Source organism: Lepidochelys kempii, chromosome 1 (assembly GCF_965140265.1).
Source record: "Lepidochelys kempii isolate rLepKem1 chromosome 1, rLepKem1.hap2, whole genome shotgun sequence".
In the NCBI taxonomy this organism is placed as follows: domain Eukaryota; kingdom Metazoa; phylum Chordata; order Testudines; family Cheloniidae; genus Lepidochelys; species Lepidochelys kempii.
This window is the reverse complement of record NC_133256.1, coordinates 345372218-345516396: the sequence shown is the minus strand read 5'-3', so window position 1 is coordinate 345516396 and position 144179 is coordinate 345372218. Positions and strand designations below refer to the sequence as shown.

The 144179-nt window shown below is 46.6% G+C and overlaps 2 protein-coding genes and 1 pseudogene across 4 annotated transcripts; all 3 read right to left on the bottom strand.

Moving 5' to 3' along the window:
• Nucleotides 1-30370: 30370 nt before the first annotated feature.
• LOC140907015 (neo-calmodulin pseudogene) lies at nucleotides 30371-30820 on the bottom strand (annotated as a pseudogene).
• A 4997-nt stretch (nucleotides 30821-35817) lies between these two features.
• LOC140907006 (calmodulin, striated muscle) lies at nucleotides 35818-38475 on the bottom strand. 2 transcript variants are annotated; one of them, XM_073332076.1, is made up of 2 exons: nucleotides 37863-38475; nucleotides 35818-36899 (listed from the first exon to the last, which is right to left on the bottom strand). In XM_073332076.1, exon 1 carries the CDS (start codon nucleotides 38326-38328, stop codon nucleotides 37879-37881), a length of 450 nt encoding a protein of 149 aa, XP_073188177.1. In that variant the 5' UTR covers nucleotides 38329-38475; the 3' UTR covers nucleotides 35818-36899; nucleotides 37863-37878. The 2 variants fall into 2 exon arrangements, with proteins under 2 accessions (XP_073188177.1, XP_073188187.1); XM_073332086.1 differs by having other exon boundaries at nucleotides 35818-36894.
• Nucleotides 38476-53272: 14797 nt separating this feature from the next.
• NET1 (neuroepithelial cell transforming 1) lies at nucleotides 53273-125769 on the bottom strand. Of its 2 annotated transcripts, XM_073328877.1 has the most exons (12): nucleotides 125523-125769; nucleotides 83066-83132; nucleotides 79046-79105; nucleotides 59337-59444; nucleotides 58309-58476; nucleotides 57394-57456; nucleotides 56781-56877; nucleotides 56572-56648; nucleotides 55709-55966; nucleotides 55246-55416; nucleotides 54260-54446; nucleotides 53273-53902 (listed from the first exon to the last, which is right to left on the bottom strand). In XM_073328877.1, the coding sequence occupies exons 1-12, from the start codon at nucleotides 125684-125686 to the stop codon at nucleotides 53502-53504; spliced, it is 1821 nt and encodes a 606-aa protein (XP_073184978.1). In that variant the 5' UTR covers nucleotides 125687-125769; the 3' UTR covers nucleotides 53273-53501. The 2 variants fall into 2 exon arrangements, with proteins under 2 accessions (XP_073184978.1, XP_073184979.1); XM_073328878.1 differs by lacking the exons at nucleotides 79046-79105; nucleotides 83066-83132; nucleotides 125523-125769 and adding an exon at nucleotides 65390-65660.
• Between the last annotated feature and the right edge of the window lie 18410 nt (nucleotides 125770-144179).

Genomic DNA, 144179 nt, shown 5'->3' with positions numbered 1-144179 from the left:
GCTTTCGCCACTCCTGTCTCAGTTAGCCAATGCAGGTTAGCTAACCTGAGTTAAGAACACACCTCTTATTTGCAGTGTAGACATACCCCACCTGTTAGAAGCAGAGGGATGGAGACTCTTCAGGCCCCGGGAGTAGGAAGACCCGACTTTTGTTCCTGGCTGTGCCGTTGCTATTCACTGTGTGACCTGAGGCCAGGCTCAGAGGCCTGAATTTGCCCTGTGCCCATGCGCAGCCTGGCGCTAGGACTGGGAGAGTGGGCCACACACCCTCCCCCCAGCTCGCGCTGCAGGGGCTGGGTTCAGCCCCCTGCACAGATTAAGGTAGCCTTGAGGGCTGTAACCAGCTCCCCTGGCTCCGACGGGCATTGCCTCAGCTCAGGAATAGCTGAGGTGCAGAAACACCAGGGGCACGTGCCACCCCTCCCCATGCCTTTCCCTGCAGGTACTTCCTGTGCTGGAGATGCCGGTGGGGCAGACTGCTGAGCGTATACAGAGGTTCTTGTCCCGTGGCGGGTCGGGGCATTGGGAGGCGCAGCTGGCAAATACCGTCCCAGAGCGTGTGAGGGCTCCATCCGACTTCCTAGCAGGGCTAGGAGCAGAGAGGCCTGGAGGGACGCTGCAGAGGAAGCAGGTGACGTACTTTCCATTGTTTGAACAATCAATAGCTTATCGTTTTCGTTCACTTTGGCACGGTATTATGCCCCAGATAACAGTGGAGAGAAAACAGGCCTATCCCATGGCTGCCATTCCTGCAGGCGCCAAGTAAACATTGCCACATCACTGCCTCCCTCCGCCATCCGATTGCACCGAAGAACAAGCCCTGCGAAGCCAGGGAGCGGGAGGAGAAAGGAGCAGGTGTCGGGCGTGGCTGGGCTCACTTACAGGCTCACCCACAGTGGCTGCGGTTTAGGCCCCTTATACAGAGACAGTTCCCGTGAGTCAGGGCAGTGGGGGGCCAGGAAATTGCAAAAACAAACAAATCCAAATGAGCAATCCATTTCCTTTGTCTTTATTAGTTATGCAAAACCCCTTGAAATCAGCGGGAACCTTTCCCGCCTCAGCCATAAAGCTAAAGGAAACAGATTGCTCCTTGGATTTATTTTTTTTTGCAGTCTAATGATCAGAGCAAACAAATGGCCGTATCTGCAGCTCTAGCAAGCAATTGCCTGGTGCTGGCACGTGGTCTGTATATATGTGCATAGGTCTGAGCTGCTGAGGTGCAGGCTATACTCTCATTAAACATTAAAGGGAAGAACATACTCAGGTCAATGGAAGATTACTCCCCACCCCAGTTACAAACAAAGCTCCCAGTGGGAAAATACTGGCAGGTTTTCTGCCTGGGTTTATTTTAAAGGTACCTAGGGAAAGGTGCAGCTAATGCACATCGGTTTGGGAGTTGTCTAACAAAATGTTGGGAATCATTAAGAAAGGGATAGATAATAAGACAGAAAATATCATGTTGCCTCTATATAAATCCAGGGTATGCCCACATCTTGAATACTGCATGCAGTTTTGGTCACCCATCTCAAAAAAGATATACTGGAATTGGAAAAGGTTCAGAGAAGGGCAGCAAAAAGACTAGGGGTCTGGAACAGCTTCCATATGAGGAGAGATTAATAAGACTGAGGCTTTTCACCTTGGAAAAGAGATGACTAAAGGGGGATATGATAGTCGTCTATACAATCATGACTGGTGTGGAGAAAGTGAATAAGGAGTGTTATTTACTCCTTCTTATAACACAAAAACTCGGGGTCACCAAATGAAATTAATAGGCGACAGATTTAAAACAAACAAAAGGAAGTATTTCTTCACACAACGCACAGTCATCCTGTGGAACTCCTTGCCAGAGGATGTTGTGAAGGCCAAGACTAAAACAGGGTTCAAAAAAGAACTAGGTAAGTTCATGGAGGATAGGTCCTTCAATGGCTATTAGCCAGGATGGGCAGGGATGGTGTCCCTAGCCTCTGTTTGCCAGAAGCTGGGAATGGGCCACAGGGGATGGATCACTTGATGATTGCCTGTTCTGTTCATTCCCTCTGGGGCACCTGGCACTGGCCACTGTCGGCAGACAGGATACTGGGCTAGATGGACCTTTGGTCTGACCCAGTCTGGCCGTTCTTATGTTCTTATGTCTCTTGAAACAGTCTGGGGGCCTAATGCTCTTCCTGCTCTCAGTAGGGTAACAGCTTAGACTTCAGTGGAGTCACACCTGATTCGCACCAGTGCCAATATGAATAAAGGCAGGTGTGAGGACCAGTGGCTAGAGCCCTAGCCTGGGAGACGCGGCTTCCATTCCCTGCTCAACCACAGATCTCCGCTCGGTACTTCCGTTTGCCATGCCTGTGCAAGGGGTATAATGGTCATGCCCTACCTTGCAGGGTCGGTGTGATCAGAAATACGTTAAAGATGGTGCGGCCGGTGCTCCGACATGATGGGAATGGGGCCGTATAACTCCCTTAGCTAGGATGGCTGTGACCGAGCGCTGGCTCCGCAGCTCCCATTTGGTGGGAAACGTGGCCAATGGGAGCTGAGGGGACGGCGCCTGCTGGCGTGGGCAGCACGGACCAAGCAGAGCCACCTGGCCGCACCTCCACTTAGGGGCCAGACATGCCGGCTGCTTCCAGGAGCAATGCGGAGCCAGGGCAGGCAGGGAGCCTGCCTTAGCCCTGCTGCGCCGCCGACCAGGAGCTGCCTGAGGTAAGTGCTGCCCGGCTGGAGCCTGCACCCCCAACCGTACCCCAACCCCCTGCCCCAGGTCGGAACCTCCTCCTGCACCCTAACTGCTTCCCAGACTCCCACCCCAACCCCATGCCCCAGCCCTGAGCCCACTCCTGCACCCAAACTCCCTCCTGGAGCCCGCACCCCAACACCCTGCCCCAGCCCTGAGCCTGCTCCCACACTCCAAATCCCTTGGCCCCAGCTCGGAGCCCCCTCCTGCACCCCAAAACCCTACCCCAGCCCGGAGCCCCCTCCTGCACCCTGAATCCCTCATTTCTGGCCCCACTCTGGAACCCCCAGCTGGAGCCCTCACCCCCTCCCACACCCCACACCCCTGCCACAACCCAGTGAAAGTGAGTGAGCGCGGGGGAGAGCGAGGGACGGAGGGAGGGGGCTGGAGTGAGTGGGGGCGGGGCCTCAGAGAAGGAGCGGGGCAGGGGCGGGGCCTGGGGCGGGGCAAGGGTGTTCAGTTTTGTGCCATTCGAATGTTGGCAACCCTCCTTGGAGGGAACAGGGGGCACGAGCCGAGGCTCACGGGGGTGGGGATCCCTGCCCCTGCCCCCCTTTGGGAAGGCTCTGCCGCCCTTGGCTAGAGGCCCCCGCTGAGCGTGGCCCATTTTGCTGGGTGTTGTACATACCCACAGGGCGAGAGACTCACTGCTGAGAGCCTAAACAGATAAAAGGCAGGAGAAAGGAAGAATGACTGTACCTCTTGCTACAGCTGGGGGCCAGCGCGGGATGGACATTAGTCACGTTGCTCTGGGCACGACCGGAAGGCGCTCAGGTGTTACAGTGATGAATGTGGGGCTCTCCCATCACCGTAGGTAATCCTCCTCCCTGAGAAGCGGTAGCTAGGGCGACAGAAGAATTCTTCCATCACCCTCAGCGCTGTCTCCACCAGGGGTTCGGCCCGCTTAGCTGGATTTTCACAGCCCTGAGCGACGTAGCTGGCTCGAGCTAGCTTGTTAGTGGAGACCGAGCCTTCCACTCCTAAGACGCTCGGCCTGGGTCCCGAACTAGGACTGAGAGCGTGAGGTCGAGAAGTTCTTCCTCTCTGGCTGCAGCGAGCGTGCGGACACCAAGTGGCTCAGCTGGGTGTGTTCGCAGGCTTGAACCGCCCGAAACGCTTCCCTGCAGGAAGGACAGAGACGTTCCACTGTGGCCCAGAGCAGCTCCAGCGAGCGAGGGTGCCAGGGGTCCTGGGATATAACCGTAGTCTCCCACGGAGGCGGGTCTGGGGTGGCGTAGTGCAGCACGGCCCCGACAGCAGGGTTGCGAGGCCCAGGTTTCCATTGCAATGTGCAGGCTCAAGCAAGAGCACAGAGGGGCTGGTTTCACATCTTTGCCCTGGCACCGAATGACCTAGCTCAAGTGGTGATTATACAAGATAATACAGAGCCTGGCAGAGCCCACCCCCCCTGCCCCACCAGCAGCCACGCGTGTGCCCAGTGACAAAAGCAAGTGCTCTGCATTGCCTTGGCATGCCATCAGCGGGGTTACTCTCCAGGGAGCCCCCAGTCAGATTGGGTCCACACTATTATAAAACAAATGGCAAGCCAGGTTGGCACTTGCCTCAGGAGGTCGGTGGTGTAAGGAAAACACATAAGCCAATGAAGTCTTTTCAGGGAGTGTGGGAGCCAACAAAGAGCTCTTTGTTACCACGTTTGGAGCAGTGCAGGTAAGAATAAGCTATGGGTGTTAGCCAACGATCCTGTGCCGGCCTAAAGGCAGAGTAAATTCACTGCTCTGCACCACTGTCATCTCACTCATCCCCCAGCCGCTCCCTGCCCTTGGCAACTTGAACCTCCAAACACTGGAGCAAACAGCCAAAAAATACACAAGGCCCAACCCTAAAGCCCCAGCCTATGAGTCACTGGGAAACAAAAATCAAACCCTGCAACAAGGGAGACTGCTACAGATCCTTGTCCAGACACCTTGTGTCACTTGGGGGGGGGGGGGGGTTACTTACACTTGAGCACCACTTGTCATGTAATAATCGTACCTAGCTCTTCCACCGCACTTCCCATCTGTAGAGCTCAAAGTGCTTTAAAAAGAAGGGAGCATTTGTACAGAGGGGAAACTGAGGCAAAAGCGATGAAGTGACCCGCCCAAGGCTACCGGCAGAGCCAGGAACAGAACCCAGGTCTACAGACTCTCAGTGCACTCTCCACTAGGCAACACTGTCCCGTAACACTGATAATGTCTGTTAGAATTGAAATTAGACTTGAAATGGAAAGATGTGTGCGTGCAAGAGGGGGGTAAGGGTTGGAAGAGTATTTGTGTTAGAATTTGTGGTGTGTCTGCCGGAATGGCTTTTTGTTTATGAGAGAGAGACAGACAGAGAGTGCAGGGGAAGCTGTGTAGATGTGAGTATGTGTGTGCAAATGAGTTTGTGACGTGTGTGGTTGCATGTATGTGTGAATGTGAGTATGTCTGAATGAATGTGACTGTCTATATGTGTGTGTGTCACGTGAGTGTGTGCATGTGTGTGAGTAAATGTGTGTGTGTGTGTGTGAGGGTACTGTGTAAGTACGGGTCAGCACGTGATGGGGTGTGTGAACTTGGGTGAGTGTATGTATGTGTGTGGATGTATGGGCTTGCCTATGTGATTGTGTAGGTGTGGCTGTATGTACGTGTGAACTTGTGTATTCAGCGGGGAAATGCGCATGTGGAAAGGTTCAGAAACTAGAAATTAGCAAAAGGACGGGTCTCCTGGGCCCAGCACTCTTCCCTTGACAGAGTCAGGCCTGATGGCTGGGGGGTGGGTGTCCTTGGGGAATCCCCCAGAGGCTCCGCATTGCCCTGACCCTCCCTGTGGACAATAAGGGCCGTGTCTTACTCATTCCCGTGGAGTTACGTGGGTGGACTTGAGATCAGGATCTAGCCTGGGAAGGGTTTTCCCTTTGTTCCCGTAATGCAGAGGCTACTCTCTGTTTACTTCTGTCAGTGGAGAATTTCCAGCTCTGGGGCCATGAGGGATTTCCCTGCAGGAGTCTGATTTATCTGCTCCAGCCGGATACAGGAGACAGCTCCCAGCACGAAGGGCTGGTTTCACTATGAGGGGGCAGAGGTGCTGTCAAAAGAGCTCATGCCTTATGTCTTAGGTCAGGGGTGGGGTAGGCAGAGGTTACCGGTCTCTACACCTGCCTGCAAGGAAGGGTGAAGAGAGCCAGCTGTCCTGCCTCCATTTCTGTCCATCCCTGGGCTATTTACACCAGGAGATTCCCTGTCCCCGCCCAAGCCAACGGGGTTCGGTGGCTTGGTCCAAACTGGGATGCAGAAAGCAGAGACATTTGAGGCCTGGGCTACACGTGAAACCAGTGCAATGTGCGTGGACGCTCTACGGCGGCTTAAACTTGGCTCACCTCAGTTTGGCTTGCGCCACAACTCTGGATCCCAAAGCGCTTCAGAGCCTGTGTGTCAGGTCGGTCCCTAAGCCAGTCCTGGGGTAAACCAAACCCCTGGATCCAACCCCCACCACCCTGAACTTCAAAATCCAGAGCTGTTGCTTATGGCTTAGGCCCACCTCACAGTTCCAGACCCTTCATTTTGTTGCCCTTGCTGTAGACTGGGATGATAGTCACTTGAATCCAAACCTCTGACCTCAGCGGCTCGTCAAAAGGCCTGGGTGGCAGATCTGCTATTTGCCCCAATGGTTGTTTCAGAGCTCAAGGGTTCAAGCCATCAGGTGCAGCTCACACTTCTGGGCCTGTATTGAGGAGGTATGAAGCAGCATTCGGAAGATGCCGGCTGTTGGGGACAACCAGGACGAAACTGCTTGATATACCACAGTGATTGTCAAACTGGTAGATAGATAGATAGATAGATAGATAGATAGATAGATAGATAGATAGATAGATAGATAGAGGGGGTGTATGGGGATAGATAGATAGATAGATAGATAGATAGATAGATAGATAGATAGAGGGGGTGTATGGGGATAGATAGATAGATAGATAGATAGATAGATAGATAGATAGATAGATAGAGGGGGTGTATGGAGATAGATAGATAGATAGATAGATAGATAGATAGATAGATAGATAGATAGATGGGGTGAATGGGGATAGATAGATAGATAGATAGATAGATAGATAGATAGATAGATAGATAGATAGATAGAGGGGGTGTATGGAGATAGATAGATAGATAGATAGATAGATAGATAGATAGATAGATAGATAGATAGAGGGGGTGTAGATAGATAGATAGATAGATAGATAGATAGATAGAGGGGGTGGATGGGGATAGATAGATAGATAGATAGATAGATAGATAGATAGATAGATAGATAGATAGAGGGGGTGTATGGGGATAGATAGATAGATAGATAGATAGATAGATAGATAGATAGATAGATAGATAGATAGATAGATAGATAGAGGGGGTGTATGGGGATAGATAGATAGATAGATAGATAGATAGATAGATAGATAGATAGATAGATAGATAGATAGATAGATAGATAGATAGATGGGGTGTATGGTGATAGATAGATAGATAGATAGACAGATAGATAGATAGATGGGGTGTATGGGGATAGATAGATAGATAGATAGATAGATAGATAGATAGATAGATAGATAGATAGATAGATAGAGGGGGTGTATGGGGATAGATAGATAGATAGATAGATAGATAGATAGATAGATAGATAGATAGATAGATAGATGGGGTGTATGGTGATAGATAGATAGATAGATAGACAGATAGATAGATAGATGGGGTGTATGGGGATAGATAGATAGATAGATAGATAGATAGATAGATAGATAGATAGATAGATAGATAGATAGATGGGGTGTATGGTGATAGATAGATAGATAGATAGATAGATAGATAGATAGATAGATAGATAGATAGATCCGAGAAATGAAGACCAGATGACTTTGGCTATTGAGGGGCTGGAGGAGAGGGTGAGAAAGCAGAGGACCTGGAGAAACTGGCTGCTGAGGAAGGACAGAAGGTCCTGAAGATATTGACAATTAGAAACAGCTGGTTCTGGAGCAATGACAAAAGTGGCTGGTGGAGAGGAGGTAGAGGGCAGAGGACCTGCCTGATTTAAAACCCATGGGCCAATCCTCTTCCGACTGAAGTCAATAGGAGTTGTGCCACTGATTTCACAGACAGCAGGATACGACCCCTGCATGTCTCCTGGCAAACAGGCACAGGCTGAATGTACCGTTGGTGTACGCAGGTGCAGCCGGCTGGGCTTTGGGGGTGTTGTGCCCACGTACACCCTCGGCGAGTTAGGTCCCTGTGTGCACACCGGCCCCATGGAGGACTCTGCTCTCCAGGAATTTAAAATGGATTCCAAAGCAGTTTAATAGGCACCTGCCTCTAATTCACAACCACCCCATGCATCCGTTATTAATTGTCCCATGACATTGCTCTTTCTGAGCCCATCTGATGGCAAATGGCCGGGTCAATCCAGAATTCTGTGACCTTGCCCCGGAGTCATGTTGCCCAGGAGCTGCCCGGGACCGGGAGGAAAGGGAACGAACAGCCACGTGTGTGGTTCCTGAGAGCCTGGCACGTTATCAGCCTTCCCGTGCTGATAACAGATGTATCTTCTGCCAGCTCTGCTCCGTCTCGCCAGGTGCACCAGATTCTTAGCTGGTATAAACTAGAGTGACACTGATTCACACCAGCTGAGGATCAGGCCAAGGGTTCCTAATGGACTTCATTGGGGTGACTGTTAAGGGGACTCACTCTTTGCTTCTATGCAGCCCAGTTACAAGCCAGCCCCGGCCAACAGTGGCAGGAAGTTGTGACCATCTTGTAGCTCAGTGTCCTAAGTGAGATACCTGTGGTGGTCTCGCGCCAGTTGTCAGGGGCTCCCACACTGACTTTAGCGCAGCCAGAACAGTTATTATTTCAGTAACTCCTAAGTGGCCCCAGCTGAAATCAGACCCCAGTGCGCTAGGTGCTGTACAAACATATGGGGAGAAACAGGCCTTCCTCTGAAAAACTTAGTCTAAATAAGCAAGAATGAGGCAGGGTGGGGAAGGAAAGGATTTGCTCAAGGTACATTAGTGGAAGCACTGGGCTTGGCCTTGCCAGCATATTTTCGATAGAAATTCAGCCCCCACCATAGGCAAATGGTGCTCTGGAATAACTGCATGCACCACTGTATGTGAGAACAGGATTTGGTCTGTTGTGCATGTAGGTCTAATGAAGGGTTAAAGGTTAATCACATGGCTGAATGTGGAGAAGCGCCCGACTCACCACCTTTCTCCTCACCCTTTGCCAGCACATGGCATTAAGGAGCGAGGGATTGCAAAACCAAAAGGACTTTGTTTGTGCGATAACACTCTGGCTTTCTGCTCTCCACAGTGCGCCGGCTCCCCGCTCTCCCCATAAACACATGATCAGATTACAGCAAAATGCTGCATATGGTAATTTCGCTTGTTGCGTAACCAGTGGATGTTTGTTGATTTTGAGCAGATGGATCAGCTTATAGAGGGCTTGATGCTGAGACATAAGGAAAACAGTCATTAATTCTTCACGGAGGGGATTGGGAAGCTAAAAGGAACCATAATGATCATGTAGCCTGCCTCCTGTCTGCCACAGGCCACAGAGCCTCGACATCGAAATGCTATGGGAGCTGCAGTGGGTACCCCATGTAGATCTTAGTGTGACATTCCCCCCATGCAAAGAACAGCCCTCCATTCTCGGGTTTTCTCATAGCAAAACAAGAGAGAGTACAGCGTGTGTGTCTCCTCCGGAACATGCTGCAGCAGCTTTGCCTTGCAAAACGGCAGTTACCTCCAACAGGGTACTTAGAAACGGGATGGTGCAGGGTTATATGCAGAAAAACAAGGCGCATGCATCAGCCTCCCTCAGGGTTAGTGTTGTCTATGGTGCAAACCACCAAAGAGCGGGCAAGATGAGGACTATTTTGCTTTAGTAGAGGGCCTGCAACCAGCAACTGTCAGTCCGGCGAGGAGGTGGCCATTGAGTGTTAACCAGTGGAACAACTGACCTAGGGACATGGTAAATTCCCCATCACTTGAAGTCTTTATTTAAAGGCTGGGTATCTTTTTGAAGAGAGGAGCTATAGCTCCAACAGAAGCTGTGGGCTTCATATAGGAACCACTGGGTGAGATTCTTTGGGCTGTGTTATGCAGGAGATCAGCCTAGGTACTCTATGGTCCCGTTTGGCCTTAACATCTACGAAGAGCTCCTCCCACCCTGGAGAGGAGGGAGTAGGACAGCCATCCTTTGGGGCATCTCTGAACATGTTCCCCCTCAGAGCCCCCCAGACAGGACCGCTCAGATGGGCGTGATCCCAGAAGGTCCTATTCTGCTTCCCTTCTCAACCCCCAGCCGCTCAGTGGGGGTTACTGCATCCTCACTGCCGAAACGCATCCCTTTCAGGAAGTCCATCTTGCAGCTTTTATGGCGGGAACTCCCAGCCGGTCCCCAGCAGAACTGTCTGTATCTTCCCCTGTATTTGAACGTACCTGAGTGTGACGGGGGTTTGTTTCCCTAGGCCATGAACTGGGTTTAATCATTAATGGGCTTGAATTCTGAGTGCAAAAGTGGCTGTGAATCACCTTTGTGATGTCCTGGCTTGAGGAGCTGATGTGCAGGATCAGGGCCTGAACTTGCACGCCAGTTGTCAAGCCCGTTGACTTACATCATTGTCATGAGTAGGAAGTGTGCTACCCTGCCCCACGGCAAAGCCAGCCAGCGAGGGGGGAAGCTGGCACAATGCAGCAGCAGCATGTGAGAAAGGGAGCGACCCAGCAGCCACGGTGTGGACAGAGAGAAGGGGCTGAGAGCGGGACATGTCGGCTTTTAGGGTGGCAGCCTTGATGCACAGCGGTTGCAGAAACTTCTGTCTGTCTTTCTACCTGCGTGTCTCCCATGTCTGCAGTATCTGAGCACCTGCCTTAGAGATCCCACTGGGAAACTTTACTGACCCTGGTAAAGTCAGGCCGTGCTTGGCAAGTGACCTCCCCAGAGCGCCCTGTATGCTGAGGACAGCTGGGTGTATAGCTATGCAGCATGGAGTTCTGCGCATGGCTCAGACGTGCTTTGCAGTAAGGTTCTGTTTACAGGTGGTTCATACATGTTGCAGACGTGAGCAGTACATGTTGTCTGGTCATAAGCAGCTCGGGAGAAGGCATTATAGAACAGGGGCGGGCAAACTTTTTGGCCTGAGGGCCGCGTCAGGTTTCTGAAATTGTATGGAGGGCCGGTTAGGGGAGGCTGTGCCTCCCCAGACAGCCAGGCATGGCCTGGCCCCCGTCCTCTGTCCGACCCCCCCTGCTTCTCGCCCCCTGATGGCCCCCTGGCGAACCCTGCCCCATCCACACACCCCCTACTCTCTGTCCCCTGACTGCCCCTGGACCCCATGCCCCATCCAACCCCCCTCTCCTTCCTGATTGCCCCCCTGGGACCCCTGCCCCATCCAACCCCCCTCTCCTTCCTGACTGCCCCCCTGGGACTCCTGCCCCATCCAACCACCCCTTCTCCCTGACCGCCCCCAGACACCCTGCCCCTAATTGTCCCCGCCCCCATCCGACCCCTCCTGCTTCTCGCCCCCTGATGGCCCCCCCGGCGACCCCTGCCCCATCCGACCCCCCTCTCCTTCCTGACTGTCCCCCCGGGACCCCTGCCCCATCCAACCACCCCTTCTGTCTGCCCCCAGACACCCTGCCCCTAACTGCCCCGATCCCCTATCCGACCCCCCTGCTTCTCGCCCCCTGATGGCCCCCCCGGCGACCCCTGCCCCATCCAACCCCCCTCTCCTTCCTGACTGTCCCCCCGGGACCCCTGCCCCATCCAACCACCCCTTCTCCCTGACTGCCCCCAGACACCCTGCCCCTAATTGCCCCCGTCCCCTATCCGACCCCCCCGCCTCTCACCCCCTGATGGCCACCCGGCGAACCCTGCCCCATCCACACACCCCCACTCTCTGTCCCCTGACTGCCCCCGGACCCCCTGCCCCATCCAACCCCCCTCTCCTTCCTGACTCCCCCCGGGACCCCTGCTCCCATTCAACCCCCCTGTTCCCCGCCCTCTGACTGCCCTGACCCCTATCCACACCCCTGGCCCCTGACCAGCCCCCGAACTCCCCTGTCCTCTATCGAACCCCCCCACACGCTGCTCCCTGCCCCCTGCCCCTTTACCGCGCTGCCTGGAGCACCGGTGGCTGGCAGCGCGAGTGCACCAGGACAGGCAGCCACGTCGTGCAGCACAGAGCACCGGGAGCTCAGGGGCCGGGCAGGATGGTCCTGCGGGCCGGATGTGGCCCGTGGGCCGTAGTTTGCCCATCTCTGTTATAGAAGGTTATTGGCCCTGGTGATAAGTAGAGCTGTTCAAAGAATGGAATTTCTGTCCCACAGGAAACTCCAGCATTTCAACACTGGTTTTTGTCCTGCGACGGGAGGAAAGGTCAAAAGATGGAAAATGTTCCTGGAGCGAAAAGTCCCTGCGAACATTGCAACTGGGAAACGGCGGCACCTACCAGGAATGCTGAGTTTCAGAACGTCGACGTTCTCGAAACGAAACGCTTCATTTTGCATTGGCCCCTCGAAGAATTGGAACATGGCATCGGCGTGGGCATTTTCTGGGAGAAAAATGTAGATTTGGGGGAAACCCCACATTTCCCTGGGGAAGAATCTTCCTGAGAAAAATGTCAGTGCGCTTGAGTAAGAAGCAGCCTATTGGTCTGTTGGGTTTGCTCGCAAACGATGGAGCCGTAATATAAAACGAGATCACTGGCTCTACTACTGACTCCCTCTGTGGCCTTGGGCAAATCCCTTACCCTCTGAAACGGGGGCGGGCGGGGGGTATGTCTACACTGGAACTCGCCACACCCACACTAGTTCTGATTGAACTTATGCCCTAAAAATCATAGAATATCAGGGTTGGAAGGGACCTCAGGAGGTCATCTAGTCCAACCCCCTGCTCAAAGCAGGACCAATCCCCAACTAAATCAGCCCAGCCAGCAGCGTAGCCGTGGCTGTATGGGTTAGCTGCCCCGAGTACATATCTAGGGTTTCAGAGGAGATCGTCCTTGGAGCAGCTAGCCCATTCCTGCCACTCGGCTACACCTCCTCCCCCATGCTCCACTGTAGACCTACCCTCAGTTTCTCCATTTATTTATCAGAGGTACTTATATGACCTCCAGCACCACAGTGTCTGAGCACCTCACCGCCTTTACTGCATTTATCCTCACAACACCCCTGTGAGGTGGGGCTATGCTATTAGCTCCATTTTACAGATGGGGAAACTGAGGCCTAGCGTGGCTACGTGTCGTGCCCAAGGTCGTGCAGGAAGCCTGTGGCAGAGCAGGGCATTGAAACAGTCTCCCTCTGTCCCCAGCTAGTGACCTAATCATGGGACCATCCTTCCTCCTCATCCTTAATGTGGGGACAATAGTACTCATTTATCTCACTGCCTGGATGGGCATGGTTGCGAGCACAGGTTATTTAGACGATGGTAAGATCCTAGGAAGACAGGACATGTTACTAATTATTTTTCTCCTCCCTCCAAGCTATCGGGTGGGCCCAGAGTACGGGACACAGCTCCTCCACTGCGATAAGGGGTGAATGGGGGGCCTGACACTTCGGCCCTGCAGAGCAGTAACTTCCCGTAAGTGCTGCTAGCAGGTGGCAGTTCCAAAATCCAGAGCTGGGGTCTGACCTGGCAGTAATTAGCAGTGCAAATGTTAGAGATCGAAGCAATTACGCTCTGCCAGCAGCCCGGCCAGCTGTCTCTCCTCACGCTCGCTGCTGCGGCCAGTTCCTGCTTTGCTTCCCTGGCTTGCTGCATGAGGAGTGGGAAGGGGATTAACATCCTGCTGCTTTGAAAACAGATCCAGGCCCCAGCGCCAACACACACATCCCTGCACAGCGCTCCAGACCAGGACCCACGTGATTTTCAAGCAAGGCTAACATCTTCTTCCTTTGCCGTTCATTGCTCTGTCCTGGGACCTGGCCTCGCTGGCCGGCTCTGTTGGGGACGACACTGGGACTGTCGGAGGAAGGACTCTACCACCCCCACAGAAACCTGTCCGTGAAAGTTCTTATGCTGAGCCCTTCACCATTCTAGTCAAGCCCTAGGGGGGGAAGACTGGTCTGGTGGTTAGAGCAGTAGCCTATTCCTCAGGAAACATGGGTTTGAGACCCTACTTTTTAAAGGTATTTAGGCACCTAACTCCTACTGAGGTCCATTGAGTCTCTCTGGGTACGTCTACACAGCAAAACAATTTCTGTGGCAGCAAATCTCAGTGCTCAGGTCTCCAGCCAGAGCTCGAGGGGTTGGGTCTCAGAGCATGAACAGGAATGTCTACCTGGCTATTTTTAGCACCGTAGCATGAACCCAAGTCCATAGAGCCAGGGTACGAGGCTCATGGCTGCGGGTGTTTTTTTGCAGTGTAGATGTACCCTCTGGTGATTCAGGTCCCCATCTGTACCATGGGGATAACAGCAAAGCCCTACCTCCTGGGCTTTGTGAAGATAAATATGTAAGAGATGGCACGGAGCACATGCTATGGTGGTGGGGCCAGGGAAGTATCTAAGATAGGCAATTCCAGAGCTGGTGATGGACTCCAGAGAGAGATTATATCCACCCTTCCTCCCCTGGAGCATCTGTGGTGGAGTACATCTTGGGGAGGCCCCCTCAGGTCTGAGCTTCCAAGGATCTTCCCTTAGAAATACGAAACAGACGTGTGGGGACATTCCGACCTTTCTGTGATACCAAACAGGTTTGAAAGCTAAGGCCAGACTGGCGTCCAGGTCATTCTTCTACCTTCCCCCATTTTGATCACCTCCGTCACAAACCCCTGCTTTTGTGCCCGTTGATCGCCCACCGGGGGTGGCCAAATCAGACCTAGCTCATTTCAGTGGAAGTGGGCCAGGAGTCATCGGCAGACACCACCCTTCCATGTGCCAGAGGGGAAAGGTCTATTTCAAATTCCTTTTAAACTGCCCATGTATTGTTCACCACTTTGATGTCCTGTTGCCTAAAAAAGCCTCCCCGGATCTACATGACTCACCCAAATGCCTATGCCAAGAAGAGCTGATGTTGAAATGTAGTCACATGGTACATCCACCCACCTGTCCAAAGCCAGGTTAATTCCTAGGAGAAATCTTTAGAACCATCCCTTTTTTATCCACTCTGTTTCCTTTCTGGGTTTTTAATCACCTAATGTCCTCCCTTCTTGTAGGCAGGCAAAGTAAGGCACATGCCCCCTGTGTACAATGCAGTTTGTTATTCGCTGGAACAACGTTGGTTACAGTCACTCTTCTCTTCACTTCTCTTCAGGTTCTTATACCATACTGATCACCATCATATCCAGCATTTCCAGTAGTACATTAAGCAACATGATTAACATCTGTCATGCATTGTTTGTTCTCTTATCCTCTCCCCAGGAGGAGAGGCGTGTGCAGTAGAGTTTCTTGGTAGTGATTTTTTTTTTAAATAAGTAAGCCTGTTGCTATGTGTTTATATTAGAGAAGGCAGGTCGAAGACATGGGAGCTTATTCCACAGTCTTGGACCGCCCCTAGAGAAGGTTCTGTCTCCTGTACAGATGAGCTTTACTCCTGTCGGGATAAAGTCCATTATGCCAGAGGAGCGTAGCTGTTGACCACGGTCTTTGCACTGGAGCTTTAGATGATCTTTTGGAGCTCCTGGGCCCAGGCCATGAAGTGCTTTGATGATAGTAATGGAGTAATGGTCTCAAGTTGCAGTGGGGGAGGTTTAGGTTGGATATTAGGAAAAACGTTTTCACTAGGAGGGTGGTGAAACACTGGAATGCGTTACCTGGGGAGGTGGTGGAATCTCCAGTTTTAAGGTCAGGCTTGACAAAGCCCTGGCTGGGATGCTTTAGTTGGGAATTGGTCCTGCTTTGAGCAGGGGGTTGGACTAGGTGACCTCCTGAGGTCCCTTCCATCCCTGATATTCTATGATTCTATTATTCTATGATAAGGACGGAAGATAAGCCACACACCAGGGGTTTCAGAGTAACAGCCGTGTTAGTCTGTCTTCGCAAAAAGAAAAGGAGGACTTGTGGCACCTTAGAGACTAACCAATTTATTTGAGCATGAGCTTTCGTGAGCTACAGCTCACTTCATCGGATGCATAATGTGGAAACTGCAGAAGACATTATATACACACAGAGACCATGAAACAATACCTCCTCCCACCCCACTGTCCTGCTGGTAATAGCTTATCTAAAGTGATCATCAAGTTGGGCCATTTCCAGCACAAATCCAGGTTTTCTCACCCTCCGCCCCCCCCCCCCACACAAACTCACTCTCCTGCTGGTAATAGCCCATCCAAAGTGACCACTCTCTTCACAATGTGCATGATAATCAAGGTGCGCCATTTCCAGCACAAATCCAGGTTCTCTCACTCCCTCACCCCCCTCCAAAAACCACACACACAAACTCACTCTCCTGCTGGTAATAGCTCATCCAAAGTGACCACTCTCCCTACAATGTGCATGGTAATCAAGGTGGGCCATTTCCAGCACAAATCCAGGTTTTCTCACCCCCCCACCCCCATACACACACAAACTCACTCTCCTGCTGGTAATAGCTTATCTAAAGTGATCATCACCAGGGGTTTATTGATCAGGTCTTTCACACCCATTGCCTCTGCTGTGTGCGTAGTCCCCATGCTGTGTGCATGGCCGGATGTTACGGGGCTGGTGGAGGTAAGCCAATGGGGTTACTGGCATGACCTGCTTTGCTGGGCTGAAGCCGTTCAGCGCCTTGCAGGATCACCTCAGGGTTGCTGTCATGGACTGGGATGTGGGCAGTAAGACCTATTGGTCAGTGTGGGAGTCAGGAGCCAGGGACCTGAGCCTGGTGACAGAGCCAGAGTCAGGAGCCAAGTCAAGGGTTGGAGCCCAAGTCAGGAGCCAGGGGTGGGGTATAGAAACAGGGATCTGGAACAATGCTGCACTCAAGCATCACGCAAGAAGGCAGAGTCCAACGTAGCAGCCAGCCAGAGATCTACCTAGTTGCTTAGACAACATCCTGGGCCTCCTTCCGGCTTAAATAGTACATCTGAGCCAATCAGGAGCTTCATGGGTGGTGTCTGTGGTGAGGTAGGGTCCACCGGCCCATGCTTCCTGCTGGCTCCAGCAAGCTGCCGTGTTGCAGCTGCAGACTGCCTGGGGACCCTCACGGCTGTGGTACTGTTAACTGATTGAAATGCTAATAGGCCTGGTGAGAACGGAGAGTGTGGAATCTCACTCTGAATATTCTTCTTCATTCTGTCGTGGCCCAGGGCCCAGCAGTGCTAGGCGCTGCTCAAACACAGAACGAAAGGACGGTCCCTGCCCCGCAGAGCTTACAGTCTAAATATAAGATAAAAGACAGAGACAGGCAGACTGGGAAATCTAAGGAAATCTGGGGCTAGGTTGTGGATTCTGAAGGCAGGGATGTAGCATGGGGAGTGGCGACACTGAGGAGCACAACTTGGGGAACTGAATATCCAGGGCAGATAGAATCAGGGAGTGAGTCCCCTGGCAGGGCTGATCGCTCTAATACTGCTCTTTGAAAACACAAAGCGCTCCCCAGATCAAGCAAACAATCTGTTTCCCTTTTCAGCTCCTTACTAGATTAGTGTCTCCAGCGCCGAAAGCACAAGTAAACCTCCACGCCTGGGCTGGTGCCACCAAAAACAACCCTGAGAGCTCCTTGGACTTGCTCTGCCATTTCTCGACTTGGACCACTTTTGCTCGCAGTCAGCACGAGTTGCTGGGAACCATTAAAGGTTACCGAGAAGAAAAACAATTCGAAATAAGCCATGTCAGAAAGCTCTGGTAATTAAACATCCCAGGAATAGAAAGGGATAAAAGGTCAGGCCTAAAAAAAAGGGTGCAGTTTTGGAGCAAAAATGTCCCATTACATTTTTACATTTTACGTAATTACATTTATGGAAGGTCTAAATTTAGAGGCTTTTATGGCTCCTAAAGACAATAGTCATGCATGACCCTCTGGCTTAGTTCACACAGGCAAATCCTGTCTTTATTTTCTAGATGTAGGTGCATACAAATTCAGCCTTCTGCAGAGGGGCAGCACAAGTCCTCTACACCACTAAGTCCCCCTCAAACCCTACTCAGGGCTCAGTGGTGCTGGCTCTTTGCACAGGGGTGAATTTCAGCTCAAGAGCACAGCTAGGACAAGAGATACTGATGTGGCAACAGTATCTCGCCAGTTAGAAAATAACTTACATGCAATCAGAAATGAAAGGTGGAAAAGACCCATTAGATCACCTACTCTGTTCTCTCCTCCCCTGCTTTAAGCCGTCAGTAGATTGTTCCCTTAGTATATTCCCCAGCTCTCTGTACAATCTGGTTTTAAACGACTTAAGAGATGGGGCGTCTACCATTTTCCCTGGTCTAGTACTGCAGATCTCCCAGTCTAGTATGGTAGATCTTCCAGTCTAGTACGGTAGATCTCACTGTCATAAAATATTCCCTGATATTTTGCCTACAATTTCCCATGTTCAGTTTTGTCCCATTTACCTTGAGTTGCCCCGTCCTTGGGCCACACTAAATAATTCCTCTCCTGAAATACCTATGGATTGTTATCCTAGCTCTCCCTGATGATCAACATCCCCAAGTGATGTACATCAGCATCGCTCCACTGACTTCCAAGTCGCGGGCCCCGATGGGATCTTGCCAGAGCGGATGGAATGGTCCTTCAGTGGGTTCATTCCTAGCTCTCTGTCTAGGTTTGGGCAGCTGCTTTTCCTCCCTGGGGAATCCTGGGCATCTCGGGCTCCCATGAGCCACCCTCCTGCTCCAGGAGGATGTAAAGCCATGAGGGGAGACTATGAGCTGTTTGGGGCAGCAGTCTCACCCGCGTGCTGATGATACCTGTCTCTCTTTAAGAGGGCTTTTTCGCCTTCCTCCACAGTGTGCAGCCTGGGCCAGTTGCTGGTTTGAATGGGAGTAAATGGTGGATTCTCTCTAACTTGAAGCCTTTAACTCAAGATTTGAGGAGTTCGGGAACTCAGCTGGAGGTTAGGGATCTGTTACAGGAGTGGGTGGGCGAGGTTCTGTGGCCTGCAATGTGCAGGAGATCAGACTCGGTGATGGTGATGGTCCCTTCTGGCCTTCAGCTCTATGAGCCTTATCTGTCCCCCGAGCGAGCACCTCACAATCTTTCAGGTATTTAACTTACCCCTCCCCTTCCTCCTGAGAGGCAGGGCTGGGCTGTTATCCCCATGGCATGGATGGGGAACAGTGGCACAGAGAGCCTAGACCTGGATCCTCAAAGGTATTCAGGCTTCTAATGTCTATTGAAATCAACCTGGAAGAGAGGGGAGGGGATGCATTTTGGCAGAGGGGGAAGCACTGGTGAAATGGGCAGAGGTGCCCCGACCATGGCGAAAGGGGACCTTTCTCTCCCGGCCCCGTTGGATCCGTTGAGGTTCCTGGACTCTACGGAAGTACCTTAGTGCCACTCAGCATGTCTCCTTGCTAATCTATACCTGGCCATGGCCATCCACGCCTGCAGGCCGGAGAGCTGCTGGCACCCTGGCCGAGATAGCAGTCAGTGGGCGATAGATCAAGGGATCCTTGGGGGCTATCCAGGAAGCTGTGGCCAGTGCAGAATTCAGCTGGCCTTTAGCCGAAGGAAGCCGGAGATAAAAGGAAAAGCAGCGAGGTCTCTGCCTGCCCTGGGCGACTTCCCAGACTCCCACTGACATGCCGCTTGTTTTGCTTTCTTGCCCCAGCACGAAACGCTGGCGTGAGGAGACGCATGGGGCTGGCGCCCAGACAGAGATCAGGACGCCCCCGCCCTGCTGAACACCTTCAGGGCCTCGGCGCCGCACCCACCTGGTGCCAGCAGCCACAGCTGGTCCTGCAGCAGGCAGGAGAGGGGACGCCGGAGCCAGATGGGCCACAGTCATCCCTGGAGTAACTCCCTCCCCCCTAGGCTTTGTCACAGACCATAAATCAGAGGGGGTTTCGTCGGTGGGAGCCAGCAGTTTAAAACAAGGGGGCTCCTGCCGCGGCTTTCCCCGCGCCCCATTTCCTGCTGTCTCCCTGCCCCCCCCCCACAACTTGCCCACAGGCTCAGATTTCGAAGGATTTGCACGGCCGAGCACAGCCCTAATTCATGCCGCACACAGTAACATGAGCCGGCAACAGCCGCTCGCGTCGTTAATTCAAACCAGGGCTGGCTCCGAGCTGCGCAGCCAGCAGAGCCACCAGGTCCCGGGACGTCAGACGTGGAACGAGGAGACGAAGGCAGCCTGGCTGTCACCCTCAGGCCAGCGGGCCGGGGGGGGGGGGGGCAGGGTCCTGGGAACACTGTGGTGGTGGCATGCCTTGCTCCGGATCATGGGCAATTGCCACCCGCTGACCTGGGAGGGGCACTGACAGGCATAGGGAGGAGATGGGCCCGCCCAGTGATTTCCTGCTCAGCGGGCTTGCTACGGAAATGGCCTCCTTGTAGAGTTCGCATACACGCTGGGTCTGAGTCTCAGTTATGCTAAGCACAAAGGGGCCTTAAAATGAGCCGCCCTGGCTGGTAGAGCCAGCATAGGAGCTCTGCACTGACCCATCTCTCCAGCCCCTCGTGTAGGGGGCAGATCGGGGGTGCTTCAGGGAGGTGGCTGGAGTGCTCTGCACTGTGGCTACCCGCTGCTTCCCAGGGCCCATAGGGGGCCATATCGAGCACAACTCAGGGCAGCTCCAAGGCTGCTTTAACATAGGCCAAAGGCTGTACAGCCCCAGAATACGAGGAACACAGAGGTTTCTTCAATCCCCCCCGGGCCACAGTGTCCCTGTCCAGTAAACAATTTGTACAGTGGGGGTGCTGAGCGCTATTGAGCAAAACCCAAACCCTGCATCCGATGGAAATCACTTCAAGCCCCCCCAGCACCCCTAGCTGCAGCACCCCTGTTCCTGTCCCAGGCTAAGGGGCAGAGTGATGGAGGGTATGGCTACATCTGAGCTGGAAGGTGTGAGTCCCAGGTAGGTGCTAGGTCCACTTGAGCTGGCAGGCTAAAAAGAGCAGTGTAGCTGGGGTAGCATGGGCAGTAGATCGGGTTAGCCACCCGAGTGGACGGTTACCCTATTTCAGGTGCCAAGAAGTGGACACTGGGGGGTGGGGGAACAGCTGGAGGGGGTACAGTTGGGGGTGCTGGAATGGTTATTTGGGGGGTGCAGGAAGGGGGTGTGTGTACTGGGAGGTGTACCTGGGGTGTGTGGGAGGGGTGTGTGTACTGGGGGGGGTGCTGGAGCGGGTACATGGGGCTGCTGGAGGGGGTTGTGTGTGTACCGGGGGGGGTACCTGGGGGGACGCGGGAGGGGGGGTGCGCGTGAACCGGGAGGGGTGCCTGGGGGACGCGGGGGGGGTGCGTGTGTGTGTACCGGGGGGGGTACCTGGGGGACGCGGGAGGGGGGGTGCGTGTGTGTACCGGGGGGGGTATCTGGGGGGACGCGGGGGGGGGGTGCGCGTGTGTGTACCGGGGGGGGTACCTGAGGGAGGCGGGAGGGGGTGCGCGTGTGTGTACTGGGGGTGGGTATCTGGGGGGACGCGGGAGGGGGGGCGCGTGTGTGTACCGGGGGGGGTACCTGAGGGAGGCGGGAGGGGGTGCGCGTGTGTGTACTGGGGGTGGGTATCTGGGGGGACGCGGGAGGGGGGGCGCGTGTGTGTACCGGGGGTGGGTACCTGGGGGACGCGGGGGGGGGGCGCGTGTGTGTACCGGGGGGGGTACCTGGGGGACGCGGGAGGGGGGGTGCGCGTGAACCGGGAGGGGTGCCTGGGGGACGCGGGGGGGGTGCGTGTGTGTGTACCGGGGGGGGTACCTGGGGGACGCGGGAGGGGGGGTGCGTGTGTGTACCGGGGGGGATATCTGGGGGGACGCGGGGGGGGGTGCGCGTGTGTGTACCGGGAGGGGTACCTGAGGGACGCGGGAGGGGGTGCGCGTGTGTGTACTGGGGGTGGGTATCTGGGGGGACGCGGGAGGGGGGGGCGCGTGTGTGTACCGGGGGTGGGTACCTGGGGGACGCGGGGGGGGGCGCGTGTGTGTACCGGGGGGGGGCACCTGGGGGACGCGGGAGGGGGGGCACGCGTGTGTGTACCGAGTGGGGGGTACCTGGGGGACGCGAGGGGGGGGGTGCGTGTGTGTACCGGGAGGGGTACCTGGGGGACGCGGGAGGGGGGGGTGCGTGTGTGTGTACCGAGGGGGGTGCCTGGGGGACGCGGGGGGGGGGCGTGTGTGTACCGGGGGGGGGTGCCTGGGGGACGCGGGAGGGGGGCGCGCGTGTGTACCGGGGGGGGGTACCTGGGGGACGCGGGAGGGGGGGCGTGTGTGTACCAGGAGGGGTGCCTGGGGGACACGGGAGGGGGGGGCGCGTGTGTGTACCGGGGGGGTACCTGGGGGACGCGGGGGGGGGTGCGTGTGTGTACCGGGGGGGTATTTGGGAGGTGCAGTAGGGGGCACTCACTGGAGGTGGGGGGGGGCAGTGTCACTCCCTGGCACAGTGGCAGGGCGGCTGACACAAGCCCAGGACCATGGGCGGTGGGTATCATAGGCAGGGGGAGGCTGTGCCTCCCCAAACAGCCGGGCATGGCCCCGCCCATGCTCCGCCTCCAGGCCCCCCCCCGCTTCCCGCTCTGGGGCTCCCCCTGTGCAGTAGCCATGCCACCTGCCCTCCCGGTGCTCCGGGGCTGTGGGGGCCGGGGACACTCTGCCCACCCTCCCAGCGCGCCGGGCCTGGGCACGCTAGCCTGGGGCAGGGGCCAGCGGCCGCAGTGGGGGGGCTCTGGGCTGTGTGGGGTGGAAGGGGCAGGGCCTCAGGTGGAAGGGGCGGGGCTGGGGGCTAGCCCGTGCCGCCCATGCCTAGGACCCAGCGCCAGCCATCATCAGCACCTCCCTGCGGGGCCCTCCCCTCCGGTGTGGGAGCTGGGGCTGCAGAGAAATGGACCAATCAGCTGCAGATGCAGGGCAGGGACCAGTCGGGGCTCTTTCTGAACTGCAACGTCTGCTCTGCAAAACCCCCCCAGACTTTGACTCATTTCAAAAATCCACCCGGACGGAGAGCAGACAGAATCATAGAAGATCAGGGTTGGACGGGACCAGAGGAGGTCATCTAGTCCAACCCCCTGCTCAAAGCAGGACCAATTCCCAACTAAATCATCCCAGCCAGGGCTTTGTCAAGCCTGACCTTAAAAATATCTAAGGCAGGAGATTCCATCACCTCCCTAGGTAACGCATTCCAGTGTTTCACCACCCTCTTAGTGAAAAAGTTTTTCCTAATATCCAACCTAAACCTCCCCCACTGCAACTTGAGACCATTACTCCTCGTTCTGTCATCTGCTACCACTGAGACCAGCCGAGCTCCATCCTGTTTGGAACCCCCTTTCAGGTAGTTGAAAGCAGCTATCAAATCCCCCCTCATTCTTCTCTTCCGCAGACTAAACAATCCCAGTTCCCTCAGCCTCTCCTCGTAAGGCATGTGTTCCAGTCCCCTAATCATTTTTGTTACCCTCCGCTGGACGTTTTCCAATTTTTCCACATCCTTCTTGTAGTGTGGGGCCCAAAACTGGACACAGTACTCCAGATGACAAAGCGGTCGCGTCTGGGAACCCCCGGCCATCTGGTAACCCTACCCGAGCACAAACCCGCCCCGATCCCCTGGGCACCTCGTCAAGCAGCCTGCCTGAGCTACCGCCCCTGCTACCCGGGCTGCGCGGCTATCTTGAGTCTGCTGGCTTGAGCAGAGCTAATGGCGATATGTCTGTGCGTGCTGGGAATCGCACCTTTCAATGCAAACATACCCTGAGACTCCAGCCTTCTGTTTCCTGGCCCGAACCTCCCAGCCCAGCTAGTGCATTCTGCCCTTCTCCAGCCAGAGACTTGTCTGCATGCTGCTTTAGCCAGGGGCCAAATTCACCCTTGGTGCAACTCCCCTGACGGCAGCAGTCACAGCTGGGCTGAGTTTGCCCCCTTGTCTATAGAGCTACATTAAGAGCTTTGCATGGCTTCCCCTTCCTCTGGGAAGTTCACCCCAGTCCCAGCACTGCTTGGGTAGGACTGGCTTGCTGACACAGGGCTTCCAATGGGGAAAATGGGGATCTCTCCCCCTTTAAAAATGGAACCTGCCACTTCCAACTCTCACTCCCGTCCCTTAGACACCAGGGTAAAACCAAGGAATGCAGCGGAGTTACTACTGATTTACACCGATGCTGCCAGCGAAATCAGAACCAGCCTGGTGTCTGTGAGTAGGCCATGGTTTCTCTTAGCCTCCACATTCCTTTCCAGTTTTGCTCAGGCCCGTTGTTTACCGGGTATAACATCACATGCCTCGCGGAGAAGAGACGGGGCTGGCAGCCTTGATGTATGGGCTTGACTCAGCCCCTGGGATCTGCTGCATGTCACAGGCCCTGGAGGTGCAAAGCACACCTGGAAGAAGATCACAGCTCTCCCCCCACCCCGGGAGGTATCCACTGCTGCCCCTACAACATAGAGCAGTGGTTCTCAAACTTTTGTACTGGTGACCCCTTTCAAATAGCAAGCCTCTGAGTGTGACCCCCCCTTTATAAATTAAAAACACTTTTTTATATATTTCACACCATTATAAATGCTGGATGTAAAGCGGGGTTTTGGGTGGAGGTTGATAGCTCGTGACCCGCCCATGTAATAACCTCATGAGCCCCTAAGGGGTCCCGACCCCTAGTTTGAGAACCCCTGGCATAGAGCATGCAGTGCCTGCATCAGGCCCAACGTTTGCAAAATGTTCAGCCATGCCAAGATGAAAGGAGCTGAATCAATGTAACTCCGAACTATTCTCTGTGCAGCAGGGCTGGACGCTCAGATATTTCAAGGGCTGTTTGGTTCACCTTAGGAGCTCTTCCAGATTTTCCTAGCGCTTCACTCACTCCCTGATGGTGTTTCCTTCCAGTCTGGGAGCCACAGGGCAGTTCCTAACTAGATGTTTTGGAGGCTCGTGCTCGGGCAGTGGACTGCTGGTGGGAAAACAGGCGCTGGCTGTGTGTGTTTTATGCTGAAAATAGATACTCAGGAGCCAGAAAATGCGAACTTCCTCCGTATAATCCTAGCAGATCCCAGAGGGGCTTGAAATCGGGGGGGGGGGGGGGGGAGTGTTTGTGAATGCGTGTGGGGGTGGGGGGAGATTTCATAACTCTCATCCCAATGAAGTTTATGGCTGAGGTTTTTTTCAGGGGGGGTGGGCGGGGATGGCCGATGAGTTTATTTGCGGAATAGCGACTCTTAAAGAAGAGAGACAAACCTGGGAGTGCTGGCAAATCCCGGAGCGCACACAGGCTATTGGGATTAAACCAACAACAGCCTCCCTGCATTTCCGCAATCCTCCCAAATTCCAGGAGAAGTCACTCCAGAGTGCCTAGGTGTGTCACCTACTTTCAGTGACAATCAATCAATTAACTCAGGTTGGTTTGAAAATGGGGCCAGGGTTATTGCAAAAGTGAACCTGGCTTGAGTTTCCAGTTTGTAACCAAAGCCCATACCAGGTGATTTGCATTGTTTTGGGTCTTGAAACAAAAATTGTACTATCTATCTATCTATCTGTAAGCGGGGGAATAGTCCCACTCTTGTGGGGAACTTTCCTGGCTTCTGCACTACCCCGGTGAAGTGGGCTAGCGAAAGGATCTGAGTCCTCGCTCCCACTTCCTTTACCCAGTGGTCTCCTTGCCCTTGAGGACTCCCCTTCCACTCTCCTGTCTGGCAGAGTCCTCGTAACCCCAACAAGCTGGGCCCAGGATTCCTGGGGGGCTCGACCCCCAACCCTGCTGTGGTCACCTAGGACAGGGGCTAGGGTGTCCCCACTCCGGGGTACTCTCTCTGCACTGGGCACTTCTCTGACCCACTGACCATTACATACAAGTTAAAGCAAATGCAAGTTATTTAATCAACAATTAATTTTAAAAAGAATAAGGAAAAATGGGAAAGGTTAAAGGAAACACATCACCACGCTCTGTGGCAGGGAACCTCACAAACAGGGTCTCTGGAACATCAGGGCAATTCACAGTCTGTTCCTTGTAAGTCCCAGGCCTCCTTCTCCGGCCCTGGCTGTGCTGCAGGGATGCTGTGGGTTGGACACTCGCTGTGGTGGTGGCCACACGCTCTCAGGCTCTAAGTGGTAGGACCCTTCTTCCCAGTGTCACCCCCGCCCCGTCGGGGTTACGATCCAAGCCTGGCCTGCAGAGCCCCTTGGCTGAGACGTCTCCCTGTGCTGGACCCGCTGCCCAGGGTCCCCCTTGCTCTCCCCAGCTGCTCACCGCGCCCAGCTCCAGACTGCTCCAGCCCCAGCCCCACCACTCGGTCTCTGCCGGGCTGCTGCTGCTGCTCTGCCTCCAGCTCCCTGGGCTGCTTCTCTGGCCCCTCTGGCTCTGGTTGCTGCAGCTCTGCTCCCAGGACAGGTCTGCTCTGCAGGCTGCTTCTGTGACTCTGCTCCCAGCACTGACCTGCTTCCTGGGCTGCTTTCTGGCCCCTCTGGCTCTGGTTGCTGCAGCTCTGCTCCCAGGGCCAGTCTGCTCTCTCTGGGCTGTGCCTCTGGCTTTGGGGGCTGCAGCTCTGCTCCCAGGACAGGGTCTGCTCTCTCTGGCCTGCTTTTCTGGTCCCTCTGGATCTGGCCCAGCTCTGCTCCCCAGCTTAGCTTGGGCCCCTGCTTTCTCCTTAGCTCGGCCCCGCTGTGTCTGACCCAGACAAATCCAGCTCACGCTGAAGACGGGACCTCCCTGGCCTCCTGACTCTAATTAGCCTGCCCACCCTGTCATTCGGGCTGACCTGGAGCATTGGCCTCTCCCCATTGTTCCTGGGGGCTGTCAGTCTCAGGGTCCTGATTCCCCATCGTCACTTCCCCTTTTAGTACTGGGAGCTAGCAACTAAAACACTCTCACTGAATGTTAGTAAGGGGGCAACAGTCCCCTTACATATCTATCTGTCTAAAGTGTTCAAAAATCATGAGTCATGCCCCCAAACTCAAGCAATTGGCTTAAAAATCAAGAGATTTGACAACAAATGTGGCATTCTTGTTATTTGCCTTCTGTTTCTGGAACCTTTGCGGGTCACTTGGGTCACATTTTCAAGATTTTCTCTGCAACCAAAAGGGCTAGAATATATATATATATATATATATATATATATATATATATACGGAATGCAGGGATTGTCATGTAGTCACATGACTCCAGGAGCTGGGGCTTTAAGAAACCCACCAAACAGGGTGAGACTTGTGATAACATTGTGAGAGTTGGCAATGTATCCATTTAAACATTTTTAGGCCTAAAATCAGCTCCTTCCCATTCCTCTGACAAACACTGGTGAAAGGCTGCTGCGTGATTCTCCCCAGGCCTGAGGACAACCCTTTGCTTCTTTTGTAGCTCCTGGCCCCCACACTTATTTCCTCTTGCTCAGACCATACTCTGCTTAGGCCGGTTTTGTTCAATATCTTCATAAATGATCTGGAGGATGGTGTGGATTGCACTCTCAGCAAATTTGCGGATGATACTAAACTGGGAGGAGTGGTAGATACGCTGGAGGGGAGGGATAGGATACAGAAGGACCTAGACAAATTGGAGGATTGGGCCAAAAGAAATCTGATGAGGTTCAATAAGGATAAGTGCAGAGTCCTGCACTTAGGATGGAAGAATCCCATGCACCGCTACAGACTAGGGACCGAATGGCTAGGCAGCAGTTCTGCGGAAAAGGACCTAGGGGTGACAGTGGACGAGAAGCTGGATATGAGTCAGCAGTGTGCCCTTGTTGCCAAGAAGGCCAATGGCATTTTGGGATGTATAAGTAGGGGCATAGCGAGCAGATCGAGGGACGTGATCGTTCCCCTCTATTCGACATTGGTGAGGCCTCATCTGGAGTGCTGTGTCCAGTTTTGGGCCCCACACTACAAGAAGGATGTGGATAAATTGGAGAGAGTCCAGCGAAGGGCAACAAAAATGATTAGGGGTCTAGAACACATGACTTATGAGGAGAGGCTGAGGGAGCTGGGATTGTTTAGCCTGCAGAAGAGAAGAATGAGGGGGGATTTGATAGCTGCTTTCAACTACCTGAAAGGGGGTTCCAAAGAGGATGGCTCTAGACTGTTCTCAATGGTAGCAGATGACAGAATGAGGAGTAATGGTCTCAAGTTGCAGTGGGGGCGGTTTAGATTGGATATTAGGAAAAACTTTTTCACTAGGAGGGTGGTGAAACACTGGAATGTGTTACCTAGGGAGGTGGTAGAATCTCCTTCCTTAGAGGTTTTTAAGGTCAGGCTTGACAAAGCCCTGGCTGGGATGATTTTTCTGGGAATTGGTCCTGCTTCGAGCAGGGGGTTGGACTAGATGACCTTCTGGGGTCCCTTCCAACCCTGATATTCTATGATTCTATGAGGTAAATTCTCCTATGCTGTCAAACCCCCATCTATTGTAATGGAACCAGCATGCAGGCCTGTGGCCAAGATGTTCCAAAATGGCTGCCTAAAGTTAGGCTCCAAGACCCGGATCCTCAAAGATATTTAGGCACCTAACTCCCATTTACTTTCACATCTAGGCGACTAAATAAGTGGCCTGGTTTTCAAAAATGCTGAGCATCCAGCACCTTCTACTGACTTCAATGTCCAAACCACAGAAAACCAGGCTACTTATTTAGACACCTAAATGAGAATTTAAGCAGTTAACTTTACCCGGTTTTGGACATCTTCACCCGTATCTTTGCTCTCAAACCCTAGTTTCCAGCTAGACCTAGCTTTCAGCCTTTCCCTTTATGTCATTGTCTGATTGCAAGCAGGTGGGGAATAAAACAGAAGATGAAAAGAGGGCTGCAGGAGAGAAGGGAAAAGAATTATTGATTGAAATGAGGCTATAATTTGGAATGGATTTGAGGCCAACTGTGCCCTAAGCAGATTCCTTTGAAGCTAAACATCTCAGCTGATTTGTCAGCGGCTCAGGAACAACAGAAGGAAACGTTTTCTGGTAGGAGATTTAAAAATTGTACCGAGGTCTGGGGGGATTACACCTGTTTGGCAAATGTCTGACTTTAACGTTTGTATTGTTATACAATATTTATGGGAACACGGCCCGCCGAGTCAACAGCATGGAGCCAGTTGCAAAGGGCCTAAAGTAAAGGACTATCTTGTACCCATATGTACCAGGCATTGATTTATCTGCATGTTTTGCCCATGCTGTGTTTAAAAAACTTTCCATGCCCCATAAAAGGCCCAGTTCCGCTCTCAGCTACACCAGTGTAAATCTATTTCCGTCAGTGGAATTTGTCTCGTTTTTTATTGGTGTAACTAAGAGCAGAATTTGGCCCAAAGTAATCAAACAAAACAAGAGGGAAAAAAGGGGGTGGAGGAGTTGTTCTGTGAGCTTTCTTCTACTGGCATCCGGAGTGAGTTTAGGGGAGCAACTCTGGATTTAAAGTAGTGTACATGAGAACAGAAGCCTGAACCTTTGCATATTTCTCCTCCATTCCCACTCCCTAGAGATCCACGCACAATCAGGAATCAGAGGAAGGGCTCGCAGTCACTTCATAGATTTCTTTAGGGGATGTATCTGACCCCAGAAAGAGTTCCCATGAAAGCTCAAACCCTCGTTGAGCCTTTCGGTCAGGAAATATTCTCAGGAGGGATCTCTAGCTATTACAAAAGCCAACATTTGAACTCTATCTGCCTTCCAAGTTACAAGCAATAGCTTTGCTCCAGCCAGCCAGAATGCAGAGACAGGACACGCACCACCCGGCATTCATGCACCTGCTAATCTGACTCCTATTCTAAGCGATGCCGTTCGGATTACTCTGCTGCACTCGTCGCCATGGTATCTGGGTGCCTGTTGAGTCCCCTCAGACAACTGCCTTTGATGGAGTAGAAATCCACCGTTGAGTTAGTTATACGTATGGCTGGGCCTGAACCAGACCCCAGCTATTGCCCTGGGTGACCCCCCAAGTGAACTTTAGAGACAGTAGCCCATGTAAAACACAAGCAATGTTTGCAAACAAGGGCAGGGATAGTGAAACAAAGGGAGAATCATAGACTATCAGGGTTGGAAGGAACCTCAGGAGGTCGAGTCCAACCCCCTGCTCAAAGCAGGACCAATCCCCAACTAAATCATCCCAGCAAGGGCTTTGTCAAGCCTGACCTTAAAAACCTCTAAGGAAGGAGATTCCACCACCTCCCTAGGGAACCCATTCCAGTGCTTCACCACCCTCCTAGTGAAAAAGATTTTCCTAATATCTAGCCTAGATCTCCTCCACTGCAACTTGAGACCACTGCTCCTTGGCCTATAAAGCCTGTAATAATGGCTCCTATAGGGCTTCTTCCGTTTCAGGTTCTCACAGCCACCTCACAGAGGTAGGTACATGGTATTCTCCTCTTCGTACAAGCGGTGAAAACAAAACCCCATGGAGAGGTTAAGAAACTCCAAGGCTGCACAGTAAACTAATGGCAGAGCTAGGACTAGAATCCAGGGCTCCTGATGCCAGCCCCCACCTTGAACTTCCATGTGACCATGCCTCCCTCAGTGTTAGACTGCCTCCCACACACAGAGGAAATATATATGCTGGAGTTCAAATGTCTGGGTATCCATGGTCCTTTGGCAGTGGGACAGACGCTTCTGCGGATGAGCTAGAAGCCAAGCTATGTTTCCTGCACCAGAAATTGAACAAGTTCAATAGGAGACATCTTCACTTTGAGACCATCATCCTCACAAACTCCTCGTAGTTGACTTGCCCGTTGCCATCTGCATCGGCCTCCTTGATCATCTCGTCCACCTCCTCATCCGTCAGCTTCTCACCAAGGTTGGTCATGACGTGCCGGAGCTCCGCCGCGCTGATGTATCCAATCCCATCCTCGTCAAAGACCCAGAAGGCTTCCCGGATCTCCTCCTCGCTGTCCATGTCCCTCATCTTCCTCGCCATCAAGGACAGGAATTCGGGGAAGTCCACCGTGCCGCTGCCGTCGGTGTCCAACTCGCCGACCATGTCTTGCAGCTCGGCCTCGGTGGGGTTCTGCCCCAGCGACCACATGACGGTCCCCAGTTCACCGGTGGTGATGGACCCATCCCCATCTTTGTCAAAGAGCGAGAAGGCTTCTTTGAACTCTGCGATCTGCTCCTCCGCCAGCTGGCCGGCCATGCCGGTGCCTTTTCAGCGTCCGTGCCTCCCTGCTTGCTGAAACAGCTTGCACTCGGTTCTCCTTGTGCTTTGCAGATAGCCGAGCCCTGGGAAAGTCTCCTGTGACTCCTTGCCCAGGGATGAAACAATGGCTTGGAGACAGACAGCAATACACGGTTCACACTTTTCATTGGTGCAAATTGAGTCATGGAGAGAAATGAGACCATCCACACCCTCTTCATTATCTAAGTGCCAGTTCCTGTCCAGGCAGGAGCTGAGAAAGCTGGAACAGGATGTGTGCGCGCAGGAGAGAAAGGCAAACACGAGTGCCCACAACGCCGACGGTCGAAAATGGCACCGGCCTTTGTCCTTAGCTATCGCTTCTGTTGCAAACAGTAAAGCTCTGACTCCTGCATGCCTCGAGCACTCTGTGGCTGTTGGAAGGCAGGACGGGGCCTGAACGGGCTCCAGACCACGTCTGCGGAAAATTGTTGTTGGCTGCAGAAAAGGAAAAGCCACCGGCCTTGTTTAAACGCTCCAGCTGAACTCCAGCCCTTTGCCACGGGCCAGCCCAAGGGCTGCGTGCCACTGGAGTGTGCCTTTAGCCCCCGTAAGTGATGCACGGGCCCTGCATGCATCCCCAGCACAGGGGTGAATTTCCCCCCGTCTGTATTCTAGCCTGGTCAGCTCAGCTTTCATTGACACGGCACCCCCCCTTGCAAGTGTAACCCCGACAGACCCCGGTTGTCGGCGGGCAGGATTGAACCTGGGACCTCTGAAGCTAAATGCATGAGCCTTTACTGCATGAGTCAAAAGCCACCTGGCCGCTAGCTAAGGCTGTAGCAGACTCATTAATCTTGAAGTGGTCTCGGTACCACTAGAGGGGACAGAGCACCACATCCAGGAGGTGTGTGGGTTACACAAGCTCTTTGCTTTGAGAGGGAGTGGAAGGTTATTCCCACTGGGGCTGGAGCACTCAGAGCACCGTGGGACATGTCACTGCAAGGCCGATTGCCTTGTGCAGGCAGTCAGGCACCACTGTCTGCTCCACCAAGCAGCTGGTGGGCGAGGGGGCAGTCAGGCCAGGGAGCGGGCAGATGTGCCATGAAGGCAGTTCCCTGTGAGGGAACAGAGCTGTGCTAAGAGAGGCCTGTGTGTTATTATTGGCCAAGCTTGTGAGGCCTAGGAGCTTGTCTATAGGAGTTATTCCAGAATAAGGCAAGGTGTGAATGTAACTTGACAGAGCTATTTCCAGATAGCTCCCAGGGTGGACGCTCTTGTTCTGGAATAGTTTGGCTACTCAGATCAGTTCCCCTGACTCTCAACCCCATGGCATTTCGCTCTCTGTCGGGACCGTGGAACACGATACTGCTTGAACACCACCTCCAATCAATTGCAAAATTTCAGGGAGTGTCCTAGCCATCGGTGGGAGGAACCTTTTGGATTTGGGTGAACGTCGGGGGGGAAAAAGGAAGGGAGAAATGGAGGACATACAGAGCCCTCGGTATCTGGTTAGCAGAGCCAGCAGCTTCAGTCACCTCTAGATCAAAGAACTAGTTAATGGCCTCCATTAACACCTTCCAACACAGCAACACCCCATCTCAGCTCTGCCCGTATGCCCCCCAGAGATTAAAATGTCGGCATCCTGAAAGAAAAGCCAGGAGAAAGAAAGAAAATAAAAGCGGTGAACACAGAACCCCTGGCATGGGAAAAGGGCAGAGTAAGGGACCCTGGCATGAAGAGTCGAAATATCCGGGGCATGTCTGCTATAATTAGCCTTCTCTTTCTGAAGGGGAAACCGAGGCACAGAGCGAGTGAGGGCCAGGTTTTCAAAAGTGTTCAGCCAGCATGCTGGGAGCTGAGTTCTTTGGAAAAAAGGGAGGCAAGCGGAATCGTGAGAATTTGAGAAGCTGCCCCTCAATAGCCGGTGCAAGGTCTCCCAGGAAGTGTGTTGGATGTGGAGCACTGGAACGAGGGGTACTCTGGGTGCAGCAGGACCCCTCCAGCTTGTACAGCGAGAAAGTAGCTTGTTTGGTCTAGGGCCATGATTCTCACTTGGGTGGTGAGAGATCCCGGACAAGCCCTGGAAAGGCTGTGTTTGGTGCGGTGCCCCCTGGCTTGATGTACTAATGAACATACATTTATGTTCAATGACTTTCAGTCCCTGCACTATAAAAATTGCTCCAGAGCCCCTATGTACAGCAGCCAGCACTTGAATTTGCATCTTCCCCCAGTGTCCTAATCACAAAACAAGATTAGCTGCAATCTGCCCTCTTCCTCCTAACCAGTGCTCATGGTATCCATCAGTGAAATGACACGAATGGGTCTTCACCAGAATGGCATCTCCATCAGGCTGTTCCCTCACCTCTGCCTGCTCCCTCCATGGGATTGTTTCAGCTTTCAGGCCTCGTGGATGGGGGGAAGCAGTAGACAGGATGTCTGCTCTGTCAACCTGTGGAACTCCTTGCCAGAGGATGTTGCGAAGGCCAAGACTTGAACAGGCTATTCAAAAAAGAGCTAGATAAATTCATGGAGGATAGGTCCATCAATGGCTATTAGCTAGGATGGATGGGGATGGTGTCCCTAGCCTCTGTTTGCCAGGAGCTGGGAATGGGCGACAGGGGATGGATCACTTGATGATTACCAGTTCTGTTCATTCTCTCTGGGGCACCTGGCATTGGCCACTGATACTGGGCTAACTGGACCTTTGGTCTGACCCAGTATGGCTGTTCTTATGTTCTTATCTTGATTTTAGTCAGGCTTTTGACCCAGTCCCACATGAATTCGCATAAGCAAACAAGGGAAATGTGGTCTAGATGAAATCTCTATAAGGTGGGTGCATAACCAGTTGAAAGACCATACGCAATGAATAATTATAAATGGTTCGCTGTCACACTGGGAGGACATACCTGCAAGGATCTCTCTTGGGTCTGATGATTTTCATTGATGACTTGGTTAATAGAGAGGAGAGGATGCTTCTAAAGTTTGTGGCTAACACCGAGCTGGGAGGGGTTGCAAGCCCTTTGGAGGACAGGATTAGAATTCAAAACGACTGTGACAAATTGCAGAACTGGTCCGACAAGTGCAAAGTACCACAATTAGGAAGGAAAACATATGCACGAACATAACACGGCGAATCACTGACAAGACAGTATTACTGCTGAAAAGGATCTGGAGGTTATAGTGGCTCGCTAACTGAATATGAGTCAACGGTGTGACACAGTTTGGATAAAGGCTCATATCATTCTGGGGTGTATAAACAGGAGTATCGTGTGTAAGACACAGAAGGTAATTGTCACACTTTACTCAGCAGTAGTGAGGCCTTAGCTGCAATGACGCCCGAACAGAGTGGCCAGGGAGCCACGGCTCTCCCATTTTTTGAAAGTGGACGGGCCTGGCCCATCCACTTTTCACCACGGACCCTGGCTTCTGCCCCTCCTCTTCCCCCTGAGGCCCTGCCCCCCAGCCAGGTCAGCAGCTGGAGCCCATAGCCCGGCTGCGGTTCCAAGGCCCTGTGCCCCGACTGGAGCCGGGTCAGGGTAAGAGCTGCGTGAGCAGCTGTGCGAAGTCCGCAGACCCTCCACCTGTCCTGGGCCGGGGGCCTGGAGGGGGGGGGGATACGGGCCAGGGGCTGCTCTTGGGCCCCCCACCTCGGGCAGGTGGAAGGGTCCAGGCTCCCCAGCCCCGCTCTGGCTTCTGGCTTGGCCGGGGGGCTGGGGCCTTGGGGGAAAGGATGGTCAGGGGTGGAGCCATGGAGGGGGCAGGGCCCCTGGCCCGCCCACTTTCGGGAAGGCTCTGTTGCCCCTGGTTCTGGGTGTGACACTTTAGGAAAGATGTGGACAAACTGGAGAGAGTCCAGAGGACAGTGACAAAAATGATAAACAGTTTAGCAAACCTGACCTATGAGGAAAGGCTAAAAAACGGAGCATGTTTAGTCCTGAGAAAAGAAGACCGAGGTGAGGACTTGATAACAAATATGTGAAGGGCTATTGTAATGAGGACTGTGATCAACTGTTCTCCGTGTCCACTCAAGGTAGGCCAAGATGAGATGGACTTAATCTGCAGCAAGGAAGAATTAGGTTAGATAGTAGGAAAAACATTCTAACTACAGGGTAGTTAAGTTCTGGAACAGGTGTCCAAAGGAGGTTGTGGAATCCCCATCACTGGAGGTGTTGAAGGACAGCCTGGTTGGGCAAACACCTGTCAGGGTTAGTCTAGGTTTACTTGGTCCTGCCTCAGCGCAGGGGTCTGGACTAGATGACCTCTCAAGATCCCTCCCAACCTCACATTTCTATGATTCTGCACCCTGAACTCCACCCTGGTCATTGGAACTGTGCAGCAGCCTATTTGGAAGAACTCATCAAGCCTTCCATCCCTACCCTTCAGTGTTATATCGGGCTGCCCCCAACCCAAACCCCTGGTTCTAAGGTGGGGATGGAACCTGGATGCCAACTCCAGAGCTGCATCTGCATTTCAAACGCCCTGAAGTTAGCGGACCTTTGGCTTTTGGGCGTTTGGTTTGGATCATTATGAAGAGCGGAGCCATTTCCCAAACACAGATACGGGTTTTGAACACCCTCAGTGTTTAGGGTGGGGGGAAATCAGACCATGGGGTATTGTTCAGTAGATGCATTGCTGTCTAGCTAGAAAGTGTGGAGAAGGTGAGCGCAAGAACGCCTGGGATCTGAATCACTGCTGCCTTGCCCCATGTGTACTCATTTGCATCAGCAAATCCTGCTTTGGTAGCATTTTACACCCACACTGAACTGGTAGAAATAAACAAGGCTCAGGCAAATCTGGGCTCCTGGCTTCCAGCCCTATGCACATTCCCTCAGGCCAAAGGGCCTACCCCAAGCAGCCTGGAACCTTGGGCTGTTGGTAACCAAGCTCGAGCCTTGACGTTTGCAGCTTGAGCCCATCCTTAGTGCCACGCGATCGACGCTTTTTCTGGGTTCTAGCTGGGCGTGGAGAAAAGGAAGCACTGAAAGTTCTCTGGAAGCAAATAATCATTCCTTTATTTGAAAACAAAGCTACCACTTGGACTAGCGGAGGGGGAGCTTGCATGAGAAGCTGATCCTTTTGAAAACGATTGGCTACAGAAAATGGACGCAGAGGCACAACAGAAGGAAACATTTTTCTGGGGCAAGCCCGGCGGTATACAGAAAAAAGGTGAACACAGTGGATTCTAACAGCACGTCTATGATGCTTGGCAGGTAATTAGGATTCCAGCAGCATTCCTGGTGTTCCCAGGGGGTGAAATTCCTGCACGGAGACCAATGTGCCACTTAAATCCCATTTTGCCTTATAGACCCCGCTCTGCAAACATTTACACCCTGGCTTAACTTTAACCACACGACTAGTCCCATTGACTTGCAAAGTCCTATTGTGAGTAAAGCCCATGCATAATTGTTTGCAGGATCAGGGCCTGTGAGTTTAAGTGGGACCTGATTTATAAGCCTTGTTTTGGTGTCCTGCACATGGAATGTCACCCTATATCATGAGATCCAAAGCCCAGGGAGTCCCACTGTGACTTTCTCTCCTTGGAAAAGCAAAGGGGCCCCAGTTTGAATGGCCAGCCTTGCACCTGAATAAGACACCTGCTTTGCAGTATTACAGCTTTACGCTTCCCAGTGTTCTGATAACCATTTGAATGGACAACGTCTGAAGGGAACCCCAATGTCGCCCAAATGGTAGTCACAGTGCAGATGTAGCTATCTACTGTGTGCATCCTTAACAGCCAGATTTCCTGTTTCTTAAAAGGCAAATAACCCCGGAGAGAAAATGAGCATCTAACTTATTCGCCTATCCTCTCCCCTTCCCTTAAGGTTTGTACCATCAGGAATAAGACAGAGGCAGTGCAAGCAGCACAAAGATTTCTTTAGGATGTGTTCCCAGGCTGGCCACAAATTCCTTGGAGAAAATTTCTACAGAAGCTCATGCAGTCAGTCCTCATTTTGCAAGTCAGGCCGCTGGCAAATCTTAGGGGAGGCCAAACGCTCGTCTTTGTTCATGTTCGCTGGTGTCTAGCGTTCAAATTCGAATGGAATCTGGCCTCTGCATTGTGACTCTTCTACCCAGCCCAGCAGAATCCACTTCTGTGCTGCACAAAGACAAACTCAGACAGACAGACACCAGCTAAGATCACAGTGAAACTCCCCTTAGGCAAGTGCCTGTGGGTGTGAACCCAACCCTCCCAACAGGTGTCCCAGAATTCCGGGGAGGTTGGGGGGTGGGAGGGCAGTGGGAAGAATTTCCAGATCAAGAACAAGATTTATAGAATCATAGAATATCAGGGTTGGAAGGGACCTCAGGAGGTCATCTAGTCCAACCTCCTGCTCAAAGCAGGACCAATCCCCAATTTTTGCCCCCGATCCCTAAATGGCCCCCTCAAGGATTGAACTCACAACCCTGGGTTTAGCAGACCAATGCTCAAACCACTGAGCTATCCCTCCCCCCATTTGTGGCTTGGTCCTTTTTTTTTTTTTTAAACTAATAATGAGCATACAGCCCCAGTCTCGCATCCATATCCATGCAAGTGAACCCTTGTGCCCTTATGGAACCCCAGTGACTTCAGCAGGGCCCTGCTTCAGAGTGAGGGTCTGCTTGCATGGACCCAATGGCAGAGGCAGGGTCTGGATCTGGCTTGAAAGTCTGTGCAAATTGCCAAGGACGTGATCTTGCAAAACCCCAGCCCTGTTGAGGAATCCCTACTCTTAGGGATAGTCACTGATGTCAACAGGAGTAAGGGCTGGAAGGATCAGGCCCCATTTGTTGACTGTCCTTGGGACACGTTGGCTCCAACGCCACATGCTGCCTAGTCTAAAGGAAACCTAATTATTGCAAGAGGCATAAACCAGGTGTGTAATCAGAGACACTAAATTTCAGATGAGCCACAGGGCTTAGCTAACAAACAGGGTAAGTCACAGCCAGAATAAAATAATAGAATACAGGGGAAGAAACCAACAGAACAGCAGAGACACGCACAGGCCTTGGGCAAGAGGGGACGGACCATTGACCGGTAGGTTACAGTGAAAGGAAGCAAATGAATGAGTGAATGCGGTACCAGGAAAGTCAGTTCTTCACTTCTCCGTCATCATCCGTACAAACTCCTCGTAGTTGACTTGCCCATCGCTGTTGCTGTCGGCCTCCTTGATCATCTCGTCCACCTCCTCGTCCGTCAGCTTCTCGCCCAGGTTGGTCATGACATGCCGGAGCTCCGCCGCACTGATGTAGCCGTTCTTGTCCCTGTCGAACACCCGGAAGGCTTCCCGGATCTCCTCCTCGCTGTCCGTGTCCCTTATCTTCCTCGCCATCATGGACAGGAATTCGGGGAAGTCCACCGTGCCGCTGCCGTCGGCATCCAACTCACCAATCATGTCTTGCAGCTCGGCTTCGGTGGGGTTCTGCCCCAGCGACCGCATGACGGTCCCCAGCTCGCTGGTGGTGATGGACCCATCCCCGTCCTTGTCAAAGAGGGAGAAGGCTTCTTTGAACTCTGCGATCTGCCCCTCCGTCAGCTGGTCGGCCATGCCGGTGCCTTCAAAGCGTCCGTGTCACACAGCCTTCCTGCTCACTGGAGCAATGCACACTCAGTTCGCCTTGCCTCAGCATGTACAGCCAGTGCGTGGGCACAGGCAGGGAATGGCCTCCTGACATGCGTTGTTCACGGTAAATCAGAACATCCACACCCTCTGCATCACCGGAGAGCCTGGAGCAGGCTTCCACGCCTGGGTGAAGTCAGGGGGAGGATCAAGCCCCGTATCCTCTTCGCAAACAATGCTGTAAGCAGGAGCCATGGCAGCCAGGTCAGCAGGGGACAAGGGGTTAATAGGAGGGGCGGAGGTATCTGCAGAGGGGGCGTATTGATATTAGCATGGAGACTATCAGAGAGGGACTAAATATCTTCAGTGATCTGTCTCTCTGTCTGGCCATCTGTCTCTCTAGCTGCAGAGTGCCCGAGGACTCTGCCTCATCGCAGGAAAAGAGAATTTAGAGATGTTTGGCCAGGTGCCATCGGAAGATTCATAGCCGAGATACCATGATCTAGACAGAAGAGCCACAACTGCTGAAGTCAAGGAGGGTACAGTAGCTCCCTCCCCCCTCCCCTGTTGATTTTCCTCCTCTTCCTTCAGGCTTAGGGCTCAGATTTCTGTTGGTCCGCACTAGCCTCTGGCTTGCTCTGTAATGTGACGCCAGCCAGTAATTCATGCTGTTAATTAAAACCGGGGATACACGCAAGTTGTCTACCCAGAGCACAGTTGTGGTCTCAGAGCCTGATTGCTCCCAGCTGCAGCTGCTGTGGTAGGACTGGGAGTTAAGAGACCAGGGTTATTTTCCCAGCTCTGCTGTGGACTGACTCAGAGAGCTGGGGCAAGTCACGTTGCTGCTCTGTGACTCAGTTTCCCTGCCTCTAAAAGGGGATAATGATGCTCTATGGAGGTGAAGTGTTATCCACGTAATATTATTAGTATGCTACATAGCTCTTGCAGCTCTCCATGCCAACCTGTGCGTCCCTCAAGGTGCAGACCCTCAAAGGTATTTAGACACTTCAGTCCCATTGAAATCAGTGGTGCCTAAATCCCTTTGAAGATCTAAGCACAGAGGGGCCATAGCTGAACCAACGGAAGGATCAATTTCTCTCCTCCTCTGCCACAGACACTGGGCACTGCAGGTTGGGAGAGGGCAAGCGGAGGGAATCATGGGACATCAGCTGGTGGAGGGGACTGTCTTCCATGGGTGGCAAATGCAAGGAGGAAAGTTCACGTGACTTGAGCCCTGGAGCAGGCCAGGCTTTACAGTGTCTCTTTCCCGCCTCAGCCCCGTGATCACGGCTCTTGCTCTTTGGACTGTAGGCAGCCAGATTCTGATCACGTGCCATCTGCCAATGGCGTGGTGCCAATCTAAGAGCTCCAAGCACGAGGGGGCCCTGGTCAGCGCCTGTGGCTCCAAGGTGCTACCACAATGCAAATCAATAATAATAATAAGGGAAAGTCCTGGATGCTAGAGCTGGTAGATTTCAGAGCTCCCAGGCAATAACCCCACAGTAATTTCCCCATGCCAGCATGTAGCTGATGAATAGGAGCTGGCTGGAAGGGATATCTTCTTGGGGCCTTTATGACATAAGTTTTAAAATGTTTAAAAAGGATCCCGGCCCTTCACTGGCGTGACGGAGCTTGTTTCACTGAAATCCAGTTTGCAGGAGAGAAGCTGTTAGCCCTTTAGAGCTCAGGTGCAAACCCTGGACTGCTGCCAAGAGGGATTCACACATGGGGCTGGCATTTGACAATCCTGGCTCCCCGGGCTTGGTTTCAAACATTCACACAGTGTGATGATGGCCAGCTGTGAAATCTCTGCCCTGGTTTCTCTTCTGCCAAAGGATCAGCTTTTTGTTTGGCCGAGGGCCCCCTTCCCCTGCCAGAGCTGCAAAGGGGTGTGAAGGTGAATGAGAATTAGGCCCTCTGATTTCAGACAAATACAACCGAACCGAGTGGAGACTTGTTGGAAGGGAAATAAACTCCAGGGGTGTAATACTAATGATCTCACAACCATTCAGTTACAGTTCCTGCTAATAAATAATAATCATTATAATAATAATAATGGACAGCCTAATCTAAAGTCCAATAGAGGAAGGGAAACTGAGGCACAGAGCGGCGACTTGAGTTGAGTTGAGTTGAGTCTGGTCTAAAGGCCCCGTACGAGTCTTTTCACTGCTTCTCTAGTCCTCACTGCATCCTTGCAGGGATCGCCTAATGGCGATTCATGGCTCAGCAAATCCAGGCCACAGGCATGCACCTGGAATTGTCTTGCCTTGGCCAAGTTTGACTTCAACGGGGCTCTGGGCCAGCACAGAACTCCTTGCAGCACTGAGCCCACCGGGCTCAGATTCTGTGGTAATCGGTGTGGTTAAAAATACCTGAACAGCTACATCGTTGTACCCTGCTCCAAGGAGCTTACACATGCCAGTCCCCAGTGCGAGCTGTCTGGCATTGTTCAGCGGTAATACATTTACAGAAAAGTGCCCAGGACTGCAAGCCATTTTCCAAATCATGGGCCTGCTGTGGCTCTTGGCTCTTACTGGTTCCAAACCCAGTGTAATGCCATCGAGTTCAGCGGTGTCACGCCAGATTCACTCCAGGGCAAATGAGATCAGAGTCTCATGCCAAGCCTCTGTGCCACAAGGGAACTGCTGAATCCAGCATGAAATGAAACAAAAAGTTGGTCTTGTGCGCTGAAAGAGACAGATGAGAGGAGCTGATTCCAGTGATATTCTGTTTGTAACTGACTCACCATTTCAAAAAACAGGGGGACGCCAAGAAATGAAACCACTGCATTTGGGAGCTGCCTGGAAGAGATCTTTCCCAACGGGGTTCAGTGTTAATAACAATTTTGAATCTTTGTTTCTTCTTACTGATACATTTTTGTGGACGGTGGTGTTATGTAAGAGAAATGGGAGCTGCCCCTTTAAGAATAAGGTGGATGATCTGCTGCCAGAGGTGACTCTGACAGTGAGTGATCTGCTGCCAGAGGTGACTGGCCTACACCTGGGCACCTAGACAGTCTCTGGCTGCAAAAGCCGCCTAATGAAAGTGTTAGGGTTAGGGATGCTGGAGACGGAGGTTCAATTTCCTGCTCTGTCGCAGCTCTTCTATATGCCCTTGGTCAAGTCACTTAGCCTCTCCGTGCCTCAGTTTCCAATCTGTAAAATGGGGGTAATAGGACCTCCCTGCCTCACAGGAGGGTTGTGAGGTTAAATGCATTCCAGAATATGCAGTGTTCAGATACTGCAGTAATGGGGGACAGGTATGTACCTGCTCTAGGCTTTGGTTATGTGCTTCAATCCCTTTTTGTTCCGGCGGCACCAGGGTAGCAGAGAAGCTTGCTTAGCTCAATCTTTTCCCCCTGGAACAAGCCCAGCCCCATCATTTCCAGCTATCGCAAATGGCTGCTGAGCTTGAAAACAACCCCACGATCCAGTCAAAGGAGCTGCAACCCCCAAGGCTTTTACGGGTGCTCACAGCATCTTACTATTTTCAGTGCTTGCACCCTGGGTTCCCTTCAGCAGCTAGCTTGCTGCTGTGCAGGGCCCCGAACAGAGATCATTGTTCCACCCATTGTGGTGCGCAAGGCTATAGCTGCTAAATGCGGGCTCTGGCGTCCCAGCCTTGTTTCCGAGATCACGCTTTATTTGACAGCTGTAGGTGGAGGCTGCAAGGATAGAGCAGACTCATAAAAAAAAATCCCCAAACAAAACGCCCTGTGATTTTCCAGGCAGATTGAAAGGATTTCCTGAGCTGGGCTAGACAGTTTCCCTTGCTTTGTGTAGGGAAACAGATAGTTTGTTTCCCCCTGGATTTTCCTAGATCTCTTTTAAAGCACAACTCTTTTGATCTTTGAAAACAGCTCCGTGTTTATGCCACAAAGGCCAGCACACAAGCAATTCGGGTGCCCGAGTTGCGTGTGGAATTGCACATGCAGTCAGAGCAACTGCACGTGCAAATCAGGCAGGCAAACCTGGGGGAAATTCACCCTTTTTGCAGAAGGCTTGCAGAAGACAAGGACCCAGGAAGACTGAGTCTCTTCAGGTCCCCTACGGGCCACAGGCCAGTTGAGAATTGCAGAGCTCAAGCACACTCTGCCCAGATCCTGACACGCCCTTTCTGCTGTGGGGAGCAGTTGGTGTAGGAACCGGTGACACCAGCTTTACACCCTTGCCTAGACAATCCTCTTTGTGCACCTTGAGCCAGAAGGAACAGGGAGGAATGACTCTGACTTGTGACGTCTAAGCCAATGTCGCATAGACATTCCAGCACATCTGTGCTCTTTTCTACAGTTGTTTTCGTTTGTTAAATGCAAGCCTGAATAATGCATCTTCCCTGCCCTTTTCTGCCTTCTGGGTGCTTGATTTCCCAGCTGTCACGCTGCACGTACTATACTGTATAACAGTTTGCAGCGTGCTGCATGCTATTCAACTTCACAGCGGGACAGCGAGAGAGAGAGCTCACTTTCATAATTCAGTCTGACCTTGTCTACCCCAGGCTATGATAAATCAGCTCATGACAACCCGCTGGGCCTGGCCAATTCAACAACACCAAAGCCCGGCACAGAGCCGATGTTCTGAAGGCAAGTTCTCTTCATTTTACACTTCTCCAGCAGGCAGGACCACCCACCGAAGCACAGCAACGTTTACCTTACTCCTGGAAGGCCGCCAAGGTATACAATTTCAAACAAAGCTGCAGAGAACTGGGACTAGGAACAGCTCCGGGCCCTATCAGAACCCGGTGTTCTTTCCACGCTCTCAGCCAGCGCTGGATGCCGCTCTCTTTATATGGGTGCAGCTCCCACGGACTTGCTCCGATGTAACTGAGAACTGAATCTGGATTCGCAAAAAGAAAAGGAGTACTTGTGGCACCTTAGAGACTAACCAATTTATTAGAGCATAAGCTTTCATGAGCTACAGCTCACTTCATCGGATGCATACTGTGGAAAGTGTAGAAGATCTTTTTACACACACAAAGCATGAAAAAAATACCTCCCCCCACCCCACTCTCCTGCTGGTAATAGCTTATCTGGATTGTCGTCTCTAATGTACCATACAGCTCCCACCTAGAACGGCAGGAAGAACTCAACGGCAGCCTGACCTATCTGCATGGGGATTTATCACAAAGGCATCATGGTCATTTTTTTGGTCCAGTGAGGATTACCCATGTTTTTAATGTTATGCTTTAATATTTGTCTGTGTTTGTCAGAAAACTGGGTATAAAATCAAAGAACGGTGAGGCCACCCGCTCAGTGATCCATCCATCCATCCACCCGCCTGTCTGTCTGTCTATTTTCTGTAAAGCCCTTCACTGTAGTACCTGAAGTATCTCCCAGATAAATTAGATCTACGTAGCCAGGAAACTAGTAGAACAAGGGGACAAATTCTCTGTCAGTTTACACTGGCAGAGACTTTGACCCAAGGGATTTTTGGGGAACCCTGCAATAACGTATGCAGGCATTCCGTGGGACGCCCCCTTTCCCCCATATCCATGCGGAAGGCATGAGAAGGCAGAGGGTGCCCTCCGATGGGAAAGGGGATGACCCTGCCAGGAGATTTCACTGATTTGCCCAAGTGAGGGCTGAAAGAGCAAAGGGGAGTGAGCAAGTCAAACACTGTGGAGGGGCCTCATGTCCGGGGCATGTCCTGTCCCTCCACCCCTCCGTGGGCAGGGAAGGCCATGGACGCAGTGGATCTGGTGCTGGCTTTCTGCAAAGGTAGATGGGAGATCCTACCCAGGATATTCACACACACAATACAGCTCCACAGGACCGGTGCAGAAGGGGAGTTTGAGATGGGGCAGCCCAGGGCCAGCGGACCCACCAAGAAATCTCTTGTAAAAAGGATGCCATGTGTCCCCACAACACCACTGCTTCTCTTTCCCTCAGGGCCCCCAGGACTAGTTCGCCCTCTCCCATATCTCTATCCTCGCCTTCAAACCCTTTCATCTTCACCCAGTCTACACCCATAGCTCTCTGCCTAACTGCGAGGCCCCCATAAGTCTCTCAACAAGAGCGCCTCTCCACCATCTTGTTTCCTTCCTCTCCACCATCCTCTCCACCATCTTGTTTCCTTCCTCTCCACCATCCTCTCCACCATCTTGTTTCTTTCCTCTCCACCATCTTGTCTCTTCAGCATCCGGCTGCCCGCCAAAAACGGGCCATTGGGGGTTACCTGAGGAGCGTTTCTGAGCTTGTGCGACTGCCCCTGCCTCCCCCAGCTCCCGCCCTTTGCGCGTGCGCCAGACGCCCCAGAAGCCGGGGAGAGGCTCAGCAGACAGGAAGCTGGGAGTCGCGGGCAGGAAAGGAGCAAAGTGCTCAGCACACGGGGCATTGTGTGGTGGCTCGAGCCGTGCCTCAGAAGGCACCGGACAGCGCCCCATGCGCCATCTCCTCACGGGACAGTGAGCAGCATCCGGCAATGGGGGCGGGGAGATAGTGACTAGAGGGGAAGCAGGACAAAGCTAATTCCTCCTCCCTGAGGACACCTAATGCTGGGTGCAGAAGAGCTAGGCCTCATTGTCCTTTTCATCGGGAGGAGCCCCTGAGCCCGACTAGCCCCTCCACCCTCCGTTGGCAGCACCGCGTTCCTCAGGTCTGGAGTGTGGAAAGGGTCCCAGGGGCAAAACCCCAGGGGGAAGCCCAACGTTCTCCAGAGCATCCAGCCAGGAGCCCTGGGACCCTGTGGTAGTGAATGGCCGCCATGTTAAACCCCACTTCTACTGCCAGCTCCCTGGGAACTGGGGGAAGATGGGGTCTGTGGGCATGGGACTTACAGGTGCCCCGGCTTCCACAATGGAGTCACAGCCCTGCAGTGAGGGCAGCATGTGACTGGAAGCCGGTGTCTCCGGGCTGGGGAGGGCAATAGGGAAGCTGGGAAACTCTGGGCAAATCAGGCAGCAACCAAATCCAACCACCCAAGAAAGTGATTTCCGATCCCAGCTCTGCCTCTTACAGCCCATCTGCACGGGCTAAACGGCCATGCCCGGGGGTCAGACTGGAACACAGTGGAGCCCCGAGGGTGTTTTAACGCACTTCAGTCTTTCCTGTGCAGAGGGGCCAAACCATGGGAGACATAGGCACCGACTCCGTGGGTGGTCCAGGATTCCAGCATCCATGGGAAAAAAATAGCCAGCCACAGTGGTTCTGTGGCCCGAGGGCTGGCTGACGATCAGCTGTTTGGGTGGCCCCGGGGTTGGCCGCCAATCAGCTGTTCATTGACCCCGGGCCTGGCCGCGGATCAGTGAGTGGCTGGCTGGAGGCACTCGGGGGAAGATGGACAAAGAAGAGCAAGCAGCAGAAGGGCGAGGGAGCCTTGGGGAGGGGCGAAGGTGGGGGTAGGAGGAGGTGGGGTGAAGGCAGGGCTTTGGCAGAAGGGGCGGAGTGGGGGTAGGCCTCAGGGCGGAATGGGGGTGGAGCACCCACCAGGAAAACCAAAAGTCAGCACCTGTGATGGGGGAACCATGTTACTAAATCATGGTGTAGTCTTGTAGGGAGAAGAATGGGCTTGTGCATAAAGCAAGAGGCAGGACTCCTGGGTTCTATTCCTGAGCCTGTTTCAGGCTTTCTGTGTGAACTCTGGCAAATCACTAAGGCCCAATGGGCCTTAGGTGCCTAAATCCCTTTGAGGATTCGGACCTCACTGTCCTCTAAGTTTTTGGGTGTCCACCTTGAGTCAATGAAAGGGGCCTGATTTCCAGAGTAGCCACAACTCCAGTTGAAATCCATGGGAAATGGGGGTAGGCAGCACCTGTATCGGCATCTCCGGTTAAGCACCCTAAAACCAATGTACCCCAAACGCATGGACACTTGAACATCTGGGCCTTTGACCCTCCCCGTGTTTCATTTTCACTGGGGATAATGAATGATACTGCCCCTCACAGAGTGCTGTTTGCAAAGCACGCTGAGAACTCATCTGGAAAGAATGACAAGCGTGCAAAGTACTATTATTGTTATCAATTGGACAGGCCATTTTTCTGGATTTATTGCCAGCCTGGTGGAACCTGTTTGCCAAGAAACAAAGCAACATTCACTCCTGGAGATAATATTTAGGTAGGGGCCAGCTTTGACAGCTGCTGGATGCTTATATCTGATCTTATGCAATGACTTGCCGTATAATTGCGAGTGGAATGACTTGATTTTCTTTCCTGCTCCGTATTAACTGAGATTTAACCAATGTTATTACGAAAGAGCACCTGGCAGTCGGCCAGGATCGCAGGGAGGGCTGGATTGAAGTAGCCTGAAACAGGCAACTGCCATCAGATAACAATGGGTTCTCTAAAGCCAGAAGGATTAAACAGAATGGGATGATGATGCCAGCTTCTTGGGCATGCGATGGACATTGGAACTTGAAAAACAAAGGCAGGGTTGGGGTGGTGTTGCCTGAAACCCCAATCTGTAGAGTTACCTGCTAAATGAAGATGTGGACATTGAGTTCTTGGGGAGTTTGGACATGCAGAGCCTGATCCAAAGCCCAGGAGAGTCAAGGGAGGTGTTTCCATTGACTTCCATGGACTCCGGCTCAGCTCTAAAGACATTTACTTTTCTCCATGCCCCATGAGCTGTAATGCTCTTCTAGTTTCCATTACCCTAAATCATTCCAACTGTACAGTGTGATCTCAGCACTGACTGATATAACTTGAAGGGAGAACATCCATGTAAACTAATCTGATAGCTACACCTATCTGCAAACGAATACATGGTGCCTTACTGTGAAAGACACCTTTAACTTGGGTGTGCCGTTTTGTGCCCAGAATTAATTGCACCCATATTTATATGCTGGTAATTAGTGATGTCATCTGATTGCCTGCACATATCAGGTGGCTGGGTGGCAGCATCCTATCATTTGTGTCTGCAATTAATCGTGAGCACAAGAATGCAGTAATATGGGGATAGATAGATGTGGAGGAGGATCGCGAGGTAGATGTACCCAGTCACAAGAATTAAAATGCCAGATGATGACCTGTAATACAACTGTAATACAAATAATTGTAGTAGCAGAGACTGGCTGCGCAGTTGTAGAGGCTTTATATGCACTTCAAGGGAGAATGGAGTGTCCTGGTTTCATGTCTTTCCCACTGCAAGCTCTGCTGTTTCACTTCCCCTGTCCCATAGCACAGGACGGGGAGCCAGGACACTGGGGTTCTAAAGGGCTTGGAGATCCGTGGATGAAAAGCTCTAAGTGTTAATATTAATCTTCTCATCAAGGGGTGAATATTACAGGGATTAAAAATACAGGGAGAGCACAGGTTAAAATGAGACAGCTTCTGGCACACTGCATTCTCTTCCCTCAATGGCCTGGTTTCTTATCTGAATCAGTTACTTTGCTGAAGAACTGGTGCCGGTGGAAGCAGCAGCCATCAGCAACGGCTGTTGCAAGGAATCTAATTAATGACCAACACAACTTTCTGTGGGTTTTACCAACAGAAACAACTCATCAGCCGGCTTCACTGGCTCATTGTCCACTTCCTCATTCAATCCATTAATACAGCTATTAAATAGCAACCTGCTCGCAGCCTGCCTTTGCTTGGCGTAGCAGCTAGGCGCGAGGGCCCCCCGATTATTACTCTACTCCACGGCAGAACCTTGCTCAGGCATATTGATTTTCCTTGGTTGTTTGCAGTGGTGGTGTTGCCGTGTCGGACCCAGGATGTTAGAGCCTCAATGTGGGTGACGTAATGGCTTTTATTGGGAAAGACGTAATGGCTTTTATTGTCTGTTGGGAAAGAAACACACAGGCGAATTCCAGAGCTCTTCTTCAGGACCTGTGTGGAGTTCGAAAGCTTGTCTCTCTGGTCCACTAAAAGCTATTACCTCACTCACCTTCCCTTTCAGAAGCTCAGCTGGCTTGACACGATCACGTCCTACTTACCCCAGGTTATGGTGGTGGCCGCAGCTACACGTGATCCTATATCCTTTATTCCCACCAGCAGAGAGGAAGGGTGGCTCTGTGGTTAAAGCACATGAATGGAAGTCAGGAGCCCAGCACTTCATTCCCACGTCTACCACATATGTCCCATGTGACCCAAATCACACAGGGCCTGGTTTTCAGACGCACGGAGCGTTCGGAACCCCAAATGAAGTCAACAGCAGCTGCGGGGCGGGAGAGGTCATGGGAGACGAGATCATGAACTTGCAGCAGCAGGCTCAGTAGAAAGCAAGGTTAGTGCTTGCCCAGGGAAACACCTGCCAGCACCAGTCTCACCTCAGGGTAAGGAGGAGGCCTAACCCCAGCTAGGCCAGAGCAATCCCATTTCACTGATGTAGACAGGACAGCGAGAGTAGCTCCAGCAGACCCGGTTGGATGATGCCCCACGACGCTGCTAAGTCCTTTCTGGTCTCCTGGACAAGGAGCTGGGGCAGCTCATCTAGTCACCAGCTGTGTGGCTAGTTCATCTTCCTCATGCATGGCCAGAAACTTCCAGCCTTAATTACTGACTGAGAAACAACAACTAAGAACGAAAGTAAAGTTCCCACCCTGGGAGCACAATGTGTGTGTACGTCTCTCTCCTTTAACATGTCAGAGCAGCCCCAAGAAGAAAAGGGCTGTCACACCTGCAAGAGCGGCCGAGTTTTTAAAATATTGTAAAGAGGAGACACACACATTGTAATTTCGAGCTATACACACAGTGATGGTGCTCGGTGCTTCTCTAGCTTCTTCACCCCCCAAGTCTCCGAGTATTATTGGTAAATTCACTTTAAAGGCAAATTATATTTGCTCTTCCCAACTAATTTGCTGTGTGTGACTAACTCAAGACAGCAGACATCTCTTACTTGTTCTGACAGTCACTATCCAGGATTTTCCTGCTCTTCGGAGAGTAGCTGCATGCCATGCCAGCTGAGCTCTTTATGCTCAGCGATTTAAAATGTTCACTTTTCCACAGTGTGGGTTTTTTTGGTTTGCTAACAAGTTGATCTTTCTTCCAGGACATGAACTGCCTGAAGAACAAGATCATCCATTCAAAACCCCACTGGGAAAGACTCCCACATTAGTCACCACCAGTTGTTACTTACACTTGCTTCCAGGAGTTTGCATTTTGCACCCCTACACCAAGTAAAGTGTCTCACTCCTCACATCTCCTCTAACAGCTGGGTAGCTCAGAGGTCAGGTCGCTGCTAGGGCATCACTTTGCAGAAATATTACTGGACTGTCTGATAAAGCTCTTTGCCGAATGTCCTGACACTGTTCTGGGGAAAGAGGCACTGGGCCCTAAGTCCCTCTCCCAACCATGCATATATGTATCCCATTCTTACCCTTCCTTAGAGACTTGCAGATAGTTATCGTTTGTGTCTAACAAAGTATTGAAAAATAAAAGAGATTCCTTTCTAGGTGGTTGCTTTTCAAAATGGGACAGTGAGTTCTTCAGACTGTAAGAGAGCAAAATGAGCATCTCTCTTAGTAGTAGTGCCTATGGACCCAAACCGTTGTTTTTGAGTAGACCCATCCGGTTCATAAGACCCTCTCTCCTGTTTATGAGAACTCACACCCTGGCTGGCTCTACACTAAACTTTTTTCCCCAACATGTCTGACAGTTGCTACCTCCCAGGCAGCATGGCCTGGGACAGTAGATGGTTTGCCCATGTCCTCCAACATCTACTCCAACGCTGCTCAGAGCAGATCTAGGTAACACAAGAGCTGAAATACAAACAGCTGAGCTGGAGTAGAACTTCCCCTGTTGATAGCACCAGTAGATCTGCAGCAGTGATCGCAACGATGGGAAATTTTAAGAAAAAAAAAAAAATTGAATGTGGCTAGGCCTCTGTGTTTAAAAGCCTGGAGTGAACTTTATAGGAAGTGAAGGTAATTCTGTAACCAGGTAAAGGCAGGGACTATGTTTGTGTTCGCTACAGGGTCCAGGACAATGTCAGTACTCAAATATTAACCCAATCCTAACTACCCAATGCAATATCTGTTGAACGGGTTATATAGAGCCAGTTGTCTTATTCATTGGATGGTCACTGACTTTTCTGAATGGATTGACTATGCCCTGCTCCGTCTGAATTTCATTTTCCAGAGACCACATTGATAGAGCAACTCAATAGATGCTTTTAGATAATCAGTCCCAAAGCTCTGAGAGATTCAGGAATGCCACACCACCTCTCCCTTTGGCTTTCATTAGAAGATTGTGTCTATTTCTTGGTTGGTTGTTTCAATGAGTTATTTATAAATCTTTACCAAGGAAGGATTCTCCCCCCCGGCCCCTCCTCCGAATGTTTACTGAGTGAGTTTGAAAGCAGTATCGGGATCGTTTTTACACCTCAGTGGAATGTCTATAGAGTTCTCTCTGATATGTCTGGGTCCAATCTGGTTTCAGGGGGATAACTGGAAGCTACCTCCTCTCTCTGATTTCTGGGGGATAACTGGAAGCTACCCTCTCTCTCTGATACTTGGAGAATGCAGAGAAGGGAACTTAAGTGAACTTGGTCCATGGTCACACAGTATTGTTTGTTCTCTTTGTTGGTCCCATTAACAAAAAGTATGTCAGTAGAGATGGTTTGCAAATGCTCCCATGTCTGATTGGCAAAGCAAGTACAGTATATCTTTACAGACTGTTCTAAACAAGGCATTCACCTGGTCTAAACAGAGCCAAGTTTAAAAATGACTATGCCGGGTCCACCCCATCCAGGCAAAACATAATTATATCCGTTAGATTAAAATATTTTGTAACCGTCTAGGCTATCCGTTCAACCCCAGAATGCACAGAGCCTTTCGATCTCAGGGAAAAGCCAGGGTGAAAAGAGAATAGAGGGTCTATTGGGGGGCACTGACACCATCATCACTGGTTTAAATAGATACTTTTGCATCTGTACTTCCAGGAGTTGAGAAAATTAAAAACACACTGCTTGAACGGGAGCAATTTGGGTTGTATACCCCTTTATAGAATGAGTTCCGCAAGTGTCATGCATGGAAGCTTGCTGCTGTCAGAGTTCCATTTTGGAACCTCAAACGTAAAGCAGTAAAAACTAGGCTCGTGTCTAGCCAAGTGTTAGGGTTATTGGTGCAAAGCTACTGGGCAATTCGTAGCCTTCCCAGCATTAGACTTCATGAAGTCCTTCGCAAGCTGGAGAGAGGACTTCGATCACAACCAGCAATGGCTCCCAGGAACTGCAGAGCCCACTTCTCAGGTGAGGTGTATTTGACAATGACATTGGTGTTTGCCGATTTACAGCAATGTGCCCTGTCCCTTCTTCTGGGATTGTCAGGCTTGACAAAGCCCTGGCTGGGATGATTTAACTGGGAATTGGTCCTGCTTCGAGCAGGGGGTTGGACTAGATGACCCTCTGGGGTCCCTTCCAACCCTGATATTCTATGATTCTGGCTCCTCATTCTGTAAAACCCCTTGTCATGTGACTAGCTCTTCAGTACACAAGTAGTCCCATTGCTTTGGGTGGGTCCACTTTGAGAGAGGGTTTGTTGAATCAGTAACATATCCTGAAACAAAGAATACTGCTTCCTGAGAGGCATGATATTTGTGATGAGGCGGATTTACTCAGGGATATTTCCACTTCCCCCCTTGCATCAACATACACAATACAAGTGAGATGCTGTCAGGAATTTAATTGTACTTGGCACTTTAAACTGTACAGTACATTTACAGAGAACCACTCATTTTGTTGTGTCTATTTACATTCTTTTCCAATTTTTATCACTGCCGGCCCAACAGCTTGCACATAATAACTCTTTACATCCGAGTTACAGACTCTTGAAGGCTGATTTATGTAATGCTTTAGGAGCCTTATTATCGGCTTTCATTACTGTCTCAATGAAAGGAAAAAACCTTATCGTTTGAATTGCAGCAGTTACCACTTCGTATAATTGTTCCTATGCCATTTTGCAGCATAAGGCTTACTGAATTACTTTCATTCATCCCTATGATTATTAAGGCCACCAAAAATGTGTCAACTTTGTTATCATTACAAGTATAAATACTTGATCACTTTCCATTTCTTCTCTTCATAACATCACATCCTTTCTCTTCTCCATTCTTCTATGACATACAATATACCCTCATGTTTGCCTCCAGAACTGTCTTTCATATTCCGATGAACTTCAGATGTTTCATTTTGCCACATAAAGCAAACAACTTTCTCCTCTGCGCAATTTGCCACTGTCAATGCTTCTCTCCACACAAACCTTCTGCGACACTCTTAAAGCCTTCAGCTCTTATTAACACAGTTGTCTTTCAGTAGTCTAGAGCACACACAAGCCATTTAACTTGCTTATCATAACCAACTCAAAATGCTACACTGAGTGAGTTGTTTTCCCTTATTCCTAGCCGCTCAAAACAGTATGGCTTGGTTTCATTTTGCTAAGTTTTGAATTGACTTTAAAAAACAGAAAGAAAAAAAAAATATATATATATATACACACACACACACACAGAGACATTTTTGAACAAGAAAGATCAAGTACTTAAAGAAAATGCCAAGTTCAAAGTCTCAAAATACAATACATTGAAATAATTAAAAATACAAAACAAAAAGTTCTAAAAAACCCTATTTTAAAATATAAAAAATTAAATACCCGGCAGGTTATGTAAATGAAAATGAGGAATGTACAGTGAGCAAACAAAGATGAAGAGTTCCAGTAGGTAAAATGGAAAACTCATTGAACCTGGGGTCTGTTTTTTAAAACACCGTATTGCATGAAATAAAATAATCCAACACTGCAAAACATGCATCTCATAAGGGCAAGAATACAAAATTGCTCAGCTTTAGTTCTAATTTTAAAGTTCTTTTGCAACATTGATCCAAAAGTTGTGAATGGTGCATAGCCTGAAACTTGCTGGATTTCCCTCAAGGGAGCACATTGACATTATCGCCAATACAGATTACTTGATGTTTTCCCGTTTCAAATACGGTACCATAACACTGCTTTGGAAAACTGAAGTCTACTCTTCAAGTCTGCCATTAAATAACAGTCAAAAGCACGAGAACTTTTGAATCATTGTTTATTTCACACTAAAAATCTCAATCAAGGTTGCCATATCTTCTTCAAAAAACAGACTCCAGCTCAACAGTGTTAACTGCATACCAGTAGCTGCCATTAAAGAAAATACATTTATGTTCAGCAGAGTAATCCCATCATGCTCAGGTTACAAGAAGAAAAATGTACACATTATTTATAAATAAACAGTCCTTCCACTAGGAATTCCCTGGGCTCCTTTTACACTAATGTTTCTTTCCGTTTGCTGCTTAATGGCTTTTCTCTTGTTCTTTTGTGCCCAGATTGTGTTCTGTGTGTTTTCACGCTCTTGGCTTCCTCCGTGTCCATAATGGATCCACACTCGGATGTGTTTTCGTCTAGCTCCATCTGAACTATGCCAGACATAGTGGACTGCCTCCTCTGGACTTTGACGTTGGAGGCAGATGGGTTGTTCTCTTCAGACTCTTCACTGAGCTCGGGCAATTCTTTCAGGTCTGTTGGAGCAGCAGCCCGCTGGAAAGGTGCGATGGCCGTTCTAATACAATTAAACCATTGCTGCTTGTGGAAGATATCATTGGCCTGCAGTGTGTGGGATTGGCCGGAGGAGGGGTCTTGGAACCGAACTCTGAAGATATTTTTAGCTGAAGATAATCATCAGAAAAGGAAAATCAGTTCTGCAAATTAGTACTTAAGGATTCTATTGAGACTACTGTCCTAAACATCTGAACAGCTGTGATTATGGAGGAATTTCTCAAAACATGTGCATTGAACAGAGAATGCAAAGCATCTAGTCTGCACATTTGATTTCCACCATTTCAGACACAATTCACTTATGACGGTGCAAAGGCAGGTCACACGCATTTCCTGCCCGCGCTCTGAGCAGGACTTAAAGTGCACACAACAATTCCTAGACCTCCCCGCATGTTAACTAATTCCTTTACACCGAGTGGCTTGACAAGTGTGCATTACTAATGAGGACTAATTGGCTTGTTTTGTACCTTTATCTGAATTGCCAAAAGCCCCTCTGAAGGACCCTCCCATTTTCACATCGCCATCCTGCAGGTCCTCCAGCACCAGCTCCTGAACTGGGATCGGTTGTCTGTACACCTGGTAAGAGTGACGCTCATTACGAGTGACTGGCCGAGTTAAAACCAGGATGTCTTGGAAGAGGAAAACATACAGCTTCTAAAAAAGGAAAAAAACCCAGAGTAGCCTGGTGGAAATGTTTGCATTTATAGTCAGATTAAAACACACTGTTCTCAAAATAGTCACATCACTCTGGGTTGATGCTACACTATCATCAATCCTACCTACATGAACCTCGTTAAATGTCCTGTTATAGTACCTCTGTAGTAATATATGACCCCTGACAATGATGATGTTTTCATAAGACTGTGGGTCTGAATCTGCTCTCTGCGTATGTCCGCTGTTCTTTGTAAAGCTCTATAGGGTGTTCTTGTAAAGCTAGTGCGGTGCTATCAAATGCTGCTGTAATTAAGATGACTTGGAGAGAAGATAAACTGTTGTCACTTCATTTCCACTCAAGTAGCTCTGTGCAGACAGCATTTGTTTGGAAGAGCTAAAGGCCAGATTACATTATTGGGAATGTTATGACACCTTCACAGTAGATGTTAAGACAGGGAAAACTTTTTGATTGAGTGCTAAATGCATAGCATGCTTCCTTTGGTAGTTTTATGCGAATGATTTTGCAATATCTGAAGGCCCTTAGAAACACTGGCAGCAGTCAGCTTTCCTGTAAAATTAAAATAAAGCAAGACATCACATGAATTCTCTTTTTAGGTATTTTTGGATTCGTTAGCATCCTCTAAAATTAGGGCTGAGGGCTTAAAGGATCCCTGCTCTGCTCTGGCTAACAAACAGCTTCAGTCTATCCTTCTCCAGAGGTGGGGATGGAGCAGGAGGAAAGCTCCCAATTTCAAGCTTTCAAATTAACATAAAATACCAATAATCAGACAAAACTTACATGTCCATTCTTATTCTTCAGCTCCCCATGGCACAGTAACACTTTGCTGGCTTCGATTCTAGGGTCCTTCTGCTTCTCGTACAGATATTCCAGCTTGTCAATGTAATACTGACATTCTGATTCTCCCTTCTTCAAGTTGATGTCAGAGAGGACTCCTTGGATTATAGAGATCTATAAAACAAAATGTTTTAAAAGTTTGATTGCATGGGGATTTATGCTTTAGTTTACATTCTTTACATTCATACATTTATGCTTTAGTTTACATTCTTTACATACACTCTGCTATAATAACTAGCTTTGATCCTGTAAGAGCTCAGGACAAATCACCCACTGAATTTCACTGAAGTTCCATTTGCAGGATTGGGCCTGTTTTAAAAAACATACCCCTCCATGATTGAGGATTTAAGAGCTTTCTTATAACCCCAGAGTTATATGGTTACGTAATATCTTCATTATTACTTACTGCTTCTTCCAAAATCTGGACATCAGCATGATCTTTAGGAGTATGTTTAAGAATTTCTTTTAAGAGCAGTGGATATTTCACCAGCCGACTTCGAGGAATATCTAGGAAGCTCCAGAGGTCTAGCTTGCGACTGAAAGGGGATTCAAGACAGCGCTGAAGGAAGTCCTGGACTCTACGGTCTTGCTTCTTCTGATCCAGAAGAGCTTTGGCTGCCAATTGGTTACTGCAGTAACCTTTGTAGGCATTGAGTCCTGGTAACTAAAAGGACAACAGAGCAACATTTATTAGCTCACGAAAGCTCATGCTCAAATAAATTTGTTAGTCTCTAAGGTGCCACAAGTCCTCCTTTTCTTTTCGTGGATACGGACTAACACGGCTGCTACTCTGAAACCATTTATTAGTTAGATTCTCTTGAGGGAAGTATTGACCCATAGAAACATGTCATACTTATGCAGTTGGATTATCTCTTAACAGACTATTTGGTTTGACCTTAAAACGAATTGAAGATTTAAAATTGCATATGTGCAGTTAATTTGTGGGGGGAATGGCTCTGCATCTAGTCCTTTGACGTTTAAGGTTAAACGGTGATAAGAGTCCTGCGATCACCTCACTTATAAAGGGGCCAGAAAAAAAAGACATTGCAAATTTAAGTCATCGCAGGGGTGAAATTCTCGCCCCACTGGTGTCAAAGGACTCCCATTGATTTCAGTGCAGCCAGGGATTTCACTCGAGATCTTTAACATAAGGCAACAAGAGCTTGTTGCTTTGTAGCTACTAACTTCAAACCTCATTTAAACTCATCACAGTTCTAGGTCTTGTTTCCCTGTCAGCTAGTTAGAGTAAATGACCAAAGTGATACTCACCCATTTCACAAGTATGGGCCCAATCTGCTCCACTGTTCCATCAGGTCTTGTTGCTTCTCTGAGCCTTGCCAAGAAGTCTGAAATTTACAAGCAAAAATGGGAAATGTCACAAGCATCTCAGTATGGGTCAGGAAGTCTTTAGGATTTGAATTAGAAAATGCAGATTTTTAACTATTGTCCAAGACTGAAAATTAGGTAGCTGCTCTTACCTTCATGCAGAGGGATATAAGAATCCAAGTCCCCAAATATGTGTGTGAGTTCCTCCTCTGCCATGATAGACAGTTTCAACATGGGGTCATGATAAGCCTGTCAAGGAATAGTGCAAAATTACATCAAGATCCCCCCCAAAAAGGTATTAAATGCAGTGTACAGTTGGGAAAATATTTGTGGATCTACAGTTATTAAGAGCGGGAAGGTCTCATGTGCAGCCTAGGTCTGACCCCGCACTCATGGACGTTAACAGCAACAGTCCCATTGACTTTGAATGCAGAATTGAGCCTTATATACAGGTACCAGGACCACAAAAGTGAAGAAAAGATTCTAGTACCGAAACTGCTCCCAAGATAACTTTTATATGGGGAAAGAGTACCCACAAATATTTGCTGTGGAACTAGATTATTGCAGAGTATACTTTTTCACCCGATTTATTATGAAACAATCCAGTACAATGACTGTAGGACTGTTCACTTCACCATTTTTAATGCAATACACAGTGGGTTCAAAGCATAGTGCTAATCCACACTCTGTTTGCACACATGAAGATGACCTCATTAAGTTTTTATATGTGATCACTGACCATAAGGAAAGAAGAAAAATACTAGCCTTTCTGGCAAGTTTCAGATCCTCAATTAAATCCTGTTCTCCTCTGGACAGTTCATATATTGCCTGAGAGAGAGAGAGAGAGGGCAAGACATTGAGTTATTGCCTCATTTGAGAGAGCAAAGCGGACAATTAAGTCTAGCTGCTCTTTGAACGTGAACACACTGCTATGTTATATACTTTGTACCCCATTTCTGTTCAGTTTTTGATAAAAACCCTAAGTGTGAGTAACAAATCAAAGTCTCTGCATAGTCTGAAACAAGCAAGGTTCTGCTGGCTGAACTCCAGTGTGCCACCTCGGTGTTACAATCCAAAGTAATTCCTCCCTCTTCCTTTGTGCTGAGAAAGGTACACTACTTTTAACTGTGTGAAAACTTTGAAACTAAACGGCCAAACTAAATACTAGCACCTGCCTACTCACGACTTTTGCATATGAAGTGCAGAGATTTACCTGAAAAGAACACGAAGGTCAAAATCCCAGAATTCATTACTCAGTTTCTACTTAGTCAATAGAAGTGCTGCCTAAAAACTAAATATACAAAGGCCTCACCATTTGGCCCTTAACCCACTGTCAAGAGCTTTTAGAGGAAATAATCTGGTCTTAAAAAAAGAACTCTCTAGTCTAAAATTTCAAAAATGGCTAATGATTTTGGATGTGCTGAGCACCACCTTCTGAAAAACGAGGCTCCCTTGAGGCATCTGAAGTTGGGCACTCAACATAACTAATCAATTTAGCAATAGAGTCCTTAATTTTCAGAAAGTTAATACAAGTGGATCATTTCCTCTAAGTCAGGGCATACCACAGAATACAATCACTTTAATAAATAACAATTTCTCCCTCCCCCTTCATCTGCTTCCTCTTCCTCCGAACAGGATAACTAAAGGCACCAAATGCCTAATAGTTGATTGACAGCCTACCTCCTGGCGTTTAATTTCTTTGGTGCTCAGAGTCTCTTTCATGTTGACATCTAACATCTCTGACCAAAGGACACTGTTTCTTCTTTTAGGAGGTGTTGGGGCGGCAGATCTGCTACATGACTTCTGGGAACAGCCGGGGGATTTGCTGTCACCACGGAGGGAAAATGACTATTGGAGGGGGAAAAAAAATATATGAAAAGTTTATTTCTTGCAGATGTACGTAAGTGTCATCCATACACCACTCCCAACCCCCCTTTGCCCTTCCTCTACCGCCAAGAACAGGAAGACACACTCAGAAGACGCTTTTCCTCAAGTAAAAGGAGTATTTCATAACTGATGATAAAGCCCTATGATCTGCAACTGCCAGACTCTTTCCTCACATCCCTCTCATCACACTGTGAACCAGAATTGCTTCTGGAGGAGGAAAAAAATGGAGACTGAAATCTATTTACAAGGCACAATGAAGCGCATAAATTAAGACTAATTCCACCTCTGGGTTCTGGTGACGCTAACAATCTCTAGTGTTTTGCAATGTCTCTACATCTGGGTTATAGATCTAGGTCTAATGTAACTCTGTGTTTAAGCACACACTATAATGCATACCATGTACATTACTAGAATATACACTGATTTGTGTATCAGTTGACTCCCTCCTTTTAAGCTGGTTTATTCCTTCCCCCTTCCTAAACTGCAAGCAACATGGATATTTTATACTACTTAAATAAAACCAACAGAAGCAGCAAACTCTTCACCCCTCTCAATGTGCTTGCATTGCTCAGGAGCATAGAAGAGGTCATTCCTGGAGCACATCAGATTTGATCTGCATTTAGGGACCTCGTAGCACTTAAGAGTTACTTATCAGGTGTGCATTCAAGGGAGCTTTTTTCACCATGAGCTAGGGGTGGTTTAGGAACCAGCAGCTCCTTTCTGCGCACTGATTTGGTATGGGTCAGTTTCCCAAGAGATGCCTTGAAATTATGGCATCAATTCCACAGGGCATATTGCTTCCATATTCACATATTCTTTACCTGTATTGTCTGACCAAAACGCCGGACTGCACCATTTCTTACAGGGGAGATCAAGTTCGCCAAGGATGTGACCCGAGCTAGAGGTCGAATCCGCTTATTACTTGGCTCCTGTAAGTTATAAACAAAAAAAGAACACATTGTACTGACTGTGGTTTACTTAGCCTTGATGTATCAATGCTGCCCAGGCTTGTTTAAGGCATAAGCAGATTTATAGTTTCAAAATAGAGAAAAGCACAATGCTTTGAAGCAGTCATCCCCCTTAAAGTCGAACCTGACACTGTCAATATTTAAACATGAAGGTCACACTCAAGTTGCAAACAAGTTCTTCAGTGTTGCAAGAGACAAGGATTATTATAATCCATTATAATCAGGATGTTCAAAATTAGCTTTGAACAGTAAATAGACAAGACTCAGAATGGCTTCACTTTTTTTGTGAACAGTTGGAGATACACTAGCTGAGTCGCAGCCGAAATGTAACTTGTCACCACCCCATTGATTGAGCTATGGCAAATTTACACCAGATGAGGATCTGCCCTTTTAGTGTTAGAACTGAGTGTTTTCTCCCAAGGAGAACATGGATTCCATTGTTTTATTTTGTTTTGGAGGCAGGAGGCATAAAGAACAACCAGAGCGCAAGACAGTTTTATGTAGTGAGTATAACAAATGGCAGATGTATTACATGCTGGACATCCCAGTGAAGCACAGGTAAATATGGAGGGAGAAGTCAGCTGATTAAATTTAAAGCCCTCAGCCTAGGATCTATTTTTCTAAAATGAGAACAGATTCTCTTTCGTATCATTTAACTCCGAAAAACAAAGTTGTTGATTTTGCAGAACACTGATTTGTACAACGAGTCTCATCAATAAATATTAAAAAATTCTGTTCCAGTGGAAGCACCTCCATAGATAGAAAGTCATCATCTCATTGCAGCCTGTAGGCTCTTAACATCAGATATGATTTTAATAAAATAATCAAGCTAGGGTAATTACAAAATACGGTTCCTGATACAGAGAAACTGTCCGAAAGGAAAGATATGCACAATGGGAGGTAAGGCAAAGATGGAATGAAAGTTTGATGCTAGAAGAAAAACTGCAAGACAGGCAAAGTATTCTGTTATACATAAAAATAATTGCAAGTTACATATCTATAGTGAATGACACTCTGAAATTGACTGCCGGATCACAGTGATACTTCAGTTAAGGTTTACTATTGTTATGTTTACTTTAAAAGAAGGTTTAGACAACCAATGTAATGAGTTAACCTAATTAGCTATTTTATCAAGGTCTTATCAGCCACTTTTGGTTAATTATGGTGGATTCATCCCTAGTAAGCAGAAAGAGAATAAGGTGGAGAATGAAAAGATTACATAAGTGATTGAGATAGGGGCCCCTATGGTCTCCATTTCCTGTCTCAGATTGCGAAGAAAGTACCTAAAGCCATAGACATTCTTTGCTTCTGTGTAGTAAGGGTAGGGACAAAAACCAAAGAAGGAGAAAAGGAACATATGGCACTGGATTTGGATCACATTTGCCATGGTGGGAATCAGGAAGAGTGCCACTCAAGGCAGAGGAGTTACACTGGGGTAAAACCTGTGTAAAGGAGATCAGACTGAGGCCACACTATGAATAGCAATCAGATCTTCCCATATACAATATTAAGCAAGAGATGACTGAGGGGAAGATATAAATGAAGTCTTTAGAGCTGTAGGGGAAAAAAGCACCACTTAATTTCAGTAGGAACAGGGGCATCAACTATAGCATGAAAATAATTTCAGCACAGTATAAGATAGCTGAGGCCACATTCACACGTGCCACATTCTAACAATCTTAAAACAACTAAGATATTACAAAAAGAAAAGGAGTACTTGTGGCACCTTAGAGACTAACCAATTTATTTGGGCATGAGCTTTCGTGAGCTACAGCTCACTTCATCGGATGCATGCCGTGGAAACTGCAGCAGACTTTATTTATACACAGAGAATATGAAAAAATACAGTATCAGAAAAGAGCTGCAAACAAAATGACATTAAGACTAGGAAGTTGGTTATCCATTTCATTTATGCTGAACATACTGGTTATGTCCCAGTGACCATTATTTGCAACGGAAGACCCATTTAACAGTACTAAATACACAGAGTCCATCAGCAAAGAGATCATTCAAACGTTTAGAAAGCTCTGGCCCATATTCTTTGGAAGAGACGGCACCTTAATGAATTATAAAAGTTTCTGAAGGGAGCATTGGGATGGATTCTACAGTTCTATTTAACTTTATATCAAAGTACCAGAATGAAGCTAAGAAAGGCTTGAGAGTTAGTGAGGAACATAAGCAGAATTTATACAGACATTAACCAAATATGCAGATCTACCAAGAACAGAAATACAAATGAGATGAGAAGGAAGAATATGGCAGTGAAAATGAATAGTGTAAGAAATCTCAGTGTTTCAGATGAGATGTTTGTATAATATTTCTCAACTCACTCTGATAAAGGGTCAAAGGAGCAGCCTTTCTAGATCTGAGATACAATGACACAGTATATGCACTAATGCACACATGTGAATGCCTTTGCAGCACATCTGTGCGAGACTGAAGTGACACATGCATATGCACAAGGCCTGGCAGAAGGCATTCCTTTCCATTTGCTAAGACGGTACAAAGGAGCTCCCTGTTTGAATGGATTTATAAATTACCACTCTTTAGAACAGATAAATTGATACAAACTGAGACATGCCAACACTAGTGTGAAGTGAAAACAGCAAAAGTACTTCTCTTTCTTAAACAAAGAATAAAGCCATACACCCCAAAGTACTCCTGTGCATTAAGGAAGAATGAATTTTGCACAAACCATCACCAGTAACAAATTAGCACAATCAGAAAGCTTTCTAGATAAACTTGCCCTCCACCAAGGAATTCAAAGCCAGAGAGCCTTGGCTACATGAAGAAGGAAAGATTGCCCAAAACAGAAACCACCATAACACCACAAACTTAGTTTAGCAAAAACCTGTTTTCCTTCTTCAAAGGATAAATACTGCATTTTGCCATGCTCTCTGTATGTCAGCTTTGGGTTTAACTCCACATTGGGCCAAGTTCATACCTGGGGTAAACTCCATTAGTTTCAATTTAGTTTATATTAGGGATGATATTAGCTCAGTATTTAAAAGTACTGCATTTGGAAACAGTATAGCTCATTGTTGGGTAGCTCTACTTACGGAAATCTACAGTTTCAAGAAAAAACTAACATTTATTAAACTTTCTTGGGTTTTAGTTCAGCATCAGTGCTGCAATAGTTAACAGCATGTCTCTTTCCATTTGAAAAACCAGTTTTTCCAGGCCTTTTTGTTTGTTTGTTTGTTTTAAACAAAGTATCTGGGCTAGACATTGCAGGCAAAGATTTCAGGTTGAAAGCAATGTTTCCACTTTCCATTCAGAAGGTAGAAGAAGCAGAGAACAATTAGGAGTTTCCAAGACCTTTTCCTTCACAGGTACAAATGTGTCACATTTTAAAAAGCCACATTTTGTAGCTGATTCAGTCCAAAGTGGTTTCTGTTTTCTTTAAGTGCAAAAGGAATTAAAATGTTAAGAGCCTGCACTGTGTACAATATTTCCTCCACAGCAATTATTACTATTTTTACAAGGATCATGTACTACATCATCAGGTGTAGTTATACATTCCACATACAAGGGCATACAAACATGGGAAAAGCTGGTGAGAAATTGAAAAAATATTCACAGCCCAAATTACTGCCAAATGTTACCAGCAAGATTCAAAAGGGACTGAACTCACTAGTTTAAATATGGTCTCTGTCAGAAGTGTAGAGATGTAATTGCTATCTGAGAATTATTTAAAGATTTATGTGCAACGAGTCTGCTTGAGCTCAGTCCAGTTCTTAGCAGATAGTTGTCCACATCTCAAACTGAGTTTCAGCAGAGGCCAAGTATTGAATAAATTAAACCACCTTCTCACTTCCTTGTAGTGAAAAAGGTGATCACGGTGGAGGGGGAAGCATTGTGCTGTACCTCTTTGGTGGATGAAGGACTTCCCCTGGCTGGCGACAGCAACTGAGTACCTGGCCCAAACACTAAAATTCACTTAAAGTAATTACTGACAGCCCAAACCAGAAATAATAATTACATGTCCAATATGCAGCCTAACATATAAATACATACAAGGATACAGATTTATTCCTTACACTGTTTTTAACCTTGTTTATTTCACAACTCTCTCAGCATCTAGTTTTTCTTATATATTATGAAATGACAGTAGTGACTCCTTAGCTGAGGTTGCATTTAAGTTTCTCTACTTAAAGCAGGATTATAAATGTTTTAGAAACTGACACTAAAAGAACTTTAATAGTTTAACTTTAAACTTGTGTCAAATAGATTTTTACTACAGAATTGACATTTTTGTAATGTACATCTCTTAACAAGATGATACCGTAGGCAGTACATTTCTACTGGATTGCTGGACTTGTGCCTTGCGTCAACACACGAGGTATGCAATAATCCTCCAGGAATGCAATAGGGCTGACTTACACAACATTAAAGTTTTTTTTTTTTTTTTAAATAACCTTACTTGTTTACACACATAGTAAACACCTTAATAGAAAAAACATCTGCAAAGCAGCCAATAAGAAATAATGCGTGAGTCATTAAATAGCACGGTTTTAGAAAAAGTCTTATGGAGGAAACAAACCCAGTTTAGGGCCTGATCCTGCGAGCATGCCCTTAACTTTACTCATACAAGTAGTCCCAGTGACTCCAAGGGGACTACTCACATGAGCAACATTACTCAGAGGCATACATTGTTGTAGGATCAGGCCTTTACACATTTAGGATAAAATATTCAAAAAATGTCTAAGTGACTTAGATGCCTAAGTCCCATTTTTAAAAGTGACTTAGGTGCTTCTAAATCACTTAAGTTCATAGTGCTTTTGAAAGTTTTACCCATCAGATTTAAGTTTATGGGATTCTATAAGATTGTCCTAAATCTTTCTTAAGTTTTTTTTATTTTCATACTACACTAAAAACAAACACTTAATGAAAGACAAAATAAAACTAATTCTCAAGGTATGGAAGAGAAACAGTATAACCAATCATCGGCAGAAAAACAAAACCATGAAACACCACTGATCATAAATTCTTAATTTTATGCTCTCATGTTAGCATTAAACAACGCTTCAAAAATACTTAAACTTACTATAAAGATCTGGAAGAAGTACCACAAGATGCCAGCTTTTAGCTAAAACAGAATTATTAGAATTTTTTTAAAAGAATGCTTTAATCTTTCTAATCTCTAACAAAAATAAAAATACATAAAAACTCTGAATCCTGTGTCCTTAAAGTCCTATTCCAGCAAAAAAGAAAAAGATATTTAAAATTTCCACAAAGTAATTCTATCCATATAATTCCTTGAGGTCAAAATTAAAATAAAGTCCAGACTAAGCAGTGTCCAAGACAGATAAGCCACAGGTTTAAACTGTTTCCTGTTAGAGGAAGGGTACAAAATACAAACTTGGCAGAATATAAAAAGGCAGACCTCTCCGCTGCAATTTTCTGTTTTCTCGATCTACCTCAGCTACTAAGGAAGTTTTTCTGAACATAGTCCTGTGAAAACTGTCATTAAAGCAGAAGTCTAATACAAATTAAAAATTAATCCACATACAGCAGAAAATAAACAGGTGTTCTATCTGTATCAGATATGGCAAGTTCCAAAGTCTGCTGTGCTAACCGACTTCGGTTTGGAAGTCAGAGTCTAACCAGCCAGAGTACACGTACAGAACTACTAGATTCAGTACTCATTACTACTTCCTAGCTTGTAAAGTCTTTAAGGCTACGTTGGTACAGTGCCTAGCACAATGGAGTCCTGTTCCCAATTGCCCCCTCGGCGTTAGCATAATAAGCAGGATAAGTGCTGGAGCAGTTTTGCCATAAGAAGGATTAATCTTCTAACACACAACAGTTGACAAGAGACAAAAAAGTCAAAGGAAAGCTGGTAGAATTTGGACCGGTTCACCATAAATCACACCAGGCAGCAGTGCCAGAAAGGGTCGCCTTACCTCTTGTTCTCTGAAAGATTGATTCTGAGCATCTAGGACTCGAATGGTCCTTTTAATCGGAAGGAGACCTCCAACTTCATCATGAGCCACCATGCTGTCTCCTGCCTTCAGAAGCTTTACTTTTAATCCACGTCCGCAGCGTTTCCACTGCTACTTCACTATAAACTCCGCTCCGGAGCTCTCAGAAACCTGCGGGAGGGTCCCGCTCATGTTTCCATGGGATAGCACAGCCCGCCTTGTGAGCTGGGAGTTCAAAGCACGCAGACCTCAAGGCAGCGGGAGGGGCAGGAACATATGTTTCATGGGCGTGCTCCCGCGGAGTCGTGTATCATTCGTGAACTGACCGTTAATGACACACCTACGCCTCTCCGTTTACACGCTGGGGGGGACATCTTTTGTACCCGGAGTTGAAAAGCTGGTTTCTTCCCCCTCCGACATGAAGGAGTGTAACAAGTTTTACTAAAGAGGAATGCTTTGCTTCAGAGGCAGATTCTCAGCTGGAGTAGTGTAATTCCTAGATCCAAGCTAAGAGAGAGCTAAGCCAGCTGGAGCAGCATTTCAATACTTTTCTAAACTTAAAGATAGGCATTGCTATGCCAAGTCAATCTAATCTGAGATCCTGCCTCTGATACCAGCCAGTACATAACACTTCAGAGGTTAGTAGAAAATTAAAATAAATAGGGATGCATGCTAAATGCCTCCATTTGGAGGGACTCTGCTTGCTACTTTGTCCCTTCCAACCAAAAAGCCCTGAGTCCTAATCCAATGCATTTCAATGGAGTTGAAAGGTGTGGCCCTATTTAAATGTGAGCAGGTATTAGAAAAGCCTTCCAACAGAGCTAATTATTCTTGCACTAAATAAAGGAGAAGAGGCAGGGGTAAATCCGCCACAGGCAAACAGACTGCATCCCAAAAGGGAAGGTTGGATTATCCACCCATCTAACATTGCAGCTGTGCCAGTTAAAATGAATGCAAGTCTAAATGATTTTATCATCACTTTCTTAAAAGCCTGCTTACACTGTCACCCTGATATCAAGTAGCAGTGAATTCCACAAGTTGAATATATGGCACATAAAGCAATAATTTCCTTTTCTCTCGGGTAAGAGTTGCCTTAGTGTCACAAAAAGAAAAAGGAGGACTTGTGGCACCTTAGAGACTAACCAATTTATTTGAGCATGAGCTTTCGTGAGCTACAGCTCACTTCATCGGATGCAGAATACAGACTAACACGGCTGCTACTTTGAAACCTGTCTTAGTGTCACAGTCGCTCCCCACACTAGAATTCTTTTTTCTAAAACTGCAGTAGGGGAAGTTTAGGGGTGATTATTACTGGCTGTTTTCAACTACCAATCCAGTTAACAATTGGATTGCAACCAAACAAATTCACCCTCCCCAGAGATTGTTGCGAATTCCTCTTCTGCCAAACCCCCATTATTTGTCACACTCTCTCCTTCCACTTCTTTTTGTCCAGGTCTCTCTCAGGATTTATCCCCTTGCACCTCCAACCCTGACACCATACATCAGGAATCTCTCTCCCTCCGGCTGAGATAAACCAGGTTTCTTTCCATAGTGGCAGGCTGTGTGGAAAGTTCTGTGGAGCTATGGAAGAGGGGTTGCATTTTTTATATTTATAATGAATGCTGGGAAGATTTTTTTCCCTTCAAACCCGGCCTTCTTTTCTGCCTTCATAGTCTGTTTTTTTTTTTACAAAAATAGTTGAAAAATGCAGATCTGATACTGATGTTCACAGCAGATTCTATGGACAACTGGAGAACCACTGGGATTCTGACATCACAGAACTAAGTGGAACCTGAGCAACTGAGAGCAGGGATTTTTACTAAGACTGTTCAAAACTTCTATTTTCCATTTGGTTTTTCATAACAGCTATTGAACCTGCCTGCCTAACGATCAGTTGGAATAAGAACACTGAAAAATTTCACACTGCTTGGAAGGCTCCCAGTCCACTTGGCTACTCCAAGGCAAGTGTCAAATGAGAACAAGGAAGATTTAATATTTCTAAAGTAGGGGGGGGAGGGGGAAACTTTAAAAGGTCAGAACTTCTATATACAACAAAAGGAAGCAAAGAAAGATCAGATGCTTTTTTTCTCCCCTTTGAAGTCACCTCGAACTCTTCCACACCCTCATAGGCCAAGTCTGCACTAGAAGCTTTTGCTGGTATAGTAATGTCAGTTAGGGGTGTTTTTTGGCAACATTTCTATACCGGTAAAAGCCCTAGTGTGTTATACCCACAGGAAAATGCTTTTTTGCCAGCACAGCTTATTTCACTTAGAGAAATGGTATAAATTATACCAGCAAAATCACCCTTTTGCCAGTATATCCTGCATCTACACTAGGAGGGTTTGCCAGCATTAGCTATACCAGCAAACTGTTCCCAGCACAACCCTGGTCATTATCATTTGGATTTTTCAGTCAGATTAGATAGTGGTTGCTATATGGTAGAGCTTTCTGCCAGCCCATGCTGGCCTAGGAAACAATGCTTCAACCTTGGTTCCCAACTTGGAAGCACAACCAATAGACCCCTTGGAAGCAAACCCCTTCCATGTTCGACTCCCTCCATCACTCTCCACTTTGGTACTCCCCTACAGAGATCTCCCCTCAACAGAGGATCCTTGTCTATTTCACTCTGCTTCATTTTTATGCAGGAGCAGAATAGATGATATTCTCCACTGAAGGATTCTTGTGCTCACTAAAGAGTCATAGATTACAGATTCTAAAGCCAGAAAGGACCAAGATGTGATCATCTAGTCTTATCTATATGGCACAGGCCACAGAACTTCCCCCAAATAATTCCTAGAGCAGATCTTTTAGAGATGCAGTGAGTAGGTCTGGCGGATCCACAGGATTTTTACAATCCCAGATGCAATCTAAATCTTTTATATGGGAATGTCATTTTTCAGTAGTTTATTTCCATTTAGTGCATACAGACACTTTGCCATTTTTAGAAAACCAAATGCCCAATGAAGCAGACTGCTGGGTAGCAAGTAGACATCTTTGTTCAGTTATCCAGTTAGACTTGCTCTTTTGAAGCTTCTCATAATCCCCAATTTCTCCTTTATCCAAGTAGTTTTGTGTAGCCAGAAAGTTTTACTGATGAAGTATAATCAGGAATTGGATGTGGTGGGCATTGAACACTATTGGTCCTGATACCACTTCCTGAGGAATTCCAATGGTAGCTTCTCCCCACTGGAAGGAACAGTCATTAATAGATTTAAATGTTTAAGAACTGCACAGAATTAACAAAGAAAAGGTTCTGATATGGACAGTCAAACAAGAGGACGCATTATGTGGAATCTGGTATTTAAATTATTAATTAGTAGCTTAGAACAATATTCTGCATCTTGAAAGCACTTTAGAAAGTCTTGCATACATTGTTATTCAAGTGCTAAATAGCATTTCTTATTACAGAGCCTCAGGGAAAGGACCTGGTGCCATATATTACTGAAGCATATGACTCATCTGCAGGAAGATCCCTGTTCAGTTGCATGCCTTTCTACATGACACCTTGTGTCTAGGTCTGATTTGAGGTGATGCAACTCAAGGCTGATGTATTATGTGTAAGTTACATTACGGAAATGTCAGGATCTTCCTATGACACATATGGAAAATCTATCATGGCACATTGTGCGCCGCCTTATATGACGCACATTAATGGGAAACATTCTCGGCATATATGGTTCATTTATAACAATGCATTGTTAAGGATCTTCTGTGGGGAATGCTGATATTTTAATACCACAACATAAACCACATGCAGCATCTGATGAAGTGAGCTGTAGCTCACGAAAGCTTATGCTCAAATAAGTTTGTTAGTCTCTAAGATGCCACAAGTACTCCTTTTCTTTTTGCGAATACAGACTAACACGGCTGCTACTCTGAAACATGCAGCTCTCAGTTGCCATTCTAATGGATGAGCTGATTTCTGAATTCCTCCTATATACAAAAACCTATTTCGATATTTCTCATCACCGGCAACACTTGGGCAAACTCCAAGCACTCATCATTTGAGCAGTACAAACACACATACAGTAACATGGCAAAAACAGCATTACCATGGGCCTATGTTCTTACATGAACTTGGTGAATGTTGGGTAAGTAAATTTAAGATTGACAAATGATCATCTAGACACACCATTGAGAAGAGAAAATATGCTGTATAATTCCAGTTTATGTTGCTAATCGATTGATTTCATTTTTTATAGTTTAAGTGTTCAAATGCCCCAAAGAACATTTTAAGTAGTTTATATGATTAAAATAAATCCTAGTGGGCTTGATTATCAGTTCCAGCCAAGCTACTCTAAGTGTATGAAGAGGAGGAAGGATAGTACAATTGCTAAGACACTGGCCTAGGACCTGAGAGATACGGGTTCAAGTCCCTACTCTGCCACAAATTTCCTGAGTGACCTTGGACAAGTCAGTGAGCAGCCCTGTAGAAGGGGGATAACAGCACTGTCTTGCCTCATAGGGGTGCTGTGAGGCTAAATACATTAAAATGGTTGTGAGTACTTTGAGAACTACAGATTAAAAGCTAGGCATTATTATTATTAATGTCACCTTTACACATCCCTGTGTTCTGGGTCTGGTCAGAGGACTGTGTAGCATAAATCAGGGCTGTTTTAACTTACATTCAGCAACTCCAAAAGGCCTTTCTAGCAGTTGAGAAGAGTCAAAGAGCATAAGTCTCAGTTCCAGTGGCTGTGAGAGGAGGTGGGAAGAGCTGGTGCAATAAAGGGATGCCCTAAGACTGGGGATTCACTGGCCAGATTTTTCAGCTTTTATGGGTTCCTCTGTGCTGTTGGAGCAGTGAAACGGTCTGTTATTTAACTGACAACTGGATCCAACTTCTTCAAAGAAGGAACCTGTGGCATTTCATTATGTTTGGCTTAAAAGTCTCCTGGAAAACTGAAGTATCGATAACCTTTTGCAGAACAAACATTTTATTCATTTTCAAAATGTAAAGTCCACAATAATGAAAATAACTTTCAGCTTAATTTCAGTTTCTTAGATGCTGAAACCCAACTAAAAAGACAGTGACCTTTTCCGTAACTAGTGTTCTTAGAGATGTGTTGCTCATGTCCATTCAACTTAGGTGTGTGTGGTGCCAGAAGTTTTTCCCCCAGCTGTATCCGTAGGGGACCGGCTCTGGCGCCCCCTGGAGTGGCGCACACATGCTGTGGTATATAGGGTGCCACTGGTTCCCCCCACCCGCAGTTCCTTCTTGCCGGAAACTCCAACAGTGGGGAAGGAGGGTGGGTTGTGGAATGGACATGAGCAACACATCTCGAAGAACACCAGTTACGGAAAAGGTAACTGTCTTTTCTTCCATGAGTGCTTGCTCATGTCCATTCAACTTAGGTGACTCCCAAGCAGTACCCCTCGGAGGTGGGTAGGAGTCCATGGACGTGTAAATTGCAACACAGCTCTGCCCAGCGTCGTCCCTGGCCTGCTGCGTGATGGCATAGTGGGTCATGAATGTGTGCACTGAGAACCACGTTGCAGCTCGACAGATGTCCTGGATTGGGAAGTGTTCCAGGAAGGCTGCCGAAGATGCCTGCGTTCTAGTTGAGTGGGCTCTGACAATCGGCAGTGGAGGGACTCCTGCCAACTTGTAGGAAGTCCGAATGCAAGGGGTGATTCAGTTAGAAATCCTCTGCATGGACACTAGGAGGCCCTTCATCCTATCTGATGTAGAGGTCCGATGTTATAGATGCCAACGCAGGTAGGAAAGGAGAAAGGCGGTTGGCAAAAATGGGGGAGGGAGGATCCTGGGAACAGGTTGAGCTTGACTGAGAGGCCTGTGAAGGCTGTTGGCTAGGACGCCTCTTGTAGCTTCTGGATTTCTTATGGGGAGGCTCCTGGTGTGGGTGGCTCCCCTGGCCCTGAGGCTGCTGCAGTTTAAACCACTTGCAGGCAGGGCCGGGAACATACAGGCCCAGAATTTTAAGGGTCGTGCAGGAGTCCTTTAGGCCATGGAGCTTATTGTCCATCTGTTCAGCAAATAGGGCTTGCCCATCAAAGGGAAGGTCTTGCATCGACTCCTGAGCCGCCGTGGACAAGCCAGAGAGGAGCAAGCCAGGATGCCTGGCGCCTGGTGATGGCTGAGGCCATGGTTTGGGTGGCAGTGTCCACAGCATCTGACGCCACTTGGAGCGTCACCCTGGCTGCAGGCGTGCCCTCCTCCATAATAGCCTGGAACTCCTTCCTAGAAGCCTCAGGAAGAGAGCCCTCGAACTTGGCCATGGCTTGGCACATGTTAAAATCATAGTGTCCTAGGAGGGCTTGATGGTTGGCCACCCTCAACTGGAGACTAGAGAACAAATAAACCTTATGCCTAAACAAGTCTAGTCTCTTGGAGTCTTTGTTCGTAGGGGCAGCCCTGGGTTGACCTTGTCGCTCCCTGTGTTTAACCACTTCTACCACTAAGGAGTTGGGAGCAGGGTGGGTGTACAGGTACTCGGGTACCTTTGGATGGCACAAAGTACTTGCGCTCAGCCATCTTGGAGATGGGTGGCAGGGAGGAGGGAGTTGCCACAGGGCATTAGTGATCTTAGATACCCCATCATGAAGGGACAGAGCCACCCTGGCCAGTGCTGTGGAGCAGAAGACATTGAAGAGAGTGTCTGACAGCTCCTCTAGCTCCTCCGCCTGAAGACCCAGGTTGGTAGAGACCCTCTTCAGTAGTTCCTGGTGCGCTTTAGCGTCATCCAGAAGAACGTGGGGAGGGGACCCCGTTATAGCCTCGTCTGAGGAGGATGCCGGTGCTATAGGGTCCTCCACAACCATTGGTGGCCCAGTGGCTTGTTCCCCTGCTCCTTCTTGGACCTGTGGGGTCCTCATACCAAGGGCTTCGTGCACCGGAGGAGGGCAGGGGAGAGAGGCAGCTGCTCTCTCCGAGGCTCCGGATAAGCAGCAGGCGGCCTGGGAGGGCTGGGTGAACCCCCACGGGTTCCACAGATACCACGGCGCTGGCCACTGTGCTGGTTTCGGTGCCGACAATGTAGCTGGTACCGCAGCTTGTCCCGCTGTCAGGAACCTCGCTCCGAACCAGGGTTGGATCCTGAGCAGTCGCTCCCAGGTGACTAGGACAGAGCGTAACGGTGGCTCTGACCCAACTGGAGCCGGTCACTCCGCCCGGAGTCCGATCTGAGGTGGGGTCTTAGGGACCGGTAGCACTCGACAGATCCACAACTGCTTGGAGCCGGCTATCTACGTCTCACACTTGACGAGTGGGACTGGGATGAGGAGCAGGACCGGGAGTTGGAATGGGCCCGGTGCCGGGAAGAACCCACACATGGCGATGCCCTCCTTGGGGATCGGCGACAGTCCAAGGAATGGTAACGTCAATCCCTCGACGGGTCCCTGGAGCAGTACCATGGTCTTGGAGATTCTGGGTGCCGGGACCGGTACTCCTGCTGGGGGGGCTGGCGCATGCCTCTAAAGGTCTGTGCCCGGTGGCCAGCGAGCTGCGCCTCGAGCCTCTCTGTCAGTGCCCAAGGTCCTGGGACCGAATGGGGCTGCACTGCGTCTGCCTTTCACGGTCAGATGCGTGGTGGCTATGTGAGAGCGAGCGCTGCTGGGATGTTCCCCATGATGGGGAACAGTGCCGCTGAGGTGGGGACCGAAGCATGACTGGGGAACTGCAGGAGCCAGTGTGGGTGGCACTGGGAGGGACACGATCTCCTGTGCCGCCTGAAGGACCTGTGGCGTGGATGGCACCTGGAGCTGACAGAGGCCTCTGCCGCTATCCGAGGTGGCCAGCAGAGAGCAAGCTGGGCTACACCGCTCCACCAGAGCTTGGGCCCGAGATCCCAACGTGAGTGAAGAGTTGCCTGGCCTGGGAACTTTCTCACACCCAGTCTTATCCTTTCCCTTGTGGGAGGCTGGAGACTGGCCTCGCCCCACCTTCTTGGGCTTCTTGGTCAGAGCCACGGATAGTGACTGGTGCTGGCCAGTGGATCATCTCGGTGGGGTGCTGCGGGTCATGGTACTCAGTGCCGGGTTGGAGTGTTGTTCTGGCGCTGGGGTGAGGGCCGACTCCAAAAGGAGCACTCTTAAATGAATACCGCACTCCTTCTTAGTCCTTGGCTTGAAGGACTTGCAAATTTTGCACTTCTCACTAACGTGTACTTCGCCCAAGCAACGCAGACAACTTCTGTGTGGATCACTAACGAGTATGGGCCTCTTGCAGCGATCACAAGGCTTAAAGCCTGGGGACCAGAGCATGCCCCATCCCAAGGCAAAGTCCCGTTTGGGACCTCAGAAGTCTCTAACTATAGCTAAGGGATTTATAAACACTAACAGAAACCATATACTGTACACTATAATACAAGAGATAACTAGTTCGTACGAATGAGCAGCAACAGCACTAGCTGAAGCAGCCACAGTTCCAGCACCATCACTGGCGGCAAGAAGGAACCAAGGGTGAGGGGAACGGGTGGCACCCTATATACTGCGGCATATGCGCTCCACACCAGGGGGCACTGGAGCTGCTCCCGTACGGATGCTGCTGAGGGAAAAACTTGCAGCACTGGTGCATATGGTAAACACACACACTTAAGCTGAATGGACATGAGCAAGCACTCGAAGAAGAAATACTGGTTTTAATTAGCTATTTTTAACATCTCATATATACTGTCATGCGTAACATGTAGGTACTTGAATAAATATGAACTCATGTTAACATTTCAGGCAATCTCATCCTTCTTTGTATTTTTGTAACTTCAACAAAGTCAGCCACCATCATCTGTATAGCTGAATTGTTTACTGGTCATGATCTGTGTTTAACATTCCATTGCAGATATTTATATTCTATGTCAAAAACTCAGAGCAGTATACTTGAACACAGACAAAAGTAAGACATGACACATCAGTCGATTACAGGGTCACATGAAGTGTTTGCATGCAGTCTGAAATACTGAATTTTATTGGTAAGATGAGAAGGCTTTATAATTATAATGGAATTTAATAAAAATAAACAGTTACAAATATTCCACACAACAGAAGTGAACTAGCACAGATGGACTTTTTTTGTCCTTCAATTTTTAATTAGAATTAGCTTTTGAGACCTCTGTGGGAAGACAGTTACTACAATATTTACATTTGTGACTCTAGATGTATGTTATCCCAGGATATGAAGTCATAAATCAATTTCCATCTTGCTAATATGGATGCAACATTAGAAGAACTTTACTGTAGAAGCCTGTGACATTTATGAAATATAAAATTTGTCTCAACAGCAAAGTGTTACCATAAGTGAGAAATTTGTTTACACAATTGCGTTAAGCTCCTGTACTGCTCATGTCTCAAATGTTATAGGGAGGTGTGGTACAGACTATCTTAGCCAATCTCAGAAATGCTAGTTTTAACGTTTATTTCCAAATACATTTTTTCAACTCATGAATGGGCAAGTTGTTGCATGAATTTACATTACCACACCTGACAAAAAAGTTGATATGGTTCTCTTTTAAAACACATCAGCAGTTGGCGGGGGTGGAGAGTCAGAGGGAGGGGTAAAGAATCAGATTTATGCTCCTTTTGTGCATCATTATGACACGTGGATTTGCAAATTTTAAGGCCAGAAGGGATTACTGTGATCATTTAGTCTGATCTGTTACATAATATAGGCCACAGAATTTCACCCAGTAATTCCTGCATTAAGCCCAATAATTAATTTATGGTTGAACTACAGCATATCTTTTACAAAAACATCCACTAATGACTTAAAGAATCCAAGTGCTGGAGAAGAAGAAGAATGTGGCCTGAGAAGGGATTTTGTTTTTCAGCTTGTTTTCTACATTCGAAATTCAGGTCTTGTCCACTGTGTTTTCCTCAAAGACCATGACTGTCTACACTAGAGTTTCTTGGCAATAATTTCCCTCTGTTGACAATACTGATGTGGCTCTAGAGCTAGTGTGGTCAAAACTCTGCCCTTATTCATATTGAGTAACACTTACTCACATGAGATGGTCCCATAAAGGTAAGGGTTGTATCTCCTTTGCACAATTCCCTTTTCCAAAGCTGTACCTTCACATACTTAAGGAGAACACTATTTTCCCAAACATTAGCAACCCATGTTCACTAAAGAACTGTAGGCCCGGCAAGAGTTGATTCATGAATGTTACTCAGCATGGCTTCATGTTGCTTCGGGCAAGATATACCGTCAATCTTGGTCTACTCCCTATCAGATAAAAGAAAGGTCATAATCTGGTTGCTAATAAACATCAGAATACATGCTTTCAGAACCCACAGCCTGTGTGCACTCTCAATGAATCATTCCACCCTTTACAGAACAGTACAGAGACAATGCAGTGTGCTGTACAAACTGAGGTTTTACTTCAGAAAAAGTAATGGGAACAGTTAAAAGGAACGACAAAACACAGTATCTATGGTGGCTACGCTCACTAAAGAGTCTAGGGAAGTCTAGGGTCACCAAAAGGTTTCTGGTGTGCCCCAAAAGTGGGAGAAGTATAACATTTGTAAACAGCTTGAACTTGGCCTATTTTCAGTTTATCTTAAAATCTGAGGGAAAACTTCAGGGGAGTGGAAAAAAACCCAAAATCAAACCAAAAAAATGTGGGTCTGTCACCATTTTGGGCTTTGAATGCTCCTCCATTTAATTTAAAATACTGGATATTTACTGGCACATAGAACACTGAAGGAGAAAATTTTAGTGTTTAATAACATGAAGGGACATACCTAAATCCTTAAATTCAGGCTAAATATTCCTTGCCTGTACAAGATATGGTCATTACTCCTCCACATTAAAAGTTATATACACTTTATATGAATTAATTTAAGGGAGGACGATCCGGTGGTTAGGATGCTAGCCTGGGACTTGGGAAACCTGGTTCAATTCTCTGCTCCACTACAGACTTTCTGTGTGACTTTGGGCAAGTCTCTCTGTGCCTCAGAGCCCCATCTGTAAAATGGGGATAGGAGTATACTGCTTGTGTTATGCAGAAGGTCAGAATAGATGATCCTAATAGTCCCATTTGGCCTTACAATTTACTCACTGGATACAGACAAACCTTGATTCTATGGGGCCAGGGTTTTTGTGCTGTTTTTTTTTTTTTAACCTACTCACTGTAATAGATACAAAATCTAGATAAAACAGCTCACGAATTTGGTGAGAATAAAGATAAAATTTTCAGAAGCACTTCAGTGACTTAGGAGTCTCAGGCTATGTCTACACTGGCCTGTTGTGGTGTGGTTTGGTTTATGGGGGTACAAATAGCAATGTGCACCAAAGTGCTGCACTATAACTCCTCCATATGGATGCTGCGGGAGCAAACGAGAAGGTTCCTAGCTCGCATTAATGTAATGCTCTTCAAACAGGACTACATTAATGCGAACTAGGTCCCTTTTAGTTTGCTCCCACAGCACCCACCCAGGGGAGTTACAGTGCAGTACTTTGGTGCGCACTGCTATTCAGACGCCTCTACTCTAAACTGCAGGGCATGTAGACAAACCCTAAGTCCCATTTTCAAAAATTGCTTAGGCACTTAGGAACCTAAGTTGCTTAAGTGTCTCTGGAAATTTTACCCTAAGGCCGGGGTGGCCAACCTGTGGCTCCGGAGCCACATGCGGCTCTTCAGAGGTTAACATGTGGCTCCTTGCGTAGGCGCCAACTCCGGAGCTGGAGCTACAGGCTGCTCACTGCTCAACCCCCGGCTCTGCCCCAGGCCCCGGCCCCATTCCACTCCTTCCTCCAAGGCTCCCGCCCCTTCCCCTGAGTCTGCCATGCCCTTGCCCCTCCCTCCCCCGCCCCGAGCCTCCTGCACACCACAAAACAGCTGATCGCGGCGGGCGGGAGCCGCAGGGATGGAGGGTTAGGTGCTGATCAGCGGTGCTGCTGGTGGGTGGGAGACACCGGGGATGTGGGGGGAGCTGACGGGGGGCTGCTGACTTGTTACTGTGGCTCTTTGGCAATGCACATCGGTAAATTCTGGCTCCTTCTCAGGCTCAGGGTCACTCCTGCCCTAAAGCTTTGACTTTGATGGCTTTAAGGATTTTCTAACCCTTGCCAATTGTGTTAAAAGGCATGTACATACATTAAATACACACAACTTATGGACAGGCTGTACGGTAACTAGTATCAGAGCTATAAATAAAGTTTGAAAAGGTGTTTGAGTGTATTTTGTAGGTGTGACTCCAGAACTATCAAATTAGAGTGTCACAGACAGCCTAACCATTTAAAAATAACAAGGCAAAAGGTCAAGTTAAACAAAAGACACACTATGAGCTTTTAACTCTTTGTGCTTTGGGACTTTCCCCTTCCTGCAGAAGTCTCTGTTAAAACTATTAAAAGCCAATCCCCTCCCCCCGTGATCTACCACTGTGGACGTGAGTCATAATTCGTGGGTATTTCTGTCCAATCCAGCAGAATGAAGGGCTTTTTTTGAAAAGTTCCTTCTGCTGGCACGTTTATTGAACATACCACTCCTAGGAAAGCTGAGGAGTCACAGGCCTGGCTTATACTTAAAACATAGGTTGATATAGTTTTGTTGCTCAGGAGTGTGAAAAACACCCCGGAAGGATGTAGCTATGCCGACTTAATGCCTGGTGTAGACATGGCTAGGTTGATGGAAGAATGTGCATTTTGACCTAACTACCAATGCTTGGAGAGGTGGATTACCTACAGTGACAGAAAAGACCCTTCCAGCACTGTAGGCTGCATATACTTTATGGGGTTAGTGCAGCATAACTATGGCACTGTAGTCCCCATAGCATAGACAAGCCCACAAAATGACATCAATTTGGTACTGAACCCCCCCAACCTACCCAATGTGTAGATATCGTTATTGTGACACAGTAGCCCTATCTGATATTCTTTTTTGCCCTGACTTGAAGGAACATGTACTGAAATACCAGGAAAATATAGGGAGAGGCTTGTCCAGAGCAGTGGATCCACTGCCTTTTTCTGCATGGAAGTAATCATTCATGGAAAGCAGCAAGCTGTGACTGACACCCAACCACAGTGTAAGGAAGTTAATAAAATAGTGCACAATCACAAAAATAATCATGGCAACAAAGGCTGTAGAGAAGTTAGTGTAGGTCAGACAAACAACCCCCCACCAAAAAATTAGAAATCAAGATTAAAAAACCATAAAGACTAATTAGCTATGAACTCAAAAATTACTACTTCCCAGAAGGAATATTTCATCCCTCTTTCTCCCCCTACTCTGAGAATTTGCTTTAAGTCAGATTGTCAGAACAGCTAAACTACAAGTAATCTTCCCTTTCCAAAGAATTGGCTTGGATTGTTTCCCTGGAAGCAGATTTCTGACTCTAAACACCCAGAACATTCACTGGAGTCACATTTTAACCTTAAACACATTGTTATAAAATATTAAGTTTTCCATATGAAAGAGTTACACACACCATAAAGTCCAGTTTGCCTGAAGTGCAATACTGTGTGCCTAAGTGAAATATGAATTAAAGCAGAATTTGAAGTGCCATCTTTACCACTGTTATTTTACATCTCGAGTGCCCATCACTTGAATGTGTTCATACGCTTCCTTGGGTTTCTTTCACAAGACATTAAACATTGGGGAATTTCTGGGGGCTATATAAAACTACAATAGTAGGACAATTGAACCTGATAGAACAATACGGTGAACAACACAATGCTTGACTTACCTTAAAATCAAGGCTGTAGAGACTGACAACATCATCATCTTTCTCTCTCCGCTTCCTTTTCTGTAATAAAAGAAACCAATCATATCTAACCATTTGATTATACTGTAGAAAGCATGCCTCCCCATATATATATGCTAATACACAAGGCCTGATTTCGAAACCAACCGAAAGATGCCCTCCTTACTGCACCTGCAGAACTGTGGGTGAAAATAATTTCACGAGTAATTTTGCAATGGGAAAAAGCATTTCGACTTGTCACTTCACTGCATCCACAAATCATACACCTATAAGTTTACTTGTTCCTTTATGCTCCCCATAATTATAAGTGTGAAGACAGAACCAAAGACAGCAAGGAAAAACTAAAGCAATGGAGACTGAAGTGCATTCATGTGGCAGTTAGCACTTTGAATGGATTCAGGCATTCAGTTAATAAAATCAGATACTTTTTATGGTTTCCAAGCTCAGCAGTTAATAACAAAGCTGGGATTTTCAAAGGAGTCTAAGGGAGTTAGGTGCCAGGTCCCACTGAAAGTCAATAGGAGTTGGGGTTCTAGAACCCTGAAGGGGACTTAGATGATACCATTATTCCCAAGATGTACCCCAACCTGCATGGATGGGCTCCTCAGAGGAGCCTAAGGAGGCCTTGAAAATCCCAGCAATGTTGGTGAGAGTAGAACTTGGGGTATAAGGGTAGCTTCTAGTTCCCCTTCTGGATTTCAAGAACCCCACATTTTATTTTACAATGTTTTCATTACCACTGGGCAACTCTTTCCCACCCCAATAGGTCTTCTTACCAGTCCATATTAGTCAGACAAATTTATATTTAAATATTACTTACAAAAGCACAGAAATACATTTGCTCACATTAGTATTTTCCTTCCTCAGCAGTTTAATCTAACCAGAGTACCAAACAGAAGTTAGAATTTCCATGGTTTTCAGTCATTTTATTCTGTCTGAATATTTTAGTTCTAAAAGACAATACACAAACTCTCCAGTAGGGTGACTGAGGTCCACTTGCTGATTGAGGAAAAGCTTCTTATAAAATATACGTATGGGCATTTCATTTGTGAGGCTTATACGGAACTCAATGTCATTATTTCAGAAGAGATTTTTGGCCGGGTTGATAACGTGTGCAGGTACATACTTGTTTTTTAGGTTAAGTTCAATAAAAAGTTCAAAATAGATTTTTGACTAGAACTTGCAACAATACAAGACTTTAAGACACCACATCTTTTTGGTTTGAAGATTCCCCCCTCCCTTTATGCAAGTCAAGTATATTAATGTCTTCAACACACAGCTCTGGACCCAAACCCGGGCTCTGAAGCAAAGCCAAAGTTTTGTTTTTAAACTGGCTAGACTTCGGTAATAAGTACTGCATTGCCCAGTTCCCCTGCCCAACATAGTTTCATTCAAAACTCAGACATTTGACTACAGAGCCAGCTGTATCATTCTTACATGGCACCAGGACAGAAACAGATTCCAAAAAGCCCACCTGTTCAAACTGCTCAAACCAGAAGGCTTAACCAGCATAGCAGAAGGAAAACCATGATAAATACTGTTCTATGACATTATGTGTCTGGCTAGCAATAGTCACAATCAAAGACATGATATGTAAACCCTTTTGAAAAAAGGTCATGTGGAAAATATATTCCTATGAAAAGTATTAGTCTGTAAAAAAGTCAGGAAGTATTATTCAGGCTACCACAGAGGTATTGAAAAAAGCATGAGCATTTTTTAAATGAAACTCTTTGAGGGAAAAGTCTTTCCAAAACAAGTAAGCAAAACAGCATAAACAGACACAGAAGAATGCCGTTAATATTTGAATTAAATAACCCTCAAGGATGGAATGTAAAGATCCAGTAATACATCATAGAAAAGCAGCATTTTTCAGTCTGCAAACAATTCTAGTCATCCTATTTCCCCCCACTCATTCTGTATTACTAGGAACATTTGCATGAAAATACCTGGCAAATACCTAAAGAACAAAGATCCTTTCTGCTGCTTTTTGTCAACCTGGAAGTCCTAGAATAAGAATAGAACTTCAGGTGAGGAATGTGCGTCAGGACTGAAACTCCCCAAAGATCAAAAACCCTGTTTTCAGACAAATGTCTCTTGTATCAAAAACAGTATGTTGTTAGCAGTGTTGTTGTAGCCCTGTTGGTCCCAGGATATGACAGAGACAAGGTGGGTGAGGTAACATTTTTTATCATTTACCTCACCCATCTTGCCTCTCTAAAAACAATATGGTCAGTATTGGTTCCAAACACGAGAACATGTGAAGGTTTCCAATGAGCAGGTCTCACATCAATGCCAAGGTTCAACCCAACTTTCAATGGGATTTACTCACAGACCCCTGGGCCCTTACTGTGTACAGACATTGGAAAGTTAGAAAGAGGAGGAATGCAGGCATGGAAGTAGGGGAAGAGTTTGGGTTAGGAGGCTCTGTTGCCCATTTGAACCAGAGAACTAGGCCAGGTCTACACTATAAACTTCATCGGCATAACTATGTCACTCAGGGGTGAGATGAGGTGTCATGTGGTGACCAATATATAGGTATGCCAGTAAAATACCCTTGTGTAGATGCAATTACCCCAGGATAGCTTATTTCACTTGGGGAAGGAGGGGCCTTGGCTGGAATAAGCTCTAGTGACAAAATCAGTTTTGCTGGTATAGCTGCATCCACATTAGATGTACTTTGCTGATAAAGTATGCTGGCATAACTATACTGGCAAAGCCTTCCAACTGTAGATGTGACCCTAGACTCTGCAGCAAGGGTGGGGATTCGTGGGCAACACGACCCAGGCATTCATCCTCCATTATCCATGCCCTCTTTTAGCTGTTTTTGTCACATATCCAAGCTCATTTAAATAAAATTGGGCCATCCTCTATACATGTGAGCCCTCCTTACAGTTGATAATTCTGTGGAGGAAAGTCCCAGTCTGAAGTATTTCCTCAGGTCCATCCAGAACTTGTCCCTAGCAAGTCACAAGCAGCTTGCCAGAAAGAGAAGCTGCCTCTAGAGCAGAGCTGAAGTTCTAGGGTGCCCACTGGCTCTTCAGGATGAAGGAGAAGCTATGTGCACTGAGATTAAGAGCAGGTAATTGAGATTGATAGTGGGAACTGATGACAGAGTTTAGATAAACAGTTAACTCATTCAACACCAGTCTCCTTGCTTTTTGCAGTTTACATTGGTGGGGTATGAAATCTAGCAACACTTACTCTAATTTAGAGTTAGAGAATAAAACATGAGTATACAAACAGCCAAAATGAAAAGCAGAGAAAAACATACATAGAAAATAGAGATAAATAAGTTCATTGCTTTCAATTTGTGATGCTGGAGCAGGATCATTTGAGAGGATATAATTTGTAGGGCTAACCACTGTGATTCAAAAATGAATATTAAGTTAATCTGTAACCATCAGATAAAACCTTAAAGTTTTTTTTTTAAAGTCAGCTTTTTATTTCCCCTACTTCACTGCATTATTATTCACACAACCTTATAAACATAGATGACACTTTAATGTCCATGCCCTGAAGAGTGACCAATGTAAGGCAAGCCAAAGATGGCAGTAGGGAGAATATAGGACAAGGGTTACCACAGTAAGGCTTTTGGGTGCTTCAGTTATTATACCCATAAATAAGCTACAGCTTTTCAGTATTACAAAATATTACTTCTGCAGTCCTATTTTAAATCCTGTTTCAAGTACCAGCTCAGTCACATTTACCCTGCTAAGTGATCAAAAGCTGTAGCCTAAATAAAAACGGCAGGTACCATCTTGATACTCAGAGAACGACAAGCATACAGTCAAGATAAGGCCAACAAAGCAGATCAGCTCTATTATGTATGAGTCACTAGCGACTCAAGAGTCTCAGAATGGCTCAGTGAGGAAGTCTTCATATTTGCCTAACCAGAAAGAGAACAATATGTTTCTTTCTTCCTTATCCAGGAAGAAGGAACCTGATTTATTTAGATTATTTCTGATTGTTTTGCCATACAAATATAGTGCATGCTTTACTCACCAGAGTGAAGTCCCACTGCGGTCCAGGAGTTAGAAATGTGAAAGAGCTGCCTCGTCGCAGAGGATATCTGTGTATTGAGAATGTATAAAGGTAAATAAAATATGGGTTGTTTCAGCAATTGAGAAAATAGCTACAATTCACTCCCCCTTTCCCTGTTAGTTGTTTTAAAATTCTGTGGTGTAAAAACATCCCATGCTAACACTGTCAAATCTGAGCAAGTGTCCCAAATCAGCTCTAAATACTTGTAACCTCTGTGACAAATCACATTTCCTGTGGATTTTTTCAACTCAAGGTAATCAGCTCACAATAGCCAAAGTCCAACATGAAGTACCTCATTCCAAATGGATGGAACCTGACCTGGAACGGAACCACCCCAAGGGGGTAGACCATGCTAAAAAAAAAACCCCAATATCAGGAGGATACCACCTGAGATTCAGTCTTTTGTTTCTGAATTCTCCCTCACAGGCACAACTCTGTAACCTGAAGAGAGGCTAAGATTTGAGAGGATGCCTGAACAACCTTGACTGTTTTCTGACAGATCAGAACGCTGCTACTTGTTAACTTAATCATAGAAGACCCTGCCAGGACTTTGAGAATCCGACTCAGGTACCAAATCCCCTAAAACCTCCCGTATGAAGAAAACCATGAGCCTCAGGCTACACCTACACTACAGCACTTACTGCGGCTCAGCTGCACTGATACAGGTGCACGTGGTAGCGATTGTGATGGAGACAATCGAAGAGAAGCTGTAACTATGTCTCTCCTGCCGACATAGCTCTGTCTACAACGGTGCTTCGGATGGTATAGTTTACATCGCTCAGGAGTGTGGATTATTCACACCCCTGAGCGACATAAATTATACTGAAGTAACCTGTAGTGTATACAAGGTCTCAGACTTCTCTTCTGATGGGTTTCTGGGTTGAAGGATTACAGGCCACAGAGACAGTGGGTGAATACTCCACTCCTTATGAACAATTTTGTCTGGCGCAAGAGGAGCACCTCTTGAATCTCAACCTCACCCCCATTTGCCATCTATTTATTATTAATTACATTATCATAGTGACCATGAACCCTTCTCTAGGACCAGGTCCCCATTGTGATAGGTGATGTATAAAAACAGAACAAAGACAGTTCCTGCCCCAAATAGGTTACTCTCAAAGTAAAAGATGAGAAACAACAGATGGCTATAGACAGGGGAGCACAATGAAACTGTATGAGTCACCATGACTAAACAGGTCAAAATCTGAACCAATCAGCTATACTAAATTATAACTTTCCTAACTATACAAGTTTAGGAAACTAAACATCCCACACCAATCCTGACAGAGAGAAGTAAAAACATCTGGCCTCATTTTCCATTGTCAATGGAGTTGAAATCAATGAAAGCTGCAGGTCCGCTGCATCTTGAAAATGAGGCTATCAGCTTTTGCATAAACTTGCAACTGAGAATTGAGGCTTGCTCTTTCAATAAGTCATCCTCACCAACAAAGCAAAACTGTCGAAAAGCAATATATTCAGAACAAGGTTAAATAAAAATATCCTGGGACCGACAGAGCCACACCACCACTGTATCCATCTAAGTCATTCTACAGTACTACAGCTGACCCAACAAGTTGGGTTCCAAGTTTCACTGCCCAGTGGATTTAACGTACATTTCCAGCAACATTTAGTTTATTCTGAACATCATATTAAGAGACGCTTTTGCCCAAAGTTTAGTTTCTGCATCTCAAACTACTAGTCCTAAACAATGGGTTGTTCCCTCTTTCTGACAGCCAGTTGAATCAGCTAATAGGGCAGATTTTACTGTGCTGCGTTTTCTTTGTGAGCTTGTGACTAGCGCTGGTTTGAAAATGTTGGACAAAATATAGTTTCATCAGAAAATTCCAATTCACTGGACTGAAATGTTTAACCGAATCTATTACAGATTCCGATTTCCCTTAGCACCTACATGTGGTGTTTAGTTGCTGCTTGTAATTATCAGAACTGGGAGCATTAGCTGTTGGAAGTCTGAAAGGACAGGAAACAGGAAGGAAGGAGGGGAAATTGAGGAGGCGGCGTTAGAGCTACCGAGGGTGCAGCAGCAGCTTGGTAAAGAGGTTTCCACTTTAAAAATAAAGTCCTGTTGAAGTGTGTTAGTACCTTGCCTGGTTGCTACAACATTCTGGAGACGAGGATGGATCTTCTGCCTCTGAACCCACCTGCACCCTTTCTGCAAAGCCCAGGTGAGCCTCCAATTGCTTCTACTGCCTAGATCCATATGTCTGAGACTTATCTGCTTGCAATCACTGCTACAGAGATTTCTGAAGTAAGAAAGCATGCTCTGCTAATCCACTGCCTTGGAGCAGAAGGGCAGCATATATTTTACACTTTTCCCCTTGCAGATGATAAATAGGAGACTGCACTCACTGCATTAAAGAACTTTTTGTGCCAAAAGTGAACGTAGTAGCTAATTGCTACAGATTTCGCCAGCATGAGCAGAAAACAGGGGAGACTATAATGCAGTATATTGCTTCCCTGAGGAGTCTGACTGTAACTTGTGACTTTGGGAATATGGCAGATGAGATGATTAGAGACCAGCTCATTGAGAAAATGACCATGCTTCGTGTAAGAGAACACTTACTTCTAGAACCACAACTTACACTAGAAAAAGCAATAACCATTGCTACTCAGATTGAGTCAGCTACAGCTGAAGCCAAAATAATGAGTATGGATACAGGAGGCACAGTCCAGGCTGTGACTCCTTTGCAGAAAAGTTCACTATCGCTGCAGACAAATGATTACAAGAGGAAAACTAATGGAAAACCACCGAATCAGCAAATTCAAAATACAGTAAAAGCATGCATTTGCTGTGGATCCCCACAACACCTTGCAAGCTACACAGGATGTCCGGCAAAAGTAGCTCAGTGCAATCATTGCAAAAAGATTGGGCATTTTGCTAAAGTATGTCACAGCAGCCAGTTCAGTCAACAGGTACATGCAGTTACAATACCAGATGTTACTGTGCTGAGCGTGGACAAAATAACTACTGCACATATTCCAGAACAAAGTGCACTGTAAACGTTTCCGCCATACCCTTAGGCACATCACACTCTAATCAGCTAATGTTGGACACTGGCTCATCAGTATCTATACTACCTGATTCCATCTATTTGCATTATTTTAAAGATGTGCCTCTTACTGAACCCAAACTTAACTTGGTGTGCTATTTGAAAAACCATATTCCAGTACATGGCTGCCTGTCAGTAATAGTTACTTTTGGGGATTGCTGTGTAACTGCAGAGTTCTACATTGTCCACAAAGGCATTCCTATCCTTGGCAGAGATTTATTGGCTGTCTTAAATCTCAGAGTAGTTAATGGACGAATTGATCTTCCTCAGCAAAGCACTCTTGCGGTACACACACCAGTTTCAGCTGGGACCCAACACCAGGTTGAGGAGAAAGTCGGCTGTGCTTATGGGTTTCTGCATAAAGTTAAAATGCAGAATAATGTGATGCCTGTACGACAGAAGTTACGGTGCTTAGCATTTTCAGTCAGGGAAGCTGTTTCAGAGGAAATTAGAAAAATTGTTCAAAAGGACATTATTGAAGAGATTGACTCCTCGGAATGGGTTTCACCTATAGTAGTGACACAGAAGAAGGGTGGAGGCATTCACCTTTGTGTGGACTTAAGGGAGCCAAACAAAGCTATTGTGATTGACAGCCATCCTCTTCCTCACATAGAAGTAGTATTTGCAGAACTCCATGGTGCAAAGATGTTTTCTACTCTTGATTTGCAGATTCACATACTACCAGGTTATGTTGCATGAAGACAGCAGAGACCTCACAGCATTTATTACACATGAGGGACTATTTCTTTTTAAACGTGTTCCATACGGTCTCGCATCTGCCCCAAGTGCCTTCCAAAAATGATGTCATTGATTCTGAAGAATCAACATGGAGTTCAGTGCTATCTGGATGATATTATCGTGTTTGGAAATACTTCTGAGGAGCATGACAATAACTTGCAGTCTGTACTAAACTGCATCAACAAAGCAGGCCTCAAGCTCAATAGGTCCAAATGCAAATTTAGACAAACTGAATTCTCCTTTCTGGGGCATATAATTTCACAGGCTGGACTAAAACCTGGTCCAGATCATATCCTGGCAATTTCAAATGCTCCTCCTCCAACAGATTTGACAACCTTACGTTCCTTCTTGGGTCTTACCTCCTGGTATTCAAAATTCATTCCCAATTATGCTTCTGTCATTGAACCATTATGAGAATTACTACGGAAAAGTTCAACCTTAGTGTGGACAATGGATGCACAAGCTAGGTGAAAGACTTGATTGTACATAGTCCAGTACTTGCACTATTCACTCCTGCATTGCCCACAATTGTAACTACTGATGCTTCTGATTATGGACTTGGGGCTGTCCTCATGCAACTTCATAAGGACAACACAGAGAGGATTGTTGCATTTGCTTCAAGGACATTAAGTAATTCTGAGAGGAAATATTCTACAGTCAAAAAAGATGCACTTGCTTGTGTCTGGTCTACTGAAAAATGGAGAACTTACACACAGACCACAGCCCTTTGACGACGTTGCTCACCATGAAAGGGCTGGGAAGAGCAGGATATCATATTGCTAGATGGTCTGCAAGACTACTCTCTTTCAATTATGAACTGGAATATAAGCTTGGAAACCAAAAAGTGGTAGCTGATTGCCACCAGATGGTCCACCGGAGGATGAGGATGTAGTAGTTGCACTTATTACAAGCACTCTTACTGCAGTTACAAGAGAACAATTTCAAGCTGCTTGTTCAGTGTGTCCAATTCAACAAAAACTATGGGAATTTCTGACAAAGAGATGGCCCAGTAACCCTAAAAACCTTGACCCAGTTTTGCTGCCTTATTTTAGAGTTTGGGATGAACTTTCTTTGCTTGATGGTTGTGTGCTACGAGGTACACACCAGCTACTTGTGCCAGAAGAATTACAGTCAAAACTCATACAGCTGGCACACGATATTCATCAAGGAATTGTCAGAACCAACAACGACTACGGGATTTGTATTGGTAGCCAGGGATGGACTCTCAAACTGAAGCACTCATAAAATCCCGTGTCACTTGCCAAATGCATGATAAGACAGCAGTGACATGTACCCCTCCATTACAGCCTGTTCCTCTTCCTGAATCTGCATGGGAAAAAGTGGTGATTGACATTGTAGGACCCTTTGATACTGCTCCAAGTGACCTCCGTTATGCCATCACTTTAATAGACTATTTCAGTAAATGGCCTGAGGTAGCGTTTACATCGCAAATCTCTTCTGCTACAGTAATTAAGGTCCTCTCTTCAGTTTTTAGCAGGGAAGGTAATCCCAAAGAACTGGTTTCAGATAATGGTAGTCAATTTACTTCCCTGGAGTTTGAAACTTTTCTAGCAGAGAGGAACATTTTACACAGAAGGTCATCCCTGTACTACCCTCAAGCCAATGGGGAAACCGAATGGTTTAACAGAAGTTTGAAATAGAGTTTTCAAACGGCTAAACTGGAAGGGCAATTGTGGATAACCTTCACTACTGATTTCTTGCAAGCATACCGGGCTCCACGACATGCCACAACGCAAAGATCACCCGCATGGGAAACAGATGAATACTAAACTGAACATTGCTGGATTGTTGGGGAAGACAACAGAGGCTATTTTAGAGGAACTAGTGACAGCATCCCAACAGAGGGCCACAAAGACAGACATGTGGAGTGATGGTTTCCAACAGCATTCACAAAGGACTGAAATGGAGCACATGGCCCTGGAAAGAGACATGATGCAGAGGTAACCAGCTCTGATGGAGCATCTTTGTTACAAAGCTCAAGCATTGCACCCCAGCCTTGTGTTGTCCTGCAAATTATGGAAAACACATATTGGGACCACCATTTCACCCACTCATTACTGGTCTTTCCCACAACAATCAACCACTCTGGAGATGAAGAACTCATTGAAGCGCACCACCTACAGAATTTGAGAGCACTCCGTCACTTGGCCATGTCATAGTTCTATTGTTCTTGAATTTAAAAAATACAACAAAAAAACAAAAACAAACAAAAATCTTAAAGTAGTGTAATTTGTTCCCTATGTTATTTGTTAACACTATATATTTTGGTACAACGCTGCTGAAGAGTTTCACGGAGGTACAGCTTAACCCTACCCCCACAGCATCAACTCCCAGTAAAATCAATGCACAACATTTCAGTCATTGCCTTGATTATACCACCTTCATTACCCACAACTGCACCCTGGCCTCTAAGTAGGATTAAAAATGCATCACTGACGCTGTTTCCCTGACCCCTTGGGGAATTTCTCAGCGGCACCCTCTCTGGCTGTCAGAGTTTACGGCCAGAAGGAACTGACCTCCTATATATGTCTCTCTCTGGATGGAGGTAACCTGTGATGTGTATCTATATATCTATATCACAGGCCACCTCCATCTAGCACCCATCCATAATGGTCAGAAAGCCTCTCCACCCCCTGCTCCCACTGATCCATTAATGTCCACAGGGTCTGCAGGGGGAGGGGTGTGCAAAAATTCCCTTGGTCATTCCAGAAAACAGGCCTGAGTTATTAAAGACCCTAGCACCCTGGACCTTTCCAGACCACCCCATGAACAGTGAACTTTCTGTGGTGATCAACCGGGCCTTGCAGTACCTGGGAGAAATACCCCTCCCTGTTGATGAAGTCTTTGGGTTGATGTAGGGGGCAAAGAATAGGTATGTGTCCAATCAATAGCTCCATACAGTGTGGGAAGCGCATCTGTGCAAAACCATCAATAACCTCCTGTGCACTGTTAAGCTTTATGACATGGCACAGCACCACCCTTCTCATAGCCTTACAAACATCCATGACAACAGCCCCAGTGGTTGATCTACCAACACGCAACTGGTTAGCTACAGACTGGTAGCAACGGGGTGTGGCAAGCTTCCAGACAGGGATAGCTACAAGCTTCTCCATGCTGAGGAGAATTCTCATGTGTCTGATTGCTGCAGCTCAAAGGTGAACTCTGCAGATTTCTAGGAAAGTGGCTTTTGACTGTCATTCTGTAGCTCTGCCATCTCTGCTGGTCATCCCAGTTCTGCATCACTATCCTGTCCCACCTGCCAGCGCTAGTCAACTGAGCCCAAAGGGCAATCCACTGAGTAAAGCTGCTCCAGATAAACGCCCAGCAGAAGTAACTGCTTGATTTTATCAATCTGCTTTTCCTCCTCCTGCAGCTGTATTGCTGCGGCATAAGACATCCAAAGACTAAGCCCTGGCTGGGATGATTTAGTTGGGGGTTGGTCCTGCTTTGAGCAGGGGGTTGGACTAGATGACCTCCTGAGGTCCCTTCCAACCCTGATATTCTGTGATTCTATGATTCAAAGCCCTATGGAACCACATAGCCAAATCCATCCGCCTACGCGACTGTCAATACAGATGTGTCAACCTGTTCATGATCATGGTGCTTAGCAATGCATTTTCTGTGTTGCCAGACAGCTGTTCAAAAATGGCACTGAGGCAAAATATAGCTGAATTATGGGATGCCACGAGAGGAATCATGGGAGTTTGTTAGTTTGACCCCAAGCCCCAGATTTCCTGTAGCTTTTGACAGGCACCCTGCAATGCCTGACAGAAAAATCAGAGCACAGAGTTGTACATAGCACATTGCACCATAGGATATCTGTCCAGAATGCTGCACGGTTAATTTGAACAAGCGCAGAGGTGCATGGATGCAAGGCTTAACACGGAAAATACCATAAACAAAGCAGGGTGGAAGCACTTCAGTTTGATATAGTTAAATTGCTGCACTTGGAGTGAACAAACTAATCCGACAGAACATCCCCAAACAGAAAAGCTTCTGAGGTACGTCTATACCCCAGCCGGGGTCGACAGACACGGACTAGCTCAGCTTGGCTAGCACACTAAAAATAGCAGTGCGTATGTCGTGGTTTGGGTGGCAGCTCAGGCTCTCGAGCCCACATGACCCCCCCCGCATCTGAGCTTGGGTGGCTGGCCCAAGTCTCCCCCAGAACTGCAACATCCACACTGCTGTTTTTAGCACACTAGCTGAAGCCAAGCTAGCGTGGGAGTCTGTCTACCCAGGCTGGGAGGCTCGCTTCCAGTGGCAGTGAGGACAGACCCTTAGAGACCAATTTTCCTGGACAACTTGGTGTTGCAGAAAAGTAACCCTTCCCCCTAAGAAACCCAGAAGTGAATGACTAGTACCTGTGGCTAGAGTTATTCATTCTGATTCCTGAAAGGAGACTCCTCTTAATAGATAATTATCTTGTATCGTTCTTCCCAGTATCCCTCCCTTCATGATAGACTGAGCAGATACAGCTGGAGGAAAGGCAGGCACACAAGTAACATGCACCAAGCATTTTCTGCAAGTTAATGAGGGGCTTGAAGGGGCTTGTAGAACAATGGAAAGAGACCACTAGTAGGCTGAAGCAGGGAGCATTTTGTTTTAAAAGAACATTTTTTCCCTTGGCTCAGATTAACTCTGGAGGGAGAACAGGGGGAGTTAGGTGAACAAGTTAAACATTTTCCAGATGTAAGAACTGCAACTATACTCTGCAGAGGCAAAGCTCTCCAAACTAGAGAAAGGATATTGAGACTGCCCGAAAGTATAGAGAAATCTGCTTTGGTGTGCTCTCTCGGCTTAAGGAAATGAGGTGCTTACCAAAACCAGACAAAAATAATTCCATCCGTCTTGTCATGCCTACCTTTTCAACAGTGCTTAAGAACATATGATTCTGTATTAAAAAGTGTGTTGCCGACTACAGTCCTGATTTCCACGCTGAAGGTACATGAAGCTTAATGGCCAAAATGCAACCCAAAAAGGAAAAATGGGGCTTTAGCATTGTATCTGAAAGGTAATCTGCAAAGGATGCACAAAATCAGACACCCATATTTATGCAGGCAAAAGGGACCAAACCAGGTTTGGCAACATAGCAGGGAGGAGACAAGTGGCCCCAATAACCCTCCTGCTGGAAGTTTGGGCAATTTACTATATAACATATCCTAAAGATAAAAAAGCCTAGTAGATTGGTTCTAATGTGAAACAATCAAGAGTGACAGATTACATGTCTAAGGAAGTATTGTCATTGTTCAGTGTCTTCCTGGACTAACCAGTAGGACCTTCTGATATACCCAAGTGGCTTCTACTGAAGATAACAGGAGCTATGAGCCCATAGAATTGCCCTCAGAATTCGATCCCGGACCACAGCAGGAACTATCTAGGCCAATGATCTCATCTCAAAACTAACTGAGGTGATGTCCTTCAAAATTGCAGTTCAAAAGGGGTAAAGAGTAGTGCTCAGCAACATGTAGCCATTTCTGTAACCCTGCCAGCTACACGGACATTGCAGATGGGCACATCTGCAGTATATTTTCTGTGATCATTTAGGAGGATCTTAGAAACACAAATGTTTCGGTCAAATTATTTTCATAATGGTTACCTAGCATGTTTATACTGATTTTTTGACTGTCTGAAAAGAAAGTCTTCTTTGTTTCAAGTCTTGTTGGCAGGGGGTGGGAGAAGGACTGTGTACAGAATGTTGAGAGTATCAGGTGTCTGTGCCTTTAATCCTGTGTAACCAGAATAGCACATGTAAAATTCTAAAAGGTGTACAAAATGGGCATCCCAGGTTGGATTTGGATTTGTTGGATTAGAGTATATATAGGCTTGGCAGAATTCAACTTTTTTAAAAAACAAACAAACAGTTTTGACAGATAATATTGATGTATTTTTTCTGATTATCAATTTAAATTTTCACAGTTGCAGGAAATTATGGGCGTGTTAGACAATAATTATTTAATGACAATATCTAATAAGCTGTCAAGCAGCATTTTTCTTACTTTGTCAATCTGTACATTTCTATTATTATTGCTGGAAATATTTTTGTTTGTTTGGATGTGTGTGGTTATATCCTTTACTGATAACAATCAAATCCTTCCAACCTTAAGTATATAGCACAGGGGAGCCTGTACCTATCCTGGCTAATGCAACTTCTTTCCCACTCGTATTTAATGTAGCTTTCTTCCTCCATGTTGTTTTTTTTTACTTTAAGTCTGTACCATTTGGTCAGCATCATTGAGTCAGTCTGCATCCATTCTTTGTACTTATATTTCATGGCTTATCCAGGAAACAGCAGAAACACTTTGATCTGGCAGTTCCCTTAACCTTAAGTCCAACTAAAGATCCAAAATAAATTCTTTAAACTGGGCAGCGATTCTTTATTTCCTTCCCCTCTCCCAAACTTTTTTTGTTTTCACCGCAGCTTGCTTGTAGTTTTAAATACAAACCATTCACATCAGTTAAATGCTATTTGATTATGTATATTACAGGAATACAAGCATTTTGAAACTGGTAGATTACCCTAGTGAATGACATTTCATTTGAGATCTCAAAAAGCACAAGAAAAGACTTCATACTTATGCCTTTGAATCTTAATTTAAAATCTAACAAAAAGAGCCTCTTTTGATTTCCCACCATTTAAAAAATGTCTATTTCAGCAGTAACCAGTGGCCCCAATCAGGAACCCCCATGTGCTAAGCAGTGTAAAAATGGAGACTAAGGTTCTTGGGGCAGCACTTGCCCCTGCTTCCCATATCTAAGACGACACCTAGAAAAAGAAAACCACCTTCGGAGAAACTAGTTGACAGAAGCACTTGAAATCCTGGAGAGAAAAAAATGAAGTGGAAGATCATCGTACGATCACTGATCATAGGGAAATTGCACTGGTAAATTCTACATTGAGTCTAATTCATTCACTGCCATCAATAATACCATTTATAGTAGCACAAAGAAGTACTAAGGACACTTTGCCTTGATTATACAGAAAGCCCAAAATGATGCTCTACTTTCTGGCAATTTGTTTTGGTAGAGCTACTCCCCAACTTTCTGGTAGTATCAGCAAGGGCATCACCCTTTGCAACTCTGGTGCAATTAGTAATCTAGTAGTAGCCTGAGCTTTCAAATAGCAAAGCCATGAAAAAAAGGTATGCTGGGTGATGTAGTTAAACAGTGAACATAAGAAAACCTACATCCAACTACTACTTGGATAGGACCCTGTGCTGCTGCTACTACTGATCTCAGAACTTCTTGTACTTTTCAGACACCCTGGAATAGCCATTAAATCAGGGGTGGGCAAAGTACAGCCTGGGGGCCACATCCGGCCTTTCAGATGTTTTAATCCGGCCCTCAAGCTCCAGCTGGGGAGTGGGGTCGGGGGCTTGCCCCGCTCCGTGTGTGCTGTGACTCTGCGCAGCTCCTGGAAGCAAAAGCATGTCCCCCCTTCGCTCCTACATGTAGGGGCAGCCAGGGGGTTCTGCACGCTGCCCCTGCCCCAAGCACTTCCTCCACAGCTCCCATTGGCCTGGAACCATGGCCAATGGGAGCTGCGGGGCGGTGCCTACAGATGGGGCTGCGCATGGAACCATATGGCCGTGCCTCTGCGTAGGAGCTAAAGGGGGGACATGTCACTGCTTCTGGGAGCGCCATCCAGAGCCTGCACCCCTGACCCCCTCCCACACCCCAGCCCCATGACCCAGCCCTGACCCGCGTCCCGCCCTCCAAACCCCTCGGTCCCAGCCTGGAGCCCCCTCCTGCTCCCCAAACCCCTCATCCCCAGCCCCATCCTGGAGCCCACACCACCCCCACACCTCTCCCAACGCCCTGCCCCAGCCCAGAGCCCCCTCCCGCACCCTTAACTCCTCATTTCTGGCCCCAACCCAGAGCCTGCACATCCAGCTGGAGCCCTCATGCCCTCCCACACCCCAACCCCCAATTTCGTGAGCATTCACGGCCCGCCATACAATTTCAATACCTAGATCTGGCCCTCGGGCCAAAAATTTTGCCCACCTCTGCATTACATTGTTCTTCTATATTGGAACAAATTCTGTTTCCTAAGGAAGCTTCTTTAACCACCTTGAGCATGTCTAACCCACAAAGAGGGTACAGGCTGAGAGTGAACTGCGATTTTCTCTTTTCAGATTTGCTTTTGTGTTTTGATGGAACGTTATGGCCACTTGTCTTAAGAGGTTAGCTATCATTGTTGACCACATCAGCAGATAAGGCCAGAGTAGATTAACCAGACACTGCTATCCTTGGATAATTGCAAAATTGACCTCCACATAGCTGTGACTTGGCCATCTTTCCCCAATAAATATGGCAATCCCCATACACTGACCACAATTTCATCACTAAGGTCTTATCTACACTAATGAGGTAAGTCGATTTCAGTTACGCTAGTTAAATTATGTAATTGAAGTCGATATAGCTTAGATCAATTTACAGTGGTGTCTACACCTTGCTATGTCGGCAGGAGACTGTCTTCCATTGACTTATCACATCTTCACCAGACCCGCCAGATCGATGCCACTGCATTGATCGCAGCGGCACCGACTTAGCACATAATGAAGACAAGCCCTTAGAGTCTCATATCTTTTCATTGCAGACTTCCGCTATGGTCCAAGGATCTTCCTTCCAGTTTCCCTTCAGGCTTCCCTCCCCAATGGGATATCTATTCCAAGCCAAGATTTAGTAAACGCGATACTCCCTAACAATTGTTGCTAGGATGTGGCTTCTAACCTCTCTACAAAGGAAAAAGATGATAATGAATTTCCAGTAGTACTTTCAGCAGTCCACTCCTCCCCCCCAAAAATCCCTTAAACTATTCTGGTTGCTCCAAAGTTGTGAGTGAACTACTGTGTTTGGTGCACAAAGGCAGTTTTTTTGGCTTACAGTTGTTGCAGCACCTCATCTGGCATGTTTTGTAGCACACTCTGCTCTTGGAAAAATATATTTGATGAGTGAATAGGTTGTAAGGATACTGTTCTGGAGCTCCTTCAAAACCAAAGGAACACATCTCCGACTTCTTCTCTGGCAGGAGAGCTCAGATTTCCTTCTTCGTTTTCTAAGACAAACATTCTAGAGAGTCTATGGTTGTACGGAAACAGTGGATGCATAGATGTCATGGGTAACCTGAAAAGAAAAGGAGTACTTGTGGCACCTTAGAGACTAACCAATTTATTTGAGCATGAGCTTTCGTGAGCTACAGCTCACTTCATCAGATACATACCGTGGAAACTGCAGCAGACTTTATATACACACAGAGAATATGAAACAATACCTCCTCCCATCCCACTGTCCTGCTGGTAATAGCTTATCTAAAGCGATCATCAACTTGGGCCATTTCCAGCACAAATCCAGGTTTTCTCACCCTCCACCCCCGCACACAAATTCACTCTCCTGCTGGTGATAGCCCATCCAAAGTGACAACTCTCTACACAATGTGCATGATAATCAAGTTGGGCCATTTCCTGCACAAATCCAGGTTCTCTCACCCCCTCTCCCCCTCCCAAAAACCACACACACAAACTCACTATCCTGCTGGTAAGAGCTCATCCAAAGTGACCACTCTCCCTACAATGTGCATGATAATCAAGGTAGGCCATTTCCAGCACAAATCCAGGTTTTCTCACCCCCCCCCCACCCCCATACACACACAAACTCACTCTCCTGCTGGTAATAGCTCATCCAAACTGACCACTCTCAAAGTTTAAATCCAAGTTAAACCAGAACATCTGGGGGGGGGAGGGTAGGAAAAAACAAGGGGAAATAGGCTACCTTGCATAATGACTTAGCCACTCCCAGTCTCTATTTAAGCCTAAATTAATAGTATCCAATTTGCAAATGAATTCCAATTCAGCAGTTTCTCGCTGGAGTCTGGATTTGAAGTTTTTTTGTTGTAAGATAGCGACCTTCATGTCTGTGATTGCGTGACCAGAGAGATTGAAGTGTTCTCCGACTGGCTTATGAATGTTATAATTCTTGACATCTGATTTGTGTCCATTTATTCTTTTACGTAGAGACTGTCCAGTTTGACCAATGTAAATGGCAGAGGGGCATTGCTGGCACATGATGGCATAGATCACATTGGTGGATGTGCAGGTGAACGAGCCTCTGATAGTGTGGCTGATGTTATTAGGCCCTGTGATGGTGTCCCCTGAATAGATATGTGGGCACAATTGGCAACGGGCTTTGTTGCAAGGATAAGTTCCTGGGTTAGTGGTTCTGTTGTGTGGTATGTAGTTGTTGGTGAGTATTTGCTTCAGGTTGCGGGGCTGTCTGTAGGCAAGGACTGGCCTGTCTCCCAAGATTTGTGAGAGTGTTGGGTCATCCTTTAGGATAGGTTGTAGATCCTTAATAATGCGTTGGAGGGGTTTTAGTTGGGGGCTGAAGGTAACGGCTAGTGGCGTTCTGTTATTTTCTTTGTTAGGCCTGTCCTGTAGTAGGTAACTTCTGGGAACTCTTCTGGCTCTATCAATCTGTTTCTTTACTTCTGCAGGTGGGTATTGTAGTTGTAAGAAAGCTTGACAGAGATCTTGTAGGTGTTTGTCTCTGTCTGAGGGGTTGGAGCAAATGCGGTTGTATCGCAGAGCTTGGCTGTAGACGATGGATCGTGTGGTGTGGTCAGGGTGAAAGCTGGAGGCATGTGGGTAGGAACAGCGGTCAGTAGGTTTCCGGTATAGGGTGGTGTTTATGTGACCATTGTTTATTAGCACTGTAGTGTCCAGGAAGTGGATCTCTTGTGTGGACTGGACCAGGCTGAGGTTGATGGTGGGATGGAAATTGTTGAAATCATGGTGGAATTCCTCAAGGGCTTCTTTTCCATAGGTCCAGATGATGAAGATGTCATCAATATAGCGCAAGTAGAGTAGGGGCTTTAGGGGACGAGAGCTGAGGAAGCGTTGTTCTAAATCAGCCATAAAAATGTTGGCATACTGTGGGGCCATGCAGGTACCCATAGCAGTGCCGCTGATCTGAAGGTATACATTGTCCCCAAATGTAAAATAGTTATGGGTAAGGACAAAGTCACAAAGTTCAGCCACCAGGTTAGCCGTGACATTATCGGGGATAGTGTTCTTAACGGCTTGTAGTCCATCTTTGTGTGGAATGTTGGTGTAGAGGGCTTCTACATCCATAGTGGCCAGGATGGTGTTATCAGGAAGATCACCGATGGATTGAAGTTTCCTCAGGAAGTCAGTGGTGTCTCGAAGGTAGCTGGGAGTGCTGGTAGCGTAGGGCCTGAGGAGGGAGTCTACATAGCCAGACAATCCTGCTGTCAGGGTGCCAATGCCTGAGATGATGGGGCGCCCAGGATGTCCAGGTTTATGGATCTTGGGTAGTAGATAGAATATCCCAGGTCGGGGTTCCAGGGGTGTGTCTGTGCGGATTTGATCTTGTGCTTTTTCAGGAAGTTTCTTGAGCAAATGCTGTAGTTGCTTTTGGTAACTCTCAGTGGGATCATAGGGTAATGGCTTGTAGAAACTTGTGTTGGAGAGCTGCCGAGCAGCCTCTTGTTCATATTCCGACCTATTCATGATGACAACAGCACCTCCTTTGTCAGCCTTTTTGATTATGATGTCAGAGTTGTTTCTGAGGCTGTGGATGGGATTGCGTTCCGCATGGCTGAGGTTATGGGGCAAGTGATGCTGCTTTTCCACAAATTTTCCTACCTGCATGCCTCCAGCTTTCACCCTGACCACACCACACAATCCATTGTCTACAGCCAAGCTCTGCGATACAACCGCATTTGCTCCAACCCCTCAGACAGAGACAAACACCTACAAGATCTCTGTCAAGCTTTCTTACAACTACAATACCCACCTGCAGAAGTAAAGAAACAGATTGATAGAGCCAGAAGAGTTCCCAGAAGTTACCTACTACAGGACAGGCCTAACAAAGAAAATAACAGAACGCCACTAGCCGTCACCTTCAGCCCCCAACTAAAACCCCTCCAACGCATTATTAAGGATCTACAACCTATCCTAAAGGATGACCCAACACTCTCACAAATCTTGGGAGACAGGCCAGTCCTTGCCTACAGACAGCCCTGCAACCTGAAGCAAATACTCACCAACAACCACATACCACACAACAGAACCACTAACCCAGGAACTTATTCTTGCAACAAAGCCCGTTGCCAATTGTGCCCACATATCTATTCAGGGGACACCATCACAGGGCCTAATAACATCAGCCACACTATCAGAGGCTCGTTCACCTGCACATCCACCAATGTGATCTATGCCATCATGTGCCAGCAATGCCCCTCTGCCATTTACATTGGTCAAACTGGACAGTCTCTACGTAAAAGAATAAATGGACACAAATCAGATGTCAAGAATTATAACATTCATAAGCCAGTCGGAGAACACTTCAATCTCTCTGGTCACGCAATCACAGACATGAAGGTCGCTATCTTAAAACAAAAAAACTTCAAATCCAGACTCCAGCGAGAAACTGCTGAATTGGAATTCATTTGCAAATTGGATACTATTAATTTAGGCTTAAATAGAGACTGGGAGTGGCTAAGTCATTATGCAAGGTAGCCTATTTCCCCTTGTTTTTTCCTACCCCCCCCCCCCCCAGATGTTCTGGTTTAACTTGGATTTAAACTTTGAGAGTGGTCAGTTTGGATGAGCTATTACCAGCAGGAGAGTGAGTTTGTGTGTGTATGGGGGTGGGGGGTGAGAAAACCTGGATTTGTGCTGGAAATGGCCCACCTTGATTATTATGCACATTGTAGGGAGAGTGGTCACTTTGGATGAGCTCTTACCAGCAGGATAGTGAGTTTGTGTGTGTGGTTTTTGGGAGGGGGAGAGGGGGTGAGAGAACCTGGATTTGTGCAGGAAATGGCTCAACTTGATTATCATGCACATTGTGTAGAGAGTTGTCACTTTGGATGGGCTATCACCAGCAGGAGAGTGAATTTGTGTGCGGGGGTGGAGGGTGAGAAAACCTGGATTTGTGCTGGAAATGGCCCAAGTTGATGATCACTTTAGATAAGCTATTACCAGCAGGACAGTGGGGTGGGAGGAGGTATTGTTTCATATTCTCTGTGTGTATATAAAGTCTGCTGCAGTTTCCACGGTATGCATCCGATGAAGTGAGCAGTAGCTCACAAAAGCTCATGCTCAAATAAATTGGTTAGTCTCTAAGGTGCCACAAGTACTCCTTTTCTTTTTGCGAATACAGAGTAACACGGCTGTTACTCTGAAACATGGGTAACCTGTGAATTCCAGAGAGACACCACTAAAACCCATCTGGAGCTTCAAAGGATGAGGTATAAATTAGCTGTTACCACTCAAGAAAGAGTTCTTGGAGTCATGGATAGTTCTCTGAAAACATCCACTCAATGTGCAGCGGCAGTCAAAAAAGTGAACAGAATGCTGGGAATAATTAAGAAGAGGATAGAAAATAGGACAGAAAATATAATGTTGCCTCTATATAAATGCATGGTGCACCCACATCTTGAATATTGTGTGCAGATGTGGCTGCCCCATCTCAAAAAAGATATATTGGAATTGGAAAAGGTTCAGAAAAAGGCAACAAAAATTATTAGGGGTATGGAACGGCTTCCGTATGAGGAGAGATTAATAAGACTGTCTTTTCATCTTAGAAAAGAGACAGCTAAGGGGAGATATGATTTATGTCTATAAAATCATGACTGGTGTAGAGAAAGTAGATAAGGAAGTGTTGTTTAGTACTTCTCATAACACAAGAACTAGGGGTCACCAAATGAAATTAATAGCAGGTTTAAAACAAATTAAAGGAAGTATTTCCTCACACAACACACAGTCAGCCTGTGGAAATCCTTGCCAGAGGATGTTGTGAAGGCCAAGACCATAACAGGGTTCAAAAAAGAACTAGATGAATTAATGGAGGATAGGTCCATCAATGGCTATTAGCCAGGATGAGCAGGAATGGTGTCCCTAGCTTGTTTGGCAACTTGTTTGGCATAGTGCCTCCTCAGGTCTGGCATCCCATGCCAGTGCCCAGTCATTTCCTAGGCTGTGCATTAGGCCTTGTCTCAGTCCATGCATATCTTGGAAGATGAGCAATAGCAGATCTTTGCTCCTGGATATCCTCTTTAGGTCTTCAAGGAGAGAGGTGAGAAAAGATCCATAGGAGGAGCGCTCCAGTTCTCAGGCTGTAGATATTGTTTTGTAATTGAGAAATAGTATGCAAATATAAAAGTGTATGATGCATATGGGAGAAGAATTAAAATTGCAACTATACCTGGCATTACTAGACTTGAGTGTTTAACCATGTGCCAGGTATGTTGGATGTGTAACAAACGAAATTATTTGTGCAGTAGTTTCCTCTTGTTTTTTTAATGCTTAATTGGTGGTGGGGATTAGTCAGCAGGGGGTGGACCTGTGGGGAGTAGACAGCTGCTGACAGAGAATATTTCATTTGTTAGCAGCCACATACGCACTCTTCTCTGTTGCAGGATAATTTCTGACAAGTGTAGCTCCTGAAGAAGGAGGTTTTATGTGTGCTCAGCCCCTAAATCAAGCAGGCTTTTGTGCACCAGACAAGACTGTCAATCAGGTTTGCATGCAGTGCATAAACATTCAGTTATAACATGGGATAATGGCTAAAAATGACCCTGACTCCCAACATTAAATCCTCCCCCCCGCCCTTACCCATTAAATCAGATCTACTCTGGATCCACTTTTCTGCCATTTGTGTAGACAAAGAATGCTTTAGAGATATCTGTCAACAATGCAGGACTCCAAGGAAAAGTTCCAGCCACATCCCAGATGCAAAGACTTTCCTATTAAAAGTTTATGAAGAGATTTTTTTAGAGAAAAAATGGCATTTATGCCATTGAGGCCTGGGTCTACACTACAAAGTTAGGTTGCCGTACGTCATCTGGCATAGACCTATTTGTACATGTCTACATGCTCCAATTGGTCTCCAACCGATGTAAGTGCTCCATTACGTGACTCAGTAAAACCACCTCTCCGAAGAGAGTGGAGCCATGGTCGCCCTGCTGAGGTTGATACAGCGCAATTGTAGACACTGTGTGATCTGTGTCAACCCTAACAGTCCTCCAGCAGCTGCCCCACACATGCTCCATTCCCTGCAACAGAGACCGTTCTGGTCACAACTGTAAACTCCATTGCCCAGTGGTCATGGAGACCAGAAGCCTCCTCCCCCTTTCTTTAAACCTGCCAGATATTTTTGAAATGCCTTTTCCTGACTGCCCACCCTGGCGATCACATATACGAGCTCTCTCTTGCTGTGTGCAATGGACCATCTGACCATGCTGTCTTCATGCACTAGATACACTCCTGCCTGAAGTAGACTGGAGCTTTTGGATCTTCTGGGCCTGTGGGGAGAAGAGGCTGTGTAAGCACAGCTATGGACCAGCTGTAGAAAAGTGGACATCTGCAAAAAGACTGCACGTGGGATGCAGGCAAAGAGGTACAACAGTGATCAGCAGCCTTGCCACATGTGAGTGAAGTGGCTGCATCAGGCATACTTGGCCAGGGAGGCCAACAATTGTTCTGGTGCTTTTACAGTGAACTGCATGCCATACTTGGTGCATATCCCACTGGCACCCCACAAACCATTGTGGATACCAGAGGAGCTGGAGACAGGGACCCCTGCTGTGAAGGAGGAGGAGGAAGAGGAGTAGGTAGGGGGGTCCAGCCATGCCACAAGTCAGGACACATCTGAGGCAGCATTCCCTCTAATTTTCCCCACCCATGTGCGGAATGAATTTTGTTATGTGCACCAATATGGAGGTTGTGTGTGACACATGACCTTCATATTGGTGCACATAACAAAATTCATGTAGTGGGGATGGGGCCGAGGGGTTTGGCGTGTGGGAGGGGCTGAGGGCTGGGGCAGAGCGTTGGGGTGCAGGGGTGTGAGGGCTCTGGCTGGGGGGGTTGTGGGCTCTGGGGTGGGGCCAGGGATGCGGGATTTGGGGTGCAGGAGGGTGCTCCAACGGGGAGAGAGGACTCCACCCATCAGCACCTGGGCTGTGGGGGAGAGGTGCCTCTCCCGGCTCCGGCACCTCCAGGGCTAGGGCCGCAGGATACGCACCCCTCCCCCAGCCCTGGCATGTCCGGACCTAGCTGCCCAGGTTCAGGTCGGGCTGGGCCACCCAGATTTGGGCTGGGCCGCACCGGTCGGGTGTGTGTCGAGCCGGGCTGCCCAGGTTTGAGCCAGGCCACGACTGGATCCGGGCCAGGCTGGCCTTGGCTGCTTGGGTTCGGGTCGGGCCGCCCCGGCTGTGGCTGGGTCTGGGCCACACCACTCCAGCCGTGGCTGAGTTCTGGTCGGGCCACCTGGGTTCGGGCTGCGCCACTTCACTTGCGGCTGAGTTCAGGCCGGGGTAGGGGCGCCTTGGCCGTGGCAGGTTGGGGGCCGGGCTAGGTTGCAGCCGGGAGAAGGCTGCGCCTTGCCCGGCTGGGTTCTCTAAGCTCCTGCGTGGCGCTAAATAGGCTGCTGCATGGCCACGCAGCTTACAAGAAACTTGGGTTTGAGACTCCACCACAGTCTAGCCCGTCCTGCCAGCCAAGCATGGATGAGTACGATGAAGGAGGAGGAATCTTGGGTAAGTGTGTGCATGCATTTTTCCTTACAACGTTTGCATTTAATGATGACACCCAGCCCACCCGCAAGTTAATAAAGGGGGAAAAGCTGCTGCCAGGGTGGAGGTGGAGCAGTTGTTTGCTGCCTTTGAAAAGTCCACCCTGGCAGCAGCTTTTCCCCCTTTGCCTCACAGATATTATGCAGAACTCAACATGCAGCTATAACTACTGGGATATATTTCTCACTGAAATCCAATGTAGTGAGTAATCAATACCAGCATCCCTTCAATCTACCAAAAGCACTTTCAACAGTCATTCTGCACCTGCTGAGCCAAGAGTTGTATCCTTCCTTGGTGCTGCCGAGGTGGCGAATGTATGCTTTCCTGAGCCAGAGGAGCAAGGAGTAGGCTAGGTCTCCTAAAATGACTATTGGCGTTTCAATATTGGCAATGATTATCCGCCGGTCAGGAAAGAATGTCCCTGCTTACAACTCTCAGAACAGTCCTGTGTTCTTAAAGATGCGAGCGTCACACACCTTCTCTGAGCAGCCCACACTGATATCAGCGAAGCATCCCCTGTGATCCACCAACGCTTGCATAATCAGAGATATGTAGCCCTTTCTGTTGATGTACTCTGTGGCAAGGTGCGCTGGTGCCAAAATAAGGACGTCCGTGCCATCTGCAGCTGCACTGGAACCCCACTGCTGAAAATCCATCCATGACATTCTGGGAACTTAACCCCAGCTCCCAGAGTTCCCTGGACAACTCATTTCTACCCCCAAGAATTGCAAAAAGTTTCGAAAAGGCATCGCACCAGACAGCAGAGTATGGCACACTGGAATACCAACCGGTGATGCACCGCACTTTGTATTGACACAAGCATTCCTGGCGAGTATACACAGCACCAATGCAGACAGCAAAGTGTGCACGCACACAAGCAACACACAGACTTTGACGGCTGGGCGCCAACATAATTTGCATCGACAAAAGTTTGTAGCATAGACATAGCCTTATAACTCATTCAGTGTTTCAAATAAATTTCAAACTAGGAGAAAGTTTCCAGTCAGAGGGCAAAAAGCATATTCCAGAACTAGCTGACATTAGTTGTACTTTAATGTCACTTTCTCCACTTAAGCCTCAAATACCTATATTGAATGCTCTCATGGGAGAGTAACAAGGACCAAATAATTCAATGTGCTCCGAATGCATGAGATCAAGATTTCCACTCTAAGTGCTATCCCACTGAGAATGTTTAGATTCAAAGCTAGATAGCTATTTTGAGTTCTTGTGGGAACAAATTTTGATCCAAAAAAACATTAGAGGCCATCACAAGAGACCAGTTGACAAAAGATACGCTTTTAAAGTTGGTTGGTGCAGAATCTCTCTTATAGAAGGCCTGGCCAACACAGATTTTGCACTGGCAGAACTATTTCTGGGAGTGGTACGAGTATAAAGAAAGAGCTTCTAGTACAACCCCAGTGTGGCTGCAGCTAAATGGATGTAAGGGATCCGACACAGTATAGCTTGTTCCCTTTGTTGTACAGGAATAAACTATACCAGTATAACTGCATCCACGCTAGGGAGGTCGTGCAGCTTTAACAGTACTGGTAATAGTTAAAACGGAATAACTTTTGTATTTCGACAACCCTCATTGCCCTTTGCTGCAAAACGATAGCAAGAACACAGTATAAAAACAAACACAGAATTGCTTGGATCTAAAGCAATCAAACAGTATTTATTTGCACTGAGTGGTCATTGATTCTGTGTACACAGTGGCATTCAGCTGGAAGGGGAGAGGAAGGGTCATGTCACCATCCTTTCCTAATTAGGAGGCACACAGGTTGCTGCTGTGCAGCGCCATCCCTCTTCCTCATCCTGCTGGGAAAGCAAATTTCACCTTCTGATCCTGTGAGAGGCTGGAAAAAGAACATCCAGATTGCTTTGGAGGCTAGAGAGAACGGGACTTGTGCGCAGAACTGGGATTTTATTTGGGCAGGTGGATTAAGGAAAGCATAGTAGAAAAATATTAGGGGCTCATAAACTAAACCGGGCAGGGGGACCGAAAATCAGAAGATACTATGGAAGGCCAAGGAGAATACATGCCTGAGGATTGGAGGTTAGGCAGAAAACTATTGCTGGGTGGGGCTGTTAAGCGCAATGTCTATACAATGCAAGAAAAAGATATTATGATAAACACAGACTTTAGAGCGTGGGTGGCATGGCGGCACTCAGTGACCTCATATTTTAAAAATCTGATGAATTAAAGATGTACCTTGGCCTTACAAAAAAGTATTCCTATTGTATTATGTTTCCTTTCTATTAGGGCAGCCCCTTTTAAGTTATTTTCTTACCAAACACAAGGTAAGCAAGCACCCTCCTCATACTGCTGGGTTTCTAAGCAGTTCTGCATATCAACAATTAAACAACTGATGATGTCAGATAGTCACTGTTGAAAGATATGCCAGATCAGGGGTGGGCAAACTTTTTGGCCCAAGTACCACATCTAGGTGGGGAAATTGCTTGCAAGGCCGGGGCAGGAGGTTGGGGTGCAGGGGCGGAGTGCAGGGTATGGGAGGGGATGCGGTGTGCATGAAGGGGCTCAGGCCAAGGGTTTGGGGCAGAGGAGGGGTATGAGGTGTATGAGGGGGCTCACGGAAGGGGGTTAGGGTGCAGGAGGGGTGTGGAGTGCAGAAGGGGGCTCAAGTCAAGGGGTAGAGGTGTAGGAGGAGTGTGGGATGAGGCAGGGGGCTCATGGCAGGGAGTTGGGGTGCACAGGGGTGCAGGGTGCTGCAGGGGGCTCAGGGCAGGGAGGCGGGGGGAAGGTGTTCAGGCTCTGGCCCAGCGCCGCTTACCTAGAGTGGCTCTGGGGTGGCAGCTGTATGCACTGGGGCGAGGGCAGGCTCCCTCCCTGCCTGCCTGCCCCAGCCCCGCACTGCTCCAGGAAGCGGCCAGTACCACGTCCCTGCGTAGCCCCTGGGGGTGGGGGTGCAGAGGGCTCCACGTGTTTCCCTCTCCTGTGGGTACCTCCCACAAAAGCTCCCATTGGCCGCGGTAACCCATTCCTTGCCGATGGAAGTTTTGGGGGAGGTACCCACAGGCAAGAGCAGCGTGCGGAGCTCTCTGCTGCCCCACCCCCACCCCCAGGGGCTGCAGGGACGTGGTGTGGCTGCTTCCCGGAGCGGCACTGCGCCACAGGGGTGGCAATCCCGCGGGCCAGATCCAAAGCCCCGAGGGGCCGGATCCAGCCCGCGGGCCATAGTTTGCCCACCCCTGTGCTAGATCATTAAGCCAGTAGCAATCCTGTGTGTCTCCACACACAGGGTTTGCACTGTTTTTATTCAACTGGTTTACGACAGATTTTTGTGCAACTGATGCAATTTTTGTGCTTAGACAAGATTGGAGTCTCCTCATTTCACTTGTGACTGTGTCTTCAAGCTGCCCTTTGCTCCCAAAATAGCCTTCCTCTTTATACATGCCTAGAAGTTTCATTCTCCTCAACACTCACTTCATTCATCTACTATTCCTGTCCTGAACTTGGCGTGGGCGCAGTTAGTTGTCATTGCTACACCTGACCATAACGAAGATTTTGCAAACAACAAAAATATGAAGAAGCAGAGTAGTGAAGGGTCTGAAAGTTTAGGACAAGAATCTTGAACTATTTAAGATAAAGTGGGGAGTCAGTGGAAGCATTCAGAGACTGGGGTGATGAGCAAGTAAGACACAGCTGCCAAGATCATTTTGTATAAACAGAAAGCAACATGGCTGTTTGGGAGGCTAGAGACGAGGTGGCTGCAGTAATCATGATGGGAAATGAGAAGGGATTGGACAAGAGTTTTAGCTGTCTGGAGAGATTATAAGAATTGCCTTACTAAGTCAGACCAATGGTCCATCTAGCCCAGTCTCCTGTCTTCTCTGACAGTGGCCACCAAGTGCTTCAGAGGGACGGAACAGAAGAGGGCAATTTATGTAGTGATCCATCCCATTGTCAAGTCCCAGCTTCTAGCAGTCGGAGGTTTAGAGACACCCAGAGCATGGGGTTGTTGTCCCCGACTATCTTGGCTAATAGCCATTAATGGATCTATATTTCAAGAACTAATCTAATTCTTTTTTGAACCCAGTTATACTTTTGGCCTTCACAATGTCTCCTGGCAACAAGTTCTACAGGCTGTCTGTTCATTGTGTGAAGAAGTGCCTTTTCATGTTTGTTCTGAATCTGCTACCTATTAATTTCATTGGTGACGCCAGGTTGTTGAGTTATGTGAAGGGGTAAATAACACTTCCTCATTCACTTTCTCCACAACGTGACAGACACTTCTATCATCTCACCTCTCAGTCGTCTCTTTTCCAAGTGGAACAGTCCCAGTCTTTTTAATCTCTCCTCATATAGAAGCTGTTCCAGATCCTTAATCATTTTTGTCGCCCTTCTCTGTTCTTTATACAATTCTAATATATCTTTTTTGAGATGGGGCAACCAGAACTGCACACAGTATTCAAGGTGTGGGAGTACCACGGATTTATATAGTGGCATTGTCGTATTAAGTATCCCTTTCTTAATGGTTCCTATGTTAGCTTTTTTGTTCGCTTTTTTGACTGCCACTGCACACTGAGCAGATGTTTTCAGAGAACTATCCACAGTGACTCCAAGACCTCTTTCTTGAGTGGTAACAGTTAATTTAGACCCCATCGTTTTGTATGTATAGTGGGGATTATGTTTTCCAACATGCATAAGTTTGCATTTATCAACACTGAATTTCATCTGCCATTTTCTTGCCCAGAATTAGATAATTGAAGTTAGCTTAAGTTTGGTTAAAGAAATATGTGTTGTTAAGAAAGGTCCTAACTAGCAAGTAAAAGAAAGGCCTTGAAAATAAAGAGTTATAAGGCCAGAAGGAATGAAGTAGGAAGGATGTCTGGTTCAAAGAATGACTAATGAAATAAGGGGCATTTCTAAAAAGAAGGCCTCTGTCTGATAGGGGTGACTGCAGATGTTTTTAAATAAGACAGAGAATCTGCCTTAAAAAGAGCCAACATGGATCGTCCCACCCCCACAGGGTTATTTCAAAGATTAGGGGCTATGTGAAGCCAGGTGCAGAGGAAAAACAGTTGGTCAGCAAGGAGGGGAAGAGATAGGGAAGAAAGGCCTGGGGAGAAAGGAGGTTATAAATCTTATCTGGATTAAGACTGGAAATAAGGGTGAATGGTCTCAAATTGGTTTTTAGCTGAAGATAGTAACTGGGAATGACATCACTTGTTTGTTAAAGGATATAAAGAAGTAAATGCTTAAAGGGTTCATTGCTAATACCTTCCTGACCACAGTGGAGCTGACTAATATGGGTCTAAGCACCCCTGGTGGGTTTAGCCTGTTTGCAAGTATCTTGATCAAATGCTAATAAATGTTTTGTTATAGTTTGGATGTAGTAAATTGCTTATTATTTAGGCTTTTTAGGCATGTTTAGAGCAATTGTATAAATACAGTTTGGCCTTTGGATTTAATAAAGGAATTTACGGTTAAATTAATGTCATGATAATATCCTGCATAAATAATAATTCCAACACCTTGGCAAAGGCTTTCTCAAAGTCCAAGTACAGTATATCCACTGGGATCAGCCTTGTCCAGATGTTTGTTGACCCCCTCAGATAATTCTAATAGATTGGTGAGGCATGATTTCCCTTTATAAAAGCCACGTTGCCTCTTCTGAACATATTGTGTTCATCTATGTATCTGATAATTCTGTTCCGTACTATAATTTCAACCACCTTGCCTGATACTGAAGTTAAGCTTACCGGCCTGTAATGAACAGGATTGCCTCTGGAGCCTCTTTTAAAAATCAGAGTTACATTAGCTACCCTCCAGTCATCTGGTATAGAGCCTGATTTAAGAGATAAGGTACATTTCCACAGTTAGTAGTTCTGCAATTTCACATTTGAGTTCCTTCAGAATTCTTGGGTGAATACTTATAACTGTTTACTTTATCCATTTGTTCCAAAACGCCCTCTGACATCTTGATCTGGAACAGTTCCCCACTTGTCACCTGAAAAGAAAAGCACAAGTGTGGGAACCTCTCTCACAGCCTCTGCAGTGAACACCCTGCAAAGAATTCATTTATCTTCTATGCAATGGCGTAGTCCGGCCTAGTCTTCCTTGATACTCCTTTAGCACTTTAATCATCCAGTGGCACCACTGATTGTTTGGCAGGCTTCCTGCTCTGATGTATTTATTTATTTTATTTTGCTGTTAGTTTGTGTCTTTTGCCAGTTGCTCTTCACATTGTTTTTTTGCCTGCCTAATTATACTTTTGCACTTAACTTGCCAACGTTATGTTCCTTTCTATTTTCCTCAGTAGGATTTGACTTCCAATTTTTAAAGGATAGATAGGTAAGAGTTTTATAAGTGTTACAGAAGTAATAGTGAGATTTGGAAACTGACATTCCAGTAGAATCACAGAGCAGATATTTCATGTAATAAAAGCTTCACAGGTATTTTCAGTTATTTTGAATAAAAAGGGTCGAGTTGTTTTTGGGGTGTTTTTAGGGTTGGAGGAAGCTCCACCACCCCATTAATAAAATAACCTGGCTTACAGAAACAAGAAGAGAGATTCCACTAGTTGTGAGCACAGAAAGTCCTTTTGAAAAATTCACCTTGCTTTGTTCTACTAGAGGTTATTCAAGATTGAGAGAATATTTCTGGTGCGTTAGTACAAAAGGATTTCACTTTGTCTTCTAATCTAAACATCACAAACAATTATCTCCAGGGATGAAAATGCACTTAGGGCCCAGAGCAACCTCAACTCCGCCCCCTGGTGCATATGTACTAATACTGCAATAGAGTCTTATGATGATCATATAAAATGCAATATACAGTATGCTGTACACACATTCATATGCCGTAATCAAGTTAAAGACAAAATCTGAATAGACCGAGGGAAGAGCACTGCACTGAGGTTCTTTTACAAATTGTACTGGAAATGCACTACAAATTAGGTCAAAGCTTAAATAATAATACAAAATGCCATATACCTAAAGCTCTGTGCAGCTCAAAAGCTGGTCTTTCACCCACACACGTTGAACCAATAAAAGATATTACTTCACCCAGCGTGGCTCTCTAATATACATAAAGCTACAGTTTTAGAAAAATACAGGTTTTAATATAGTACCGGAAGAGAACACATTTTGCAGTATTGTGTGGTCATAAAATACATATCTACTACACACAGCAACTTTTTTCCTCAAAGGTTTACAAAGTACATTCTTTGCGTGTGACTTGTAATCACTTTATTTAATATAAAAACACAGTCATATCTAGGGTGGAGTGTGGCAGCTGCTTAACTGCAAACAGTAATAAATTCAACCACTTAGGTGAGGAAGTAAAGGCCATGTTGAATAGCCATTAGCGCAATATACCGACAGTCAGACTGCATTATCCCCAGTTCAGTCACTAATCTCTCGGGATCTGTTTCCCCATCTGTAAAATGAGTATAATAATATTACCTGTCTCACAAGGGTGTTTGTAGGCTTTGGGCCCCATCCTGTACACACAGAGCATGCAAAGCTCCTAATGCAGAGGAAATGCCATACACACAGGGCTCACAGGATGGACCCTTAGTTAATGCTTTAAAGAAATTTGGATTGAATCATCTGAAGAGCTCAAGTGACTCAGGAACACAATACCCACTGAAAGTCACTTAGGCTCTTGTGAAAATCTCACATTTTGGGACCCTCAGATGTAAACTGAGCAAACACAGTAACATGCACCGAGTGCCCTAACTGACCAAAAAGTGGCTATAATTACAAACAAAACAAAACAAAACCACCATGAAGACTATCATGTTTGCAAAACCAATTCAACTCGATTGTAACCTTATGTGCCGGATTATGCAATAGAAGAGTTTTGTACTCTCTTCAATGCCACAACCAGAACGATGCATTCTGGAGTATCTGCAGTGAATCTGGAACCACCCAGCAGAATGTACAGATTTTCTTTGTATGTTAAAGTTTAGACTTATGTGATGATTACCACCCCATGCCTGGCTACATTCCTCCCCCAGCCCACACACACAAAAGTGCGTAGGGTGATTAGCATGTATTTCTATGCTTGGCTCAATTTTCAGGCTTCCTTTGCAAATCACCTTTAACCGGATTTAGCGTGTGTGGGTTAGAAGGACACTGATCAGAAGAGAGGACTCTCATGAAAGGAATAATCATACAACGGGGGGAGGGAAATATCACCCTACTATGTTCAAGAAGCTATTTTTGTTTTTACACTGGGAAAAATGAGTTACACACCACCCCTTATTAGTAAAATAAAATGAAATCTACATGTAGTCCAACTGCTGGATTTTTAATATAAATACTGGGCTCAAAGTACAAGCAAACATGAGAAACAAAACACTTAAGTTTCTACTTTTTAACTCTACCCTGAAATATCAAAATTGCTATCTTATACTGACACCCAGAGGAATAAAATTTAACTGCATTCCCTCCCTTATACAGTGGCTAAAAATTCTGTAGCTCACGAAAGCTTATGCTCAAATAAATTGGTTAGTCTCTAAGGTGCCACAAGTATTCCTTTTCTTTTTGCGAATACAGACTAACACGGCTGTTACTCTGAAACCTTTCCTAAAGTAACTTTAAAAATGTGAGTCTTAACAAAAAGACCCAAATTGCATATTCTGAGATTCCCTATATTCTAGTCACACCATAGTGTCCCCTCCCGTTTTAGTTATATTGTTTTTTGTTTATGAATATAATCAGAGTGATGTAGCATGACAGAATACAGTGTACTTTTTCAAACATGTCTTTTCAGTAGGGTTGGTTTTTTGAATGTTTAACTTCCAAATCAGATATTTTGGCATTTCAGCCCCACAACATTCATGGTTGAGACAGGGACTGACAGGTGCTCCTCTAATGCAGGAGGTGTAGTACTAAGAGCAGTAATAAGCTGGCATTCTCTGAGGTTCCAGCAAGGGGTGCAAAAATGATGGGGGAGGAAAGAGAGAAACGCAAATCCATTGTGAACAGATTATGTATGTGGTAGAGACAGCCGCGCTGCTACCCCAAGAGTCCTCATATTTGTGATCCCACCCTTCCCTCTCAATGTGCACCTCAAACCGTTAGGAAAGGTTGAGATATATTGCATGGCAATATCTGAATACAGGTGATATTCAGTTGTATGTCCACTTAGATTCTAAAATCTCTGTACTCTCCCACATGATAAAGGGTCTGGGAGAAAGGTGAACTGTTTGTGACTCAATCCAGATAAAATGGAGATTATGCTTGTTCGTGGTGGGAAGTGTTCAAGTGATAGCAGACACTGCCTCTGTACATTTAAGGGTGTATGTCTTCTGTTTACCAGACTGGGGACTACTGGATTCTCAAGTAGTAGCACTCGCCCACAGTGCACATCCATGACTAAATTAGAAGACTGCATCCACTCCGGCCGCTGAATTGATCATCTCTGCCTGTTACCTCTTGGCTAGACTACTGCAATGTGCTCCATTTAGGGTTGCTGTTGAAGTCGACCAGAAAGTTACAACTGGTACAAAATACTACTGCCCACTTCCTGAGCAAGGGCAAGTGGCTGGGAGTTCAGGAAATCATATTTGATCCCAAGTGTTGTTCATTTTCAGGTACAATTCAATCTGTTTATGTCAATCTTTAAAGCCCTAAATGGTTTAAAACTCCACTACCTGAGAACTCAGCCTCTCATCCTACACTCCACTACAACAGTTAAGAGCAACTGAAGGCTTTTGGATAACAGTTCTTGAGGTTAAAATATTACAGACTCAGCAACCCGGCTCTCAGAGGTGGGCTGCTGTGTCCATAATTTGCTCCATTAGATGTTCCACCAGTGCCAGAGTGCAAGAAGCTTTTGTCTGATGTTCTAATGCACTGAGAATAAGTTTGGATACTTTATTTGCTTTTTTAAAAGTTTCTGAATAACTGTTTATAGCTATTACAGAAAAACAATGCTTTTCAAAAGAAAAACAAGAACTGCAAACTGAAGGGAGTTGGAGGGAGATGAGATTTCCGATGTTTATACCTTTGCCATCTTTTGGTTCATCAAAGATAATTAACTGGCATTTCCAACTTTTCAATGACATTTTCTGACTAACGCCAAGGGAAACTATTTTCCATACTGCACGGGTACTTGTTGAAAAGGGAAAAGGCAACATCTCTACAAGCTGTCTCTTCTACCTCTAAGGGGGAAAGGAGAGATCAGTCCCCATGCCCACTCAAGATTTGTCCTCTTTATTGAGGCTGTCACCACCACCTAGGGTGACTAGATAGCAAGTGTAAAAAATCGGGATGGGGGGGTAATAGGTGCCTATATAAGAAAAAGCCCCCCACCCTCCGTCCCTATAAAATCAGGACGTCTGGTCACCCTTCCACCACCAACAGGCAGTGACAACTGCAATGGTGATTTTTATTCTGTGGATGTTTTCCCACTGAACAGAGATGAAACCATTTCATTTCATGTAAGGATTGGTGTGTACAGCCCTGCAAATCTGAGGATATCTGCATCTGCGAATGTGGATATCCACAGACCATTTTTGCAGATCAGATGCGGATACAAATTTTGTATCTGCTCAGGGCCCTACTGATGTGACCTATGAATAAATTTAATTTAGTTTCCATGGGACATTCTTCCCTGATGCATAGTTTTAACTCTAGTTCCATTCAGTTTTTAGGGACATCACACTTTTCACTTTCTGAAATGCCTTATACTGTACTCTAACGGCACATGTTCTCTTTATACACACATTTTTAGTGTGCATGTGGGGGAGGGGGTTATGTGTAGATCATTTTCTGAAATCCTAAAACTACCTCAGTTTCCCCAGTGAGTCAGGGATTGGGAAACTGCTGCTCTAATAAACAAGGCAGCCCTCTCAGCAGCATACTTTGAGGTGACAAGCTGCCCATGTTAAAGATGGCTTGCTAAGAGAAAATTTAAATTAATGCCCTTTTTGCTTTTGATGTGTAAAGGCCTAAAAGGGGTGGGGGGGTTGGGCTTTTTTTTTTTTTTTTTAAATCTTAGAAATATCAGTAGTGTCAAGTCAACTTTTTTTCTGGTGGGCTCAGCTGTTTATTGTGAACTTTCTTAGCCTTCAGTTGAAGGTTCATATGTTTGTCAGCTACCGGAATACAATGTCAAAATTAGAAGTGGGGTTATAGAGTTGTGTGGATGCTTCTGTGAAGGGGTGGGAATTTTCTGCAATATTTTGTATGAATACTGTACTGCATGGTTAACTAGATGGTGGGAAAAAAGGTTGTTTACTCTTTACAGAGACCCAGAGATAGAGGTGTAGCTGATGCCTAGCTTCTCTGGGGCCTGAGGCCCCTTGCCCACAGAGAGTCTGAGAAGACAATGGCCACTCCAGGTGCCTGGACATTTGGTACTTAGCAACTGATGACCATGGATGGCCCACCCCTCCACAGGAAGCCAGCTGTGTTTGACCAGCCAGAGAACAAAGGGCTGAGAAGGAGGGACAGGTGACAATGGTTTCCCAGGGACAAGAACAAAGGACTGAGAAAGGGGCTAGGTAGGGTTGTTACGTGTGGCCTGCTGGAAGCGGAAGTCTCTCCTCAACTGGGAGAGAGGCAGGGTCAGAGGGCTCTGTGCTGTAGACTGACCAAGATGGACTATGCTGTAGCTTGCTGTTCTCTATGTTAACCAAGGACTTTCGAATGTTCCAGACTTCTAATTAACCCTACTGTTTTTACAACATTAAGTGGCACTCTAGTTTAAGGGGCGGGGGTGTACATTTCTCCCTTTGAATGTACAAGTTTTCCAGGTGTCCAACTCAGGTGGACTTGCTGAACGGAGCTCACACTGAAGTAGGTCTGCTGAAGGCTCCAGGGTTCAGTCCCAGGAGGTGGTGAAACACCAGTGAAAGAGTGTAACCCTAAGGGGCTCTGGCACACTGAGGGGGTCCTCCCAGGAACTGTTCAAGAGCATGGGACCTGTGGATGCAGGACAGCTTCTCATTGCAGTTTTTGCAAGATGTAGTTTGTAGTGCATGCAGATTGAAACATCCTACTCTCATATGTCAACCATGGACACAATTCCCATAATAGTCCAAATAGTAATTGAAACTGAAGGCACATTTGGGAAATCTAGATAAACATGTAGTTTGTCCTATATTAAGCTATCTGTGAATTTTAACTGCTTTTTGGGAGGTCAAGAATGTGAAGAGACAAAGCAACTGAGTCAACATACAAAGGATTTAGGTACTTAATTTCCATTAGTCTTCACAAGAAGAAAACTTCCATCAATGTGTATTTATATTGTGGGTGTTTCCTTCCTAAATTCCCGCCCCCCTCGCTGTTTTAAACTTATCTTCAGTTGCTTTGTCATTGTGCCTTTATCTGTACCACTCTGTCAAGTTTCAAATTTTATTCCTCCACCCCCTTTGCTTCATAATGTTAGTTCATCTCTATCATGTTCCTTTCTAGAACGTCTTTCCTTCCACATATTAATCTCATTGCTATCTTGTCACTACTTTCCATTTCCGTGCAGATCCTACGCTTTCCTCCAAACTTTCCACGATGCAGTGGCTTGACACTTACCACAATCTGCATATTCACTACCTCTCACACAGAGCAAGGAAGCAGATTAGTGTAGGGTTCAAGCTGATGCAAGTCTGGAAGCATAGAATACAGTGGAGGATCCATTAGGAAAGGGAATAAGGGGAAAAAGAGGCAATAAGTAACATTAGCCAACTGGTAACTGAGGTCCGAGAACAGAACTGCCTTCACCTCAAGCAATAAAATTCAAATGCTGCCTTCATAATTCAGGAATTCATAATGGGGACTAAACTCTTGACACTTTTAAGGATAACTTTCTCAAGTCAGTCAGTTTCCAGGGTTATCAGATAGACTGGTACTTTTAATTAGTATTACATTCACTTCAACATGTAGTAACATTTTGATTTCATTGAAAGCATTGACAAATTTTGCCACTGACTGCACTGAGGGTCAGGATTCCACCCCTGGATTTTTTATTTTACTTTTAAAAATCTTAGTAATGACTTGATTTAAAGCAAGTCACTGCTGTTTGCAGGTCAAAACAAGGAACTTATATTTACAACCCTATCAAATGATCATGATAATGGCTGTTGTACTTAAAATTGACAATTGTTATATTTGTAATGGTAAAAGTTAGAATGGTTCTATGTCCATCCAAAGTTTATAGTTTCAAGGCCCAAGTTCTATCCTCAGTCAGCAAGCATAATTCCCATCAACTTTAGTGGGAGTTACAGCAGAGTGCAGTGAATTAAATCAAAGTAATTTAAATAAGATGTTCATTTAAAATCATGCCTACAAACAGGAAACCTTGATTTAAATCACTGATTTGAATCTTATTTTGCATTTAAACTTTTTTTGGAAAATAACAAAAGTACATCAAATATAGCCTTTACACTAAATACTTTTTTCCAACTAGGTGGCTACAGTATATGTATGTATTTAAACAATTATATAGCTTAACATACATTTGTTCAGTCTTAAGTTTTACATTTACTACATTAGAAAATAGTGAATTATTTTTTTTTTTTTTTTTTACTACAAGATAATGGTTGTCTTTTTTACTCAGGATTTGTTTCAGGATGTATCTAGATGGAAACTTGAATTCAATTAAATATGTACAAAACCACATTTAAAATGTTTATTAAAATGAAACTATCTTAATATGTTCCGTTTATCAAGGCAAGTTTTGCATTTAAAACGGATCAAACAAAGAAAAGTATTAACTCACTTACTACAGGTGACAGATTGTTTCTGATTGCCATGGAACAGACTTTCAGATAGTCAGATGCCTAAAGATGCAGATAGGTACCTAAGAAGGTTAGGTGCCTTGAAAATCCCACTAAGCATTTATCTGCATTTTTAAGTATGTAATATCTTTGAAAATCTGGCTCAATGTCCAAGTTTTTAGAATTAGTAGATCTCATCCTCTCCTTACTTATTCATTTATTCTTAGATTGGAAGAGGAAAGAATGCAGGAAGGCTTGTTTAACTCTCAGTTTCTCGCCTATGAATAAACTCATCCAAATGAAGAAACTCTCTCTGCACCTGCTTGACAAACTGAAACCAAAAGTAATCAAGGCAAAAGCTTTTCTGCACAACAGAAACAGAGGAAATATATAAATACCAGTATCCATTGTAAAGAAAAAAAATAACACAGCAGAACCCCTATTTTACACCAACTAATTTCATAGATTTTCATAGAATACCAGGGTTGGAAGGGACCTCAGGAAGTCATCTAGTCCAACCCCCTGCTCAAAGCAGGACCAATCCCCAATTTTTGCCCAAGATCCCAAATGGCCCCCTCAAGGATTGAACTCACAACCCTGGGTTTAGCAGGCCAATGCTCAAACCACTGAGCTATCCCCAATGGGTGACTGAGTTCATCAACGTAAGAGAGTGAATAAAACTGTACATCGCTAAAGTACAGTAGGTATGGTGCATGAAACTGTAGTATGGTGCACTGCATTGATTTCTTCTTGTCCTTCAAACCATTCCAAAGTGATTTCCAAAGCGCTGAAGGCATGGGAATATGAAGGGATGTCAACATGTTTTCATTGATGTCAATTTCATTGTGTGAGTCCTCCCCCTTGCTGACGAAAAATATTCCACATAACTCATCATTTGTAAGATTAGAGTTTAAAACTGAGGTTTTACTATAGATACTTAATGCAGTACATGACACTGCAACATTTATAGAACTTGAGTTAACCTCAAAAGTTAAATATTTTTGTCTTTCCCGTTCTGTATATAATTAGAAAAGCAGCATCCTTTAACATTACAATTTGAGGAGGGCTCATTGAGCCAGCACATTTTTTACATAAATGATTTTAATAGATTATAGTACAGTTAGGGCTGACCACAAGTTGTTAACCTCAAAATTAATTTTAAACAGATTTTGAAAATAAAAATTCTGATGTATTTTTTAAATGAAGGGGGCCAGGGAGAGGGTGACACTCAGATACAATTGGGGGGTTGAAGTAGTGATTTTTAAATAATAGTTGTAACACTTATATAAAGTGGAAAGCAGGAGGAAGAGGGAGGCCTTCTCAGTATTAGCGCATGACCCCATGACCCACTGGAAGTCTCAGGACCGATTGAGCCCAAAGCAAATATAAAGATTAGGAGCGATGGGTATAACCAGTCCTGTCTCAGCATCTGGGGTTTAACTCAGCAGCAAAACTCTGCAAGAGACATCTAGGACTGGAAAGTCCTTTCCTTTGGGAATTGCCTGTGAACGTATTAAGGGTCCTCTGAGGTAAGTGAAAGGGGTGCCTGGATATCTAGTCTTTTACAGGAGGAACTCTGGGTTTAACTGTGTAGACTGGCACTTGGGAAAGATCCTATGTTTATCATTTAATTCATAGGACTAAGATTATCTAGCTTCAGCAGTGATAACTCGTTATCCACCCTGAGTTTCACACAATTATAAAATGGTAATACTGTATTTTGCAAGCTATCAGTAAAATGCTTGCCCTGAGATTACTATTAACTGTAGCATGAACAACAGATTACGCAACTGTATGTGGACAACAGAATGTAAGAACAGGCATTCTTGGTCTGACCAATGGTCCATCTAGCCTGGTATCCTGTCTTCTGACAGAGTGCCAGATGCTTCAGAGGAAATGAACAGAACAGGGCAATTTTGAGTGATCCATCTCTTGTTGCCCAGTCCCAAAGTCTGGCAGTTGAAGGTTTAGGGACACCCCAATCATAGGGTTGTGTCCTTAACCATGTTGGCTAATAGCCATTGATGGACCTATTCATCAAACTCATTAATTATTTTTGAGCCCAGTTGTAAGTTTGGCCTTCACAACTGCCCCAGCAACAAGTTGTGTAAATTACTTTTGTTGTTGTTTATAAACCTACTGCCTATTAATTTCATCAGGTGAGCCCTAGTTCTTTACCCCTTCACATAACACTTCCATATTCACTTTCTCCATAGCATACATGCTTTTACAGACCTGTCATATCTTCCCCCTTCCCAGTAATCTTCTAAACTGAAGAGTCCAGTCTTTTTAATCTCTCCTCTTAGGGAAGCTTTTCTATACCCCATATCATTTGTTGCCCTTCTTTGTACTTTTGCCCATTCTAATATCTTCTTTGAGATATGTAGTGTTCAAGGTGTGGGTGTACCAAGGATTAATATAGTGGCATCAGGATATTTGCTTTCTTATCTATCCCTTTCCTAATATTGTTAGCTTTTTTGACTGCCACTGCACGTTAACAGGGAACTAGCCACTATGACTCCAAGATCTCTTTCTGGAGTGGTAACAGCTAATCAAGACAGGTTTCAGAGTAACAGCTGTGTTAGTCTGTATTCGCTAAAAGAAAAGGAGTACTTGTGGCACCTTAGAGACTAACCAATTTATTTGAGCATGAGCTTTCGTGAGCTACAGCTCACTTCATCGGATGCATGCATCCGATGAAGTGAGCTGTAGCTCACGAAAGCTCATGCTCAAATAAATTGGTTAGTCTCTAAGGTGCCACAAGTACTCCTTTTCTTTTAGCGAATACAGACCGCATCATTTTGTATGTATAGTTGGGATTGTGTTTTCCAGTGTGCATGAGAAGCAGGGGGAAAACAAAAATGGAAGAGGGAACCAAGGGAGAAAATGGAAGGAGGCCAAAAAGGGTGGGTCTTACAGTAACAGGGAAACAAAAAGACTGTAAAAATCACAAAACTACTCAGGTGCAGTAACAGACTCTGAAATAATTAAAAACCAATTAGGATTTCACATTTACTCTTCTTGTTAAGTGTTCTCTTAAAAATAATACAGTAAGGTGTCTCTGTAACAGAAGATTTTAAAATGTGTCTAAATTTTTGCAAAGCTGCACTTAAAATACTGATTATGTTAATACAGTACACTTGCATAACTACTTTCTCCAAAGTTGCAGCAAGGTGGAAAGTTCCATTTATTTGTTAATGTTACAACCAAGCTTGTTTTTCCTTTTATCTAAGTCAGTAAAACCATGTACTGTTCATTATTTTACCAACCACCAAATGGCTGGTAGCAGCTCCCAATATATATAAAAGGAAAGATCTATCCCAAGGAGCTTAAACACTCACTTCAGACAAGCCACAACAAGAGGGTATAAAGAGAAAGGAAAAGAAGAGGAGAAAAAAGACAATGGCATCACCACCATTATTACTTGGCTGCTAAGCTAATGATGAATCACAGTCCAACATAACAGATTTTTTTAAGCATGAGATAAATGGGAAGAATGAATAAATATAAGAGTTAAATGGAGAGTTTCTTGCAGAAGGTGGTGTTTGGGAGGGATTTAAAAGAGAAAAAAATACAGTGACTTCACATACTAGTTCAGGAAGGACATTCTTCATTCACATCTCTCCTGAAAATTCATCCTTTTCTTTCTGTGCAGACAGCCAGGCCCTTATCTTCCATCATGATTACAGTAACTTCTTCATCTCTGGCCTTCCTAGCAGCCACATCATCCTTCCCCAGTCCATGCAGAATGCAGCCGCTAAGAGCTTTTTTTTTTTGGTCTGCTGCTCTGACCACATCTAACACACATGCTACTTTGAATCATTCTTGTTACTCCTCCTGTTTTACCACATCAAAATGAAGGTGAGGACATGAAGCTTAAAGTTCCCTCATAGCTCCACATCACCTTACTTGAGCACTTGCCTCGTATCACGTCCCACTCACATCAGTGATGCCAGCCTTAAGACGCTGACAAACAACTGTTTCTTCTCCACACTGTTCTGTCTTCATGGATCAGTTCAGGGAGGGCACTCCATGTGTCACTACAGTTTTCTTTCTAATCCTCCTCAAGGCTGACCTCTTAACAGTGATGCCTATAAGAACCCATCCAGTTAATGATGATCAGTCAGGTAACAACTGAGGACAATTTGCTCTTTATTTATAATATATCTATATATAAAATTGCATATATTTGACTATTTTTTCTCTTCCCTGCCCATTGCATGTGTCTTGTCATCTTACATAACAAATCCCTCTGTATTTGTACAGCACACAGCACAATGGTGGCCTGATTCTGACTGGGACCTCTGGGCATTGCTACAATACAAGTGCTATGTAATTTAGGTCTCAGCACGACAGGGAATGACTGACCATGAATAAGAGGACATTTGAAATGTTAACTGATACTTTTTTCAGGTTTCTTAATGATTCATTTATCTTTCACCAAAAAGCATCAAGTGTGAGTTTACTTAGCACATGATCATGCCAAATGCAGGTGCAAGGTTGCAGCTGGAACTCTGTCCCCACATGGAACTTCCTTTGATTCTGATTGGGGTCTGCATGGGCACAGGACTGCACCTGCATGGATCAAACTGCAGGATTGGAGCCTAATACAAGATGACACAGTCCGTCCACAAAATAGTCACGTTATTTCCTTGTACTCCCTTATCGGTCTGCCTGTATCCATCTATTGTCTCTGGTCTTCGATTGTAAGCGGTTTGGGGCTGAGACTTTTCGTTCTGTTTGTACAGTAACTAGCACAATGGGGTCCTGGTCCATGAAAAGGGCTGCTCGGCATTATGATAATACAAATAGTAAGTAGGTGTTCCATCAGCTTATACAGCAACCTAAAGCTTTCAGCATTGTTATCCCCCATCTATGCTACAATTTGACCCATCCCAGCTTATTGTAGATAAGGTTTTTTACATTAACTTAAAAACGCATGCATAAGCAGTTGTGCCATCCAGAGTGGAAGGTGTCTTACTAAAGCCGGTCATTTTCAAATAACTCTCTAAACAATATTTTATTTATTTAGATTTAGGCTGGCCAATTAAAAAAACACCTCTCATGCTCTGTGGGCCTTTGACACTGTTCAGCAACTTAGTGTACACATTAAACAAACATACTGCCATAATTGCCCCCAGTACACAATACTAGAATTATGCACATTCCACATCAGCTAGTACATTTGTAGAAATCATTTTCTAACTCTACAGGTAGTAAGAAGAGAAAGCTAGATTGAATATTTTTGCCTTGACTTTTCATAGCTTTGAGTTAGTAGCTATAATACTCAGAATGCCTTTCCCAGACCTGAGGAAGAGAGCTGTGTAGCTCAAAAGCTTGGCTCTCTCACCAGCAGAAGTTGGTCCAGTAAAAGATATTGCCTCACCCACCTGGTCTCTAATATTAGTTTTATATCATTCTAATTTTTTAATCAAAATGTGATGCAGTACCAAGTCAAATGCCTTCCAGAAGTTCAAGTATGACATCAACACTATTACCTTTATTAACCAAACTTGTAATCTCATAAAAAGATATCAAGTGGGTTTGACAGAATCGGTTTGACAGAATCGATTTTCCATAACCCCATGTTGATTTGCATGAATTACATTACCCTCCTTTAATTCTTTATTAATCAGATCCCATATCAGCTGCTCCATTTATCTTGCCCATGATCAGTGTCAGGCTGACAGGTCTATTAGCCAGGTAAACCTGCCCTGCCTTTTTAAAAACTAGCACATTAGCTTTCTTGTATCTTCTTGAACTTCCCCAGTGCTCGAATGCTTATTGAAAACCAGTATGATCTTCCTGCAAGTTCCTCAACCATCTCTTTTAAAACTCTGGGATACAAGTTAGCTGGACCTGCTGATTTAAAAAGTCAAAGGTCACTTCCCTCTCACCCCCCAAAGGAAAGAAGACTTTCAGAGTCCTTTTTCAGAGTAACAGCCGTGTTAGTCTGTATTCGCAAAAAGAAAAGGAGGACTTGTGGCACCTTAGAGACTAACCAATTTATTAGAGCATAAGCTTTCGTGAGCTACAGCTCACTTCTTCAGATGCATATCGTGGAAACTGCAGCAGGCTTTATATATACACAGAGAATATGAAACAATACCTATTCCCACCCCACTGTCCTGCTGGTAATAGCTTATCTAAAGTGATTTCCAGCACAAATCCACCAATGTGATATATGCCATCATGTGCCAGCAATGCCCCTCTGCCATGTACATTGGTCAAACTGGACAGTCTCTACGTAAAAGAATAAATGGACACAAATCAGATGTCAAGAATTATAACATTCATAAACCAGTCGGAGAACACTTCAATCTCTCTGGTCACGCGATCACAGACATGAAGGTCGCTATCTTAAAACAAAAAAACTTCAAATCCAGACTCCAGCGAGAAACTGCTGAATTGGAATTCATTTGCAAATTGGATACTATTAATTTAGGCTTAAATAGAGACTTGGAGTGGCTAAGTCATTATGCAAGGTAGCCTGTTTCCTCTTGTTTTTTCCTACCCCCCCCCCCCCAGATGTTCTGGTTTAACTTGGATTTTAACTTGAAGAGTGGTCAGTTTGGATGAGCTATTACCAGCAGGAGAGTGAGTTTGTGTGTGTATGGGGGTGGGGGGGATGTGAGAACCTGGATTTATGCAGGAAATAGCCCAGCTTAATTGTCATGCACATTGTGTAAAGAGTTATCACTTTGGATGGGCTATCACCAGCAGGAGAGTGAATTTGTGTGGGGGGGTGGAGGGTGAGAAAACCTGGATTTGTGCTGGAAATCACTTTAGATAAGCTATTACCAGCAGGACAGTGGGGTGGGAATAGGTATTGTTTCATATTCTCTGTGTATATATAAAGCCTGCTGCAGTTTCCACGATATGCATCTGAAGAAGTGAGCTGTAGCTCACAAAAGCTTATGCTCTAATAAATTGGTTAGTCTCTAAGGTGCCACAAGTCCTCCTTTTCTTTTTTCAGAGTCCTGACTTCACTGGCAGACTCAGATTTCAAGTGTTAATGGTGAGATTTCTCAGCTCATAAGTGGAAGGATGGAGACACTGAATCCTTATCAAAGGAGTTATTTGACTGAGACACTAGGTGTTAGAAGTCCAGATAAAACCACTTCCTATCCAGATTTCACTTTCTTTCTGTTTGAGATGGCATAATCCTTCTAGTTCTCCAACCAACTATGGTGTCATCCAGGCAGTGTAGTAAACACCTCACAGTGTAGTGTTATTTTTCAATAGCAGAGGCAGGGGGGAAACGCCTTTAAAGTATTTTTATGCCTTTTTTTTTTTTTTTTAAAAAGGAAGAGGCAAAAAGTTTCTTTTCCCTTGCTGGCCACCTTTCCAGCAGCCTCCGTCTTTTTGTTCAATTTGTACAGCACCGAGCACAATGGGGGGGAGGGTCCAAGTCCATAGCTGGGATTTCTCGCCGCATTGCAAAACAAGCAATGCCTAAGAGCAACAAACAGAAACCCAGCCTGGGTCAGGACCCAGCTGCAAAGGCTAGACCTGCGTTTAAAGCCTCTGCCCGCCTACACCTCTTTGAATTTATCCTTAGATGGCGGGGGCCACGGGAAACGATTCATCCCTGCACAGAAACAATCTCCGGCCTTTCTCTTTTTCAATCCGCTTCCAAAGCGGCCAGCGGCTGTTCATCGGGCAAGAGAAAGGCCCGGCGCGCCCGGGCAGCAGGGACAGCGGCCGAGGAGCGCGGGGAGGGCCGGTGCCAAAACCCCGGTTCCAGCCTCACGGGGTGTTTAAACGGCGGCGGGGAGGGGTTAATCCGGGGCGCCCCTGCAGCAGCCTCACGGGGTGTTTAAACGGCGGCGGGGGGGGGGGTTAATCCGGCGCGCCCCTGCAGCAGCCTCACGGGGTGTTTAAACGGCGGCGGGGGGGGGGGTTAATCCGGCGCGCCCCTGCAGCAGCCTCACGGGGTGTTTAAACGGCGGCGGGGGGGGGGGTTAATCCGGCGCGCCCCTGCAGCAGCCTCACGGGGTGTTTAAACGGCGGCGGCGGGGGGGGGGGTTAATCCGGCGCGCCCCTGCAGCAGCCTCACGGGGTGTTTAAACGGCGGCGGCGGGGGGGGGGGGTTAATCCGGCGCGCCCCTGCAGCAGCCTCACGGGGTGTTTAAACGGCGGCGGCGTGGGGGGGTTAATCCGGGGCGCCCCTGCAGCCAGGGGGCTCGTGCCCGGCGGTGACCGGGAAATGGGGGGGCGCCCTCGCTGGGCCGGGGACTGACGGGGGGGGGTTGGGGGTCCCGGGCCCCAGGGAGGCCGCTGGGGTCGGCTGCACCTACCGGCTGCAGGAGGAGGCCGAGGCCGCCCCGATCCCGTCCGGGGTGGTCTCTGTCTCCGCCGCGGGGGAGCGGCTGGGCCGGGCGCTCGTGCTGGCCCTGCTCCGTCTCCTCCTGGGGGGCTTGTCCCCGCACGGGCCGCAGGCGGGGCCGGGCCCGCTCGCCATGCCCAGCCGCTTGGCTCCGGGCAGCCCCGGGGGAGGTAGAGGAGGGGCGAGCGGGCGTGGGGGGAGGGGACCAGGCCGGGCCGCTCCAGCGCACTGGTTAATGGCGGCGGCGGGACCGCAGAGGTTTGAAAATGGCGGCGGGCACCCCCCGGGCCAATCAGCGCTGGCGCTGGTTGCTAGGAGACGGCAGGGCGGGCCAGAGGCCGGGCGGCGATCGCCGCGGCGGGGAGGGGGCGGGGCCAGGCGGGGAGCCCTCAGCTACGGGGCGGGGCTGTTCGTGCCGAAAGCCGGGGGCGGGGCAGCTCCGTGCTGCACATGCGCCGTGCGCCCCTGTAGGCCCGGGTGGGGAAGCAGAGGCAGAGAGAGGCAGCTCTGGTCTCCTTGCCCCCTGCCCTTCCCCCACCCCGCCCACATTGCCTCAGCTGGCTGGTACCCATGGTCCTGCTGCCCCACCAGCCCCACAACCAGGGCCCCAAGGGCTTGATAATAGCCCCCGTGCTTTGGAGCCCACGAGAATTGGGGGCCGGGGTGGGGAATCAGGGGCATGTAATGTGCGGCTGGGAGCCAGCCTGGGTCGGCAGACGGGCCCTAGCCGGCGCTCAAGCTCAGGCACTAAAAACAAGCGAGAACGGTGTAGCTTCCGCCTCCTGCCCCCCAAAGAGAGCACCCGTCCCCGCTGCTACTTTGAGCACCGCCGCTCCAGCCCAGCTAGCCTGTGTCTGTCCCTGGGGACTAGGAGGCTTGCCCCTAGCTGCAGTGTAGGCATACCGAAAGCTCTCATTTGTTTGCCCCCTGCTGCCTTCAGGAAATTAGGCTCTAGCCCCGGCATGTATGATTTTGGAGGGCCAAGCTCACATAAGGGCAAATCTACTGAGCTGCTTGTAATTGCAGGATAAGGGCTGTTCCAGATTTTGATGTGGTGAAACTAGTTGTTAGCGGAGGAAATTAAAACAGGAGGGGGGAAGTAGTCGTAGAGGAGAGGAGGCTGCACAAAAGCAAGCCGTGATATTATCTAATGCATGGGGACTTGAGCTAGTATTTCATACAGTGCTAGAACGTACAGGATAATAAATACTATGTTTAATGCCATTTCTGATTTTGTCTTTACAGATTTTTTGCCCAACGAAGCCTGCTCCCTCCCTCAGGGAAGAGAATTTTGGTTTTAGCATAGACCCTGTCACCTAAGAATTTTTTTTGCAGATTTATCAGTGTTGCCAGCTGTGACGTGGTTCGGTCACAGAGATCCCCTTGGGACTGTCACCTGATGTGCTGAATTTACCTCTGAGCCTGTTTTCCTTTCCAGCTTGGGACTCCAGAACCCTGCCTTGTTGAGCCAAACATGCTAGCCTGCTGCAACACAGACCCAGGGTCTGAACCACGCCCCCAAAGCTGCAGATTTTAACCAAAAACTGCTCAGCAGGTCACCTATCTCCAGCACCCAGACACCCAGTTCCCAATGGGATCCAAACCCCAAATAAATCTATTTTACTCTGTATAAAGCTTATACAGGGTAAACTCATAAATTGTCTACCCTCTAGAACAATGATAGAGAGATATGCACAGCTGTTTACTCCCCAGGTATTAATCACTTACTCTGGGTTTATCAATAAACAAAAGTCATTTTATTAAGTATAAAAAGTAGGATTTAAGTGGTTTCAAGTAATAACAGACAGAACAAAGTATGTTACCAAGCAAAATAAAACAAAACACGCAAATCTAAGCCTAATACAGTTAAGAAACTGAATGCAGGTAAATCTCACCCTCAGAGATGTTCCAATAAGCTTCTTTCACAGACTAGACTCTTTCCTAGTCTGGGCCCAATCCTTTCCCCTGGTACAGACCTTGTTAGTTCCAGGAGGCATCTTAGGTGAAAAGCCAGGGCTTTCTCATGACTGGGACCTCTCTTTGTCCTGCTCCACCCCCTTTTATAGCTTTGGCCCAAGGCAGGAATCCTTTGTCTCTCTGGGTCTCCATGCCTCCTTCTAATGGGAAAGTTTAAGATGGATTCCAGTTCAGGTGACCTGATCACATGTCACTGTAAGACCTCATTCTTCAGACATGTACACAGGAAGGCTTGCAGGGAAATAAACCATTTACAACCAATTGTCCTAGTCAATGGAAGCCATCAAGATTCCAAACCACCATTAATGGCCCACACTTTGCATAATTACAATAGGATCTCAGAGTTATACTTCATATTCCTAGTTTCAGATACAAGAATGATACATTCATACAAATAGGATGAACACACTCAGTAGATTATAAGCTTTGTAATGATACCTTACAAGAGAGCTTTTGCATAAAGCATATTCCAGTTACATCATATTCAAACTTATAAACATATTTTTATAAAGCATATGGAGTGCAACGTCACACCAACTTCTACCACTTTAATCAGAAGTTTTGCCCTCTAGCACTGAAAACTTTTAGCATGGAATTAAAAAACTGTAAACAGGAAGAAAACGGAAAAACAACAACAACAACAACAACAAAAACAACCATGAGGCATATGAAAGAGTGTTTTGCAATGATATTATGGGGTCTGATGGTTATCTATACCATTTCATGGACTTCTAGCATAATGTAAAGGATCGTGGTGCAATTCAATCCACTAAGGCCTGGTCAACACTACAGAGTTAGGTCGACGTAAGCCTCCTTTGTCAACCTAACTATGGAAAAAGAAAAGGAGTACTTGTGGCACCTTAGAGACTAACCAATTTATTTGAGCATGAGCTTTCGTGAGCTACAGCTCACTTCATCGGATGCATACTGTGGAAACTGCAGAAGACATTATATACACACAGAGACCATGAAACAAAACCTCCTCCCACCCCACTGTCCTGCTGGTAATAGCTTATCTAAAGCGATCATCAACTTGGGCCATTTCCAGCACAAATCCAGGTTCTCTCACCCTCCGCCCCACCCCCCCACACAAACTCACTCTCCTGCTGGTTATAGCCCATCCAAAGTGATCACTCTCTTCACAATGTGTATGATAATCAAGGTGGGCCATTTCCTGCACAAATCCAGGTTCTCTCACTCCCTCACCCCCCTCCAAAAACCACACACACAAACTCACTCTCCTGCTGGTAATAGCTTATCCAAAGTGACCACTCTCCCTACAATGTGCATGATAATCAAGGTGGGCCATTTCCAGCACAAATCCAGGTTTTCTCACCCCCCCACCCCCATACACACACAAACTCACTCTCCTGCTGGCAATAGCTTATCCAAAGTGACCACTCTCCCTACAATGTGCATGGTAATCAAGGTGGGCCATTTCCTGCACAAATCCAGGTTTTCTCACCCCCCCCACCCCACTCCCATACACACACAAACTCACTCTCCTGCTGGTAATAGCTCATCCGAAGTGACCACTCTCCCTACAATGTGCATGGTAATCAAGGTGGGCCATTTCCAGCACAAATCCAGGCTTTCTCACCCCCCCGCCCCCCGGAAACACACACACACACACAAACTCACTCTCCAGCAGGCATCCCACAATGCCCCACGCTGAGAGTACAATCATACAAGCATTCCTAGTGAGGATGCACACTGCCAACAAAGAGCAAACTGTAGACATGCACAAGCGATGTAATTACTGTGGTGGCTGTATGCCGACATAAGGTAAGTTGACTTAATTTTGTAGTCAAAACATGCTCAAAGTCATTAAAATAAACTACATTCGTTGACACCCAGTTTTACAGGATACTGAAGCCCGGTCTAAAGTACAAACTTACATCGGTATAACTACATTACTCAACAGTGTGAAAAATCCATACCTCTGAGCAACTTAGTTATACCAGCCTAACTCCTGGTGTGGACAATGCTATGCTGATGGGAGAGCGACGATGGATTAACTACTTCACTGATGGGAGAAGCTCTCCTGTCGGCGTAGTAGCATCTTCACTAAAGTGCTAGAGCGGAACAGCTGCACTGCTGCAGCTTTTTAAGTGTAGACCTGCCCTGAGCTTCCCCAGATAGGGCAGGAGGACAATGGATGTTTATTCTGTGTTAGCAGTGAAGAGTTGTTGTTAGCCAGTTCTTACAACTGAAGTCAAGTTTGGCCATCTGTGCAGGTCTGCCATGGTTTTCTCTCACGCTTCTGGTACTAGCAAGTGCTTTATGTGATCTATGTAGAAGAGTTTAATATGTTTCTTCATAGAATCGTAGAATATCAGGGTTGGAAGGGACCTCAGGAGGTCATCTGGTCCAACCTCCCGCTCAAAGCAGGACCAAGCCCCAACTAAATCACCCCAGCCAGGACTTTGTCAAGCTTGACCTTAAAAACTTCAAAGGAAGGAGATTCCACCACCTCCCTAGGTAACCCATTCCAGCGCTTCACCACCCTCCTAGTGAAAAAGTTTTTCCTAATATCCAACCTAAACCTCCCTGACTGCAACTTGAGACCATTACTCCTCGTTCTGTCATCTGCTACCACTGAGAACAGTCTAGATCCATCCTCTTTCGAACCCCCTTTCAGGTAGTTGAAAGCAGCGATCAAACCCCCCTCATTCTTGTCTTCCGCAGACTAAACAATCCCAGTTCCCTCAGCCTCTCCTCATAAGGCATGTGTTCCAGTCCCCTAATCATTTTTGTTGCCCTCCGCTGGACTCTTTCCAATTTTTCCACATCCTTCTTGTAGTGTGGGGCCCAAAACTGGACACAGTACTCCAGATGAGGCCTCACCAATGTCAAATAGAGGGGAACAATCACGTCCCTCGATCTGCTGGCAATGCCCCTACTTATACATCGCAAAATGCCATTGGCCTTCTTGGCAACAAGGGCACACTGTTGACTCGTATCCAGCTTCTTGTCCACTGTAACCCCTAGGTCCTTTTCTGCAGAACTGCTGCCTAGCCATTCGGTCCCTAGTCTGTAGCGGTGCATTGGAGTCTTCCGTCCTAAGTGCAGGACTCTGCACTTGTCCTTGTTGAACCTCATCAGATTTCTTTTGGCCCAATCCTCTAATTTGTCTAGGTCACTCTGTATCCTATCCCTACCCTCCAGCATATCTACCTCTCCTCCCAGTTTAGTGTCATCTGCAAACTTGCTGAGGGTGCAATCCACACCATCCTCCAGATCATTTATGAAGATATTGAACAAAACTGGCTCCAGGACCGACTCTTGGGGCACTCCACTTGATATTGGCTGTCAACTAGACATGGAGCCATTGATCACTACCCGTTGAGCCTGACAATCTAGCCAGCTTTCTATCCACCTTATAGTCCATTCATCCAGCCCATACTTCTTTAACTTGCTGGCAAGAATACTGTGAGAGACTGTCAAAAGCTTTGCTAAAGTCAAGGAATAACACGGCCACTGCTTTCCCCTCATCCACAGAGCCAGTTATCTCATCATAGAAGGCAATTAGATTAGTCAGGCATGACTTGCCCTTGGTGAATCCATGCTGACTGTTCCTGATTACTTTCCTCTCCTCAAAGTGCTTCAGAATTGATTCCTTGAGAACCTGCTCCATGATTTTTCCAGGGACTGAGGTGAGGCTGACCGGCCTGTAGTTCCCCGGAGCATCCTCCTTCCCTTTTTTTAAAGATGGGCACTACATTAGCCTTTTTCCAGTCATCCGGGACCTCCCCCGATCACCATGACTTTTCAAAGATAATGGCCAGTGGCTCTGCAATCACATCCGCCAACTCCTTTAGCACTGTCGGATGCAGCGCATCTGGCCCCACAGTCTTGTGCTCGTCCAGCTTTTCTAAAGAGTCCCGAACCACTTCTTTCTCCACAGGGGGCTGGTCACCTCCTCCCCATGCTGTGCTGCCCAGTGCAGCAGTCTGGGAGCTGACCTTGTTCGTGAAGACAGAGGCAAAAAAGCATTGAGTACATTAGCTTTTTCCACATCCTCTGTCACTAGGTTGCCTCCCCCATTCAGTAAGGGGCCCACACTTTCTTTGACTTTCTTCTTGTTGCTAACATACCTGAAGAAACCCTTCTTGTTACTCTTAACATCTCTTGCTAGCTGCAACTCCTTGTTTGGCCGTGTGATTTGGCCTTCCTGATTTCACTCCTGCATGCCTGAGCAGTATTTTTATACTCATCCCTGGTCATTTGTCCAATCTTCCAGGTCTTGTAAGCTTCTTTTTTGTGTTTAAGATCAGCAAGGATTTCACTGTTAAGCCAAGCTGGTCACCTGCCATATTTACTATTCTTTCTACACATCGGGATGGTTTGTCCCTGTAACCTCAATAGGGATTCTTTAAAATACAGCCAGCTCTCCTGGACTCCTTTCCCCCTCATGTTGTTCTCCCAGGGGATCCTGCCCATCAGTTCCCTGAGGGAGTCAAAGCCTGCTTTTCTGAAGTCCAGGGTCCGTATTCTGTCTTCCTTGCACTGTCACCTCTTATTCCAAACACCTGCTATTTTGGTTGAAAGAAGCAATTTACTTTTTCAGTTTGTGCATAAGAACATAACATAAGAACCTAAGAATGGCCCTACTGGGTCAGACCAAGGTCCATCTAGCCCAGTATCCTGTCTTCCGACAGTGGCCAGTGCCAGGTGCCCCAGAAGGAATTAACAGAACAGGTAATCATCAAGTGATCCATCCCCTTTCGCTCATTCTCAGCTTCTGGCAAACAGAGGCTAGGGACGCCATTCCTGCCCATCCTGGCTAATAGCCATTGATGGACCTAGCCTCCATGAACATATCTAGTTCTTTTTTGAACCCTGTTACGATCTTGGCTTGGCAGCCCTTAGTCTGTCACTTTCACCATTTCTCCTGCAGGGACAGTTGTCCCTATTTGGGCTGGTCTTCACCCCAGCAAAAAACCCAGATGATAAGAGACAGTCACTACCTTCTTCTGAGGGACAGCTGAGGACAGGGGCACTGTGGGGCTAGTAAAGAAAAGTTTTTAAAAAATTATTAAGATTGGATTGCAAGTTGATTCCATCTAAGATTGGACAGCCTTAACACTAGCTTTCTGGCTCCCACCAGTGCTAAGATGGAAGAGTCTTTTAGAAGATCTAGATTAACGTGGTCTGCTGTAAGACAGTCTCCACTTCCATTTGGCAATTGTTCAACAATACTTTGATACCCAGGAAAGGTACATGTACAGTATGCATCTCAGTGCTATAAGTTACTGCATAGGGTCTTTTGCTAAGTGACAAGGCTATTCAGAGGCTGCTAGAGAGCACACGACAGAGGTGCAGCTGTTTTCAGAATGAAGTTAAATGTTATGTTGCAAAAGATTGGGGTATGAGGATTTATTTGTTAGAGTTCACCGTAGGGCTAAGCAAACATAACTTTGAGTATCTAGGCAAAAGTTTGAGGGGTACAGAAAGGCCAGATGGTACTTCATTCGGACATCTGCTACCGCAAGAGGTGAAATGAAGGGTAGGCAGGAAGAACGTATTAGATAGATCAGATTTATTGTCAGCAGGAAAGTCTCCTGCAAAGCCCGAGTAGTCAGATTTCAAGTCTTGATGTGGTTTGAGAAGATCAGACAGTCTCAGAAGAGAATCAGCTTTGCTTATTTTATTGAGTTGCTGGCTTGTAGCATGACAAGGTGCCGGGTTGTGAGTATCTAGCCTTTTGTTCCCACTTTAATTGTTGGTCAGTAGATTGGACTCATCCAGCCAAGGTTTGGTATTCTCCTTTTTCTTTACTTTATAGTTAAGGATTAACATTCATCATCACCTTCTTCCTCCCCATCTGCAGAATCCCACCCTCATAGTCCTTCTCGAGAGCAGCCATGTCCTCCCTGCTTCGGAGAACTCCCCCTCCTCCATCTCCTCTCCCACATACCAATGCACACAGGCCCATTTCACATACATCAGCTCAAACCTGTGATCCAGCTGGACCAGGCTTCTGCAGTAGCCATGGCTGCATGGTTAAGGCACTCCATCTCACTCTGACGGACCACCTCCAGTTCATCCAGCTGCAAAATGGATACCTGATCCATCAGGTTAGGGCAGTCAAATGCAGTTGGACGTGACGCTGGCCACACCATTCCCTTGTGTACAGTTGGCTATGAAACGGACGTGCCTACACTGTCAGCCCAATGAGCCATTGGCTGAGGGGAACTGTGATTATGGTAAAAGAACAAACATTTTATGTCTTCTTTAATTGTTGGTGAGTAGGTTGGACTCATCCAGCCAAGGTTTGGTATTCTCCTTTTTCTTTAGTTGGTGTTGGTCCTGCTTTGAGCAGGGGGTTGGACTAGATGACCTCCTGAGGTCCCTTCCAACCCTGATATTCTGTGATTCTTCTGCCATGCTGAGCTCTGAGCTTTTGCCTTTGACAAGCCTCTTCCTGCCCTGAAGGTGTTTCAAAGGGATCCACAAATCCCTTTTGTTTCCTCTTTGCAATCAGATCCTAGGGGCTCTCACCTACTCCGATGAATTATGTACTGAAGTTTACAGCTCCACCTCTCCCCGCTCAGACCAACATATCTGTATGGATGTCTCAGACCTTGTTTCTAACCCATTCCCTTTTGCACCCTATGCCTTATTTCTCCACCTGGCTCCCTTCTCCCATTACTGAGAAGTTTTGAGCAGCTGTTGTCTTTCAGTGTGCGAAGCACCCTCGGTCTGTCACTATCCTTGGCAACTCCATTCTGTTTGCTTTCCCTCACGGCAGCTCCAGTGCCACATATTTTCTGTTCTGCTGCCTGATTCAGTCTAGTCAAGTTGGACTGCGGAACATCAAGATGCAGTGATTTGGTGCCCGGCTCTCCCTGCACCTTTGTCACTGACGTGGTTGTCTGGCCTATTGAATCAAGGGCAGCTACACGGTAGCTATGCCACTGACCATCTAAAATGAGGTTCAGCCATTTACACACTAGCTAATGTTTGTGTAAAACGTCTGAGAGTCTGGAGTGCTTTAGGGCATTGCAATAGTCCACTCTAGTCACCACATCAAAATCCAGTTAAAACTAACAACGCTCCGAGGACAAACTAAGGCCATGTAACCAAACGCAAATTGAATTGTAAGCCCACAAGGTGCAGTGGCCCCTCCCAAAGTTGTTGGCAGCATCCTCCTTGTCACTGATGAACTGCTCAGGGTGGAGCAGCAAGCAATGGGTCCCGGTTCAAATCCCATCTGCAAAGTTGTAAATGCAATTTAATTATTCTAACCCAGAGATCCCGAACTGTGGCCCATGGACACAGTGCAGGGCTCTCCTTACTGTCAGCCATTACCTGGAGGTATTTGCAGCAGTGAAAAACTTGGATAAGAGCTTGGAGGCCTGTATAAGTATTTACAATGCTAACAGGTTTCAGAGTAACAGCTGTGTTAGTCTGTATTTGCAAAAAGAAAAGGAGGACTTGTGGCACCTTAGAGACTAACAAATTTATTTGAGCATAAGCTTTCGAGAGCTACAGCTCACTTCATCGGATGCATTCAGTGGAAAATACAGTGGGGAGATTTATATACATGGAGAACAATGGGTGTTACCATACACACTGTAACGAGAGTGATCAGGTAAGATGAAAAAAGAAAAGGAGTACTTGTGGCACCTTAGAGACTAACCAATTTATTTGAGCATGAGCTTTCGTGAGCTACAGCTCACTTCATCAGATGTTTACCGTGGAAACTGCAGCAGACTTTATATCTATATAGATATAAAGTCTGCTGCAGTTTCCACGGTAAACATCTGATGAAGTGAGCTGTAGCTCACGAAAGCTCATGCTCAAATAAATTGGTTAGTCTCTAAGGTGCCACAAGTACTCCTTTTCTTTTTGCGAATACAGACTAACACGGCTGTTCCTCTGAAACAGGTAAGATGAGTTATTACCAGCAGGAGAGCAGGGCTGGGGGGGGGGGGGGGGAGGGAAAGAAACTTTTTGTGGTGATAATCAAGGTGGGCCATTTCCAGCAGTTGACAAGAACGTCTGAGGAACAGTGGTGGGTGGAGGGGGGGAATAAACATGGGGAACTAGTTTTACTTTGTGTAATGACCCATCCACTCCCAGTCTCTATTCAAGCCTAAGTTAATTGTATCCAGTTTGCAAATTAATTCCAATTCAGCAGTTTCTTCTTGGAGTCTGTTTTTGAACTTTTTTTGTTAAAGAATTGCCACTTTTAGGTCTGTGATTGAGTGACCAGAGAGACTGAAGTGTTCTCCAACTGGTTTTTTAATGTTATAATTCTTGACGACTGATTTGTGTCCATTTATTATTTTATGTAGAGACTGTCTAGTTTGTTTGACCAATGTACATGGCAGAGGGGCATTTCTGTCACATGATGGCATATATCACATTGGTAGATGCACAGGTGAATGAGCCTCTGATAGTGTGGCTGATGTGATTAGGCCCTATGATGATGTTCCCTGAATAGATATGTGGGCACAGCTGGCAACGGGCTTTGTTGCAAGGATAGGTTCCTGGGTTAGTGGTTCTGTTGTGTGGTGTGTGGTTGCTGGTGAGTATTTGCTTCAGGTTGGGGGGCTGTCTGTAAGCAAGGACTGGCCTGTCTCCCAAGATCTGTGAGAGTGAAGGGTCATCCTTCAGGATAGGTTGTAGATCCTTGATGATGCATTGGAGGGGTTTTAGTTGGGGGCTGAAGGTGATGGCTAGTGGCGTTCTGTTATTTTCTTTGTTGGGCCTGTCCTGTAGTAGGTGACATCACCTTCAGCCTCCTTGTGGTTACATAAGCAGCTGATCTTTAGCTTTAGGACTGTACAAACAAAAAGTAAAACTGCATTGGGTATATTATGTAGTTATAATATCGAACATCAGAATGACTACACATTTTGGTTAGGTATTTTGTAGAGGAAGTTATGCATGGCATGATGACTCATTTCAGTTTTCAATGTTACATAAACAAAAGTCAAAAGCATTTGATATATGAAAGCATAGGTGCCGACTTCCTCTGTTCCCAGAGGGTGCTCAAGCCCCCACTCCACCCCAGGCCCTGCCCCCGCTCCACCCCTTCATCCAAGCCCCCTTCCCACCTTCTCCTTACCCCTCCCCGCCCCCACTCTGCCCCCACCCCGCCCCTTCCCACCTCCACTCCTCTCCCTCCCCACCAGTGCCTCCTGCATGCTGCTGAACAGCTGATTGCGGCGGGCGGGAGAGGCTGGGAGGGAGGGGGAGGAACTGATCGGCGGGGCCCACTGGTGGGCTGTGGGAGGAGGGGAAGGAGCTGATCGGGGGGGGCTGCCGGCGGGTGTTGAGCACCCGCTATTTTTTTTCTGTGGGTGCTCCAGCCCTGCAGCACCCACAAAGTTGGCGACTATGTATGAAAGTGACAATATTGCAGAGCTGTAGGCTTGAATCATTAAGCAAACCAGAAGTAATCCGAGTTGCAGACTTACCTGTCCAGGTCCACTTGGTCGTGTAGCATTCTGTAGCAGAAGACCAGCTGTGATGGATTGGATAGACTGAGCCCTGTTCCTCAGTTTTGAATGGAGGTATCCAAGTTTAAAGAGATTTGTTCTATGCTTGCTGGATACGGATGCAGTTATTTTCCCCAGTTCCCTGGCTTATGCCAGTATTTGCCAGCACCATGTCCTAAACTGTTTTTTTCTTGGGAAACTGCCAACCCTCACAGCGGAAGGAAATTGCTACCCAGGTCAGGGTGGGGGAAACATATTAGGACCATGTAGCACATCTTGGGGAGAAGAAAACCAAACACAGCAGAGAAGCTTGTTCAGTGGAAGAAGACAACCAGAAAAAAGTGGGATGGGACCAGCTGGCAGTGGGAAGGAGGATTAAACGGACTGCTCTTAACTCCATTTCTCCCCACATACTTGGTGTAGTTTTTTTAAATGGACCATTGTTATGACATTAGATACTGTAGTTTAAGATACTGTCCTATGAGTTTTCCATGTAACTAGTTGCTGTAGCGGTCACGAAGAACCTGCCTGACACTTAAGTGGGAGAGGAAGTGGTCCACCCAGTTGCAGTAGGGAAGGGAGCCATCAGAACCTCGGTCAACACGTGGACCACACTTCGGAAGAGGTTGAGTACCCCTGTTTTGAGCCATGTGACGAGTCTAAAAAGCTTGTTTTGTGCCTGGAGAAGGGTCTCCAACTGATGAATGACCCTGTTTACATGTGGCAGAACTGAGAGGGCAATTCTGCCCTGCCCCCCAGCCTGTCAGAAAGAGGATCAAACTATCCTGGCAGAGTTTCTGTAGAGACAGTTTTCTTACCAATGCCTGGTGTTCCCAGGTCTATGAACTGCGCTCTGGGCACGTGCTTTCCTGATCTGGTCTCACTGAAGAAGGTCCCAAAGGAAGAGTCACGTTGTTCACTTGCTTTATTACTAGGAATGCTGCCATCTGGCTGGATCCCATGCTCTAGACAGTACTGTTCCCAACAAGCATTGCCCGTCGGGACTCCAGCCTGGCCAATATGGACAGAAATACACTCCTTCTGGATAGGAGAAGGAAAGAGTGAGACATCCTCCACAATCTTGTCATTGTTTTAGTTTCTTGTATTTATCTCCTGGCACCCTTTCAACGGTGCCACAGTTTGTGGTTCACTTTTGGAGTAAGCAAGCCACCCTTCCTTGTGAAGATCTGCAGCACTGGCTGGAGTCAGATGTACCTTAGGGTTGACGTTATGCCAGTTTCCCCTATCCCATCCATACTCGCAGCTATGCCGTTGCAGGTCAGGCTTGAGGTATCACACCCAAGCAATTCTAGTCCTCATCCTTTTAAACCTAGGCTAAAACCAAGCAATCATGCAGTGCAATTATGTGGACCAGTGTTGAACCGGAAAGACACCACTTCTCATTTAACTGAGTATTTGAGCAAGAGCCTTGTCAATAATGCATGAAGAGCTCCTGACAAGGAAGCAAAGTCCATTTCTCCCACTTGGGCTCGTGTATATACTGTGAAGACATGCGCTCTCCAGCACCAACAACCGTTACTTGTGCAAACTTATTTTCCCCTGCTATCCTGGCTTTACTAGATCATGGAATTTTAATAAGCTTTTGGTATATCAGACCTTTAATCCAAGGCTCATAGACATTAAACTCATAACATGTATAAAGGTAGGTACAGCTATCCCTTTATAAGGGTCAGGAAGCAGGAACTAAAGAAGCTGTGACTTGCCCAAAGCCATCTATCAAGTCAGGGGTATAGTTACAAGTAGTACCTAGGATCCTTTATGCTGTGTGCCATTCTTCAGCCACTAGATCACTCTGCCAGTCAGACAAGTGATGGAGTTACAGCTCTGAAGTGTTAGTAATTGTGTTAAGAGTATTATGCACATAACTTCAGACTTTGAGGTCTTAAAAGTGTCATTAATTACAGGCTTACAGTCACAGCATGCAGCCACTGCAGAGGTGTGTAAAAGAGGAAGGGTTTGACAGGGCTATGAAAGTTCCAAGTGGCATTATAAGGGGTCACCTAGTACAATTCCATAGGAAGGTTGCCAAAAAAGACAGTTTCACCCCATTTTCATATGCTTATAGCTTTCTTTAAAAAGAAAACTATTGTAGGTTGAGGTTTCCCCAAGGCTTGGTCTCTGTGCAAAGAGAAAGGATTTTGCTCAAAGGAGAACTTTCAGCCACTTGACTTCCTCAACTCAAAAGAAAAGTATTAAGAACCAAGCTGTCATGTAGAAGGACACGCTGCTCAATGAGGACTAGGTCCCTGGTCATTTATTAGAGGTTGGCTGGATTATACAGTTGACACGTGCATTCAAAATCAGCTTGTTTGAGCTTCAAGATCATATGCATTGTTAAGCACACAGTTTAAAACACTTGTCAGTAGGCACCTGTTGGCCTTCAGGATTCAAAGTGACCAATTCTGTAGAATTTATACACTTGGCAATGTTAGTAGTTTAAGAACTTACACTGCCTTCAAAGATTGCTATCTAGAGGATTCAAGACATCGTAGACCTTTATATTGTCATAAATTACATTAAAAAGAAAAGGAGTACTTGTGGCACCTTAGAGACTAACCAATTTATTTGAGTGTAAGCTTTCGTGAGCTACAGCTCACTTCATCGGATGCATCCGATGAAGTGAGCTGTAGCTCACAAAAGCTTATGCTCAAATAAATTGGTTGGTCTCTAAGGTGCCACAAGTACTCCTTTTCTTTTTGCGAATACAGACTAACACGGCTGCTACTCTGAAACCCATAAATTACATTGACCAGGTTACCAAAGGTTGTGGTGGATTCTCCATCTCTGACAATTTTCTCAGAGATCTGCTCTAGGAATTATTTTGGGGACATTCTAGGGCCTGTGTTATACAGGAGGTCAGACTAGATGGTCCCATGGTCTCTTCTGGCTTTGGAATCTATGAATAAAGCTTTAAGCCATAAAGGCTCAGGTGATTGGAGTTCTTTTGTGACTAAGTATTTGAGGCCATTTAAAAAGCCCTCTTGTATTTTCATCTTTAAAAAAATACTTGCACTTATTTCTTAAGTATCTTTTTGAGATGAAAACTAGAATTGCACTAAAGCACCACTGTTAGTCATCAAGCTTTCGGCGATGGAAGAGTTAGGATTTAAAAGCCACAGTGGTAACTGCAACCTTTGTATCCAGCAGGGGGGTTCTCCCAGTCATCACAACCCCAATACTATCACCTGTCCTATCCCAATTACAGGGGTCCCCTCCCCTCGAGGGGTACCCTCAGTGTGAGGATATCAAGACATCATCTGGAAAGAGGGTCCCAACTAGGGAATCATTTCCCTCTGCTCCAGCTTGATGTTCTTCCCAGACTTTCATCCTCTCAACAGCACAGAGACTGCCAGAGTGGGTGTGGGACTTTACTGTGTACTGGAAAGTCTCTTCTATGTAACTCTGTCTCCCTTAGCTCCTCCAGTTCAGCCACTCTGGTCTCAAGAGCCCGTCCTTGGTCTCTGAGGGCCATGAACTGCTTGCACACACATGCCACCTGCCCACAAGGCAGGTAATCATACTCTGCAGTCAGTGCAATAAACTGGATAGCCCCCACTCTGCTGCTGGGCTTCTGCCTGCATTCTCTTTACTCTTGGTGCATGCATATGTGTGAGTGTACTTCTTGTAGGGGGGAGGGAAGATTGGCTACTGGCCTAAGTTTAAAGAATATTTGGTGTAGTGGGTGTATCTGGCCCTCTCAGCTTCCTCACAAAACTCACCTGTTTGCTGCTCCTGGTTGCTGGCTTCACAGGTTGCAGACCTCTCAGGACATCTGTAAAGAGGGTATGTGCAGCGCTGGGTGGGAGCTAGTGGTTGTCGTACATTTTAGCTACCATTGACGTAGGGAAAGGTAGGAGACAGGTCCTAGTCCAAATTTAGACGGTTAGGAAAGATTAAAGCCCAGGACCTCCATGGTGGCACTCTCTGAAGGGCTTCCAGTTCCATGTGCAGGGCGAGTTAGACAGGCAGAACGGCAGGAGGATGCAAGTCTCAATGTGTGGATGAGAGAATTTAAGATTATTACAAGCAAGGGAACCTTTGGGGGAAAAGAGGAGCCTCTACAGGAAGGATGGGCTCTGCCGAAACCAAAACGGAACCAAATTGCTAGCATGCAAAATGAAGGTCAGTGGAGTTTTTAAACCAAGAGCTGGGGAAACTGAGCAGCACACGTTTCAGACAGACGTAGCCCTTAGAGGACGATGTATTAAAAGGGGACGCTCTATATCTAGTAAACAACAGAGGATAGAAGTTGTTAAAGTACATGCAGGAACTGAAGAGAAACAGTCAAATGAAAAGAGTCCCACTCAGTTAGGGACATGAAGTTATGCCCGTCACATGAAGGCAGACAACCAAATATTGACAAGTTTTATAAGTGCTTGTATACAAATGCAAGAAGTCTAAATACCAAGATGGGTTAACTTGAGTGCCTGGTATTAAGTGAGGATACTGATATAACAGGCATCACAGAAACCTGGTGGAATGAGGATAATCAATGGGTCACAGTTGTGACATTACTGACATAACCTGTGACCATATAGATCATTGTTGCAACCACTGTTATATATTTGCAGCAAATATTGTACAAAGGTTGTCGTGTAAGGTGTCTATGGAAAGGTTATGATTTGCTGATTATGATTATGCCATCTGTATGGGTGTATCATTTTTGTAGTTGAAGTCATGAATATTGGCTATGTACTTGTATATCAGTGTGTTTTGATTCTAAGTAACCTCAGTGAAGCATTTGGTCAGCTTCTTGAGAAGGGACTATTCTCAGTAAGTGCCCAATCAAGAAACACTTAGCTGACAGTGAACTTTGGGAGACGCCAATCCACATCTGAGCTTTCCTGGGAACTTTCAAACTAACATGCAAACAATGGCATCAGCCTTTAAAGAACTGAGTCATGTATGGACATGTGGCTTGCCCATGTGACTCCAGGCTCCATCTTGTTGCTGTGATCATCCACAGGGCAGAGGATATAAAAGGCTGCTGCATCTCCTCCATTTTGTCTTCAATCCTGCTTCTTACTTCTGGAGGAACATTGCGGCAAACTGAAGCTGTAAACAAACGACTGAATGACCGTCCCGGCTGGGGATGTACTCCAGAGACTTGATTTGAATCTGCAGTTTATTCCATCACTGCTATAAACCTGAACCAAGAACTTTGCCATTACTGTATGTCATTGATTCCATTTAACCAGTTCTAGCTCTCATCTATATTTCTTTCTTTTTATGAATAAACCTTTAGATTTTTAGATTCTAAAGGATTGGCAACAGTGTGATTTGTGGGTAAGATCTGACTTGTATATTGATCCAGTTCTGGGGCTTGGTCCTTTGGGATTGAGAGAACATTTTTTCTTTTACTGGGATCTTGGTTTTCATAACCATTTGGCCCCATAATGAGTGGTCCTGGTGGTGATACTGGGAAACTGGAGTGTCTAAGGGAATTGCTTGTATGACTTTTGATTAGCCAGTGGGGTAAAACCGAAGTCTTCTCTGTTTGGCTGGTTTGGTTTGCCTTGGTGTGCATAGAAACTCCAGCCTTGGGCTGTAACTGCCCTGCTTTAAGCAATTTGTCCTGAACTGGTACTCTCAGCTGGGTCCCACCAAAGGCAACATCGTTACAATAGTAATACCAGGGTACAAAATATGTAGCCATGATAGAGTAGGCTGTGCTGGTGGGGGAGTGGCACGGTGTGTGAAAGAAAGCATAAAGTCAAATATAGTAAAAATCTTAAGTGAATCAAACTGTGTCATAGAATCTCTATGGACAGAAATTCCATGCTTGAAGAGTATAGCAGTAGAAATATACTACTGAGTATCTGATCAGGATGGTGATTGTGAAATGCTCAAAAGAACATAAGAATGGCCATACTGCGTCAGACCAGTGGTCCATCTAGCCCAGTATCCTGTCTTCCGACAGTGGCCAGTTCCAGGTGCCCCAGAGGAAATGAACAGAACAGGTAATCATCAAGTGATTCATCTCCTGTTGTCCACTCCCAGCTTCTGGCAATCAGAGCCAGGCACATCCAGAGCATGGGGTTGCAGCCCTGACCATTTTGGCTAATAGCTGTTGATGGACCTATCCTCCATGAACTTACATAATTCTTTTTTGAACCCTGTTATACTTTTGGCCTTCACAACATCCCCTGGCAATGAGTTCCACAGGTTGACTGTGCATTGTGTGAAGTACTTCCTTATGTATGTTTTTAATTTCATTGGGTGACCCTTGGTTCTTGTGTTAGGTGAAGGAGTAACTAACACTTCCCTCTTCACTTTCTCCACCCCAGTCATGATTTTATAGACCTCTATCACATCACCTCTTAGTAATCTCCTTTTCAAGCTGAAGAGCCCCAGTCTTATTAATCTCTCCTCGTATGGAAGCTGTTCCATTTCCTTGATCATTTTGTTGCCCTTCTCTGGACCTTTCCCAATTCTAATCTATCTTTTTTGAGATGGGTGATTAGAGAGGCTACAAAGTCAGAAACCCAATAATAATGGGGGATTTCACCTATCCCCCTATTGACTGGGTACATGTCACCTCAGGAAGGGATGCAGAGATAAAATTTCTAGACTCCATTAATGACTACCTCTTGGAGCAGCTTGTCCTGGAATCCACAAGGGGAGAGACAATTCTTCATTTAATCTTAAATGGAGCACATGATCAGCTATAGTCACCTCATGGATAAGAACCACTGAGTAATAGTGACCACAGTATAATTAAATTTAACATTCTTGGGGGAGGGCGGGAAGGGAATACCAAAGAAGCCCCTACTGTAGCATTTATCTTCAAAGAGGGGAACTGGGGAGGGGGGGAAAGGCGGAAGCAAATTAAATAGAACAGTCACAACAATGAAATGCCTGAAAATTTCATGGAAACTTTACAAAAAAAAACCCCAACAAAAAATGCACCATAGAGGCTCAAACTATACAGATCCTTTTGTATTATTTGGGGTAAGAGAACCAAAAGAAATCCACTGTAAGAGGTGGTTAGAGATGAAAAGTCAAATCCTACTGAAGAAAACAGAAAGGAACAAACTCTGGCAAGTCAAGTATAGGAGTATAAGGCAGGCCAAGAAAGATTGAAGAGCAACTAGGAAAAGACATAAACAGCAAAAAATGTTTAAAGTATGTCAGAAGCAGTAAGCCTGCCAATCAGTCAGGGGGACCCCTAGACGATA

What these genes read in the sequence shown, in the direction of transcription:
- LOC140907006 (XM_073332076.1), bottom strand. Translation starts at nt 38,328, where the DNA reads ATGGCCGACCAGCTGACGGAGGGGCAGATCGCAGAGTTCAAAGAAGCC.
- NET1 (XM_073328877.1), bottom strand. Translation starts at nt 125,686, where the DNA reads ATGGCGAGCGGGCCCGGCCCCGCCTGCGGCCCGTGCGGGGACAAGCCC. An exon ending in AAGAAATTAAACGCCAGGAG is followed by an intron (nt 57,457 to 58,308) that starts GTAGGCTGTCAA and finishes TCTCTCTCTCAG; the next exon opens with GCAATATATGAACTGTCCAG. An exon ending in TCCAGATTTTGGAAGAAGCA is followed by an intron (nt 55,417 to 55,708) that starts GTAAGTAATAAT and finishes TTTGTTTTATAG; the next exon opens with ATCTCTATAATCCAAGGAGT.